This window comes from Labeo rohita, chromosome 4, assembly GCF_022985175.1.
Source record: "Labeo rohita strain BAU-BD-2019 chromosome 4, IGBB_LRoh.1.0, whole genome shotgun sequence".
NCBI lineage: Eukaryota > Metazoa > Chordata > Actinopteri > Cypriniformes > Cyprinidae > Labeo > Labeo rohita.
The window spans coordinates 34,063,248-34,207,426 of record NC_066872.1 but is presented as its reverse complement, the minus strand read 5'-3'; the positions used below and the strand labels follow the sequence as shown (position 1 = coordinate 34,207,426).

General features: G+C 35.3%; 5 protein-coding genes, 2 non-coding genes and 1 pseudogene across 15 annotated transcripts in view; 7 read left to right on the top strand and 1 right to left on the bottom strand.

Moving 5' to 3' along the window:
- plxnb2a.1 (plexin b2a, tandem duplicate 1) overlaps positions 1-15,442 on the bottom strand; it is a 156,015-nt gene extending 140,573 nt beyond the window's left edge. For 2 of the 6 annotated variants that reach the window (XM_051107173.1, XM_051107178.1), the window contains exons 1-2: positions 15,375-15,442; positions 12,805-13,823 (exon numbers count right to left, since the gene is read on the bottom strand). In XM_051107173.1, coding sequence (XP_050963130.1) covers positions 12,805-13,823; positions 15,375-15,402 — 1,047 coding nt within the window. In that variant the 5' untranslated portion in view covers positions 15,403-15,442. Of the gene's footprint in view, positions 1-10,011; positions 10,124-10,200; positions 10,313-10,682; positions 10,840-11,258; positions 11,392-11,667; positions 11,769-11,998; positions 12,128-12,421; positions 12,611-12,696; positions 13,824-15,374 lie in introns of all 6 variants that reach the window. The other 4 variants (XM_051107177.1, XM_051107176.1, XM_051107175.1 and 1 more) reach the window with 4 other exon arrangements.
- Positions 15,443-23,265: 7,823 nt separating this feature from the next.
- On the top strand, positions 23,266-70,010 carry abcc9 (ATP-binding cassette, sub-family C (CFTR/MRP), member 9). Of its 4 annotated transcripts, XM_051108376.1 has the most exons (42): positions 23,266-23,580; positions 25,576-25,770; positions 27,881-28,052; positions 29,378-29,519; positions 29,600-29,721; positions 29,970-30,136; positions 30,744-30,986; positions 31,583-31,771; positions 33,503-33,673; positions 35,252-35,407; positions 35,496-35,630; positions 35,716-35,878; positions 36,414-36,454; positions 36,536-36,678; positions 36,773-36,887; positions 41,286-41,387; positions 42,578-42,650; positions 44,187-44,292; positions 47,302-47,340; positions 47,575-47,610; positions 48,767-48,868; positions 50,341-50,425; positions 50,592-50,672; positions 51,312-51,449; positions 51,587-51,712; positions 52,471-52,570; positions 52,644-52,921; positions 53,013-53,164; positions 53,264-53,333; positions 53,523-53,680; positions 55,244-55,336; positions 55,759-55,861; positions 57,691-57,792; positions 57,887-58,007; positions 58,895-59,025; positions 60,592-60,670; positions 63,202-63,310; positions 65,976-66,079; positions 66,308-66,441; positions 68,168-68,230; positions 68,672-68,850; positions 69,056-69,084. In XM_051108376.1, exons 3-41 carry the CDS (start codon positions 27,905-27,907, stop codon positions 68,807-68,809), a joined length of 4,758 nt encoding a protein of 1,585 aa, XP_050964333.1. In that variant the 5' UTR covers positions 23,266-23,580; positions 25,576-25,770; positions 27,881-27,904; the 3' UTR covers positions 68,810-68,850; positions 69,056-69,084. The 4 variants fall into 4 exon arrangements, with proteins under 4 accessions (XP_050964333.1, XP_050964334.1, XP_050964336.1 ...); XM_051108377.1 differs by lacking the exons at positions 47,575-47,610; positions 68,672-68,850 and having other exon boundaries at positions 23,267-23,580; positions 69,056-70,010; XM_051108379.1 differs by lacking the exons at positions 47,302-47,340; positions 47,575-47,610 and having other exon boundaries at positions 23,267-23,580; positions 31,586-31,771.
- A 2,650-nt stretch (positions 70,011-72,660) lies between these two features.
- Positions 72,661-79,284, top strand: kcnj8 (potassium inwardly rectifying channel subfamily J member 8). Its single transcript, XM_051108382.1, has 3 exons — positions 72,661-72,961; positions 73,184-73,551; positions 74,867-79,284. Exons 2-3 carry the CDS (start codon positions 73,199-73,201, stop codon positions 75,765-75,767), a joined length of 1,254 nt encoding a protein of 417 aa, XP_050964339.1. The 5' UTR covers positions 72,661-72,961; positions 73,184-73,198; the 3' UTR covers positions 75,768-79,284.
- On the top strand, positions 77,352-119,412 carry LOC127163846 (N-acylneuraminate cytidylyltransferase A-like). The gene is made up of 8 exons (XM_051107311.1): positions 77,352-77,434; positions 88,686-88,828; positions 115,723-115,878; positions 116,964-117,097; positions 117,242-117,336; positions 117,431-117,602; positions 118,292-118,451; positions 118,914-119,412. The coding sequence occupies exons 1-8, from the start codon at positions 77,352-77,354 to the stop codon at positions 119,219-119,221; spliced, it is 1,251 nt and encodes a 416-aa protein (XP_050963268.1). The 3' UTR covers positions 119,222-119,412.
- Positions 80,511-80,651, top strand: LOC127164632 (U4 spliceosomal RNA). Its single transcript, XR_007827688.1, has one exon. It is a non-coding gene; the product is annotated as a U4 spliceosomal RNA (small nuclear RNA).
- LOC127164428 (N-acylneuraminate cytidylyltransferase A-like) lies at positions 95,734-109,378 on the top strand. The gene is given in 10 exon segments (XM_051108380.1): positions 95,734-96,170; positions 97,239-97,290; positions 97,292-97,382; positions 98,010-98,165; positions 106,697-106,830; positions 106,975-107,069; positions 107,164-107,335; positions 108,233-108,310; positions 108,312-108,393; positions 108,870-109,378. Coding segments are annotated over 10 exon segments (1,308 nt in total). The 5' UTR covers positions 95,734-95,937; the 3' UTR covers positions 109,085-109,378.
- Positions 107,634-107,774, top strand: LOC127164628 (U4 spliceosomal RNA). Its single transcript, XR_007827685.1, has one exon. It is a non-coding gene; the product is annotated as a U4 spliceosomal RNA (small nuclear RNA).
- Positions 113,565-115,038, top strand: LOC127164430 (N-acylneuraminate cytidylyltransferase A-like; annotated as a pseudogene).
- Positions 119,413-144,179: the final 24,767 nt, after the last annotated feature.

Sequence of the window (144,179 nt, the reverse complement as noted above, 5' to 3'; positions counted from 1 at the left end):
TAAAAAAAATGCATTATTATAGTATACCATACAATAAACATGCTCAGGAATACTTGCATTCAATCTGACAGTTTGTTCAAACTATATTTCTCTGTTATATCTATATTTTGTATATCCAGCTTTACTTAATACTTTAATAAGTGTATGGATACTGTGATCACTAAGTCTGTATTTGTCAAAAATCAGTTTCTTCTTTTTAGCTCTGATGGTGATAAAAAATTCTTCCAGATGATACTTTATATTTAGGCACTATAAATCCGTCCTGCTAGTTTCAGTCTTCAGAAGTGTTCAGAAAAGCATTTTCCAGAGTGGAAGTAGGAATCAGAAATAGTGCTATGCTCTAACCTTGCTTCAAACACCCTTGAGGCCCCCCACAGGCCCCCTGCTGTGAAGCCTGAGCCAGAATAAAAGAATGATCTTTTCCTCTCCCACTTACAGTAAATCTGAGATTTGCGGTAATCTGGCTCATGCTGCGACTGAGATTAAGGCCAAACCAATTGTAAATCCTAATCAAAGGACAGACATTGAGGGTGGACGCAGAAAATTGTGTTGTGACAACATATTTAAGCCCACCTCTTTCATTAGTGCAATGTTTTTGATCCTGCATGTTTATGGCTGCTGTTTTGAAGATTAATGTTTGGCTGAGTAGGAGGGGAATTATAGATTAATACAGTAATAGAGTAATACAGGTTTAGAATAATGAGAGACAAGTAATGTTTGCAAAAATAAAATAAAATAAAATAAAATAAAAAGGTGACAGCTAACATGTTAACAAAATTAATTCAATATATAAAATAAAGCACAATAAAATGTATAATAATAAAATAAATAAAAATAAAAAGATAAATAATATACAATAATAAATAAACAAAAATGTAAAATAAAAAGGTGTCAGCAATGTTAACAAAATGAATTCAATATATAAAATAAAGCACAAAAAATAAAATAAAATAATAAAATAAAATAATAATAATACACACAGATTACAGAATACATACATACAAATGAAAAAATAAAATAAAATAAACAATATACAATAATAAACAAAGCTCTAAAATAAAAAAGGTGTCAGGAATGTTAACAAAATAAATTTAATATATAAAATATAGCACAAAAAATTAAAAAAAATAAAATAATAATACATACAATAAGATTACAAATGAAAAAAAAATAAACCGTATACAATAATAAATAAACAAAAATATTTACAACATATTATTTATAATTTAAAATATTTATATCAAAATAAATGTAATATACATATAAAAAACACATTAAATTTTATAATAATAAAATAAAATAAACAAATAAATAACAATAATACATACATACATACATACATACAATAAGATTACAAATGTAAAAAAAATAATAAAATAAACAATATACACTAATAAATAAAAAATATAAAATTAAAAGGTGTCAGAAATGTTAACAAAATGAATTCAATATATAAAATAAAGCACAATAAAATGTATAATAATAAAATAAAAAATAAAAATAAACAATATACAATAATATATAAGCTAAAATATGAAATAAAAACATCAGCAATGTTAATAAGGTAAATTTAATATATTAAAAAAGCACAATAAAGTTTATAATAAAATAAAAAAAAATTAAATTAAAATAAACAAAAATATAAAATAAAATGTCAGCAATGTTAAATTCAAATAAAAATAGAAATAACAAAATACAAAATAAAGCACAATAGAATTTATAAAATAAAATAAAATGAAATAAAATGAAATAAAATGAAATAAAATGAAATAAAATAAAATAAAATAAAATAAAATGAAATAAAATAAAATAAAATAAAATAAAATAAAATAAAATAAAATAAAATAAAATAAAATAAAACAATTGACCAGGAAACTTCAACCATCTTAATTTTGATTATTAAACCTTACAGGCTTTAATCTGGTCAGATTAGAGCTTTTTAACCGTCTGACCTTAATAAACCCAACAAATTGTTCTGTCATCCACAGGTAGTCGAGGTCTTTGAAATGAGCAAGGTGTTTTTGCAGCTTTGCCTTCAGAGGACAGTCTGGATAACATGAGCAACATCATTAATGCAGTGTCTCTTTAAAATGTTGTTTTGGACCCCAGTGTGTTATTGCAGCGAAAGTGCACTTGCACGTGTGTGTATGTTGTAGTTGGACCGAGTGTCAAAGCTGAATGATTTGAATAATTCATGACTATGGAAATTAGTCTGTCTGAAGGAAAAGAGTGCGGTCTTTGCCCCGAGGCCTGTAGGGACAGAGATGCTTTGCTTTTTCATTTATTTGCTCTCTCTTCCCCCACTCCCTGCCTCATTCTCTCTCAACCCGGCTAAAATGCCTTTCTCGAATATTTTACAGTGTAAAAGTTGAGCAAAACACAAGCAGCAGATAGAAAATCAGAGAAAAAATGAGAATAATGATAGCTGTCAGGGGGAATGAGATGGCATTGTGCCCGAGCGTGAAACACAGAGCCGGCTGTCATCTGCAACCATTGTTCTACTTTCTCTCAAATAGTCCCGTACTTCTATTGCTCCGAGTGGATCTGTCACACCTCTTTTGCTAAATACTAAGAAATAGATGACTGAATCATCTGACAAATCATAAACAAGACAGCAGAGACAGAGCAGGTCGTTTTACACTTCACCGGCCATGTTTTGAGCGACTCTGATGTGAAGGACAGATATTGATTGTGGCTCACATAGTTTCGTCAGCTTCCACTAACGATTCAGGACTTTTGAAAATATTCCGAGGCACATTTTGACTCCTAATAACTTGAGTCAGACACCCAGACACTGAGAGAAATTAATAAATCTCACAAAACGCATGCGGAACGCATTCTTGTGGTGCCCCCTACTGTTTAAAAATCACAACATCCACCTAAAACACACTCTCTGCAGAGCCAAATGGGAGGAGCTGGAGCTCTAGCTCCCCCTCCCTGGAAGTAATGAGTGGAGATAGACACCTAACCACACCCTAACCCTACCCCTTACCCTATCCTAAACATAACTCCACCCATTAGTTCACACAAAGGTGGAGCTGGACATCCAGAGAGGGGGAGCTGGAGGCCTTTTGGCTCTGCAGTGAGCAGTACTTGCTCTCAGGGGGACTTTTGTGATGTGTAACCCCCACTACGACACAGCCACACCCCGAAAAGCCATAAAGTACCGTTTAACGTCAGTAATATTCTAACCATGTCCGTGTTCAATGAGAAACAGACGTTATTTGCATCCGTCCGTGAGCAGCTGAATTTGGCACATCCAGAATGGCGGCAAAGACAGATGAGCAGAAACAGTTACGCTGTCAGTTGGCAGAGAAAGACAATATGCTGTGAGACAGCAAACAGACGGAGTCGTGAAGAGGGAGGGGGGATAAACATGAACAAAAGTGAGCGTGAGCGAGAAATAAAGAAGTTATTTTTAGCGCGTCCAGTGATTAGATTTGCTTCCCTGTTGCACCACGCCAAGTTGGTCGGGTTGCTGTCAATATGAGTTATTGCATAAACCAAGCTCTAATCAAAGAGGTGTGTGTTTGTTTGTGTGAGTGGCATGGGTGTGTATGTGTGTGTGTTGATGAGTGAGTGGTCCATGCACGTATCTGTGTGTGTGCGTGCATGGCCTTGTGTGTTTGTGTGTATAAATTGCATGAACTCCTATTACTTAGCGTCTGGAGATGTTGGTTTAGCTCGGTGGATGGTATCCGGTATTCCCTGCAGTGCCAGTTTGGTGCAGTGCCACTAATGAGCCATCTGGTGCTCTCACCATCAATCCCACTAGTCCTGGGACCATCACCCAGAATTCTGCACCCCTGTGTTCAGCCAAATGATGAGGCTGCTGTACGGAACAAGATGAAGGGCAAAGTTTGCTCACTTTTCGAAAGTACAAAAATAAGCATTTTTAAAAATATTTTTTGTATGTATTTATAGATGTTATGTATCATATAACAGTATGAAATAGGCCTACTACAGATTTATTATATATATATATATATAGATAAAGGCCTTACATTATATGTGCGTGTGTGTGTTCGTTCATTTTTCATGTTATATATTAGTCTCTCTCTCTCATATGTATGTAGATATACAATATAAAGATTGTAAAAAACAATAAATTAACTATATAATTGGCCCCTTTTAATATAAATCGAACATAATTTATTTAGGTTTGAACAAGAAAATAATATTTGTAATAATATTTATTAAAATAAAACAAAAATGTTGTATTATTATTTTATCGTATTTGAATTTGCATATATTTAGAGATGTTATGTATTATATAACAGTATAAAATACTTTAAGTTTTTTTTTTAAAATTAATTTATCATATTATAAACTGCATATATTTAGATATGTTAACAGTATGAAATACTTTAGATTTATTAATTTAAAAAAAGAAAAATAATATATTAATATAGATATAAGCCTTTACATCTAACATTTATAAATATTAATATATTATAATATATTAATATATGTGTGTGTGTGCTCATTTTTATATTATATAATAGTATATATTACTTTCTCTCACTCATATATATATATATAATGATTGTAAAAATTAAAATAATATGTGTAATGATAATTATTAAAATATTTAAAAATATTGGTATAATTATTTGATCATATTTGATTTATATATTTTGTTTACAGACATATTATATACTATAATATATTAATATAAAAAATAAAAATATTTATATTAATATAGATATAGGCTGTACATTTATAAATATTAATATCTATCTATCTATCTATCTATATTTTGTGTGTGTATATACATTTTTTATATTATATAATAATATATTAGTCTCTCATATACACACACACATATATATATATATATATATATATATGTAGATATACAATATAAAGACTGCAAAAAATGATAAAATAAGTATATAATAGTCTTCTTTTTAGATGTAAATTGAACAAAATTTTGTGAGGTTTGAACAAGAAAATAATATTTGTAATAATATTTATTAAAGTATTTGAAAAACCTTACAAATATTTTAGGTATTTTTTAAATTATTATCATATTATAATATGTATGTATTTATAGACGTTACTTATTATGTAACAGTATGAAATACTATAATTTATTCATATAAAAATAGTAATATTAAATAACAACATTATGAAAACTAATATATAAATATAGATATAGGCCTATATGTGTGTGTGTGTGTGTGTGTGTGTGTGTTCATTTTTTTATATTATATAATAATATATTAGTCTCTCATATGTAGATATACAATATAAAGATTGCAAAAAATAATAAAATAAATATATAATTGACCCAATAAAATGAGGTTCAAACAAGAAAATAATATTGTAATAATATTTAATAAAATATTACTAAAACTTTAAAAATACCTTTACATTTTTACCATATTTTAATTAGTATATATTTGTGAATTTTTATATGATAAAATAACTGTATCATTGGCCCATGAAATAGGTTTTTAAAAAAGCCATTTAGTAAAGACATTTTTTTTGTAAACTACTCATTTTATCTTACACAATTTTGCTTCCCTGATAGGCCTAAATGTACCTTACTTAGATATTGTTATTAAAAAAAAAGAGAAAACAATCAATTCTTTCAGCTGGCAACTTGAGCCGTGAAATACCCAGCTCTCATCATCAACCTGATTACAAGTGATCAGAGATGTGAGAAAGCTAATGAAGCCACTAATGAAGACTGAGAGCCGCTCTTTGAAGGCAGACACAGTGCCAGGGTGTCCAATGTGGTTGATCAGATTCCCAGATCATTCCCAATGCAAACAATGTAAATGTTCTCAACATGCTCAAATGACAATTTGCAGCTCTTTCCAGAGCTACATCCATTCTTGGCTTTCAATAATCCTGCTTTGATTGATTAATTGCCTGGAGTGTTGCTTACACACACAAACACACACACACAAAACAGGAAGCTCTTTGTTTGTTTTAATGATTAAAACCTGATTCTAATCTATTACATCACTATGTGATTACATCAGATCCATTCATTTCTGTGATTTTACGGCTGGTTGGGATCAAATAATAGGCTTCACGGAGCGGAAAAATGCAATAGGAAGTTCTGAAATTGTAATTGGGGCAACGCTCTTTCAGATAACCTTCAGAAGTTGAAAATAACACAGTTTTTCATAATGGGGTTGTGCTACTGTCCCCAGGATAACAAATTGCATTGGCTATGGAACGCTGAATAACCAGCTAACAAGAACATTGGTTTTTCTGAAGAAATGTGAGCAAATAATTGCACTTTTGGAAACTCACTTTTTGTCTCATTGCTAGTATAATTAAAAGCGACCTTGGTTTACCCGTCACTCTGTAGTTGAGCTTGAGCGCCAAGGCTTTTTTAGAGAAGGGAATAGTTTGGAATAGTGCTGTAAAAAATAAAATGACTTAAAGTTACTTTAAATCACTTTAAAAATGATTTTCAACAAGATAATGCTTAAATAAAATAAATAAATATATTATAATAATACATTTAATATATTAACAGGTATATTTAACAGTTGTTCCGTTGTCTATAACATAAAATATTGTTTGCAACTCAAGTGTACTTTGAGTGTCAAACCACTAGGTGACAGCATGTTGTCGTTTTAAATGTTCCCAATCTTTCACTTGTTACCATAAATTCATTTTTAAGCTTTAAAGAGAAAACAATAATCTAGCCCCTTCAAGGCACCTGTCTCTATTTTATTCTGAGTACTGACTTTATAAATACCCATAATGAAACGTGCAAAAAACTTCCTGTCCGTTGCTAACCACTTCATCCTGAGGCAAATAACAACAGCTGAAGAGTTACATGAAAGCTGAAGTAAAGCCTCATTCTCAGCTTAGTTATGGGAAACTGAAACTTTTTCAAAGAGGTTCAAATGCATCCCTCTGTCCCCAGCCACAGCACCTCATCCCAGGCTCTGGTTGTCACCACTCTGGGTGGCTTTGACGGCTCAAACATGGGTTGCTTTTGTACTACTTCCTGTGGTTAATGGGGGAGAAGCACAGGGGATGTGACTGTTTGCGCACACACACTTTATATTAAGTAACTTTAACTACTATGTACTTACATTTAAGTTAATCATATAATACAACACGCTTATTGTGTAGATACATGTATTTATATAGCATCAAATATGTAATTTTTCTGGTACTCAAAACCTGTTAACAGCAAATCTTGTCTGCTGCTCAAAATCAGTTTCACTGCATTTTGTGTAGTACCCAAAACTGTATTCAGAGTCCAAGATGCAGACAGAGGAAAGCAGATAGAATGGTTGTAAAATAAACAGAGTTCATTGAATAATCTTAGTTGCATGTTTCAATGCTCAGTCAAACTTTGTCTGACCAGCGGAAATTCAACAAGTTTTATCATATCACAGTGATGTTATAAACTTAAATTGAGACATTCTCTTATGCAAAGACACACAGCACATAAAATAAGACTAAATCATAATGAAAAATAGTATGAAATAATATAATATGGAATTAATGATTAATGTTTGAGTTTATAAATTGTTTTAAATGATTATGATGAAATGGAGTAATAAACTGATCAAACAAATGATCATAAAATGAAAGAATGAACATAACACATGAACATTTTTTGAAGCAACACACACATAGGTTGCTACAAAGAATCCTTAAATCCTTCAGCTCTCATGCAGTACCTAGAGAATGAGTATCTTTTTGGCTGTTGAGTACATGGCACTCCACCTACGGTGATTCTCTGAATATCCTTCTGCTTGATGCCCAAGTTAGTGGCTTTTGTTGTGGCAGAGATCTGTTCCTTCATCGGCCCTTCCTGGGTAACAAACTGGAATGCAAAAAGTAAAAAGAGGCATATAATACTAAAAACCATAAACTAGAGCAAGAAAGGACAACTCCAGTCCTGAAGGACCACTGTCTTGCAGAGTTTAGGTTGATCCCAATTCAAACCCCATAAAAATCAAACTAAATTAGGGATGGAAAATGGAGCATCCTCCCTATCCCAGGTTAGAAAAGATCGTCCCATAAAGGTATGCACATAAGTTTTTCAGTCTGGTTCTCATTAGAGCACCTGGAGATAGTGTGACTTTGGAGCAAATCATTTGCCAGATAAGGTGCAGGTGACAAGATCATTAGCATCTCAGATGGATTCAACAAAACACTAGAGTGAGAAACTGAGTTTAAATGATACCAGTGCAGCCATCTTATATCATTTAGGCATGAAAAATGGAGAAGAGGATAAAAACAAAATAGTGTGTTGTGGAAAAGATGAAGAGTGGAAATTTATGACATGCATTTGAACAGCAAATGCTGAGATTTGTAATCACTGATGTCATGCCAATGAGAAATTCTTGAATGTATTTTGAGCTTAGCTTGAAATGTGACTGAACCTAGTGTTAGCAGAGTTTAAAACAGGTTTGAGTGAAAGTGTAGAGAGAAGAAAGACAAGAAGAATTGTCCTCACATCATTGATCTTTGCAGGAGGACACTGCTCCAGCTCCTTGCTGCACAGGTCTCTGTAGATGCAGGATTTTGTGGTGTTGCACCACACACAGTTATACTTCTGATCAGCGTTCTTACACAAACTGCAGTCCTCACGTCTAACCGAACAGTTGTAGAGCACCACTGGGTAGAAAAATGGAGGACAACAAAACAAATAATTCACAGAACTGACACTGAATTCATCATCTTCATTTAAAAAAAAAAAACCTCAAAAGGTTCATGTAGCCTATTTAATATGTAGAAATATACATTAAACACTGCTGTTTATTACACTGTTTTTGCAAATAGATTTATGCAAATTAGGCTGTTTATTGTTGTATGTGGTGATCACATTTAGTGCAAAAATTTGTTTTCATGTTTGATGCCAACTCAAATCCTTTGGCAGATAAATGTAATGTAGGCTGACAGAGATTCTGGCCGCTTAAAAAGTGTCAATGTACTGTAATTAACTATATTTGGTTAATATGTTATAGCATCACTTACTACATTTTAATAAAGTGTAATTTGATGTCTCTGAACATCCCTAGTTTGATAACTATAACATATGTTAATCTGCTTATTTTAAGATGTTCATCAGATGTTTGTACACAACTTTTCCAGATCTTTAAGATCCATATGTTTACTGGATGAAGGCCGTTTCAGAGCAGTTTCTGAAAGCTATGATGATAATAATTTATCTAAATGTACCTCTGAGGGTGCTGTCAATCTTCCTGTCTGTGACTTTATCCTTTATATAGAACGTCACATTCACCTCTGCCTCTTTGTCATATTCAAACTGCCATATAAACAATAGAAAGTGTCATTAAACACACAGATACAGACAAACATGTGTGTGAACAAAGAGGAATAAGTGAGAGAGACGTAACAGGAGGAGGAATATGAGTGGAGCGCACTGACCTCATATCCCTCAAAACTGTACTTTGACCCATCAGCCTCCACAGTCAAATCGCACACCTGTTTCATGAGCTCGGTGCCGATCTGAAAGGTTTTGCCCTGAGAGAGATGAAGAAAGAGTAATGTTGTTTATGCAGATGCTAATATCAGGCATTTTAGTGGAGAAGTCTACCTTAATCACCATTTTTACCACACTGTCCAACCACATTTTAACTAACTAATTATACATTATTCTTGACATATAAAAAATACAAATAAAAAAATAAAATTAATAATTTCTTAAGAAAACTTCAGGATATACTCCAGTATATTTCCTGCATATATTTTATACACTAATACACTAAATGTAACAACCACAAACATACAATAAGAAGTAATGCATGTATTTTACCTTATATCTATCCAAATTTTTGCCCTGAAATTGAATGGGAGTTTTAATTCCAACAGGAATAAGCAGTGGTTCTGAGATCTCAAACTGAGGACACCTGTCATCCTGCAAGAATCATAGAAAAAAATCATATAAAACTCTTATTAGTCATCTTTTGTCACCAAAAGATGAACACTCAACATATATTAAAACACAAACTGGCGTATTAATTCAAATATGCATGCATTCATCCTAACATGACTCACCTGCATATGTTGGATGATATGAGAACCCGTGACAGTGTCATCTTTATCACTGCATGTGTGATCCTGAGTGTTCCATTGGCAGCCCCACTTACTAGTCACACATGCGATGCATCTGCAGAACACACAAAAGACTAATCTGAAGAAATGCTACATGGAGTACACATTTTTAAAACACTGCCTGATACTCACGGTGCATTCCCTGATCTCTTCACCACAGCTGTACAGTTGTAGAACTCGAATGCACCAAATGCCACTTCAATGCCGTCATTCATCATGATCATCACTGGCACTGACACAAAATCTACATGCATGCATATGGGAAAAAGGAATCATATCGGCTTTACAGCAGAAGTAATTCAGGAGCTAAAAATATAATTCTTCAGTCAACGCACTTTAAGCTCAGCAGGTTCTTTCAAAAGTAAGGTCATGGGTTTGATGAGCACAACTTGATGAAAGCACTTGTAACTCTAGCATCAATAAGTTAAATGTCAGAATATATCTGCTAATAGATTCAGCTTCAGTGTAACTGTTTCATTTGATCATTGTCCAAACATGAAGAAATGAAAAACAATTTTTAGGCATTCTGAGAGACAAGGACACTCCGTGAGTAAAGGAGGCGGTGAGAGAACGGCTTTACAGTTGGTGATTAAATGCAAACAGGATGGTCTCACCTTGTGTCTCAGGTGTGGGCGGTATATACTCAGACATCGGGAGATCACAGATGACCCTTGTGTTTTCCATCATTGCCTGAGTGCAATAGTCCCCAAACACACATGTAAATAAAACAGGCCTGCTGATACTGGGGAGGGCGGGGATGACAATCATCACCTGCAAGTTCAAACCAGAAAATAAGGATTTTGGAGAAAAAGTATAAAGATATGTGAAAAATACCAGTTAGGATTATTGGATGAGGGTTTTTAAATACTTAATATACTGAGATAAACACACAAGAAAAAAGTAAATCATTAAAACATACTTAAAATAATAATGATGATAATGATTCTAAATATTATTTACATATTAGAAATTCATGAAAAGTGCTCTGTGCATTCATGCAATATAATATGATAGTTTCAGATGCCTCATTTAGTTCTTCATCATGTCAGCTTATGAAAAAAAGAATCTGACTTAGAGACAGGATCTGATACAACCAGTAAATATCAATCCTGAGTCAATCCTTAGGAGGTTATGGTTTGAAATAATTGCAGACCATATCACTTTTTGTGTTTGTGTACATGTTATGCTACCTGTGAATTATATGTTTTCTTCCAGCTGATGTTTGGGGGCTCAAAAGACTGAATAGTTAGACATGTTTGTTTTGGACTCCACAACCAGGCGTTCTCTCCTGCTCCTTTACGACAATCCTTTTTCCTTGTACAACTGCAGGAGAAAAGCAGACAATCGTGGGTAATGAGCCATACTGCATTCACTTTAACTGGACTGCACACAGATATCTACCACATAGCGCTTGCTAAAATGTAACAGACATAAATTATGCCACATTTCAGAAAATTAACAATGTCAAAATGGGATTTGTAAACAGTTTTCTGTTCTAAAATATCAAACAGTGTGGCACCGTTACCACTTATGTACTTTGCTGGATAAGAATGCTCAGATGATGTTGTGCTGGTAATAAAACAAGTCTTACAGACTTACCGGCCCTCCAACACACACCAGCCACAATATGGGTCCCGTTGGGACACACATGATTGACAATCATGCTTCTGCTCACAGGCCTGCACTGGCACTTTGGTGATCTTTGAAAAAGAGAAGCAAGACAATCAAGATAACAAAATGTCTCTTATGTAACCTGCTTCTCTGAGAAGTCATGAAGTCATGATATTGGTGAATCAAGCTCTGTCTTGCCACACTGCCAGATGTTCTGAAGGAGCTATCAACCTTTCAATTTCTAGGGGGTCTGGCCAGTTTATTTGGTACCCTGACACAGCTTGTTAGCGGTATATTGTGGTTGTGTTCATAAACAAACCTTTCTTCCGGTGGTGATGTACAAATGATCCAAAGCTGAATTTAAAAAGAGGTTTTTGTTCACCCCTCCATATGTGTGCTCTCCTGCAATACGATGATAAAATTCAGGGTGGCTTGGGTCAAGATGCACCTGCAAGCAAAAAGTTATGAGTAATTATACGCAATGTTGCACATATTGGTCATTTACATTTATTCATTTGGCAAATTATTTAATCCAAAGTGACGTACAAATGAACACTGTATTACAGGAAAGTAAGTTAGAGCAATTGTTGGGTTTAAGGGCATCACAAGTGGTTGTAGCTCATAAATCATCCATTCTTGGTTTTGAGCCAACAACCTTTTGGTTACCAGGCTGTCTTGTCAAACCTCAAGGTTTTAAGTAAAATTTAAAGAGGATAGAAACCAGATGCTGGATAGGAATCACCTTTAAGACATCTGCTCCACTGGTTCCCAAGAATGCCACAGTGTGCTCATTCTCCACTGCCACAGCTACAGCTGTCAGCATGTCATTTCGGGTGAAGATGGGTTTGACAGTCAGAGCGTACTCAGGTTTACTGGCTAGTGGAGACGGTAGGAACTCTGCACCACATTTATATTCCTTCACCATGTTCTTCTATTGGGTGAAAAGACGAAATTCAGAGGGGTCTTAAAAACCACCACACAACATTGAAGAAGAGTGGAAGAAACACATCAACTTACGTCTCTTCTGGTCTTGCAGATGGCCTCTGTCTTGGAGATGTAGGGTGAATAAACAGTCTTTGGTTTCTCGTCCTCCAGAACTTCTCCTATGTAGCAGGACTCAATCACCTCTTCAAGCCTGGCATTAATGCTGCTGAGCGGGTACATGCACAAGGCCGAACCACCACTGTCCTCATCGGCGCTGAACACCGCAAACAGAACCTTATCATTTGGATTTGAAGGGGTGATAGCCTCAGCCAAAACTTCTCCAGGTTTGGCCAGATACGCCGCTTGGACCTTGTTGTACTTGTTCTCCTGTTGTTCAGCGCTGACAGAGCAGTTGAGCTGAAGTTCAGTGTAAGAATAATAATGATGGTCATCCTCGCACAGCCGTGCTACAAATGTGATCTCCCTGCTGTCACTGCTGCCCGAAGTGCGCGAGAACAGAAAATAGATGTAGCCGTTGTGCTTGAAAGCATAGCGAAAGTCATGGAGGTAGCGCTGGACGAAAGGACTGGCTTGCACAGTGGAAGCTTCAACCATGTTCTCAAACACATCCATTTCTCCATGCTCCTGCAGCAATCGGGTGCTGATGAGTTTCAAACTGTCCAAGCTACCATAGCCCTTCCCCACTACAAATACGCTGAGGTTAGTATTAGTATTAGCATCTAAAAAATAAGAAATTACTCCCACTACGGCAACCGACTCTTCTGTGCTGGCTACATACGTCTTCTCGCCTTTGGTGTCACTGTAGTACACCAGTTTGTCCACGCTGTGGAGGTTTACCAAAGAGCAAATGCCCCTGAAAAGGCTTCCGCAAACGATCAAGGTGCTGTTGGCGGAGTTAACCAGTAGGAGTTTGTTGATGTTGTCCATTTCCTTTATTTTTTTGCACCATGCAGTGATTGGTGGAGGGCATTGTGGGTTGTCATTCTTAGGGCCTGTTACAGCACTGCTCTCTTTCTGCAGGTTATAGTTCAGCTGATAGATTTTATTAACAGCACCCAGGTAAATTCGGCCGGTTTGAGGGTCCTGAACGACATTGTTGATGATGGTATCAGACAAGAAATGATTGTGAGTATCATCACAGCCAGACAAGCCAAAAAACAGCAGCAGGAACAACACCGCCAGGGACCCCCACGCCATCTCTTGAAGAGAGAGAAAACAAGTTATGACATAATAGGTGAGTGACCAAGTGACACAGCCTGTGCAAAGTCATCACCAAACCGTTAGGGTGTTTTTGACCATGACAGCTTTGCTAACGATCCACTATTCAGATGGTGCTAATATTTGATTATGAACTTGCTCTGTATAAACTGCTGACCAGTGTCAAAATTTACATGAAAATTCTTTTGATTTATGCCTGTGGTCAGTTTTCTAAAGCTAAAATTAATGCAATTTCCATCCACTGTTTTTGCATGAAAAAAAAAGACTGATCTAAAAATCTCTACTTTTGTGTTCCACAGAAGTCATATGAGTTTTGAACAACATGAAGATGAATAAGTTCTGCATATTTTCCTTTTTGGTTGAACAATCCTCTTGAAAACAACATGAAACTTACATAACCTATTTAAAAAAGACAACTTTAAGGAAATGTGAGGACTATTTCTAACATTGGTAATAGCAGAACACACTGCTAAGGTCACTAAAAGCAAAAATAAAGGTTTAAAAAAACAAACAAAAAAAAAAACAGAACCTTATATTCATAAAAGAATCCTAAAAAAAAAAATCTCAGTTTCCACAGGAATATGCTGAACTTGCGACATGTTGCAACATGTTGCACAAGCATCTTGACCAAAGACTACATGACAAAACTGACAAAACCATATTTATCACTTTGGCTGTATCATTTTTAGAGCACAGCCAATCCACACACACACCACAACGCTGACTATCTCTCAAGCAGATGTCAAGCAGATTAATTAGCATGAATAATCAAAAAAAAAAAAAAAAAAAAAAAAAAAAACACCACTAAAAAACTGAAACAAGTCTACGCCAAACTCTAGAAAAAGATGGTTCCTCTTTCAGGAGGGGAGTTGAAGGCCCATCAGCCACTTCCTATTCTTTTCTCTGCTGATGTGTTCTTGCAGTAATGCTTAAGGTTAATTAGATAACATTAGTTAACTAGTTCATTTCAGAAGACTCATCTGGTTAACAACACATTATTTTAGTTAAACCCTGCAATGATTTATGTTGCATCTCTCTAATTAATTTTCACATTTTTCAATTTTTTTTTTTTTTAAAGTATCAGGCCATTTTTTCAAATATTGAGATGATCACTGTATTTTCCAGCAAAACAATCACCCCAAAGTATACATCCAAATAGTTTTCTTTTATTATTATTATTATTATTATTATTATTATTATTATTATTGTATTCCATATTTGTCATTTTGCAAATGTGTTAAGGAGTAAATTATTCCTTTTATGTTTTTATTTTTGTGAATTTAAGTAGAACAAACTAAATGGATGTTAGATTTCTTTCTATGCAATGCATAAATTATATTGCTTAATATAAACTGCTTAATAAAAAACGAAAATTTGAAACATGTTTCTCTTCATGTGACAATTCTTCCCATGGCTGTGCAGACCACTGATAACAGAGAGCAATTTTATTTAAAATAAAAATAACTGTAGTGATAACAGATGAAATCTGACTGACACAGTTAAAAGAAACAGAAAGCTGAATAGTCACTCACCCTTCTGAGAAACAACTTGTGATGGCATATCAAGCCTTCTGTAAAGTTTGTTTAATCTTGGTCCTTCCTTTGACATTTGCTGAGCAAATTAAGGGACTGTCAAAAAGTGCATGACAATGATAAACAAAATAAGTCAGATTTTGAAAATATGTATTCAGATTTTAATAGTGTGAAACAAGTGGAGTACCAAGAAAAAAAATTTATAGCTTTAAGTGTTTTTTTAAGTTTTTATTTTTTTTTTTTTACTAGAAACAGTAACATTAGTTATTAGATTTTTATTAGTTTGAATTAACTTTATTAATATATTAATATATTTAATAATTGTGTAATTTTATATTAACTTATAGAAACGTCTTGCATTCATGCAACCCTGATGCATCTTACATGACTTGGATTTTGGAAATATGACTTTTTTAATCACTGAGTACTTTGCTAGAGAAGGTCCACTAAAAGCAAACTGTCCCACGTGTGAACCTCAAAGCTCTCCACTTCTTACTGCTCAGATTGAAAAAAAAATAAAAAAAAATTGGCACAAGAAGAGAGCAAGGAAAAGCTCAAAGGGGAGGTCGTCCTCATCCAAGGACACACAGGCTGAAATTTCTACTGGAAAAAAGCGTGCTAGCTGAACATCACTCTTTAGTCCTGAAGGGCAGTTTATGCAGGCCACTCCACTTAATCAAAGTGTCTATATTTAACTATATATCTTATAACAATATACATAGTTACAGATATATAGACTTTTGAGAAACTCCCTAACTTGCGTTGATTTTATTAGTTGCTGTTTTCAGTTTTTCATCTTTTGATGCAGATTAAAACCAGGTATAACCAAGTATAACTTAATTATAACTTAATAATATCGTAATAATAATAGCAATATAATAAATATAAAATAAAATAGCCTTTAAGTTCGTTTGTGTTTGTTTTATTAATTAACCAAGTCCCCCATGCTTATCAGTAGGCTACTGGTTAATTGCTTTTTTCACTTTTCAACTCGTAACATTCTATTATATATCAGTATTCAAACACAATAAATACTACATTAATATGCAATAATAAAATACAATAGATAAAATCAATTTGCAAAACACACACAGTATATTAGTGATTTGATCATATACTAAGGCCCACAAAGTAGGTTTAATTGCTTAAAACAACAAAGGAAAAAATACTATTTGTAATTTTTTGTTTTTAATATTACTAATATTATTATCCTACTTTTTACTTTAAGCATTAGCAAATTACAAAGTGTACTTTAAGTTCTAAACCACTAGGTGACACCATATTGCCATTTTAAAATGTCACCAGTGCTAACCAAATTACAACAGAGAACTTTTAATGTAGTTCTGTAAGACTTCAAACAGAAATCTTAAAAACAATAAACTAGTTCCACAATCCAAGCCATTTAATTAAATACTGGCTGTTCTCAAGCCTAATTATAACATGCAGAAACATTTAAGTGTCCTATAGAGACATGAAGCCTGCGGCGCCGCTATGGTTTCTGGGCCCCTGAATACCTTGGGTTAGCATAGGTTCACTTGAATAAGTTGCTGGTTTCAAGTAAATAGCATGTAGATATAAACAAACAAACTAGTATTTTGTAGATACTGTGTCTAGCTTTTTTCTTTCTTTTCCTTTTTTTTGGTTGTCCTTTAGTGCACACATTTATGACATAAAACAAATGTACCATGTCCAAAAGGTGCTATTTCAGGAAAATGCTATTACTTAGCATCCGTGCTAACATACACACAGTAGAGTAAAGTAAGATCAATGTTAGCAATGATGCGAGTGCAAGTGTTTAATTGTGGCTTGAACTGTGATATTGCAGACTGGGTCTGTTTATTGTATAGGGCTGTTTATGAGAAAGCACCTAACAGTTATACTGTGACAGTTTACACAGAGTGACGGAGCGAGGGGGAGAGATTGTTTATTTAATGGAGGTACATGTGCAGTTTCATGTTCCAAGCTTTTCACTGTCTCAGCCTTCCCCTTCATCTGTTACTTTGTATTTACGTGATTATTGACTTTATAAATACCCATGATGCTTGGGACGTGTAAAAGACTTCCTGTCCTTTGTTAACCACCTCAATGAACCCAGCATGGTGAGCCAAATGACAACACTGAGTCAACTGAAGTGCTACATGAGAGCCTCATTTTCTGTCTTTAATTTCGTAAACAACTCTGGGATTGTAACAGGGGGAAAGACATCATCATTTTCTATTTGTTTACTTAAGACTTAAAAGACTAAACTTAATTTCCTACTGTGGATGTCCCTGTCATAAAGGTCTCCCAGTGTTCCAGCATTTTCTTGGAATCCACATTAGCACTCTGGTTATGAATCTCCGCCTGCAGCTAAGCAATGGTTCTTCCCAGAAACTAATAAACATTAATAAAACATTTGTTGTAAAATCCATCTTTAGCAGGTAGCTTGTTTTGGAACATGGAAGCTGGTACACTACTCAACATTCACTAGTTCAAAGCTTATATAGAGCTTTTTTTAGCCAGTCCAATCTGCCCATGAACTGCCTCAGCCTAGTAATTAGCTGGTTTGAGCTGGTCATTAGCTGGTTCAAACTATACTGGTCCTTACTTTGTCCAAACTGCTCCTTAGCTGGTTTGATCAAGTCATTAGTTGGCTCAAACTGATAATTAGCTGGGTCAAGCTGTTGGTCATTAGTTGGTTTGAGCTGATCATTAGCTGTCTATGGTGATAGTTCGTCAGAGCTAATCATTAGCTGGTTCAGGCTGGCCATAAACTTGTTCTAATTAGTAGTTCCAAGCTTGTTGGTCGTTAGTTGGTTTGAGCTGGTTATTTAGCTTTTTCAAGCTTTTCCTCAGTTTGTCCGAACTGGTCTTACCAAGTCAGAAGCTGGTTTAAGCTGGTCATTAGCCATTTCAATCTATGCTGGTACTTAGTTTGTGTGAGCTGGTCATTAGCTGGTTCACGCTAGCCATAAACTGGTTCATGCTTGTCATTAGCTGACCCAACCAGGTCATTAGGTGGTTTGAACTGATCCTTTAGCTGGTTCAAGCTTTTCCTCAGTTTATCCGAACTGGTCATTATTTGGTCAGTAGCAGATCAGTAGCCAGTTTAAGCTGGTCATTAGATGGAGTTCAAACTGGTCATTAGCTGTTTCAATCTATGCTAGTACTTAGCTTGTCGGAGCTGGTCATTAGCTGGTCCAGGCTGACTATAAACTGGTTCATGCTTGTCATTAGCTGTTCAAGCTGGTCATTAGCTGGCCTAACCAAGTCATTATTTGGTTTAAGCTGGTCATTAGCTGGTCCAGGCTTGTTGTGTTGGTCATTAGGTTCAAGCTTTTCCTCAGTTTATCCGAACTGGTCATTAACTGGTCTTTAGAGATCAGTAGCTGGTTTAAGCTGGTCATTAGCTGGTTCAAGCTGGACATAAACTGGGTCATGATTTTCATTAGCTGTTCACGCTGGTGATTAGCTGGCCTAACAAGGTCATTAGTTGGTTTAAGCTGATCATTAGCTGGTTCAAACTTGAGTTGGTCATTAGTTGGTTTAAGCTGGTCATTTAGCTGCTTCAAGCTTTCTCTTGGTTTGTCCGAACTGGTCATTACCTGGTCTTAGCAGGTTAGAGGTTAGTAGCTAATGTAAGCTGATTATTAGCGATGTTCAAGCTGGTCATTAGCTGTTTCAATCTATGCTCGTACTTAGCTTGTTGGAGCTGGTCATTAGCTGATTCAGGCTGGCCATAATATGGTTCATGCTTGTCATTAGCTATTCAAGCTTATCTGAGTTGGTCATTAGTTGGTTTAAGCTTGTCATTTAGCTGGTTCAAGCTTTTCCTCAGTTTGTCCGAACTGGTCATTACCTCGTTTTAGCAGATTAGCAATCGGTGTAAGCTGGTTATTAGCTATGTTCAAGCTGGTGTTAATAAAATTTATTTTGGTCATTAGCTGTTAGTTTGGTACTTAGTTTGTCGGAGCTGGTCATTACCTCGTTCAGGCTAGCCATGAACTGGTTCATGCTTTTTATTAGCTGTTCAAGCTGGTCATTAACTGGCCTAATCAGGTCATTAGTTGGTTTAAGATGGTCATTAGATGGTCCAGGCTTGTTTGAGTTGGTTATTGGTTGGTTTGAGCTGGTCATTTATCTGGTTTAAGCTTTTCCTCAGTTTGTCCAAGCTGGTCATTAACTGGTCTTACTAGGTCAGTAGCTGGTTTAAGCTGGTCATTAGCTGGTTTGAGCTGATAATTTACTGGTTTGATTAATTATCTGGTTAATTTGCTGGTTCAAGCTAGTTCTCAGCTTCTTCAAGCGGATCATTAGCTGGTTTGAGCTGGAAATTAGCTGGTTCTAGCTGTCCATTAACTGGTTTACCCTGGTCATTATTTGGTCTAAGCAAGTCATTAGCTGGTCATTATCTGGTCTTTAGCTGATTCAAGCTGGTTCAAGCTAGTAATTAATGGGTCCAAGCTGGTCATTTAGCTGGTTCAAGCATTTCCTCAGTTTGTTTGAACTGGCCATTAGACTGGTTTGTTAGATCTGGTCTTAGCAGATCAGCAGCCGGTTTAAGCTGGTCATTAGTCAGGTTCAGGCTGGTCCAAGCTGATAATAAACTGGTTTGAGTTGGTCATTAGCTGGTTCAAGCTAGTTCTCAGTTTCTCCAAATTGTTCATTAGCTGGTTCGAGCTGGACATTAGCAGATTCAAACTGTCCATTAACTAGTTTAACCTGGTCATTAGCTGGTCTAAGCAAGTCATTAGCTTGTCATTATCTGGTCTTAGCAGATCGGTAGCTGGTTTACACTGGTCATTAGCTTGTTCAAGCTAGTTCTCAGTTTCTCCAAGATGATTATTAGCTGGTTCGAGCTGGACATTAGCTGGTTCAATCTGATAGTTAACAGGTTTGAGTTGGGCTGGTTCAAGCTAGTTCTCAGTTTCTCCAAACTGATCATTAGCTGGTTCAAGCTGGACATTAGCAGATTCTAGCTGTCCATTAACTGGTTTATCCTGATCATTATCTAGTCTAAGCAATTCATTTGCTGGTCATTATCTGGTCTTAGCAGATCAGTAGCCAGTTTACGCTGGTCATTAGCTGGTTCAAGCTAGTTCTTAGTTTCTCCAAGCTGATCATTAGTTGGTTTGTGCTGGACATTAGCTGGTTGAACCTGGTCATTATCTGGTCTAAGAAAGTCATTATCTGCTCTGTAGCTGATTCAAGCTGGTTCAAACAAGTAAATAGTGGGTCCAAGCTGAGCATTTACGGATGATCCAAGAAAATCTACTAGCATACACCAGCTAATGAGCCATTTTGACAAGTATGACCACTTTAGCTTCAATTTTCCAAAACACAGAGTCTGGCTCAGACTGAATTTTCCATCACAGTTATGAAATACATGTCAGTACTGTAAATTTGTAATAGAAAACCTGATGTAACCCCAAAACATGAATGATAAATTGCAATCTCAATTTTTGTATAATTTTTTGATTAATGTAAAATAATCCAAAGGGAAAAGAGGAATAACAAAACAGGACTGGATAACCTTAATTACTCCAGTGTCATTTGATGACGCACACCACATGCATACGTGTGGAAACCGACGATTCTCAGCTTAGTTATGGGAAACTGAAACTTTCTCAAAGAGGTTGTGTTTGACCCCCTGGCCTCTAGAATCCTTCAGCTTCAAGTGCATCCCTCTGTCCCCAGCCACAGCACCTCGTCCCAGGCTCTGGGTGTCACCACAGGGCCTTTGATGGCTCACACATGGACTGCTTCCTGTACTACTTCCTGTGGTTAATGGTGGAGAGGCTGGGTCAGGGCTGCCCCCTTCTGGTCTCTAGGGAAACACAGGGGATGTGACTGTTTGCGCACACACACTCACACACAGACAAACACACTCCCATAATCCCCATTCAACCCCAGCGCTTCCTCAGCCTCTCATACACCCTTACTTCCTTCAGTCACACACACACATACACCCTGCAGCAGTTCTCATCACACTTCAGTCTCCAAACCATCTGTGACCTTTGAGTTCCATCCCTCTGGAGTGGAAGTCCTGCTTCCCATGAAGCCCCAGCATCAGTCAATCAGTGGCTTTGCAGATCATTAACATTTTGTACATGCTAAGCAGGGTTACCCCAATGGTCAAAATTTTGTGCATTGATAAACTTATAAAATAAAGTTTTATTAAAAGATTAAAAAACTGTCGTGATTAATCTTGTGATTACAAACAAATGTGTTTATACATCTGTGTAGATGACATCTGTAACATATGTGGTACTTTGCATGCTTTTTTTGTTTTTGTTTGAAATAAGACACAAACCCTGTTTGGTTTGGTATTAATAATGAGCCCGTTTAGACCTATTGATGTGACACATAGGAAGAGGGTAGAATGGATGAATGTTTAAAAAATAGATGAATGTTTAAAAAATCTTAATTTAATGGACAGACCAAACGGGTAATCAGACAGAGAAAGAACAACAGATAGATAGATAGATAGATAGATAGATAGATAGATAGATAGATAGATAGATAGATAGATAGATAGACAGACAAATAGGCAAATGGAGACAGATATATAGATAGATGGATAGACAGACAATTGGACAGACAAAGACATAGGTAGATAGATAGATAGATAGATAGATAGATAGATAGATAGATAGATAGATAGATAGATAGATAGACAAATGGTCAAATGGAGACAGATATATACATAGATGGATAGACAGAGACAATTGGTCAGACAGAGAGAGATAGATAGATAGATAGATAGATAGATAGATAGATAGATAGATAGATAGATAGATAGATAGACAAATGGTCAAATGGAGACAGATATATACATGGATGGACAGAGACAATTGGTCAGACAGAGAGATAGATAGATAGATAGATAGATAGATAGATAGATAGATAGATAGATAGATAGACAAATGGTCAAATGGAGACAGATAGATAGATAGATAGATAGATAGATAGACAAATGGTCAAATGGAGACAGATAGATAGATAGACAGACAGAGACAATTGGACAGACAAAGACATAGATAGATAGATAGATAGATAGATAGATAGATAGATAGATAGATAGATAGACAAATGGTCAAATGGAGACATATATATAGATAGATGGATAGACAGAGACAATTGGTCAGATAGAGACATAGATAGATAGATAGATAGATAGATAGATAGATAGATAGATAGATAGATAGACAAATGGTCAAATGGAGACATATATAGATAGATAGATAGATAGATAGATAGATAGATAGATAGATAGATAGATAGATAGATAGACAAATGATCAAATGGAGACAGATACATATATAGATGGATAGACAGAGACAACTGGTCAGATAGAGACATAGATAGATAGATAGATAGATAGATAGATAGATAGATGGATAGACAGACAATTGGTCAGATAGAGAGATAGATAGATAGATAGATAGATAGATAGATAGATAGATAGACAGACAAATGGTCAAATGGAGACAGATATATACATAGATGGATAGACAGAGACAATTGGACAGACAGAGACATAGACAGATTACTCAATGTTTAGTAAAACTACAAACATGAACAAAAAGAAACTACAACTCCCATGAAAGTGTTTTTGGCTGAAGAACAGAGACAGCACAGGTTTAATACTTTAAGTTAATATTTAAAAAAAAATAAAAATAACTTAATTTAATAAAATTGCTTAATTTTTCGCTTTTTCTCATTTTGTATATATATTAAAAATAATGAAAAAGAATAATATAATTATTATTAATATTTTATTATACCGGGTCTTGTGCCTATAGCTCACATACGAAACCTACACACCCCCTGCTGAATGAAATCATTATGCATGACTTCCAAATCTTTATGTGGCGTAATGTACCGCGCACGACCCACACTCTCTCTCTTTATTTTAGCTATCCAGCCGCCAGTAAATCCTCTTTAGTTTAGTGGGTAACGTTATGCACCTGTCAGTGCATCTTCAGTATGATCCAGTTATTCTTGATGTGACCTACATCAGGGGCACACACGCTCTCTCGTGCACGGGCATCCCTCCTTTATATCTGACGCCATAGCAACGCTATGCCGAAGCAGTGATGCGCGCTTTCTTCAATACAGCAAGGACAAGGAGATACAACACCATCGCGTTCACTGTCTAACAGCTGATATCGGAGCGTGTTTACTGCAAGTATCGATGACAAAAACTACAACCGAAGACATCTAGGTGAGTGTGTCCGCAGTCTTGCTGCATTACATCTTAAATTAATTCATTCAAATCCCAACGGTTGATTCTGAATGACGCGCGTTGCCTTGTCTTATTTACAGTGGCCTTCTATGGATATGTTGATTATACGTTGCGTTTAATGACATTTTGACGCTCGTTTAGAAACTGAAGGACATGGTTCACGGTGGTCATGTAGAGATATGTCACTTGTGAAACACCAGAACTAGGTTAAATCGAGGTATCATTTTGTTTCTTTGTCAGGTAAGCTTGTTTTACAAAAGAAACAACCATGTGACTTGGCGTACCGATTACAGTAGACTACACTGTAAATACAGTGTTTGCTAACAACATTATTAACAAATTATAAGCAAAATTAAATGTAGTTAAGTTCATAATTGAGCGTGTAACATCAAGTGACCTCCTTAAAAGTGAATCATTTCAAATGAGCTGAAATAGTATAACAGTTTTGTAACGTTAGTTAACAAATATCTTTAGCTACGTTCTGTTTACGTTATGAATGTTCATTATTATGTATTTCTCTTTTAAAAATATTTAAAAATGCCACACACAGATCTCAAGACCTGATGTAATAAAGATGACAAGTGTAACAATCAACTCACAAATTATTTTAATAGAGCAATAAACACATCTTGACATCCACAAGACAATAAGCTACTAAACATGATGACAAAATCAAGATAAAATATGTAAATCAAAGTGCTAAAAATGCTACCATAATTGTTCACGCCCCAGTGCATGCTGGGAAAACAGAAATGGTATACCATTGATGGAAACTGAATGAGCAAAAGGTTAATTTATACAGGATGTGCTTGTAAACTGTTTATTACCATTATGTTTCTCACTCAATAATTTGTTCATCAGGAATTATTCAGAAATTAAGCAGAATAGAAAAAAAAAAAATAAAATTCTGCCACTGGTTTTTTTTTTCTATATGCCTCTAATTTGATCCACTAATTTAAGGCTTTTTATTATTTTATTTATTTTATTTTATTTTATTTTATTTTATTTTATTTTATTTTACTTTACTTTACTTTACTTTACTTTTTATTTTATTTAATTTTATTTATTATTTTATTATTTTATTTCACTTTATTTTTGTATTTTGTTTATTTTAATTTATTTTACCATTTTTTTTCTATATGCCTCTAATTTGATTCACTAATTAAAGGCATTATTTTATTTTATTTATTAATAAGCCTCCAAAATGATTCACTAAAAAAAAAAAAAAATGAAAAGGTTTCACATTTTTAAATTGTCCAAAAAAACAATAATATAATTCTGTTAAATATAATTTACATTACTGATATTTAAAATAAATGACATTATGAAATGTATACAGAATCAGTTAAATGTAATTAATTTTTGTTAATTATTAATGTTATGTTGCTCACTCAATAATTTATTAATTAGGAATTATCAGAAATTAAGCAGAATGGAAATAAATAAATAAATACATTTTAATAAAATAAATGATCCACTAATTTGGGCTTTTTTTCTATATGCCTCTAATTTGATCCACTAATTTAAGGTATTTTATTTTATATTATTATTTTGCTTTTTTTTAACTTTATTTTACAATATTTTTTCTATATGCCTCTAATTTGATTCACTAATTAAAGACATAAATAAAAAAAATAACATTTTTAATATTTTTAAATTGTCAAAAAAACAAAAAACAAAACAAGAATATAAGTCTGTTAAATAAAATTGACATCATTGCTATTTAAACTAACTGACATTGTGAAATGTATACAGAATCATTCGAATTTAATTAATTTGTGTATCATTTTTTATTAGCATTTATATAACAGAATGTTTCTTCATTTTTCTGTGTTTTCTAATTTCTCTCTGCTTACCTAGACAGCTTGTTTGTGCATCACGCACACCTCTGATGGCCAGAAATGCTGTGTAGGCAGGCAGCTCGCAAGATTTGAGACGCAGCCACAGTGTCACAGTCAATCTCTATTTTCTCAGGAGGGTCCGTACATCCATGCCAACATTCCTGTTCAAGTTTGGAAATACGATCCAAGAGCTAGACAGAGAGAGAAAGAGAGAGAGAGAGACCATGAGCAGCTGATACACCACGGCTAAAAATAATATTCCCGTGAATTACTCTGTCTAACACCAGCAATGGGCATGAAAAGCTACTAAAGAAGAGTAATTAATTTGGTAAGTGATTATTTTATATGACTGTCACTGTGGGTTTTACTACTTTATTTACTATACATGCTAGATAAAGACCATACAGTAAGCAGAGGAAAGACAACGTCAGGCTGTCAGTGAGCATGTGGAGGGATTTGAATAGCCGTCAGAGTGGGTGGTATCCTGTAATAATAATAATCATGAACGGCAGTGTTTTACACAAAAGTGATGAGTATGAATGAGGAGACTGTTGTACTGTGGTCTATATAATGCACTTGTCATGGGGCTTTACTTTGTGATTCATTTCATTCAATGTAAACCAGGACTCAATATCCTCCTGAGATGCAGCAATTTATGTTTTGGTTTCTGTAGCATGTTTTTTGTTAATAATACCAATAAGAACATCTATGAGTTTTAAGTTCTGGAGTGTCTTAAAGTTGCAGTTAAAGTAAATGTAATAAAATTATGGCATGACGACCCCAGTCATATAAGTATAGCTTAATATGAGCGGTTTTATTTTACATGATCATGTGACTAGCTAAACACTATTTACTTTCTGGTTAGACTTTTTATCGGACACTTTGGTTGAGCAATAAATGATTGAATATTGAATATGCTTTTACAGCATATAGCATTATATGCTAATAATATTAGCATTTTTTATATTTCTAAATATATTAGCATTTTCTGACATACACACATATAAGTGACAGTTTAAATTGAATGCTAACTATCATTTCGGCAACAAAAATGAAATAAAATAAAATTAAATTAAATTAAATTAAATTAAATTAATGTAAGTTATATTGGATAAAAGCATTTGCCAAATGCATAAATGTAAATATAAACTTTTTTCTATAAATAGTGATATTTATATATGATATCTTGATGATATAACCAGGGTTATTATAGTTAAACTAAAACCATAAAAATATTTTGGTCAGTTGAAATAAAATTAACTTTAACTATAATAAAACAAAATAAATATACACACTAATGACAAAAACACACAACAAATGTAATAAAACTTTAAAGTTAAAATGGAAACCAAAAAAAAAACGACAATGTAATTTAAAAATATTATTGCTATAATTAATAATTAATTTTAATTAATATAATTAATTATTAATTATATTACTATAATTAAAATTATTTTACGTGTACACTGCCATTCAAAAGTTTTGGATCTGTAAGATTTTTAATGTTGTTGTTTTTTTTTTTAAGAAGTTTCTTATGCTCATTAAGGCTGCGTTTATTTGAACAAAAATACAGAAAAAGCAGTAATATTGTGAAATATTATTACATTTTAAAATAACTGTTTTCTATGTTAATATATTTTAAAATTGTAATTTATTCCTGTGATGCAATGCTGAATTTTCAGCATCATTACTTCATAAATATGAAGCAGCACAACTGTTTCCAACATTGATTATAAATCAGCATATTAGAATGATTTCTGAAGATCATGTGACACTGAAGACTGAAGTAACGATGCTGAAAATTCAGCTTTGCATCACAGTAATAAATTCTATTTTAAAGAAAATTAAAATAGAAAACCACTATTTGAAATGGCAATAATATTTTGCAATATTAATGTTTTTTCTGTATTTTTGATCAAGTAAATGATAATCATAAGAGAATTCTTTAAAAAACATTAACAATCTTACTGATCTCAAACTTTTGAACAGCAGTGTAATTTAAACATTTTTTAAAAAGAAGGTTTGTGAAAAATTTGAAATCTATTTTATTAATTTAATTTTGTAATGTAAAAACTTTGATGAGTCACCCGAGTATACACAGCATGCAAGCTTCAGTCTACCAGAGTGTATTCTGTCCAAGCAAACGATACTGTCCATTGTGATGTTGTATAATGCAGCTATCCTGTATGAGAAATTAAAGTTTGCTGATAAATGAATTGGCTGAGAGAGTACAGGCAGTGTCCCTAGAGAGGGTTTGTTAATCTTGCTCTTACACTGATTGCCAACAGAGGATCAATGTAGTCAAATACTTTGCCGGAGCTCATAGTCAATAATGATTACAGCAATACTGCTTTCAGTGCTGTCAGTTTGGGCTCAAAGTTGGCAATCTGCAGACCGAATGATTTTTCATTAAATGCCTTTTTTTTAACCATCCCCAGGCTCCTTTAGCCCAGTAAGGTGACATGGCCTTGTCTTTTTGTGGGAACGACAAAGATAGTAATGCCTACAGCGTGGACAAAGGAGTCCTGGACAATGGCTGCTTCGTGGATGCCCTCAACCTCGTCCCTCATGTATTTCTTCTCTTCATCACCTTCCCTATTCTCTTCATTGGTATGAATGCCCTTGTCTTTTTTTTATGTTAATGTTTTTCTCTGTGCATGTTCTGCAGTTGATTACATTTCTTTGATCCACTAATTTAGGGCATTTAATTTAATTTAATTTAATTTAATTTTATTTTATTTTTTAGGGTCATGTGGCAAAATGTATTTTTTTCCCCAAACATTGCTTCCAACTTGATCCACTAATTTAAAGCATTATTTTATTTTATTTTATTTTATTTTATTTTATTTTATTTTATTTTATTTTATTTTTCTAGGGGCATGTGGCAATTCATTTATTTATTTTTTATTTGTTGTATTTTCCAATTTTTAATTTTACTTTATTTTACTATTATTTTCTATATGCCTCTAATTTGATCCACTAATTTAAGGCGTTTATTTTGTTTTAATTTATTTTATTTTTATTTATTATCTAGGGTCATGTGGCAAAATATATTTATTTTTTGTTATTAGTTTTTTTCTCCAAACATGCCTCTAATTTGATCCACTAATTTAAGGCATTATTTTATTTTATTTTATTTTATTGCATGTGGTGATTCATTTATTTTTTTAATTTGTTTTATTTTCAAAAAATTTATTTTACTTTATTTTTTCTGTATGCTTCTAATTAGCTTTTTTATTATTTTATTTTAGTTTCAGTTTTTTTATTTTTTATTTTTTATGCTTCTAATTTGATCCACTAAATTAAGGCATAATTTTATTTTATTTTATTTTATAAAACATTTCATTCTAATATGAGTTTAAAGGGATAGTTCACCAAAAAGTTTACATTTTGTGATTAATTCACCCATTAACTCACCCTCAAGTCTTTTTTTTTTTTTGGAACCAAACAAAGTTGAGCTTCCAAAGTTGAACCCTTAAACGCCTGTTGTGTGACATGTGAATTTCTTTGTAATATCAACTTACTGTGAGGTGTAGCCAATTTAATTCAAATTCCATCTCACAAATTGCAAGGAAGCCAATTTTAAAATTGTTAAGCCCTTGTTGTTTATGTCATATGTCATGTCTTCAGAAGCTGAGGGGCCTAGACACTGTATCAGAGCTAGTTGGGCCAATTCATTATCTGCATCAGCTCCCCAAAGACTCTCAAATCCTTCTAAAAATCCTTTATTCTCACGCCACAATGGTGTCAAAGCCATTTCTCATTCAGTCTCATGATTAAAAAATATTTCTCATAGCAGAATTACTACACTGTTAGCCAAAGAACGGAAAACAGTGAATAATCGAGACAGGCGGGGACAGATACAGGCTGCTGATTAACAAAGTAAATGTTAACTCTATATTATATTAGATACACATAAGTGTGTTTGTGTCCAGGTTGGGGTAGCCAGAGCTCAAAGGTGCAGATCCATCATAACACATGGCTGCACTTTCCTGGCCACAACCTGCGCTGGATCCTCACCTTCACACTGCTGTTTGTGCACGTGTGCGAGATCGCCGAGGGAATCGTCTCCAACACGTGGGTTTCAACGCATACACATTCAATATAATAAAGAAATGCATTTATGTTAATGTCTGTGTATGAATGGATTATTTTAGGCACATGGAGTCGAATCACTTGCATCTCTTCATGCCAGCGCTGATGGGCTTCATAGCGGCCACGACATCAGTCGTATATTATCACAATATAGAAACAGCCAATTTCCCCAAACTGTTGCTGGGTAAGTCCATGTCCATTTCATTACGCAAATACAAATGCTGGCAGTTAATAATAAAATGTACTTTGAGTGTTGCTGTTTCATCACTTACTTTATGTAACAGTTAGTACCGGTCTTCTAATTTAAATAAAACACTTTCAATCTGGGTGTTGCTTGGCAACATGTAATGGTTGAATTCATATTTCAGTTAGTTTCTATCTTTGGGATTCGGTATGAGAATGAGAACTAACCTCAGAAATACTCTTTCACAGCATTATTTATTTACTGGATTCTGGCTTTCATCACCAAGATGATAAAGTTATGGAAGTTTGCAGAAGTGAGGTTGGGGGTGAAAGATCTTCGTTTCTGTATCACAGCTTTGCTTGTGGTGCTGTACGGCCTGCTCATGGCTGTCGAAATCAACGTAATCAGAGTCAGGGTGAGTTGACCTAGGATCTTGTGGCAAATTTGTGTTTTTTTTTTGTCCAATTTTTTATTTTACTACTTTTTCTATATGCCTTTATTTTGATTCATTATTTTATTTTATTTTATTTTATTTTAATCCACTACTTTTTTCTATATGCTTATGATTTGATCCACTAATTCAAGGCAGTTTATTTTTTATGTTATAAAAAATATTTTTTATATTATTTCATTAATTTAATTTAATTTTATTTAATTTTACTTTATTTAATTTTATTTTATATTAATTTGATCCACCAGTTTAGGCTTTTTTTCTATATGCCTCTAATTTGATCCGCTAATTTAAGGCATTTTATATTTAATTTATTTTAATTTAAATGTAATTTAATTAAATTTAATTTTACCACTAATTTAAGGCAGATTTTTATCCATAAATTGTAGACCATTTTATAAATCTTACTAACCTACTGAAAAAACAGCTGCTGGTTATCAGTTGTCTGATTGTCTGGCTGTTTAAGTAGTTAAGGTGAAACAAAATCAAAATCCAGCATCCAAAACACAAAATGCTAGTCTATTTAGTAGAGTAATTTGACCTGTATCTTTCATTATCATCTTACCTGCAGAAGTACGTGTTCTTTGCGAACCCCCAAAGGGTGAAGCCCCCAGAAGACTTGCAGGACCTCGGAGTGCGTTTCCTCCAGCCCTTCGTCAACCTCCTCTCCAAGGCAACATATTGGTGGATGAACCCCCTCATCATTGGAGCCCACAAGAGACCCATTGAGCTGAAAAAGATTGGCAAACTGCCAATCGCAATGAGGGCGTTGACTAACTATATGCGCCTGAAAGACTCCTATGAGGAACAGAGGGTATGTGCAGATGATCAAAGGTTTAAGAGCAAGTATGGTCATTCATAATCTAAATTAACAACATTTCTGTCATGACAACTCTTTGAAGATTTGGCAGTGGCAATGGCAATTGTATTTGGTCTTGGTGGAATAGATCTGCTACGGTGCTGAATTGCTGCTGCTGTTGCTTTTTGCCGTTGTTGTATATTATTGCTGCTGCTGCTGCAAAGCAAGTACTGGAAATTGCTACTGCCAATATGGTGTTGTGAGTATTTAAAACATACTGTCGCTGCACAATAGCATATAAAATAACCCATAGCAGATCTATACAGGTGGAGCTGGGGAGGTGGAGGGTTTCGCGCAGCGAAACGCTCTAGTAAATGCTAACCAGCCATTTAAATTTAAATCAGCAAACACATTGGCTGTGTATGCAACATGAACCAATCAGCTTGAGCCAAGTAGTTTAACGCTGTGAATATCATCAGTTTGCATTAACAACCCATCAGTCTACGCCATCTAGGGTGTCATGACAGAACTTGGTATTTTCGTATTTGTTGACACGTAGTAATGAGACGTGTCAGTTGACCAGTGTCTCTTTGCTTGTCCAATTCTGACAGCAGAAAACAGAGGACCCAGAGAAATCCCCATCCATCTGGAAATCCATGTACCGGGCATTTGGGGGGCCTATACTTCTCAGCAGCACTTTCCGGTACATGGCAGACTTGCTGGGCTTTGCCGGGCCACTCTGCATCTCTGGGATCGTGGACCACCTGGATAATTCAACAGAAATTGACAGGACGAACAAGGTGCGTGTTAAATAGGGTTGTCTTGTGTGTGTCGCCATCTTTGATAGTCTGTAAATATGGTTACAAATGCTATTTGTGGTATTATAAAAATGGAAAACACTGCAAAAAATAATTTCCGTGTTCTAAATTGTTGCCCTTTTTCAGTACAAATGTTTAAACACAAAAAAAGTTACTTAAGCAAACTTACGTACGATATTTAGTCTTGTTTTCTATTTTTTTTGCTTAAAACAAATAAACAAAAAATGGCCAATGTAGTAAGTTTATTTTTGCAGATATTGGCAGCAATTTTGTCCTGTTTTAAGAAAGAAAAAAATGTAAATAAATTAATAAATGAATATTTATCAGTTTGTATAAAAATAAAAATATATAATAAACACATAACAATGTACGTAAGAAAATTATTTTTGCAATAAATGGGCCTGTCATTTCCAAACACATACCAGAGAGATGGTAAAACAGAGAAATGGAGGGATAAAGGAAACTACACAACTAATGTACTGGAAATATATCACAATCTAGTGACTGTCTCCCAGCACTTTGATATTATCTAATTTACTTTGGAACCCATTCATAGTGTGCCTTGTTAAATAATTTAGGATGTTGTTCAAATAACTGTCACTTGAATGATTTGCTGCAGATATCGGTTTGCTGGTTATGCAACTAATTAGAATGTATTTATTTTACTTGGGTGCAACGTGACAGTACTGTAGAGAATGATCTATGGTCTGATATCTGCTGTTTTGCCCTGCTATTTATCACTTCCTGTGTGATGTCACAGAGGCGTCAGTGATATTAATGAGAGTACTGTATGTCATCGCCCTAAGATGACAGCATTTATTAGATTTCACACAGTGTGTTTTCCCTGCTCGAATGACCATGATGTCATGTTTGTTGGAAAAAACCCTCATGAGGTTTAGATAAGGAGGGATTCATTGTGTGATAAAAGCTGATTGAATGAATGATGTCATTGCATTTATTTTGTCATATGCCTGTGAGCATACGTCTGCAACCGAGTGTTTTAATTTTGAACACTATACACTACTTACGCATGTCTTATATAAAATAATAATGCTTATTTAGCAAGGATGCATTAAAATGATCAAAAATGACAGTAAAAAATGTCTATTAAAAAAAAATCCATTATTGTGAACTTGTAGGACTCTAGTAACGACTGCTGAAAAGTCAGCTTTGCCATCACAGGAATAAATTATATAATGAAATATATTAAAATAAAAAATATATATTTTAAAAATATTTTTAAATAAATGTTTTTTTTAACTGTAATTATATTCCACAATATTACAGTATTTTACTGTATTTTAAATCCAATAAATTCAGCCCTGGTAAGTATAAGAGACTTCTTTCAAAAACTTTTGAACAGCAGTGTACGTTGTTTATCTTATAATGTATTATTAGAATTTATAATTAAAATAATTTGTAATTATTTTTAAGTGTGGCTTAAATCCAAATACATTTTGGGGTCACTATAAATGTGTGTGACAAAATGAAGCCAGAACAGACGTGCATATCTGTGTGACATGGAAAATTCCCCACTCACATCGCACTCCCTCTCACACAGACGTTGCTGCCAGCAACACTCTGTTTAAGTGACTCCTCTTTATTTTAGTTTGTGTGCGAGTGTGTGCTTGAGTATGACATCAGTGAGGCCTAAAATGCCGAAGTGTTTTAATGTATTCCGTGTTTGTTCATACTCTGTTTATGTCCTGTCAGACAGTGAACATGACTTTGGGGGTGTACTTCATGTCTTCCACTGAGCTGCTAAAGAATACGTCGGTTCTGGCGGTTCTGCTGTTCCTGGCCCTCGTGCTGCAGCGAACATTCCTGCAGGCCTCCTACTACGTCACAATAGAGACCGGCATTAACCTGCGCGGGGCGCTGCTTGTAAGTTTCAAAGAGCTTACTGGAAGTCAAAAATTATCAGACAACTTTATATTTCATCAATTTGCACTACTCACTTCAAGTTGTATTTTATAATACAAAATATTATACAAGACAAATTCTTACCTTAGTAGGAAAGTGAAGCTATTCTATTCTATTCTATTCTATTCTATTCTATTCTTGTCCTTTTTGATTCTATACTACTGTACTTTGCCCCATTATTGATTTCTACTCTACTTTGTTCTATATTCTTTTCTATTCTATTCTATTCTATTCTGCTTTATCCTGTTGGATTCTATACTACTGTACTTTGTCCCATTATTGTTTTCTACTCTATTTCTCTATTCTGTCCTATATTCTATTCTATTCTATTCTAATTCAATTCTATTCTGCTTTGTCCTGGTGGATTCTATACTACTGTACTTTGTCCTATTATTCTTTTCTACTCTACTTTGTCCTATATTCTGTCTGTTCTATTCTATTCTATTCTATTCTATTCTATTCTATTCTATTCTATTCTATCCTGTGTTGTCCTGTTTGATCCTATACTATTGTACTTTCTAATTATGTTAGAAACATAGTTGTTAGTTGGTCTGTTCTGTTTTTATCTGTTTTGTTCTATTCTATTCCATTCTATTCTTTCTACTCAGTTCTATTTAATTCTGTTCGATTCAGTTATGCTTCGGTCTGTTTGGGTGTGTGTTCTGTTATTATCAGCTTTTCCCTATTCTATTCTATTCTGTTCTATTCTATTCTATTCTATTCTGTTCTGCTTTGTCTATACTGCTGTACTTTCTCCCATTATTCTTTTCTGCTCTGTCCTATATTATGTCTGTTTTATTCTTTCAAGTTAGTTCTATTGAATTCTGTTCTGTTCTGCATTATTCTGTTCATTTCAATTATTATTATTCTAATTATGTTAGTTATTATTGTTATTATCTGATTTGTTCTATTCTATTCTATTCTATTCTATTCTATTCTATTCTATTCTATTCTATTCTATCTCCTGTTCTTTTTTACTCTATTTTGTCCCATTCTATTCGGTCTGTTTTATTCTTTCAACTCAATTCTATTCAATTCTGTTCGATTCAACTTTATTCTGTTTGGGTCTGTGTTCTGTTATTATCTATTTTTTTTATTATCTATTCTATTCTCTTCTATTGTCAGTAATGCTATTGTAACCTTAAACTAAAAGTATTGTTTTTTTTGTTGAAAAAAGTATAAATATTAGCTGAAAATCTTATAAAACTTAAATGAAGTACCTGAGATTCTAAAATTCCTAAAATAGAAAATAATTAAAGCTAAATAGAAATATTTTTAGAAAAGTAATAAAATTGACAAAAAAATCATGACAAAATTACTAAAACTAATATTTAGATGAAATATAAAAATAATTAGTTTATTTAATTATTTAACTTAAAAAAATAGTTTAAAATATTAGGAAATACTATAATATTACTGTATATTACCAAAATAACTCTGATGACCAGATGTTCTGTTTGGTCTATCATATTACACTGTATTCTAGTTTTGTCTTCTTTTCTGCTTTTTGTGATTCAATTGTTGGTTTTCTTCCTCTAGGCAATGATCTACAATAAAATTCTGCGTCTCTCCACTTCAAACATGTCCATGGGAGAGATGACTCTCGGCCAGATCAACAATCTTGTTGCCATAGAAACCAATCAGCTCATGTGGTTTCTCTTCTTATGCCCCAACCTGTGGGCCATGCCAGTTCAGGTATATCGTAGCACTCCTGCATTCCTGCATTTGCGAAAACACCACAGCATTTGTGTTCCTAAGCAAAACATCTTATTTCTGTCCATAGATCATTATGGGAGTGATCCTCCTGTATCATCTGTTGGGTAACAGCGCGTTGATAGGGGCCGGCGTCATTTTGCTACTGGCCCCGGTTCAGTACCTCATCGCTACCAAGTTGGCAGACACACAGAAGAGTACACTGGTGAGCTTTACTTTTATCTTTGTGTGTCTGCATGTTGTCAACACACCAACAAGCTCATGTTCCTGACTTCTAAATATTTTCTCAGGACTACTCAACAGACCGTCTTAAGACGACGACAGAGATCCTAAAAGGAATAAAGCTGCTGAAGCTGTATGCATGGGAGAACATATTCTGTGACCGTGTAGAAGACACCAGAGGAAAAGAGCTGACCAGTCTTAAGACTTTCGCCCTCTACACATCAATGTCCAGTATGAGAGGCTCCTCCCTCCATTATAAGCCCCGCCCACATACACAAACCCCTCCCCTTGCAGTTTCTCTGCACTTAATCCATATTCTCATTAGGGCTGGGTGTCGAGTTTGATCCTTTTTAGGCGAGTATCGAAAAAACCTCTTGTTGTTCGGTACCAGACTTCGATACCTAAGGGGTTAATCTTGTTAACGTCAGTGTGCCAATAAGCCTGTTGCGGCGCCATGCAGAACGGCGGCTTTCACACTGAACGCAGAATGCACAGCAACAAAAGTTCAACTAATTTGAACTTTGAGCGTGGCTTGCACGCAAGTGGTGCGCTCCACTGTGCGTGCGCTTTGGTCGATGCAGCAACAAACCATCTTCACATGGCGCATCCACGAGAGTGATCCGAAAGCATACGAAGCAGTCTGCTCTCTCTGATCGGCATCGATATTGAAACATTTGAACAATACCCAACCCTAATTCTCATTTGATAAACTTGTTTGGTTCTAACAGCTGTTTGTGAAATAATTGCTCTCTCTTTATCTCCACAGTATTTATGAATGCCGCCATCCCCATTGCTGCAGTGTTGGCGGTAAGAGATGCACCATGAAGGCTTTGATTAGTTGTATTTTATCCACTATGTAGACCATACGTATTCTTCTTGTTCTTGTAGACCTTTGTCACACATGTCTATATTGAAGAGGTCAGGCTCAGTCCAGCCAGGGCGTTTGCTTCTTTGGCTCTATTCCACATCCTGGTCACTCCACTCTTCCTGTTATCCACGGTGGTCAGGTTTGCCGTCAAGGCCCTTGTCAGGTATATCGCTAAACCAAGCTAGTTATCAAATCCAACTTCACTTCATAATATTGGCTTTCCTGGAAGGATCTGATGATCTGGTTGATATCCGCAGTGTACAGAAGCTTAGCGAGTTCCTGCAAAGTGATGAGATTGGAGATGACAGCTGGAGAAACGGAGAAATGTCCATGTCTCTAGAGGTCGGCAAGAAATATAAATATCATGGGGATGTGAGTGCACACACACACACAAATTTGCATCTTACAGTTGGTGAATTTTTGTGACGAAATCCAGTCATCTATATAATTGGGATTTTCGCATGAGGGCAAAAGGTTTCCATGCAGATTTTGCAACAGTTAAAAAAATCTGCATCGTTTTACACATACTTTGGACAATGGGGGGGCGCCATTATTTCGATTATGTGAAATGGTTGCACTTGTTGAGCTGCTGGCACTACCTGTTGCTATTTTTAATGCAACGCAACTCAAAAAATTAAATACTTATACAACGACCACAGCTACTGAAAGAGCTAACAGGTGACGATGGATATAAGCGTAAGCTTAAACCAAATGCCGTACCATCGATTTTTCCCCACAAGGAGTCTGAACGCCCCCAGATATCAAGTCAGATCTGCTTGAGAAACTCCTTCAATGGCTGCGGCGTCATGACAAGCGTTGGCATGTTTACATCCTGCCAGGATGGCATCTAGCGTTTCTTGTCTCTGCCATTTGTAAGCTCTTTCAATAGCTGTGGTCTACTAAAAGCTTCAAGGCCATCAGGGCTAAAGACGTGTGTCTTTAGCAAGTTTTATTTGTCAACAGGCATATTCCCATTCTTTTCCTATTCTTGACTCTAGGAAAGCAGTGAAAATTATAATCAAAAGCCGCATAATGTGTCATCGTATCATGACTTTATTTACCGAGTTGTGTTGCGGCACAAATTTGACGTCAACAAAATAATGGCTCTCCCATAGTCCAAAGTATGTATAAAACAATGTGGATTTTTAAAATAACATAAATCTTACATACGTTTTCCACTACATATTTCAGTAAAAGACATCATTTATGTAATATTAAGCCATTCAAGTCAATACCTGAAGTTTCTTTTAGCATTCAGCAGAGCTTTATGCGGAATGAGGAGCAGTTCAGTAAGAACTAAGATGCTCTTAGAGGAACTGTTGCTATCAATTTGGGTGATGTGGGACACCTAATCTAGTTGGGATGCCATGTGATAATCTCATTTTCTGAAAAGCATTCCTCAATATTTTTGGCATCAGAGATGCTTTTAATGAGGTTTTAAAAATAGATGGAATGTTCTTGGATCAGATTCAGGGGAGAAATATTATATGCTGATTAACTAGGACTATTCATGCTCTGTAACTGAACAAGAGAAATAAATTAATATTAATGTTTATATATTATCTCACTGGAAATTCAGGGTTTTTAAAAAACAAGCACTGAAAACATATTAACAGATAAGTAGCCAATAATTAAATTTTTTTTTTTTTTCTGTTTTGCTGAATATATGAGGGCTGCACGCCCATGTGTTGCTATTTTTACTGCAACACAACTCGTAAAATAAAATGCTGATACGATGCCTCATTGTGTGGCTTTTGGTTGTAATTTTCAGTCGAAGGGCAACAAGAGAAGAGATGTAAGTCTTCACTGCTTTCCTAGCAATAAGAAGAGGAGAAAAGAATGGAAAGATGCCTGTTGACGAATGTAACTTCCTAAAGACCTGCGTCTTTGATCTCTCCACTTTAATCCTGATGTCTTTGAGGCTTTTAGTCGACCACAGCTACTGAAAGAGCTTACAAAAGGCAGAGACAAGAAACGCTAGATGCCATCCTGGCAGGATGTAAACGTGGCGATGCTTGTCATGACGCTGCAGCCACTGAAGGAGTTTCTCAGTGTGAAATTCACTCGATATCCAGGGGTAAAAAAAAAATCGATGGTATGGCATTTGGTTTAAGTCTACGCTTAAATTCATTGCCACTTATAAGCTCTTTCAGTAGATGTGGTCATCATATCAGTATTTTATTTTCCAAGTTGTGCGGTGGTAAAAATAGCAACAGGTATCACCAGTAGCTCACAGAGTGCAACCATTTGACGTCATTGAAATAATGGCACCCTCCATAGTCCAAAATATGTTGAAACATTGGCCATACGAGTCTTAATATCTCAATACTAAAAAATTGTGTCTGTGAAGTGTCTCTGTGCAAGAAAAAACAGGGATTGTAATTGAGACAAACTTGACGTCATAACACTCTACATGACCTCTAATAACAGCAAACATGAGACTCCGCAGTCGTGTCTCTAGAGACAACTATCCCACGTTTAGGGGGTTGAAACGGGAGCTGGTCATTCCTGAGCCAGCATAGCTGAGATCTCATAAACGTGTTAAAGAGAAGCTCCTCTCTCTGGTCAGTGTAGGGGCCCTCAGCTGTTCTCTGACAGATGGGACAAATATATGACAGCACTAAAACTACACATCCCCAGAGAGGAGCAGAGCTGGAGCAAAAGGGTGAGGAAAGGGAGAGAACGAGAGAGTGAGGTTGAGGATAGAAATGTATACTGTGACAGGAAGAAGAGGGTTCCAGGAGAGGAAATAGTGTTAAGCTGGAAAATAGTTTTAAGATGCTTGGCTAGATGCAAACAGGAACTCATGTTCCTTGTTTTAGGACTTGACAGCAGCTTTTGAGTGTCATGTGATGTTTGTGTGATCCATGTGTTTTTTCACTGGAATACAGAAGTAGAAATATGAGCTGCTCCATCATTTTGAGCCGTTTTGATATTGAAAACATATTGGTTTTATGCTTTTTATTTATTTAATTATTATGTTTCTACTCCAACCCATCCTTAAGATATAATCACATGAACGGCGGCTGTGATAAAATCGTATTATTGAAGAAATATTGACGATTTTAAGCAATTTTCTGGATTTTTTTTAGGAGATTTATTCAGGTTTACATGAAAGACATAAATAATAGGTTAAGGAAAAATTTTGTTAAAAAAAAAAAAAAGAGGAAAAAATATTAATTAATAATTAATGAAATTATATTACAGTGCATATATTTAATAATATATTTACAATTTTAGCAAATTGCTTTATTATAGTGATGTAAGTTTCTGCAAATATGTCACACCAATTATTAAATATTATACAAATATTAAACATTATAAAAATAAAATGTTGAAAATATATGAACAATATATGTAATTATTTATATTACAGAACATTACAGTTATTTTAATGATATGCTTTATTATAGCGATATACGTTTTTGGCAATGTCACACCATATATTAAATGTTAAATTATTAAATATTACAGACATTTTCAATATTATACATATATTAACTATAAAAAGAATATAAAATAAAAAATATGATTGTTAATCATTTATATTATTAATAATTTACATCACACAAAAATTGTACATATTACACATATATACATGTATTAATATATAAAATATATATATAAATAGTAAGAATTTATATAATTAATTTACATCACAGTGCATATATTTAACAATATATTTTCCATTTTAGGGATATGCTGTATTATAGCAATATAAGTTTTGGCAATGTCTCACCATATATTAAATATTAAATTATTAAATATTACAGAAATGTTAAATATTATACATATATTAAATATTTAAAAAAAAAACAAAAGTAAAAAATATAAACATTAATAATTTATATAATTAATAATTTACACCACAGTGCATATATTTAACTGTATATTTTCAGCTTTAGTGATATGCTTTATCACAGCAATATAAGTTTTTGGCAATGTCACACCATTTATTAAATATCAAATTATTAAATATTACAAAAATGTTACATATTGTACATATTGTACAATATAAGTTTTTGGCAATGTCACAAAATATATTAAATATTAAATTATTAATTAAATGATCAATTATTACAAAAAGGTTACATATTATTCATACATTTAACAATATATTTTCAATTTTAGTGATTTGAGTTTTTGGCAATGTCAAACCACATATTAATATATTATATTCTTAATAATAATAAATTAATATATTATATTCATATATATATATACTATATTATGTAGTGTTAAGAATATTAAAAATATAATTATTAATAATTTATAAAATTAATAATTTTCATCACAGTGCATATATTTAACAATATATTTTCAATTTTAGCAATATGCTTTATTATAGTGATATAAGTTTTTGCCAATGTCACACAATATATTACATTTTAAATTTTTAAATATTACAAAAATCTTAAATATTATACATATATTAAATATATTTGTTATTAAATATAACTGATAATTTAGATCACAATGCATATATTTAACAATGTATTTTCAATTTTAGCAATATGCTTTATTATAGTTTCATATAAATCATGAAACTGACCTTTTTTTTCTTTGCTTTTAATGATTTTATTCTTAAACTGCACTTTTGCATTCAAAATGTAATGACACGTCACAAATTTCGGAAGAATCTTTTTTATACAATGACAATTTGTAGTGATCTGAAGCTGTCCAACTCTTAAAAGGCAATCAAAAACAATATTTTTAGATCAATTATTTCTTTAATTTTCTCTTTATCTCTCTTTGTCTTTATCATTTTAGACGAAGGCGATCAACAGGAAGGGCCGTTATCGCATGGATAACTACGAGCAGCCCATGCGCAGGCATCTGCGGCCCACAGAGACCGAAGATGTCGCCGTACAGGTCAGGCGTCACTATCCTCAGCAGAGACATTGATTCTCAGGCGCTTTTTGCTCATAGAGCATGTGCTAAAGTTCATTAAGACAACTCAGGATCTGCATGTTCTCATCCAGATGCCAGTAACCTTTAAGTCACGGCCAATAGGTTGTTTTACTCCTACTGTGCTGGAGGAAATGTTCGAAGCCCATTTTTTTAACATACACAGATGTTTTTTTTTAGCATTTTCTTAGCTTTTTTTTAAAACTCTCCATATGGGGTTTGTGATCATTTCTCAGACATGGTGGTTTGGGTTCAGCTTCCCTCCGAGTGCAATTTGGGATTCTCACGAGAAGAAAAACTGGGACTAAAAATCAGAAGGACATTAATTTATGTGTTTATTTTTTTGGTTTCGCCTCTGTCTCTCGGTCCCCTGAGGGTCCACTTCCTTCACCATCCCTCTAGACTAAGAGTGGGAATCATAAGTAATTGAATGATTCAGATTCGGATTCCTCAACGATTCCATTAATAATTCTTTTTGGAACTTTAAAAAACAAAAATGGACAGAGAATAGACGGGAAAACATTTCCTTTAGTGTTAAGTACCCTCAGCTTATTAACTACACTCACAAAAAAAAATTAAATTAAATTAAATATTAAATTAAATATTAAATTAAAATAAAATAAAATTCAGATTCTGAAATCAATTGGTTCCATTATTTGTTTAAAAAATGCAACTGGTTCTGGAAAACAAAAGTCTCTTTTCTAATGAGTCTAGTGGGTAAACTCATAAACACACACGTCCTCATGGACTCTCCCACAGTGACATCCGCTCACTTTGTTATGAATATGGCCTAATCTACTCTGACATTTACACTCCTTCACTTCAGTCATTTTTCAACCATTACTCCCATTTTACCCTCTTTCTCCCTGCTGTTCTCACAGATGTTTTTGATTCTTCAGTGTTCTCCCTTTTTCCCAGTATTCTGTTCTGGCCTACTGTGCTGCAGTGATGGATGGGAGTGTTATCATTATTCTAAATAAACATTTGGAAAGTAGAATTTAGAAGACATCCGGAAGATGTAAGAAGCGTGACAGAAACAGCTTGTATGGACAGAGATGAAACGATCAAATCACGTGCATTCTGCTTTGTGCTGGTTTGTTTCCATTATTCTAAAGCCTTTGGTTTTGGTTTGTTTTGGTGACTGTCTCATTCAGGTGAATGATGGCTTCTTCACGTGGGGAAGCAACTTGTCGACACTGTCGGATATCAACATCCGTATCCCTACAGGTACATACGGCTCACTACTAATTAACTCAAAGACTGTTGACGATTTCTTGTTTATTTTTGTTTTTAAATAATTAAATATACTAAAAAAAACTCTCAGATATCAAGAGCAAGTGCTTGTTATGTATTTATAATTAATAATATATAAATATAAATAAATAAATACATACTGTGCATATATGAATATCTTAAACACTAATAGTCTTTGTTATTAATTTGTTTATTTATTATAAATTATAAATAATAATATATTCTAATCATTTATAATAATAATAATTATTAATATTACATAATTACTATACTACTACTATATTAATGTTATGTAATAAATGAAAAATGAAATACGCTTAGATGAAGACTGCTTGCTATTTATTTAATTATAATAAATAATACATAAGTATAATAAATTAATTCATAAATACTTTTAGATACCAAGAGTCCTTGTTAATTGTTTGTTTGCTTTTTCAAAGACGTCCTTCTTTCACATCTATTTGTTTAATACTCCTGATATCAAAGAGTACTTGTTATTTATAATTAATAATCTGAAACTATAATATATAAATAACCTTATATACTACGTTTTTAACATTTATTAATAGATAGATCTGTAAGTTTAATGAATAAACTTACTTATTTATTTATTTAGAGATAATCTGTAAATAAATAAATAATCTTAGATACCAAACACTCTTGTTATTTGTTTATTTATTTATTTATTTAATATTAAATATAATAAATAATCTAACTATAATAAATAAATAACCTTATATACTAAGATGTTTATTTATTTAGATAATCTGTAAATAAATAACCTTATATATAATTCTTAGATACCAAACATACTTGTTATTTATTTATTCACTTTTAATGAATACTATTATAATAAATAATAGAACTATAATAAATAAATAACCTTGTATACTAATACTTATATTAATTTTTAATTTATTTATGGATAATCTGTAAATATAATATAATATATTTATTTATGATAAGTAATTTGCAACTATATTAAATCATTTTCAATGCTGAGATGTTTATTTATTTATAGATAATCTGTAAATAAATAAACAAATAAATAATCTTAGATATCAAGACTTCTTGTTATATATATATTTTTATTTACTTTTCAATCATATCAATCATACTTAATTTTTTTTTATCAATCATACTTAGTTTAACATAGTTTAATCATTTATCTATAATATATATATATATATATATATATATATATATATAGTGATACAAATGTGCCAGAATGATCCAAAATAGCTTATTTTTCACCAAATAAAAATAAATCAAAAAGCTGAAAATACGAATTTTTAATAGTTATTGTTTTAGCTTAAGTTTACTCTTCTGGTTTAGTGGTTTGACAGCCTCATTAAGTTAGTGAGCTGAACACTAACTAGCTGTTGCCAACTAAACAGATGGGCAAAACTGCCACCTGCTGTAGTCTTTCCCATTCAATGCTGACTGTGGCAAAGGCAAAGCCTGTTCATATGAAACTGTGATTAACCTTCACCTCGTTTCCCTCCTCAGGTCAGCTGACCATGATTGTGGGCCAAGTGGGTTGTGGTAAATCATCCCTGTTATTGGCCATGCTGGGGGAGATGCAGACAATCAGTGGAAAAGTCTACTGGAGCAAGTGAGAACTGACACAATTGCCTAGTTACTGTCAAAAATATTGTGATGTTTATGAATATTTATGGAGCTTGTGATTTGTATTAAAACTCAAAGGGACCAAACCTCCCCCCTGTTGTCTCCTGACCCCTAAAAGAGTTGAATGTTTGTGTTAACGTAGCAGAAAACAGGGGAGTACATCTGCATGCCAGATCCATCAGATGCTAATCAAAGTCTTCATCTGTACAAACACACATGCACAGAAATAGCCCACTGTCTATTGCATCCGCTGTTATGATGATGTATGTACCACTGTGTGCATACACAGATTTGTGTGAGGGCCGTCTTACTCCTTGTGTGTGTGTATGAGTGTGTGTGTTACTCCATTCATTACTCACTACACTGCCCTCTGATTTCTTCTGCTGCCTGTCTTCTTCTCCCACACATCATTCTGTCGTGTTATCAGCACACAAGGGAAACGCTTTTCTTTCTGTGAATCTCTCCATCTCCATGCTGGAGATGGTCTCTGATTAGCATTTGTAAGCAAAGCCAAGCAGATCTGCATGGTTTCTATTATCCATCAATTATAGAAAGTCCAAGTCCTTAAAGGATTAGTTCACTTTCAGAATAAACATTTTCTGATGATTTACTCACCCCTATGTCATCCAAGATGTTTATGTCTCTCTTCAGTCACAAAGAAATTAAGGCTTTTGAGGAAAACATTCCAGGATTTTTCTCCATATAGTGGACTTTATTGAGTATCAACGAGCTGAAGGTCCAAATTGCAGTTTCAGCGCAGCTTCAAAGGGCTCTGCACGATCCCAACCCGAGGAATAAGGGTCTTATCTAGCGGAAAAACATTAAAAAATATTTTACTTTTTAACCACAAATGCTCATCTTGCACTACCTTGACCTCATGTATTGCATAGTCACGTTGGAAAGGTCACGTGTGACGTAGGCAGAAGCACCAACCCAGTGTTTACAAAGCGAACATGCAAAGAAAGTCAATCAGCCCTTACAAAATAAAGGTAAAACAACGTTGGAAGATTTTGAAGTTGAAAGACAAAACGAGATCGAGTTTTTCACCCTACCCTACCTTTTTGAACCAAAGTACACGGACAAAGAAATAACCACGTGTGAGCTTTTCAACATGATTACGTGTGAAGTTGTGGACACGCATCGCAGGGCTAGATGAGCATTTGCAGTTGAAAGTGCATTTTTATGTTTTTTAGAAAATTATGATCGTTTCGCTAGATAAGACCCTTATTCCTTGGCTGGGATCGTGTAGAGCCTTTTGAAGCTGCACTGAAACTGCAATTTGGACCTTTAACCTGCTGATCCACTCAACAACCTTAATTTTCTTGCGACTGTAGACAGAAAGACATGAACATTTTGGATGGCATGGGGGTAAATTCTCAGGAAATTTTCTTTCTGGAAGTGAACGAATCCTTTGAAAATGTATATGCAGTGGCTCGGAAATAGTATTTCCTTAAATCAATTTAAAAATGTAACTGCATTAGATAACTGAATACTAAACCGTTTAAATGTGTTGTCATGTGTTATCTTTTTTAGAACAAATTGATGTTTTTGGAGTCATTTTGGTCCAAATATTTTTATTGGATAAAATAGATAGTACTAGTGCAGTGGTTTTCAACAAAAACACTGGCATCCAATGGACGGCCACATGATGACTTCAATTTATTAATAACATTTTTTTTTTACAATACTAACTTAATGAAAATGCTAAATTAAAATGCTAAATCCGATGTCTCAATACCTATTTTTTACTGAAGAAAATATATAGTCAGAATCTTGGACCTTCAGTTAATTAATTAATTTAATAAATTAATATAATATATCAACATTCTTGGTTTCTGTTAGAAAGTAATATGCATTGACATAATTACAACAGAAATACCAGAGGAGGAAATATTTTAGTTGTTTAAATACCCAAGTTTGTTGTCCTTGTTTTCTCCTCAAAATATTCAAAATGTTTGTGCTGATTTACGTAAATATATATGTGTTTTTATTTGATATTTTATTATCTAATGCAATGGCATTCATACATTTTTAAATGTAACTTAAGGTATAGTTCACCCAATAAAAAAATTCCAATAATAATAAAAGATTATTGCAGCCTAATATTTTGTGAATTTTATTAGGAATTTTGGTAACACTTCACAATAAGCTTCATTAGTTAACATTAGTTAACGACATTAGTTAACATGAACTAAGAATGAACAATGCATTATTTAATGTTAATTTGCAACATTTATAAACATTATTGAAATCACAAGTTGCCTTTGTTAATATTAAATTAATGCACTATGAATTAACATGAACAATGAAGGACTGTTTTTTTATTAACTAACATTAACAAAAATTAATAAATAGTGTGATAAAGGTATTGTTCATTGTTAGTTAATACATTAAGTAATGTTAACAAATGACACCTTATTATAAAATGTTACCCGGAATTTCTACGTTTTTTCAATTTTTTAATTGTATTAAAAAAAATAATAATAATCTCTCAGTGTTCTTTTGTCCATTCATTAAAAGCCATTTGGGTCCAGTGTAGTTTTGGACCCCATTGACTTTCATTGTATGGACAGAAACCAGTGTCCAAATACTTTTCAAAGCCACTGTATCATATATTTGCATTCAGTTTGCATTAATAAGAAGGAAAACTAATTTCAGACAGCTTGTAATATTGAATTGAACCATGTTTTGATACAAGTCATAAATTCAGTCTTAGTTTGTCAGGCACTACTATCTTAGTAAACAGTGCAATGGATGTTCGTCTGCGTTTTCCAGTTTCAAATTCTCTAATGACAATGACATTACTCTCCAGCTAAAATACAATGCAAAACCAGTATCTGGAGACCAGCTATATCTCAAATGATCACTCTTCGCCTCATAAGGAGCGTATGTCAGTGTTATTACAGAACGGCACGCATCCTGATGCACTCACTAACTCTGGTCACATGTGTGTGTGTTTCTCTGTATCCTCTTCCTGAATGGTGTGCTCAATCAGGCTGCCTGATTATGAGATACTCTTCGATGGGAGCATAAGGTATTTCACCGGGGGTCTTCACATGCTTACATGCTACACAGCCACACAATGACCTCTATAAACCAACACCGAGGACATTTTGTAACATGTAGTGACTCGGCCAGAAGCGGATTTTATCTAGTCAGTTTGAATGTAGATTGCCTATTATGGTTTCAGCAAGATTGCCAACAGCTAGAAACATGTATTACTGTGGTGTTCTGGGCTGTAACGTGTTGTAATGTACCTGACTTGCAGCGGGCACGATACGGGCCTGTCCCATGAAGAACGGAGGTACACGTGATGTGCCATCACTCCCACATGCATTCATTTACAAATACATTTATCCCTTTACATTTATCTGGCTTTGATATAATGGGTGTTGTTGTTTGTTTTTGTGAGATGTGCAGTGCAAAGTGTGTGAAAATGCCGGGAGTCTTCACCTCTCTTGGACACACTGGGGTTTTCTTGTACAGATAATGATTTCAAACAATATTTAGTTTAGTTATAACCAGACCTCCAACGGAAAGCAAAACAGATCTGTTTTGTCTAACAAGAAGAGGCTGTTCTCAATATAATGTGGTTTATTTTTGATTTTGTAGCCATTAAAACTGCAGCTGCCATCTGGAAGTGCAAAGATGAGTGTTACCAAACAGGTTTGGAAAGTAGTGCCATTGGTTGAGCCAGAACTTGGCCAACGTTTAGTAAAAGAGTCATATTTTTGCAAAAATTAACCTACACTTTACCAGTTTCAACTTAAAAACTTATGTTTAGCGGTTCCATGAAAATTTTTAGTTAAATTAACTTAAAAGTACACTGTAAAAAACAATTTGTTGAGTCAACTTAAAATAATTTGTAACCTGGCTGCCTTAAAATTTTAAGTTCAGTCGACTAAAATAAGTTTATTCAACTTGAAATGTTAAGTTGTACTAAGTAACAACTTAGATATTTGTGTTTGCTAAACTTAACAGATGGGTAAGTAACCCAGCTGCCTTAAAATTTGAAGTTGATTCAACTCAACTCAAAGTTGTCAATTAGTATAATACAGCAGGGTAACAAATTATTTTAAGCTGACTCAACAAATTGTGTTTTTTTATTTTTTACAGTGTACAAGCCATTTAAACTTATTAGTTGAAATGACTTTTAAGCTGATTTAACTTACAATTTTAAGGCAGCTGCTGAACTTAAGTTTTTAAGTTGAAACTGGAGAAAAGTCTCTGAATATGAAAGGGCAGGAGAAAATGTTGTAAACACACATCAGCTCTTAAAGTGAAGGGCTCCCTGCATTTCTTTAATCTGTAGATTTAATCTAATCATTAACAAGATTTTCTTTCCCTTCATTTCATATCAGAACCATTAGTGTTTGCTGTGATGGCAAGCTGAGTGTGTTTTTTCACATTTTCAGTTTATTAACTGTTTCCTTTTTTTCTGTTTCTCTGTCATGGCTCAGTAAAAACAGGTACTCTGTGGCTTATGCAGCGCAGAAGTCATGGCTGCTGAACGCCACTGTAGAGGAAAACATCACGTTTGGAATTGCTTTCAATAAACAGAGGTGAGGTTTAAATGATCTCAGACTTCACTGTAGAATACACTATTATTTTAGAACTATCTGTTTCATCTGTCACATTTATTTGTTATTTCTGCCTGCTCAAATTTATCAAAAATGACACTATTTACTTTCTTAAGGCATAATTCCTTAATGTGTATTCCTGGTCTAATGATTCTTTGGTGCATGTTTTTTTTCCCAAAATTATTACCCCAAAAATTGCCCTCGTTATCAATAATCAAACTAATAACTTGCATTTTTGTTGAAATTACATCATTTAGGCTGTGTGGGATATTTGTTTCCATTGTTTGCGCCAGTAGAATATTTGTTTTAGGTTGTGCATGACGCAACATTCCCCTAACATTTCCTTAAAGGGATAGTTCACCCAAAAATGAAAATTCTGTCATTAATCTCTCACTGGAGACTGACACAAAAGAGAAAGGGTTTTGGCAATGTTGTAATGTTGCATATTGTTTTTTTTTTCATTGTTCTACAGAATGCTATGGAAGCTTGTTTCTGCCACTTATTAAAAAAATAATGTTATTGCAACTTTTTTCTCAGAATTGTGTGATATCAACTCACAATTCTGACTTTTTTCTCTCAATTTTGACTTTTTTCTTCGAATTGTGAGATGTAAATTCTAATTTTGAGGGTGAAAAAAAGACTATCTTCTCAGAATTTATATTTCGCAATTTTGAGAGAAAAAGTCAGAATTGCAAGTTTATAACTATAAATTATAACTATAAATTATTATAGCGAGTTTATATCAGGAAGTTGACTCAATTTCTCAGAATTGCAAATTTATTTCTCACAATTCTGACTATAATTCGCAATTGCGAATTTATATCACGCAATTCTGACTTCATTTCTAAGAACTGCAAGTTTATTTATCACAATTCTGACTTCATAACACAATTGCGAGTTTATATAACATACCTCTCACTTTATTTTTCAGAATTGGGAGATTATATATCTCACAATTCTGACTTTATAACTCACAATTGCAAGTTTATATCTCACAATTCAGAGAAAAAAGTCAGAATTGCAAGTTTGTATCATGCAATTCTGAGAAAAGTCAGAACTGCGAGATGTAAACTCGCAGCTGCAAGATAAAAAGTCAGAATTGTGAGATAAGTCGAAATGACCTTTATTCAGTGGCGGAAAGGGGCTTCCATAGAATGCTCACTTTTCAGCAACCAATTAGTTCTCAATAAATAAAATCAAGGCCTAAAAAACGCTACAGTTTTAACACCAATTTGATTTTAAATCAGTCAGCATTTACACAGACGTTTCAAAGTTTAGTGGGTTGAATTTTTTTTTACAGATCTCAACTATAATAAAACTCTCTATGGAAACGCCAGGTCATGACATTGTACATTTTCGCTCCCTAGAGAGCTCTTGTTTAAGATTCTTAGTCTTTTTTTTTTTTTTTTTTAAGAAACACTCTTATATTTTTAAACTCTGAATCTGTTGAACAGATACAAAGCGGTGATTGATGCCTGCTCGCTTCAACCAGATATCGACCTCCTTCCTTTTGGAGACCAGACTGAAATCGGAGAACGGGTAAGACAGGACCGTGCAGTGCGTCTGGGCTTGAGACCAGCTCTCTGACCTCAGCTGCTGTGATACTAATCAAATAAAGAGCTGTTATTGAGACTACCATGACTTTTACGTTATGTCACCAGAATCAAAAGTGTTTAATTGGTGTTTGCGTGTTGTAATCCTGCAGGGTATTAATCTCAGTGGTGGTCAGCGACAACGGATCTGTGTGGCCAGAGCTTTGTATCAGAACACCAACATTGTTTTCTTGGTAGGAACTGACTTTTCCGATACAAATAACTTCACGATAGCGTCTTACCTCCACCCTCTACAAATGTTATATGGCACGTTTGAGATGTTATGAATGACCACAGCCTTAATTTCATTTTAGAGGTCTTCCCAGAAGAGATTCCTTATCTGACACATGATAGCACAGGGTACATTGTGGCAGCGATAGCGGAAAACAGTGATGTGTAAGGGCTGTTATTGGATTACTGTACATAACTACACACCCTTCTGGACAGGATCATGAATTCACCTCATTCCAATTGCCATTCCTTGGAGTGACGCTATGTCTGACATACTAGAAAGTCAACGAGGTTGATTTAGTGTCTTTTTGGGTCAGTCAAGAAGTGATTTAAAGGGATAGTTCATCCAAAAATGAAAATTCTGTAAGATCTTCATTCATCTTCAGAATGCAAATTAACATATTTTCAATGAAATGCCAGAGCTTTCTGACCCTACATAGACAGCAACACAACTATCACGTTCAAGGCCCAGAAAGGAAGTAAGGAAATTGTTAAAACAGTCCATGAAGATGAATAAAGATCTTATGGGTTTGTAACGACATGAGAGTAAGTATGGTTCTTTTAAGTAGAGTCACCCTAGTTTTGGATTTGCTTACCTTTAGGATGACCCGTTCTCTGCCCTGGACATCCATCTCAGTGATCATCTGATGCAGGAGGGGATACTGAAGTTCCTTCAGGACGACAAACGGACAGTGGTCTTGGTCACTCATAAGCTCCAGTACCTCATCCATGCTGACTGGGTAACTGCTGGGGTTTCTTTGACATTTTGAGTCTGGTTCTTCATGATACTCTAAAAAAGGGAATGTTTTGATTAATTACAGATGAATTACTATGAAATATTGGCTTTAGACTTTGTCTTACTTTCTCCATGTGGTAGATAATAGCCATGAAGGATGGTTCAGTGCTGAGAGAAGGGACCTTAAAGGACATCCAGACTCATGATGTGGAACTCTATGAGCACTGGAAGACCCTGATGAACAGACAAGACCAGGAACTTGAAAAGGTCTTTCAGCTTTAAATCCCTACTCATCTATACAGTTTTTAAAATACCAGGAATTATACCCTTGCCAACTTTGTGAACAGTTACAGAGAAAAATCATACATCATGCATAGACTGGCTATGACTTTCATTGAAAGTTGTGTAGTGTGTTTCAGACTTAAAGGTGACCAAAAGATGTAATGTAAGTCTCAGGTTTCCCCAGAATGTGTCTGTGAAGTTTCAGCTCAAAATATCCTACAAATAATTTATTATTTTGAGCTGCTGCTCCCCGCCACCTTTCCAGAATTGGGCTGCCTTTCAGTTTTGTCAAGTCTGTGGTTTTCCAGCAGAATTGGGCTACTTTAACACTGTTGCTGCGGGTTGTTTTTGATGTCTCAGTTAGCATGCTTTGCATGAACTTTCGCCATGGTGTTAAAACTGGTACACCGCTGTCGCTTGCTAAAACAAAATGACGGTGCCATGGGTGGAAAAGTGTAGATTAAGGAGTGGTAATATTATTATAAGATCCCCTTTCTAAGTCATGGGGAGAGCGAAATCTGAGCGGCTCATTTACATGCTTGCAGAGAAAGGCTTACCAAAACAAACGTTGTCCTTTTCACGTTTCCTGCGTTGGTAGATGCATCTGGGATGCACTTATAGCACTTAAATAGACTGATTTTCATGATATTTCCTCTTTAAAACTAAATTCTTTAAAAATAATACTGAGCAGACACCAGTTTTTAAGAAAGATTTGAAAAACTTTATCTGACTCTTTGTTTTAGGAGACTGAAATGGAGAGTCAGACCACTCTGGAGAGGAAGACTTTGAGGAGAGCGTTCTATTCCAGAGAAGCAAAGAACCAGGTTGACGATGAGGATGAAGGTAATTGTATTTCAGCATTTCAGCACATTTTCTTTCTTTTACTTGTAAAAACATATTTTTTTCTATTCCATAGAGGAGGAGGTGGAGGAGGACGACGATGACAACATGTCCACCACCACCAGCCGGCGTTCTAAGATCCCGTGGAAGATGTGCTGCCGTTACCTTTCCTCAGGTGGCTTCCTCATGGTCTTCCTGATGGTGTCATCCAAGCTGGCCAAGCACTCAGTTATGGTGGCCATCGACTATTGGCTAGCATATTGGACGTCCTCAAATACACGCAATCAGAGTCTCACCGATGCGTTTGTCAATGCAACCAATTACACACAGAATGATGACAACCTGATAGCTGAGGTGACACATCACCTGCTGTTTTGAAATGCTTTTTTTTTTTTTATATTATACGTCGTTGTTATACTGAAATGGAGCTCTTGGTGTTTTACAGCATCGCTCCTACGTGCCAGTGTTTATTATCCTGTGTGGAGCGGCGATAGCGCTTTGCCTTATTACTTCCTTAACTGTGGAGTTTCTAGGAGTTGCTGCAGCAACAAACCTCCATCACAACCTCCTCAACAAAATCATTCACGCTCCCATCAGGTACTTAACACCTTAGAGTTATCTGAAAATCCAGGAGAAGACAAGGTGATATTGATTCAACCAGGAACGTCATTATAAAATGTTTTGTACCTTCTTTAGATTCTTTGATGTCACTCCGCTTGGACAAATCCTCAACCGTTTCTCAGCGGACACCAACATCATCGATCAGGTGAAAGACAAAAAGATTCAAGATGTCAAGTACGTCTCTTTCATTTTAAGCCCACTGAGATGAGCGGCCTTGGGTTTCCACACAAACATGTGACCGCAGTGCTGCGGTAGTCAACATTATCATCTTAATGAGATTAAGAATGTGGCGTGTGTGTGCTAATGTGCATCTTTTTCGTTTTTTTCTCCACAGCACATTCCCCCGACACTGGAGTCTCTCACTCGCTCCACTCTACTATGTCTCTCAGCGATTGGGGTCATTGCTTTCGTCACCCCTGCCTTCCTCATTGCACTGGTGCCCCTCGCTGTGGCCTTCTATTTCATCCAGAAATACTTCCGGGTTGCTTCCAAGTGAGTAGTTCACTAAAGGTTGAATGCACTTTTTGGCTAAACATGTTGGAAATGTGTTACGTGTACTCAAGTACTTTGTACAGGATTAACTTAAGTGAATTAAGTAAACCCAGCTTAACTTATACATGTCAAAATTTTTGGTTTTTTTACTGTGCGATATATAAATTTATAAAAGTTAACGTCTCACAATTCTGACTTCTGAAAAAGCCAGAATTGCAAGATGCAACATTATAACTCCAAATTGTGAGTTATTAGGTGAGAATTGTGAGACATAAACTTGCAATTATGAGAAAATGTCAGTCTTTTTTTCCCCTGGAATTGGACTTTATAACTCGTAATTGCAAGTTTATATCTTTTGCAATAAAAAAGTGTTTGTGTTATAAAAAGTCGCATTACCTTTTTTAATTTTTTATTCAGTGATGGAAATGGGCTTCCAAAGATGACAATCCTTTAAAGTCAGCATCAAATCCTTTAAAGTCAGCTGTGATTTTCAGGGGTTCAAGCATGTAGCGTTGAAATCCTATTGTAATTGTTAGAATGGCCAAGGATCAGCAAACTGCACGTAAAACTGATTGGGCAGACCAAACCGTAAGTCGTAGAGACTTGAAACTTGGAGGGATGGTAGTACTCTCACCATCGACAACGTAACCAAGGCTTGCCCCAATAGGCCAGACGGGGGCTCTACAGCAATTAAAAGTATGAAATCTTGTACGAAGTCTTGGTCCAAAGTGCCACAAATGGATGCAAGGACATTTGCGTATCTTAAAATACATGGCCGCCATAGGCCGATGAACTTTGAGCACCTATTAGACAAGGTTAACAAAGGTTGATCGGAACAAAACCTGGTGGGCCTGTTTGACTCACGGCCCTAAAGGTCTGTAAGAAATTTGGCGATATCACATTTTCTAAAATTTAAATGATTGTATATTGCACAGTTTTTCACACATACGCACCCTAGTCATATCATACGATAAACCTCCTCATTCCAAACAACTTTGCCTCTAGAACCACTGCTGTCAATCAAACCGTTTGTTAAAAAAAAAACTTTTGCGAGCTAGTCCGAGTTTGTTTTTTGTTTTTTTGCTCAATCTGGGAAAAAAACACTGCAGTGCAATTCTCTGGACTCTCCAGGTCAATAATAGGTCAAGAAGCTATAACGGTGTCGTTTAGAAAAGGGGCCTGTCCAAATTTACCCAAAATCTTATAAAGCCTACTGGAAAGCTTAAAACTTGACAAAACCTGCTGAGCACATGAGACTCTAAAATCATTTTTAGTAGATCGGACACAGCTGGCACTATAACAGTCATAAACTTTAAAAAACATCATATTTCTATGGTAAATTACCTGGGTTTGCTAAAAATTCTTTTTAAAATAATTAATTTAGGTGGTTACAGCCATGTGAACACAATGTATTTCTCCTTATGTGCTTAAATGCCTTAAGTGCTTGAACTGTGGTAATTGCTGCTTGCAGCTATATAATAATTACATTTTTACTTCCACAACCAGACTATGCTCTGTTGACTCTGATTTCTCTCTGTCTGCTGCTGTCTTTTTTTCCTTCAGAGATCTGCAAGATCTCGATGACTCCACTCAGCTCCCTCTTCTCTGTCATTTCTCTGAAACTGCGGAGGGCCTCACCACCATTCGAGCCTTCAGGTCAGTGAATTGAGGGTTTTCTGAAAGCATGTGGCTCGTTGTATAAACCACACTTTCTCTCTATTCTTCTAGACTGGATGCAGAACTAAGCAGTTGCATATGAGTGAGAACAGAATTAAATACATCTTTATGATGCAAAACCAATTGTGTACAATATCAGCCATGCAGAATTAATGCAGTCTCAGTGGCTCCAGGGCATTTCTTCTAAACACGTTGCGCTTATACACACTTCCTTGACGCAAAGTAATCCAACAATAAACATTAAAAGATTAGGCTTTCATCTCCTCTGTTAAGTCTCCAGAGTGTTTATGTGAATTAATTGAACGCTCTCATCCTTCACAGCTGTGTTAGCTCTAGTCAGTCATGGGTCTGTATCACGTACTGAATGGTTTTGACAAAAAGTAAATAGTCTCTGTTTCCAGGCACGAGGCTCGCTTTAAACAGCGGATGTTGGAGCTAACTGACACCAACAACACGGCCTACCTGTTTCTCTCTGCTGCCAACCGGTGGCTGGAAGTCAGAACTGTAAGTAAAATTTAGTTTTTACTGTAGTATAGGTAGTAAAGAAACCATCTCAAACCGACTTTCTGACGCAACGTTAATAAAAAGAATGTAGTGTATGTAATGTTTAAAATTACAAGCTTGCTGATTTATTAATCATAATTATATACATTAATCTAATAATATTCACTAGCTGGGTTTCCATCCAAATGTGCAAATTTAACTTGTGTGCAAAAATGGAATATAGCAGTTCTGGGAGGAAATTATACAGAAATACTCTAATGACAGACTTTGCTTGGCCATTTAAGAATGACTATATGACTGCAATGGGTTTGGTCCGGTTAGTCAGGTTATGCTCAGGGTTGCCAGGTTTTCACAAAACTAGCCCAATTGTGTTTCAGGGGGGGTAAAACACATGTGTTTTGGAGGGGTCCCCCTGGTAAAATTCGCATTCCAGCAGCTAAATATCATTATTTAACCAGCAGACATGAAAAACAACCCGCCGGAACAGTGTTACAGTAGCCCAATTCTATGGGAAAACCACAAACTTGGCAACACTGGTTATGCCATCCCATAGTAGCAAGTCACGTGACTTTTTTGATGTGCATGGAGGAATTTATTCGGCAAATGCGTTTCCATCTCTAATTATTTGCATTGAACCTTTTTCGCACAAGTCAAAAACCAAGCACAAAAACTTTTTTGCAAATTAAGAGGTTTTTTTTTCTGATGCACTACTTAAAATACAAAACAAAATTCGCATAAAAACAGGGTGATGGAAACAACTAATGACAGTAAACACAAGATGGAAAAGAAGAAACTTAACACTAAAACAACAACAAAAAAGACTTTACTGAATTATAACTTAATAAACTTTAAGCAGTGTTTACTTAATGTAGAAATACCAACACAATCTCACAGCAATCATAATTATTTTACATTTTAGCATATTGGCGACTAATTCATATGAATTTGTATGAATTAGTCACCTCGTAAAATAGTTATGTAAAATAGACACAAAACACTGAGAACATCATAAAAACTGTAAGCAGAGTATATTTAATGTTGAAATACGAACACAATCTCACATCATTTTTTAACTATTTTACATTTTCTCATGAGATAGAGAAAAGATATACGTTTTTAGATTTCCTTTATTAATATCTACATTAATAATTGACTTAAAAAAAAGAAGCATGTATAATAGTATTTTAGTATCAAAATTAGTACAGAGAATTATAACATTAAAAGGATAATTCACCCAAAAATTTAAATTCTGTCATTAATTACTCCCCCTTGTATCGTTCCAAAACTGTAAGACCTTTGTTCATCTTCGGAACGCAAATTAAGATATTTTTTGATGAAATCCAAGAGATTTCTGATCCTGTATAGACAGCAACGCAACTGACATGTTAAAGGCCCAGAAAGGTAGTAAGAACATCATTAAATTTAATTACATGGCATGGAAGAGAAGAAATTGTTGAATAAAGTCATTATTTTTGTTTTCTTTGCACACCAGAAGTACTCTAATAGCTTCATAACATTACAGTTGAACCACTGATGTCACATGGACTATTTTATCGATGCCCTTGCCACCTTTCTGGGTCTTGAACGTGTCAGTTGCATTGTTGTCTATGCAAAGTCAGAAAGCTCTCTAATTATATAAAAAAATATCATAATTTGTGTTCTGAAGATGAGCGAAGCTCTTACAAGTTTGGAACAACATGAGGGTGAGTAATTAATAAGTGAACATTCATTTTTCGGTGAACTAGGCCTTTAATAAATTGTATTATTATTGGCTAGTAAACTTTGGTATCCTAAAATCCCTATGTATGGCATTTGTGTTTTCCTTTCAGGATTATCTGGGTGCTGTAATTGTCCTCACTGCAGCAGTGGCAGCGATCTGGACCTCACCTGAGTCTAGTCTTGTCGGACTTGGTCTAACATATGCCCTCACTGTGAGTTATCTATTTAAACACAGCTCTATTGAATTTCTAGTGGTCATCAGTGATTTAAAAGCACTTAAAAGTCCTCAACATGATTTGTGTTAAGGTGACAAACTACCTGAACTGGGTGGTAAGGAATCTAGCAGACCTGGAGGTCCAGATGGCTGCAGTAAAGAAGGTCGACAGCTTCCTAAGCACAGAATCTGAGAACTATGAGGGATCCATGGGTAATAAATCCTTTCCTGCTTCTATTAGTTTTGTTTTTAATAAATAAAACAACGATTTTAATGCTTATCCAGAGACTCTAAATTAAGATTTATACTTACTAGATAAAAACTCATATTTCTGGATTTCTGGCTTCCAAAGTGCTGCTACATGTGCATTTTCTCACATTTTAGTGCTGTAGGACAGAGTGACCTGACACAGACCACTCAGAGCATTATGAAAGGATGTTTAGTACATTTAAACACTCCCCTCCAGAGATGAAGCAGGAATGACCTGATAAAAAGGAGTTTTAGCAAAAGCCTCTTAGCACCACTGTTAGACAATAGCTTGTTCTCAGTGACATAATGGAAAACTAGCCTGGATAGCAGTAGGAATGAGACTAAACTTTGACATTTGGACACCATATATAGCTGTGCTAATTGCAGCTAGTTAAAGTGCTCACTTGCAGTGTTCTGGGTTTTTGTTGCCATTGATGTATCAGTGTTATGTCTACTTTGTACTCTCCTCAGATAAAGTCATGTGTGGCGGCACTTAATCCACTGTCTTGGCAGAAAAGAACATTCTGTAGTTAACCGTTTTGTAAACTAAATTATATCCATAAACATGCTTTAAAGGTTAAAGGTGCAGTAAGTTCTTTTCCACTTGAAAAGGTTTTGCGCCTAAGGAAATTAACGATGTGTGCTCATATGCAATTATGCCTCTAGACACAAATGGTGGCCCAGAAAATCTATTCATGATGGCCTTCATGGTGTCACATGACCAGTTGGATTTGTCAGTTCAGCTACATTTTATCTTGTGACAGTTAATAGCATGTCTATACTGGCCTTAATAATGACTAAATCTAAATAATAATGACTAATCTAAATGTTTGTATTCACTTTGATTTCAGATGTCTCACAGGTACCAGAAGACTGGCCGCAGCATGGCGAGATAAAGATCCATGATCTGTGTGTCCGTTATGACACCATGCTTAAACCCGTCCTCAAACACGTCAATGCACACATCAACCCTGGGCAAAAGGTACACAAGTCACTGTCAAAAAAAGATTTACTTTGAATCTTTTTTGAATTGTTTCTTGAAGTACTTGAAGTATTAATGTCTAAATTAAAAACAAAAATACATATATATATATATATATATATATATATACACACACACATATATTTGTGTAAACACAAACTCTTATTTTGAATGTGATTAATCACGAATGTCGACTAAAACTGAAATAAAAATGTAAAATATTGAAGATAAATAGAATTATAAAAGTAACTAATCTAATAAAAATGAAAAAGCACATTATAAAATTACTAAAAACTGTGATTAATCACAATTAATCGATTTGGCATCCAAACTAAAACTAAAACTGAAAAAAATAAGCTAAATATAATTATAAAACTGAAATAAAAATGTAAAACTTTGAAGCTAAATAGAATTGTAAAAACACTAATCTGATAAATAAGATAAAAGCACATTATAAAAAAATGCAGTTAATCACAGTTAATCAATTTGATATCCAAGCTAAAACTAAAATTGAAAAAAATTAAGCTAAATATAATTATAAAAGAAACTAATCTAATAAAAATGCTAAAAGTAAATTAGCAAATTAAACAGAATTATTAACAACAAATCTAATAATTATAATAATAATAATAATTAAATTATAAAACCATGATAATAAAAATCATAAAAGTACATTATGAAACTGCTAAAACTGTGATTAATCGTGAAAAATCGATTTGACATCCCAACTAAAACTTTTTTTTTTTTAAAATTGAAGCTAAATAGAATTATAAAAGAAACTAATCTAATAAAAATCATAAAAGTACATTATAAAACTGTGATTAATCGTGATTAATCGATTTGACATCCCAACTAAAACTAAAATATTTTTTTTTTAATTGAAGCTAAATATAATTATAAAACAAATAAAATAAAAAATAAAAATTATAAAAGCACATCCTAAAATTACTTAAACTACAATTAAAATAAAAATAAAATTACCTTAATTTATTTAAAAAAAATTAATAAATAAAAGCAATTTTAAATTACTTATACATTCTATAATAGTATATTAATAACACTAAAATAACACTTTAATAAATAAACAATATTATTACTCTCAAGCTAAAACATATGTTGTCCGTCACCCTCAAAAGTATCATTAAAAAGGTCATAGATGTCACGAACTCCAACCAAAGCTGACAATGAGCATCCGATCGACCGGTTGTAGCACATAACACTCAGTTGCGGTTTTGTCACTGTGGTGTTTATTTTCTCACCGCACTGCGAAACCACAGTTAATCTCTGCCTGAATATCAACTACACAGTGTAGCAAAACCTACGCAATTTGCAATTCCGTCATCAGCTTTTATCTTTATTAGTCTAACTTGTTTTTAAGAGGCGCCTTGGCTCACAATATACGAGTATGACAGCACAGATGGCTTCTTTATTGTGACATGGGAACAGTAACTGTCCGCACCAGTTTGTGTAATTTAGGAGAACATCAGCCCTGAGCGTGTTTAAACAAAAGCAATCTGAACATGCCAGGCTGCGTCAAGTGCTTACGCGTTGTTCTTTCTGTCCCAGGTGGGCATCTGTGGCAGAACGGGCAGTGGAAAGTCTTCGCTGTCTCTGGCCTTCTTCAATATGGTGGATGTTTTCGATGGTAGGTTCTTCCCAGAACATCTCCATTTAATGAAATATTATGGTTCACTGAGCATTACAGCGCTCAGATGTATGTCGAGCTCGCCGCTGGGGAGACTCTGACCCTTGTGGTTCCCTAAAGAAGAAAAAAGAGTTAGGAAAATATGAAAGAAAGCCGTGGATGTTTCTGATAAAGCTATTTTTAATGTTCCCAGCTGCTTACCCTAGAAACATTTATTTCTTGACTGTGTTGTTTGTTCTTTTAGCTTATGGTTACTGTCACTCTGACAGGCACCCATGAAGTCATAATTAGATATTAACCATAGAAATCTGTTGAGTTTTACTGTCATTATTGACAGAATTTAAAGCAGAACCACAGCTCAGTTGTTGTAAGATATCAAACAGAAAGTGAATACAAACTGAAAATGCAAAATATATTTTTTTTCTTAAAAACAAATGATGCAGAAGAATTAAAAGAATTCTATAAATAACAGTTATACCTAAAAAAGTGTTATTTTGGAGGTCTGTTTTTATAGTGACACACAAAAATACATTAGAGTTATTTTCTCCATTAGTTTTATCATATTATCCGGCATGCTGCATTAATATATTTCTCTTAGCCAAAATAAATCTTTAGCCAAATCAAACAGTTCATGCTGTTTTGTGCACTTGAGCATGACCGCAAGAGATGTTTTAAATCAGAAGTGCACAGACTCTCTTTAACGTGTCCATATAAAGCTAAAGTGAAAATCGTAAGAGCTGTGTTTGGTCTTCTGATATCCACTACAAACTGCTATGTATTAAAGTCAAGTTACTGTAAACTGAGCTGAACGCCCAAAACTAATAAAAGTAATACTTCAGGGAAAGAAGAGAACATGTTATTGTGATTAGTTTGAGATTTTGTGAGGAGCTAAATATAGGTGTATCTTATATTGCTAGATAGGTAAAATATCTGGGTAGCTGATGCATGACACATGGACTTAATATTAAAATTTAGATTGGTATATAAAGGAAAGTGCATGTTTTTATATGGTTAACACCTCTTGTATGGTAAAAAAAAATCTAATATTCAACATAGTGAATATTAGCTAAATATCAAATATAAACAAAATAAATAAATAAATAAATAAATAATAAATACAAATTAAAATAAATAAAAATATGTTTTAAATCAATAATAAAACATAAATATAAATGTAATTTCTCAAAGTAATATGAGCTAAATATGACAACCAGGGCTACTGTTAACAAAAACTAAAATAATTTAAAACAAAAATAAAAAATAATAAATAATAATAGAAAATAAAAATAATGATATATGATGGAAAGTACATATCTGGGTAGCTGATGCATGACGCAAATAAATAGTGATGGAAAGTGCATGTTTTTATATGGTTAACACCTCTTATATGGTTAAAAAACAAAAACAAATATTCAATGTAGTGAATATGAGCTAAATATAAAATATAAGCCAGAGATGTTATTGTTAACTAAACTCTTTAAAAATTGTAAAATAAATAAATACTACTACTAATAATAATTAAAATAAATAAAAACAAATGAAATATTTTTTAATCAATAATAAAATATAAATGTAATTTCTCAAATAATATGAGCTAAACATAAAATATAAACCAGATGTTATTAAGTAAAATTATATATATATATAACAATAATAAATAAACTTAAAATAAATAAAACATAAATTACATATTATAAAACAAAACAATAAAAAAAAGATAAATATAAATGTAATTTCTCAAATAATATGAGCTTAATATAACAACCAGGGGTATTGTTAACAAAAAATAACTTATTTAACTAAATTAAAAATAATAGAAGATAAAAGCAAATAATAAAAATAATGAAATAAAACATTAAATAAATGAGCTAAATGCAAAATATAAACCAGTGTTATTTTTGTTAAATAAAATTTTGTTTAGTTAAAATAGTTATAACTATTAAATAGTTAAATAGGTAAAACTAAATTGTTGAAAAAAAATCGTTAAAACTATTAAAAATAGTATAAATTCATTAATTTAATAAATATTAGATGACAGTTGGACTGGAAATTGGATTTCTTTGACAACTAACTGAAGAAAATACTAGAATTTCTGAAATAAAATAAATTAAGGTTAAATATAAAAATGACAAGCACATAAAACTACTAAAACTAAAATTACAGTGAAAAATGAAAATATAAAACAAAAACCTAATGGACATTAGTGTGTCTCAAAATTAAATAAATAAGCTAAATATAAAATATAAACCAGTGTTATTGTTAGTTAAAATTGTTTTAACTATTAAATGGGTAAATAGTTAAAACTAAATGGTTAAAATAATAGTTAACACTTAAAAATATGCTACTAGATGAAAAGCTTCAAGTTAAAAACAATCACGAAAAGTTTGATTTTTTTGGCAACTAACTGCATTAAGTTAAAATGACTAAATCCGAAAGAAAAAGATAAAAGAAATTAAGAAATTAACATAACTTTTTTTAAATGGCAGAAGCACATAATAAAATTACTAAAACTTAACTTTTTTTTGCATTAGGAAGGATTGTTATTGATGGCATTGACATCTGCAAGCTTCCACTCCAGACCCTGAGATCCCGTCTGTCAATCATTCTACAGGATCCAGTGCTGTTCAGCGGCTCCATCCGGTATAAACACGCAAACATACAAACAGACACAAAAATACACTGGTATCTGCGCAATACACGCACTCACTGAAGCTAAACTGACCCAAACAGACAAGACCAGCGACAATAAACACTCACTTCCTGCTTGACATTTTTAATCAGAAGTTCAGCATGAACACAGATCATTTACAAAACACAGGGACCCCCGGGATGTGAAATAGGGGGTTATTGGCATTGCATAACTCTGCTGTTTTCACAATAAGCTATACGTTCTTATATATTTGGTGTTTTATTCCCCTATACGTTTCTTTTCAAACAGCGTTAAGTATTTATTTCACTGGATGTTCGGTATGTATCTACAAGTGTCCTCCAGGCTTGTTTGAACTTCTCACGGATACCAAGTGTCATGTTTGTTTCTGAAGACAGTGAGCATATGGGGTTTGTTTAAAGAGGCCGCCAAGGGATAAGAAAGAAAATAAAACTGAACCACCATCACAGGTCATCTGGGAATGGTTTTGGGCAAGCTGTTGTCATGACAATGTTTATACAAAGCAGGCCTAATGGATCATTGGGCCCAGGAGACACAGCGTACGAGTTATTAGTACAGCAAATCTTTCCTTGATTTTAATTTCGGAAAATGTAGGACCATAAAGAAAGAAGCTTTGGTTGGAAGCTCCCAGTGTGTTAAAAACGGATGTGAATATGGGTTCATTAGCATTTCCACTTATGGTCATTGGGTGCACTAACACTACGTCCCTTGAGTGTGATATTCATTTATAAGGATAACATTTTTAATTCTGTCATATTTATTAAGTGGAACAAGACAAGAGATATTTTTAAGAATGTCCAAGCTGTTCTTTTCTATACATGGTTATTTTTTAAAATGTTTTTAAATGAAGTCTCTCATGTTCATCAAAGTTCTATTTATTTGATCAAAAAAAGAAAAAAGTAATATTATGAAACATTATTGCAATTACAAAAAAACTTTTCTGTTTCAGTATACTTTAAAATCTAATTTGTTTCTTTAGCTTTCATCAGCCATTACTCCACTTTTCAATGTCACAATGCTTCAGAAATTATTTTATAGTAATGATGCTGAAAATTCAGCTTTGCATCACAGAAATACATTTTATTTTAACGTATATTAAAATAGAAAACCACTATTTTAAATTGCAATAATATTTCACAATATTACTTTTTCTTCTGTATTTTTAATCAAATAAACACAGCCTTGATGAGCAGAAAAGACGTCTTCAAACAATGATTTTACTAACAATCTTACTGATATATACGGGTATGTATACATATATAAATAAAATCTCACAAACACCAAACTTTTAAAATATGGCACTTCAAAATCAAAAAGTCAATCATTACTGGTAGGGTCGACTGATTGTTGGCCTGGCAATTATCGGTGCCAATAATAAAAAAAAAATTGGTTATCGGTATCGATCATTTTCAAAACCGATTTACGGATAAATTAATTTAAATGCATTTAAATAAAGTTTTTTTCAGAGCCCTTGATATTCTTAATTTTGGCATTCATTTTCATTTTTACACCAGACATATATATTGGTTCAAAATATTGGTTATTTTCCGATATTAAGCATTTTTATGGTTATCGGTATCAGTGATTTTCAAAACAGATTTGCCGATAAAATAATTTGAAAGCATTTAAAGAAAGTTTTTGTTAGAGCCCTTGATATTCTTCATTTTGACATTAATTTTAGTTTTTACACCAGACATATATATCGGTTCAAAATATTGGTTATTTTATGATATTAAGCATTTTTATGGTTATCGGTATCAGTCATTTTCAAAACCAATTTACAGATACAATTTTTTTAAAAGCATTTAAAGGATGGGCACTTATTATTCTTAATTTTGACATTCATTTTAATTTTTACACCAGACATATATATCGGTTCTAAATATTGGTTGTTTTCCTACTTGATCTGTAATAATCGATATCAGCCCTGAAAAATATTGGTCGACCCCTAATTACTATTGAATATCGATGCTGTTCCTTGCACAAAATTATCATATGACTTCAGAGGACTATTTAAAATATGACACGTCAAAATCTAAAAGTCAGTTATTACTGGTAGGGGTTGACTGACTGATATTAAGCATTTTTATGGTTATCGGTATCAGTCATTTTCAAAACATATTTGCAGATAAAATAATTTAAAAGCATTTAAAAAAAACTTTTTGTTAGAGCCCTTGTTTTCCTTAATTTTGACATGAGTTTTCATTTTTACACCAGATATATCGGTACAAAATATCAGTTATCAGTCTACTTGAGCTGTAAAAATTAGTATCGGCATCAGCCCTAAAAATACATATCAGTCGACCCCTAATTACTTGTGACAAGACACTCAATAACCATTGACTATTGAATATGAATGCTGTTCCTTGCACAAAATTATCATATGACTTGAAGCAGCATGTGAATCATATAAACAACTTTTGATAGTTTTATGGTGTTCTTTTTGTCATTATGGAGATTGACAGCCCCAGTCTTTCACTTTCATTGTAAGAAACAGAGCAGCATGAACATTCTGCTAAACATCTGCTTTAGTCTTTTTACTGGTTTGTAACAACAAGAGGTTGAGAAACAATGGCAGTGATCGAAATGTCTTCTAATCCTTTGTGTGTGCTTTTGTTTGCACATGTGCATTTTTAGGTTAAATCTTGACCCCGAGCGCACTTGCACTGATGACAGGCTTTGGGAAGCGCTTGAAATCGCCCAGTTAAAGAATATGGTGAAATCACTCCCTGGAGGACTGGGTAAGAATGATAGTCTCCAACTGTTCAATCCTTATCAGGATTGGCTTGACACCGTAATGTCAGTCACCCTGTGATTCTGACACTGAGTGGGAATGTTCTATTCAATTGAAACGCTGGAGTTTTCTGACCTTTAGGCAATGATCCGAAGCATTCATTTTTATGTAAAAGTGAAATTCTGTAAATCTGAACAGCTGGAAAGCATCATGCTGTGCGTATGTCTTTCCCCAGATGCTGTGGTGACAGAAGGAGGGGAGAACTTCAGCGTGGGACAAAGACAGCTCTTCTGTCTCGCTCGGGCCTTTGTCCGCAAAAGCAGCATCCTAATTATGGATGAGGCGACAGCTTCTATAGACATGGCCACGGTACAACCACATCTACATCTATGAAATCTAATTTCAATTATCAAAAAAAATGATTTGGTAAATCATAACTATGACATGAAAATGACATTTGATTCTCTGAAATGAAAAAATTCCCTTACCATGAACAGGTATTCTAAGAAAACAGACTTCTGTCCTTGACACAACACTGGGCTCTGAAAAAGAAAGAAAGAAATAAAAAAACAAGTCAGAATTACAAAAATGTTGAAATTATTAGGAAAAAAAGCTATAATTATGACAAAGCGTCTGGACTTCTGATATAATTATGACATTTTGTCTTATAATTCTGAGGGTTTTTTTTTTTGTCATAATTTAGACATTAATCTTATAATTATGACTTAGTATATCATAGTTTTGACTTTTTTTCTAATAATTTACTTACTATATAATCATTTTGACATTTCCTAACTTTTTTTATCTCATAATTCAGAGTTTTTCATCATAATTTTGACATTAATCTTGTAATTATGACTTAGTATCTCATAATTTTGACTTTTTATCTCATAATTTACTCACTATATAATAATTTTGACATTTTGTCTCCTAATTGTGACTTTATCTCATAATTCTGAGTTTTTGTCATAATTTTGACATTAGTCTCATAATCGACTCAGTATCTCTTATTTTTGACTTTTTATCTCATAATTTACTTACTATATAATAGTTTTGACATTTTCTATCTTAACTGTGACTTTTATCTCATAATTATGAGATTTTTGTCAATTTTGACATTAATCTTATAAATATGACTTAGTCTCTCATAATTTTCAATATTTATCTCATTTTCCCTATTATATAATAATTTTGACATTTTATCTCCTAATTGTGAGTTTTTATCTCAGAATTCTGATTTTTTTTTGTCATAATTTTGACATTAATCTCATAAATATGACATAGTATCTCATAGTTTTGACTTTTATCTCATAATTTACTTACTATATAATAATTTTGACATTTTATCTCTAAATTTTTGTCATAATTTTGACATTAATCTCATAATTATGACTTTGTATCTCATAGTTTTGACTTTTTATCTCAATTTACTTACTATATAATAATTTTAACATTTTAGCTGCTAGTTATGACTATTGATTTGAATAAAAGTCACAAATTGAGTTTTTTGTCATAATTTCGATATTAATCTCATAATTGACTTTTTTGTATTTTTGTATACTTACATATTTTTGTATACTTACTTTGTATACTCATATTTTTGTATAGTTATATACATAATATATCATAATTTTGACATTTTATCTCTTAATTGTGACTTTTATCTCATAATTCTGAGATTTCTGTCATAATTTTAACATTAATTTTATAACTATGACTAAGTATCTCATAGTTTTGACTTTTTTAATCACATAATTCTGGATTTACCTAATCTTATTATTATTATTATTTTTTATTTATTTATTTTTGGAGTGGGAATAGGCTGCCATATACATAAATTACATTTTATATTTTTTGCTAAACTTGGATTTCTCAAAACATTTTACTTCTAAAATGTGACATATTATAGACTGAAACAGCATATTCACTGAGGAAAAAAAAATACTGAGAGTTTACAAATATTGAGATTGTATTAAAATATGGTAATTTCATCTTTGGGTCTTGTTTAGGAAAGATCACATCATTTTGAACCCTAATGATGTTGAAAAAGATTTCATTTTTGGTACTAAAATGTATTTTTTGGTCAATTCAACAGGAAAATATTCTTCAGAAAGTGGTGATGACTGCCTTTGCTGATCGGACAGTCGTCACTATAGCGGTAAGTTACCTTATACCATCTTTTTTGCTGGTTTGTATATTCAAAAATATTCAAAACAACACAGAAATAGTTCTTTAAAGGAATAAAAGAACTTTTAACACTTGTCAGGCTTTGACATCTTCACTTCTTTCTCCATTCTCATCTTTCGTCACCACTTCGGACAACCTCTTGGCATTAACACAACGGCTCATAAGAACATTATAAGCCTGCAGCCACTGCAATCTGACGTTTCTACTGTAAACTCTCAACAAAAATAGCCTTTCTGTCTCTTTTTTGTGTTTGTGTCACTTAAAATGCAGTATAGTGTTTTCAAAGTGCCACAGAACATGATTGAGCTCTCAATAAATGCATGTTCTCTCACTCAGTTTCCTCATCTCACCCTCATCATCTTTTTTCCTTTCTTCTTTCTATTGTCCACCCTTCTCTCTTCCTCTGACACAGCACCTGGTTTCCTCCATCTTGGAGGCGGAACAGGTGCTGGTGTTTTCTTCTGGGACTCTGGCAGAGTGCGACAGCGCTCCTAACCTCTTGGCACAGGAAGACAGCCTCTTCAGCATCTTAGTCCGGACGCACAAGTAACCGTGCTTTGGCTCCGCCCCTAGGCGCCTACGCCTACATTGGTTGGTAACCAAGAGCTTCCTATGTGTGCGACCTATTAGAACACACTTCAGCTCACAGTCACTAACCCTATTCTAAAGTCAGCTGACTAGTAATTTTTTAACATTAAGATTTTAGGTTGAAATTAGGGATGTAACGATGTACCCCGAGCTGGTTGAAAATCTATACGATATCGATATTGATTACTCGATCGACTGTTTTCCACAGCATCGTGTCCACACTATCCTAACGGCTGATCTAGTCATTGTGATGAAGCGAGGAAGCATCATGGAGTACGGAAAACCAGAGATTCTCATGGAACAAGACGACGGCTTATTCGCATCCTTCGTCAAAGCCGACATGTAGACTCATCTCCATTATTACGACATACCACTTTTGGCCTTATATAACAAAAATGGCAGCCATTTTTGGCAGTTGCATTGGAAAGGACTCAACTACACACAGACTTTGAACTGTTATTGTTTTATATGAACCCTAAGCACAGTATTAGACTCTTTTTAGCATTTTGTTATGGCGAAACGCTCAAGCAATAACCATTTATCTACTGTGTTTTGACTAGTACCAACACTGTACAGAGCACGTCTGTCCGGTTAAGGCCTGACGCTCTCGTCTGTCTGTCTGAAGTGCATTGCTGATAGAGATTTAGGGAAGGAGGACAAATATAGCCGGCTCCCCAAAGCCTGCACCCTCACTTGACTGTGGATGTACTCTTGACAGAATCGTGAGCCCTCACTTTTTTACTGGGGAGTCCTGCTGTGTCCACCAGATCAACCCTAATGTGTTATTCACACCCTATATATACAACTGATTGTATTTTATACTTTGTACTGTATTCCTCTTATGCAAGTTACTTAACCAAAAACGTATTTTCAGTTTCTTTGGTGACAATGTTGTGTCGGTTTTAGTTCTGTAATATTCAGTTTTAAACATCTGCTGCTTGTCCAAAACCTTAAGAGGGTGAATTTCACAAGAATGGTCAAGAAATGTCCAGGTTGTATTTCAGGTCATATATTCAAGTAACTAAAATAATGAAATAAAACAAAGTAAAATTGAAATTATGCATTTTTTTAAAAGAACATTGATTTCTACGAGTAGAATACAATAATTATTATTTTTTGTGTGATATATATACACAAATTTAATAAAACATAGTAGAATCATTTATACTTTTATAAATTACTAGTATTATTATATACACATTATTTTTCACAATAAGTGTCCATTAGGATTTAATATTAATTTTATTATTTTAATTATTTTTTTTAACTCTAATATATATATATATATTAGAGTAGAGTATATTATAATTTATTATTATTATTTATTATTATTACTCTTATTAGAAGTAGTATTATACACACATTCTTTTTTATTATTATTTTTCACAAGACACTAGAAAGCTTTTTCTTTTTTTTTTTTTTTTTAAAACAGGAAAGTTTTGCCCCCTTTTTAAGACCATTATGATTTAACTGTATTTATTTTTTTTTAACTCTCTCTCTCTCTCTCTCTATATATATATATACATATATATTAGTGTTAAAAATAAACAATATTATATATATTAGTTAAAAATTAAAATAATTAAATATATATATACACAAGAAATAAGAATGATATCCCTCCTTTTTTAAGACCATTATGATTTAATTGTATTTATTATGTTTTCATGATTTTATTTTATATATATATATATATACAAAAATGTAATAAAACATAATAAATAATAAATTAGTCTTGTTAGTATTATATACACATTGTTTTAATTCTAATACACACATTGTAATTTAAATTTTATTTTATTTTTTTATTATTTTCACATGCACACACTTACAATAGAACATAATATAATAATTAGTGCATTTTTTATTATTATTACTCTTATTAATAGTATTATTATATGCACACTATTTTTTTATTATATAAAAAATGTATTCATATTTTTCACAATAAATTAGAAAGGTATGCCCCCTTTTTAAGACCACTATCAATTAATTTTATTAGTTTTAATTATTTCATTTTTTAACTCTACTTATGTATGTACACACACACAAATACATACATATATATGGACATTTTATCAAAAGATTCACCCAATAAAACACCATAAAGGTTACATTATATATTTTACGCATACTCTAAGCAAACAGGCCTACACTTTTTCAAGTACACTAATGTTATAATTTCAAACCATGTGATTTTTCTCTCCTAACCCGCTATGACGTTTTATTATGTGGATGTCAAACCGACTCTGCAGTCTTTGTACAGCCAAGCGATATATTGTACACATAACGTCCTTTCTTCATCTCCTCGTCCTTTAATGGAGCGCCGGTTTGTACCCTCACCACCCTTTTACCTTTTAACCTTCAGCTTGCTTTATTTGATCGCTCTGCTTTCTGGAAGTTACAGCCAAAGATGATGTAAACAATATGTTGTACGCGACTCTTTGTCCCTGGAGTAAAATGATACATAGCTGCAACCACTGTGGGAAACCGTTCCGTTCACTGGACGCGTAGATACTGTCAGGGCCTGTGATTTGATGAATATTTGCAGCGAGCTGTGATGTTACACTTGAGCAGTGATATTCCAGTAACTTGTGAACGCAACCAAGTGCGTAAAACTCCCGCCGACACGCTTTACACACTGTGGTGATGTGTGAACATGACGTAAAACGTAACTAAGAGCCAACAGCAACACATTTCAGTCAAAACATATACGTTTTTTGTGATTATTGCTTATTTCAGGTATTTGCATGTTAGTCATGACTGTTTTAAATGTACATATGTAATTAATACGGCATTTGTATCATAAGCTTTTAACAGCATTATTATGTGTGCCTAAGGTTTTTTTTTTACACATGAAATGAAAATAAAAATTGCTTTGTGTGTTTACTTATCTCTGTTGAGTGCCTTTGCATAGGTCTAACATGTAAGCCATTGTAAAAGTGAAAACTATATATTAAATGTGCGTAAAAAAGAAACACAGACCCAAGTGTCACATTTAACTCTTGCACTACTTGGGTAAGAAAAAAATAATTTGCTACACAGCGCCACCTTCTGTTCACATTTTGAAAAATTCATGGAACTTGATGCCAAGGATTCCCAAATACGGATATATCTTGCCTCATTCCTAAATTATAACTACAGAAACCCAGTTACACTGTGAGAGAAACATATTAAGTGATATTATAGGCAGATAATATCAAACGAATAATGTTTTTTTATGTATTAACTTGACAGCGTCTTTTCTATTAGGATAAAGTCAGATATATAAATCTCAAGAAAATCATTTATTTGTATCAACCTTTTTTCACGTAAGCATGGACGCGGACATTTGTAAAAATTTTTGTTTTGGCTTTTGGTTTTATCTGCGTCCAGCTATTTTTAGCAGTACAAAACAGCTCGTTTTGCCGCTTGATATTGCAGAAAGTGTGTCTCGGCATATTATTTAATGTATTATCTTAATTATAAACACACTGGTTTGTAGTGCAAACACAACTGTTTACTGCACGTTTGTTATTCTTCTCATCATTTCCCTATAGCGGCTAATGAACCGGAAGTCTCGCCCATAAGTTTACTTTCGCGTTAAAGGAAAAGGTGGATTGGAAAGGCACATTTGGGTTTATTGCTATTATTTTATTGTTAAAAATAAGGGGTGTCAATAAAAAAAACATTCACAATTTATCTAAATTTTTGTAGTGTTCACAGCGCCCTCTTGCGGTCTTAGGGTGTCTGAAAACTTTTGCACTCTTACAAATAACTCATTACATCGCACTGACACATATATACACAGTTTTGTCGCTATTAAACTTGTTAGAAGTCCTGTCCTGTAATTATTTTGTGACTGGCAGGCTATCTGTTCCTGCATAGCTTATTTTACTTAGCTAAGTTACTACTACTATAACGAGTTTATTTCAGTTTATATGATATAGTAGGCTGTTTTCACATTTTTAGTCTATAAAATAAGAGATTGCTTACATACAAGTAGTTTTAGACTCTTCTTTCCAGAGTGAATGTTTCTCGGAGGCAGCAGGACAGTTATGTACCGCCCATGCGTGTAACTCCTGTAAGAGCGCCGCACAATCATCATAAACATACTTTTTGAAGCCTTTACGCGGTGAGTGTGTCTGATATATATATATATATATATATATATATATAGTGTTTATTAAACTGAAGCAAGAACCCATATTAAGGTCTGATAGATGCAAACAACTTTTTAAACTTTAGTTTATGCTAGCTTAACAGAATTAGAGGGCAGATGCAGGATGGTTGTTAAATTGGAGCTGCGTTTTTGACAGTCGTTGAATGGAGAGTCTTTTTTCCTGACCGTTTGCAGTGACCTGCTCCAACAATGCTGCCGCGTAAGAGCATCATTCCCGAAGAGTTCGCGTTCTCCCCGGCGCTTGTGTCGCCGATTCCCCGCAAGCCGGTGTTCAGGGACCGGGTGAACAAGGCGCGCTTCATCGCCAAGAATGGCGCATGTAACTTGTCGCACAAGAACATTCGCGAGCAGGGCAGATTCCTGCAGGACGTGGTCACTACTTTAGTGGATCTTAAATGGCGTTTCACCATGGTGATTTTCTCCATGACGTTCCTGTGCAGCTGGCTGCTGTTCGCTATGTTCTGGTGGCTGGTGGCCTTTGCGCACGGGGATCTGGACTATAACCGTAAATCTGGTGTAGAGCAGTGTGTCACTCATGTCAAGTAAGTGTGCTCAAGTTTTTAGTTAGTGTAAAAAATTGAGTAATAGACATGAGAAGTGTCTGTCTTGACTGCGTTATGTTTGTACAAATGGAGACGTTCAAACTAAATTAATGTTACTAAATTCTTACTTTACCCTGTATCCAAACATAATGGCTAATAAGATATATCTCAAATTCATTTTCAGTAAATCGTGTTAAGTATAAAAAGAAAAACGAAACGCACAACAATATCGTCGTCAGTTCAGCTCCACTGTACAGCATGAAGCAGAACTTCCTGAAAAGGAAATATATATTTCTATAAATAATAAAGTACTTTATAACAACTAATTCTTATACATTCTTACATTTGTGTAAATGTTACTATTCTACATTTAAACAAGAATTATATAATAATAATGATGATATAGATTAGGCTATATATTTAGAAGATTCTGTCAAACAATCAGCCAGGATTAATCGCATTGTTACTTCGAATCGCATCGATATTTCTATTTATTTTAGGGTTTTCAAATGATTAATCACAGTTAATTGCATCCTTTATTTTAGGGCTGTCAAGCTATTAATCACGATTAATCGCATCCTTGCCTTGCATTTATTTTAGGGCTGTCAAATGATTAATCGCGATTAATCGCAACCTTACCTTATATTTCTATTTATTTTAGGGCTGTCAAATGATATTAGCGATTAATCACAACTTTACTTTATATTTTTAGTGCTGTCAAATGATTAATCACCATTAATCGCATCCAAAATAAAGGTTTTTGTTTACATTATATATGAGTATGTACTGTAAACTGTGTAAATTTGTTTTACATATATATATATATATATATATACATACACACACATATGCACACATACACATACATGTATATATTTAAGAAACATTTGGTTTATATATTAAATGGTTTATATATTTATAATATATAAATTATGTAAATTGTTTTAAAATTTATTTATATATACGTAAAAAAATGTACACAGTACACAATTAATCACAATTGTTTGACAGCATGTTCGGACATGCCTACAAATCCTTTGTCTGTATTTTCCACATATTAATAGTAAAAATGACTATAACTTTGACATTTAGAATTTTTTAAATTATTAAAAAAAATGTAGTGATCTGAAAATTTTGAAGTGAAAAAAAGAATAGAAGAATCATATCAATATGCAAATAGAAACCATTAAAGAACTGTTTTGTTGTTGTTGTCTTTTTTCATGTGGATAATGTTGTTACTAAGTTGTTTTATTCCCCTTATTTTAATAGTTCTAGAAGCCTTACACTCTTTGTTTTTTTCCTCTGTCTTTTCCAGATCTTTCACCTCTGCCTTCCTCTTCTCCATTGAGGTGCAGGTGACTATAGGATTTGGAACGCGTATGATAACAGAGCAGTGCCCCACAGCCATCGCGGTGCTCATACTGCAGAACATCATTGGCCTGATAATTAACGCGGTCATGCTGGGCTGCATCTTCATGAAGACTGCCCAGTCCCACCGGCGCGCCGAGACCCTCATCTTCAGCCGCCATGCTGTCATCGCAGTGCGCAACAACCGCCTGTGCTTTATGATCCGGGTGGGTGATCTGCGCAAAAGCATGATCATCAACGCGGTCGTGCGCCTCCAAGTGGTCCGGAAGACCACTACACCAGAGGGCGAAGTCATACCCATCCACCAGATCGACGTCCAGACAGAAAGCGCAGTTGCTGGCAACAGCATCTTCCTGTTGGCTCCCCTAGTTATAAGTCATGTCATTGATAAGGACAGTCCTCTATACGATCTCTCTGCGATGGAGCTGCAGTGTAGCGATCTTGAGGTCATCGTGATCTTGGAAGGTGTGGTGGAGACCACAGGCATCTCCACTCAGGCGCGCACCTCGTACGTGACTGAGGAGATTCAGTGGGGCCACCGATTCGTGCCTATAGTGACTGAGGAAGAGGGTGTGTACTCGGTGGACTACTCAAAGTTTGGGAACACGGTCAAGGTGGCCACTCCGCGCTGCAGCGCCCGCGAGCTGGACGAGAAGCCCTCCATCCTGATCCAAACGCTCCAGAAGAGTGAACTGTCGCACCAGAACTCTTTGCGCAAGAGGAACTCCATGCGCCGGAACAACTCCATGCGTAAGAGCAACTCCATGCGGCGCAACAATTCTGCCCTTTCAGTGCCCAAAGTGCAGTTCCTCACCCCTGAGGGCGGACCAAATCTAGCAGTCACATGACAAATAGCCTGGTTAGCAATTTTCACCTGTCTTTCTTTTCGTCCTTGTCTTTCTCTAGGTCCTTGTCATGCTCTTTTCTATGGTTTCCTCTGTTTTGTGATCATTCCTATCCTTTTCAACTCTGGCCCTAGAGACCCACTTTTCTGCAGAGTTTAGCTTCAGCCCTAATAAAATACACCCAAATAAGCAACACGGTGGACTACTCGAACTTTGGGAACTTGAAGTCGCACCAGAACAACTCTGTGTGCAAGGGCAACTCTATGCGCTGCAGCAGTTCCACTCTTGCCATGCCCTTTCAGTGCCCAAAGTAGAGTCCCTCACACCTTAGGGTGGACCAAATCAAGCAGTCACATGACAAAAGGACTGGTTAGCAATTTTCACCTGTCTTTCTTTAAGACCTTGTCTTTCTCTTTGTCCTTGCCATTCTCTTTTCTATGGTTTTCTCAGTTTTTTTGACCATTTCTATCCTGGGCAACTCTGGACCTCAAGATCCAATTTGCTGCAGAGTTTTACTTCAACCCTAATAGAATACATCAGAACAAGCTACTCGGTGGACTACTCAAAGTTTGGGAGCAAGGTTAAGATGGCCATGCTGCAGTGCCTGCGAGCTGGACAAGAATCTCTCAATCCGAATCCATATGCTCCACAAGAGCGAGTTGTCGCACCAGTCCTCAAAAGGAACTCCATGCGGCGGAACAACTGTGTATGCACTACTAACTCTATGTGCTGCAGTATTTCTGCTCTCTCTGTGCCCAAAATGCAATTCCTCACCCCTGAGAGTGGACCAAGTCTAGCAGTCACATTACAAAAGGCCTGGTTATCGATTTTAACCTGTCTCTCTTTCTCTGGCCCTCGAGATCTATTTTTCTGCAGAGTTTAGCTTTAATCCTTACCAGAACAAGCTACTTGGTGGACTACTCAAAGTTTGGGAACACAGTCAAGGTGGCCACCCTGCACTGTGGTGCCTGCGAGCTGGATGAAAAGCCCTCCATCCTGATCCAACTTGATGTGCCTAACAACGATCCGCTCTCGCCGTGCCCAAAGTGCAATTCCTCACCTGTGAGGGTAGAACAAATCTAGCAGCCGCGTTACAAAAGGCCTGGCCAGAACAAGCTACTTGGTGGACTACTCAAAGTTCGGGAACATGGTTAGGGTGGCCACCTGCGCTGTAGCGCCCGCGAGCTGGACAAGAAGCCCTCCTTCCAGATCCAGAAGCTCCAGAAGAGTGAGTTGTTGCACCAGAACTCTTTGTGCAAGAGGAAATCCATGTGCTGGAACAACTCCATGCACAAGGGCAACTAAAAGCAGCGCAAAAGTTCTGCCCTCAGCTTGGAGTTCCTCACCCCTGAGCGTGGACCAAGTATTGCAGAAGGCCTAATTAGGGATTTCCACCTATCTTTCCTTAAGTCCTTGTCTTTCTCCATGTCCTTGTCATGTTCTTTCCTATGGTTTCCTTTGTTTTTTTATCATTACCGTCCTGGGCAACTCTGGACCTCAAGATCCACTTTCCTGGAGAGTTTAGCTCCAACCCAAATAAAGCACACTAAAACAAGCTACTCGGTGGACTATTCAAAGTTCGAGAACATGGTCAAGGTGGCCACCCTGCGCTGCAGCGTCCGTGAGCTGGATGCAAAGCCCTACATCTTTGATCCAGACACTCAAGAAAAGTGAGTTGTTGCACCAGAACGTTTTTGCGCAAGAGGAAATCCATGCACCGAAAAACTCTGTGTGCAAGGACAACTCTATGCCCTGCAGCAGTTCCACTCTTACCATGCCCAAAGTGCAGTTCTTTACTCCTGAAATTGGACCAAATCTAGCAGTCACTTCTTTCTTTAAGTCCTTGTCATATTCTTTTTTATGTTTTCCTTTGATTTCTGACCATTCCTATCCTGGGCAACTCTGGTCCTTGAGATCCACTTTCCTGCAGAGTTTAGTTCCAACCCAAATATAACACACTAGAACAAGCTAATCAAGATCTTTATGATTACTTGGCCCTGTCCCAAATGGTACCTTAAGCCCTTGTGGTCTTTCTCTAAGATCACTCTGGCCCAGTCCCAAATGGCACCCTAAACCCTAACGGTCTTCCTCTGAGTCCACACATTTGTGACGAAATAACACTTTGACTGCCAGGCAGAAGTCAGCTGTGTGTAGCTTACAGACTTGCGGGCTCAGCAGAAGTGTGCACAGAGGGCGCATAGCGGCCGCGCTCCTTCTGAAAGCTAAAATGACAAATGGGACAAGCTACAGTCTCATGGACTTAACAGACACATGCACACAACGGCCACTGTAAGTCCTCTAGACCGAAAGTGCACATGAAGTGTGCCATTTAGGACAGGGCCTCTTTTGTGATGTAATGCTGCTTTGATTACTGGGTAGACGTATGCTGTGGAGCTCACCTCTGTGCTGGCTTAGCAGAAGTGTGCATTGAGGGCTCATATTCAGAGGGAAGATAGCGATCACCCTTCTGAAACCTAAAATGATGGGACACTCTATGCCACTTTTTCCCAACCCTGCTCCTGGAGGCACACCGACAGTACACATTTTGGATGTGTCCTTATCTGATCTATCCATTTCCTGAAGTCTCTAGGTGTGAAAAAGTGAAAAAAGTTTGAAAATGTGTCTTGGTGTGCCTTCAGGGACAGGCTTGAGAAACACTGCCCTCTGGTCAGGTGGACTTGTGTACGGCGGGCATTGTAAGTCCACAAGACTGCAAGTTCACATGAAGTGTGCCATTTTGGACAGGGCCCTAGAAAGGTCTAAGTTTGATCAGGGTTTACTCTGCAGGAAAGTGCATCTCAAGGGTCAAAGTTGGTCACCGTGTAATATCTAAAGGTGAAACATTGTTTTTGACATTATAATTTTGATTATATTAGATAGTTTCATTTCTAACTGTTGATACTCATTTAATGTATAATTCCAAAGAGCACCACAAGTAATTATGGATATTAGTCAGCATGAAATGGCAATTTCCTATTTTCTAAAAGCATATTGCAGATCTTATTGTGAACAATTCATCTGTTTCATTTTTAAGTTTTATTATTATTATTATTATTATTATTTGTAATTTTCAACTGTCATAACTGAATCGTCTGTTAAAAACACACTTCTTCTACCTGGTGAAGTATGCAAGTCACTGCTCTACTTTTTTTATTATTATTATTGATAATCTGTTACACTTTGTTGTCCATTCATCACTATATGGAAAAAAAAAAAGGATTCCAAAAGAGCGTTTTCACAGCGATGACAGAAAAACTTTTTTGATTCCCAAAGAACCTTTCAGTGCACAATTCTTAAAAGAACCTTTTTTTTTCTTAGTGGGAAGAACATTTTCCTCTATAAAGAACCTTTTGTGGAATGGAAAGTTTCTGTGGAACCATCAATGCCAGTATAGAACCTTTATTTTTAAGTGTACTTGTGTTTCAGTGCAACTTATCACTGTATGACTCTATACTTAAATGCAATGTACTATGGACAATGACAGTATGTTTCACATTTAATTAAACTTAACTTGTCTTTATTTGTTTGTTTGTTTTTTCATTTGATCTGTAATAAATGGTGTATGTTCTCAATAAAGCTCTGGGATTTTTACTTCAATCAACTCTCTAAACGAAACCTAATAAATGAATTGGGGTTGTTAACAAGGATGAAATGATCCACGAAAACAAATAAAAATCATCAAAGAAGGTAAAACGAGGTAAACAGAGAAAATGTGGCATAACTGTGATTGTGATATTGATGACGAGTTCGTAGCGACTTCTGGTGGTGAACTAGTACAACTGCATGTGTTGGTGACCTCTGGTGGTTTGTTGTGGCAAACATTCCTCATCTCTAACGTGGATTATTTAAGAGTCAGGCAGGTTAACATCACACGATTGTTTATAATATTAGCATTAGCCGATGTGTGTGTTGTGTATGTATGTGTTGTGAGTATCTAAGAACTGGCTAGTCAAACTTCTAGTGAGCATGCTGAATGACCAACAAAATTAGCTCTCTGAATCTTTTAAATAAGTTATGTTCTGAATAATATTGTTAGGACAATTCCACGACATAAAGACATACACAAATACGTTTATAGACCGGGTTTTATATTGTGCAACATTTATATAGCTAGACGTAATGTTTCAGTAACAAGCTAACGAATCATCAGCTGCAGAAACTTGAACTTCACTGGCGAATTTGATGTTTAATTCGCATTTAAGTACATAGTATGTATTATATTCGAAATTTAGCACATTTTTAAACAGATCTACAAACTTGTAATCACAAGAAGGTAAATATAGTCAAGTGATAATTATTTGAAGTTAAATACCGCCCTCTTTTGGACACTTGCAGTTCGTTCTGACATTAAAAGTAGGCTGCACACTACAGATGTGAAAAGAAACAAGGTATCACTGCATTGCATTGCCATTGACTGCAGAGAAAATGGACTTTTACTTACGCATGTGCGTCTATGTTACGAAATGACGCATGTAAACGGTGGGTGGCACTTTGTTGTAAGCATACTTGAAATCTGCTGTATATCCCAGCATGCACTGCGCGGGGGTTAAACACTAATCTGTATTTCTTTTTAAAACGTATATAAAAACATTTATTTTTCACGGCGTACTTATACTACAGCATTTTGATTGCATATGCACCTTCGCAGCGATCCTGTCTATAGAAGAGGGGAAAAGTAAGTACGCTTACCGTCGAGGGGACTCGTGTGTTGTTTAGTGACGTCCCCTCTCTGGACACAATAACATCAGCTTTGCGCAGTGGCAGTATCGTAGCCTATGAGGTTTATCCGAGGCGCGATTATTGCTAATTGAAAACTTTACCCAATACCCCGCCGTGACGACTTGAAATATAGTCGGCACTGGCAATTTTTGACGGTCTTTACGGAGACTGATCTTACTTGTGAAAACAGAACTTATAAGAAATATAATCCACGCGGTTTGTTGTAGTGGCGAGAGAAGAAAATAGTGTTATTGATTCAAGCCTTCAAGTTTTGTTCAGCAAAACGAATGTATGTTTAAAGTGAGTTTATCGGTTTTAGTAAAGCATAATTAAATTGTTACGTGTTATTTCCCGAACAAATCTACTGCTTAACCGAACGTTTATCACACTATGGACAAGACAAAAGTATAATGCTATAAAAAACAAAAAAGATTAATTCATTGTTTACTTGGGTCTTTAGTCTATGATTAGCTCACCTCTTATCTGACAAGTTTTCAAGTTTGAGTCGTTCGTTCATCACGTGACAGCCCCACAAACCTACGTAGTCTAACCCGGAAAGAGAATTGATTAGTTAATCTCTCGAGTCTTTGGGTTCGAGTCGTTTGTTTATCACGTGACAGCCCCATAAACTGAACGAACAACTCGAAAAACCCGCCTTTTGTTCAGCCCAGACAAAACAATGCAAAACGTTTTTTTTCAAACGGAAACAGTGGTGCGTTGAACAACCTGTTCTGATGACGCAAGAGTTGTAACTATGGCAGCTGAGGAACCCATTGTTTGTGTTCTTTTTGAAGAATTTTAATACTGCAAAATACGCCCGATGTTAGTCACTGCCCTTACCGTCCAGAAAAAAACAGAACATCCCAAATCGAGTTTGTGGGGTTTGTGGAAACTGTGGTTCCTAATTATTGTGATCCAACATTTGTCTCGCATTTCAGGATGAAAAGACAAACAAAACAAAGGATAACCCACACCTTACCTCAGAGACTGTGTTATGATCTATATGACTTTATTATTTTTATTGAGAGTAACGTTATTAGGCTCATCATTATTGCTGATCACTGTTGTTGTGCTATGATATTGTAATATTTACTATTATATAATCAGAGGAGTATAGAAAAGTTTATGAAAGTGTCACTCCGCAATACAATAGCAAAATATATAAATATGTATAGTATTCTTATGTTACATTAATCAGTGTGTCTTTAATACCGCGTGGTTTATATACATGTTGCTGCTGATTGGGCTGACGTTTTTGACACACCCACCCACCAAACAAGGGAAAACGCACCTCAAACCCCCTTGCCAGGAAACACGTCGTTCAACACGGAAATCGCAGCAAAACGTTGGGCACCGGTGCGAGCTTGAATTTACCCCTGAAGACTGGAAACAGATGAACTTATTCCTGTGCAGAACTTAATAGGATGTTGCGCATGCGCGACTGAACGAATCACTCCCCGAAACGACTCGTTCTTCCCGAGTCACATTAAAGATTCGTTCAAAATGAACCCATCACTAGTTGCCCGCTTTTCACAACAAAACACAACCAAATCTTTTTTCGATGGGGATCCCCCAATATAAACGTTTTCTGGTGATTAAGTTTTCAGAGGGGGTTCTCCTGGTAAAATTCGCATTGCAGGGGATAGATATCACCTTACATGAGAAACAACAGTGTTAAAGTAGCCCAATTCTGGGGGAAAACCGCGGACTTGGCAACACTGTTGCATAACATTATATAATAAAAATACAACGAAAATGAATGGGGACTGAATGTGTCGGCTTCGTACGATTTGTTTAATGTTCTTTTCTATTTCACAAATTAATTTAGAGCCTTATATACTAACAATGATCCTCCCTTGACTATATTTAACTGCGAGTGATTAAAACGTTTTCAAGCCTATTTAATATTATGCAAAATGTTGAAAAAATACAAATACAAATATTTATCTGTATATGAGTGACATTTAAAGCTGTTTAATATTGAATTAATATTGTGAAAAATAAATGAATAAATAAACACACACACACACACACACACACACACACACATATATATATATATATATATATATATATGGTGGCATTTACTCTATTGAAATAATTATTTCCACTTGAGTATATTTAACTGTTAGTGACTAAATGTTTTTTAAGATGTTTAATATTGTACAAAATGTAGAAAATAAATAATCGGTAACACCTTAAAATAAGATGTGATTTGTTAAGATAGCCGATGTATTAACTAACATGAACAAACACTAAACAATACATTTATTACACTATTTATTAATCTTTGTTAATGTTAGTTAATAAAAATACAGCTGTTCATTGTTGGTTCATGTTAGTTCACAGTGCATTAACTAATGTTAAGAAACACGACTTCTGAATTTAATAGGCCTAATGCATTAATAAATGTTAAAATTAATTTTAACTGAGATTACTAAATGCTATAAATGTATTGTTTATTTTCAATACATGTTAACTGAAGTATTTACCTAATGATAACTAATGAAACCTCATTATAAAATATCACAAAATATTTGAGTAAAACATTTTTTTACATTTTTGAATCAGGAAGTTGTTAATAAAACAAAATAACTAGTGTAGTATCTAGATCTCTAGTGTAGTATAATCTCACCTATGCCATGTTTGGTCTCTTTGAATTCGTATGTTGATGATCTAAAAGATGGTGTATATTATATGTTGATACCTATACAACATATTAGTGTTTTAAGAATCCTTAGTAGTTTTGCATCAACACTCAGTCGAACTACGTATGCAAAATACCATGCTTTGAGACAAAGAGTCGTAAATTTCCCCTTCAAATGTCAAAGTCACCATTGGCTCTTTGGCCCCCCGGAGGTGTGACCTCCAGAGAACTTAAGGCGTCACCCCAGTGACCCCCTTCTCTCTTTTCTGCTACATCTTCCAGTTGCTGCTCAACAACCAAGGTAACGGAAGTATGGTACATTTAACTAAACAAAACAGAGGTTTAGGTTAAGCTGTAGACGGCACTGATGGTTTCACTCAGGTAGTTAACTGAGCTTCAGTTTCTTGTCTCTCTAATTGCTAATCACTTGCCTCTCCCCCAAGTGATTGTATGTTTGTTTGTTTAGATTTTTTATGTTAGTCCTTAGTTAATAAAACTTTTGTGCACAAACTGAGTGCTAAAACATGAGTTTTGATTCTGATTCTGCCTTGTAAAATTGACGTCCCTTTACAATTCCTGATCTAGCTACATGCTCTAATGCAATAGTACTTTAAGAAAGTTATTTTCTGTGGCCAAGAAAATATCATTTCTTAGAGTTGATATACTGAATGTTCGCTGGACGAACAAATTAGTTGATAGAAATTTAATTCTGCTACAGTTACTACTGGAAGCTGATATAAATAATTGTAATTCGCTAGATTTGTAGCAGATATTTGTTTTGATTTCCTGGTTGTGAACGAAAGTACTGTGAATAACCGTAATTTTGCGCAGTTACACTTTCCCAATACATTCTTTTCACATTAATGCATATGAATTGTTTACTTTTTATATCTAAACATTTTTTGTTCCATTGAGGTCTGTATACTGGCATGATTATATAATTATACAGTTAACAGACAGTTAAAATATCAGTGCACGTTTTTGTCTGTAGTTACGATAACCTAAATGGTTAGTGATGTCTGTAGCTGTATACTTTATGGTTTATTTGAGCAGATAAATAGCTTCAAATGAGATTTGCCTGGCTAAGATGGCTTTGAAGCATTCACATACAGCAATTAGAAAATCTGAAATCAAGAGAATAATATCAATTGAAGTAAGAAAGATATGGCAAAACTTTTGGGATAATGGAACAAAAGGAAGGCATCTTCACCAGATTCAGGAGTGTGTAGGAGATGAGACATGTGGTAGTAGGAAGAAAGATGCTATTGTAACAAGAATGAGAACTGGACATTCAGCGTTAAATTACAATTTACACAAAATAGGGAAACATGAAACTGGCAGCTGTGATAAATGTGGGATTCCAGAAACAGTAAAGCACATTCTAATAGAATGTGATGCATATGAAAGATGAAATATTAGGATTCATGGGATATGATAAAGTGTCACTCCAGACTAGGCCTGTCACAATGTCAGGGCCCCCTGCACATGATCATGAGTGAACTTACTATTGAGAACAAAAAAACTGATCTAGCATATTGCCAAACAAATCCTTTAGCTCAAAGAACCACTAATCTTTAGAAGCTACAGTGTTTTCATCCACTTATTTTTATGCACATTTTGGTATATTGCATAAAAAAACGATGGATGGAAACGCCAAGATGCGCATACATTTTAAAAATGCGCGTAAAAAACTTATGTGCTCAACTTAGTGGTTAAAATTCTTATCCGGTAAGAAAACATGCGCATAAACTACGATGAAAATACCTTAATGCGCATTAAAAAATACATGTAAGTTTGCGATGGGACAGCATAACTGGACTAACCAACGAACCGATCTCTTTGCACAGCATCTGAAATGATAATTTTCTAATTTTTCAGTACTTCGTTATAATGAACTCCCAGATCTGCGTTCCCAAACAGCAGGCTCCAAAAATAAACTAGCATGACCGCGTTTCATCTGCACGCTCTAAACCTTGTACATTTCCGAATAATATATTATTCTTATCTACACGACCAAAAAAAATTACATAGAAAGTTATTTCCGCTACTGTAACGGAGCCTCTCGTGAAAAATTTGTATTCGTGCCGAATGAGAAATGTATCGGTGCGTTTCAGTTTCTCTTTAAATTTGTTTTGGTTAGACTTTTATATGTTGTTTATTACGAATGCGATAATAATTTGTGTTCTGTTTTATAATTTGTCTGTTTCTTTGCCATTATAATTTGTGTTTATTTTATAATTTGTGTGTTTCTTAAATTCGTTTTGGTTAGACTTTTATATGTTGTTTATAACGAATGCCATTATAATTTGTGATTTATTTTATAATTTGTATAAATTAATTTAGACTAATCATTTTAATAGCTGCTCATAACTGTGCCTATGAAAACGAAATGCCCCCCATTGAAGATTTTCTGGCAACGGCCCTGCTCAAGACACTACTAGGGAATAGACAAATGCAATCAGAAATTAATGAGGAATTGTTCAATTATTTAAAAAAGAAAAGGAAATATGGAAAGAATATAATTTTGTAGTCATTTTTAGGTGTTAGGTGTTTCATTTTTATTCTAACTTTTTCTCGCTCTCTCTCTCTTTCTTTTTTTCCCATTCTCTTTCTTCTGCTACCAAATCTGTTCAGTCCACACTCCAGATCAGTAGGTGGCGGTAATGCACCGTTTACATTGGTTTTACATCAGAAGAAGAAAATGAAGATCAATAGAGGGTATGCAGTGACGTCACTTTCCTGCCGGTACCCTCAGTCGGTAATATGAAGCTTTGTTTTTAAAAATTATGATATAGTCTGTATTTAAATTATAATTTTGTCTGCATTGCCCATGAAATTTGTCATAGCATTTTTGCTTAAAAAATAAAAGTACTGTTGCAAGTATTATTGCAGAACAGGTCATTGTTATTAATGGCTGTTTCGTTATTATTGGTAAGTTAGTATATTTATTATTCTTATATATTATTCTTATTTAGTACTCATTTGAACCCTTTTCACATTTTAATAAAATACTATTTTATTAAACAAACAATATTATTTTTTATGCTTTTTACACTATTACTATTCATAAAGTATATCACGGTCAAGATCTCATCTATTATATATAACAAACTAGATGAGTAAAGTTTGAGAACAAACTTTAAGTTGGCTTGAGAAAGCCTAGCCTGAAAGTTTGAAGCAGTTGTAAAAGTATAAAATTAGCATGTAACTAGCAAGTTGCTAACATGTTTCTATCATGATTAGCAAGTTATTAGCATGTTACTAGCACGCTGCTAGCATGATTAGTTTGTTACTAGCATGTTGTTAGCATTATTAGCATGTTACTAGCAATTTGCTAGCATGTTTCTATCATGATTAGCAAGTTATTAGCATGTTACTAGCACGCTGCTAGCATGATTAGCATGTTACTAGCATGTTGTTAGCATGATTAGCAAGTTACTAGCAAGTTGCTAGCATGATTTAGATTGCTCGATAGATTAGAAATATTAGAAATATTAGAGTGGAAGCTTGAATTTAGTCTAAAGTGATTAGAAATAGTACATAGAAGGGAAGCTTGAATGAGCCTCAAGGGATTCTGGGAGTTGGCTCATTTGAGAGAGTGTTGGCTCATTTGAACATTCCGTCAATGTAAGTCTATGGGATTTTTGGTGGTTTTGATAGTCTGGTTTATGAAAACCGTAAGCCGGATCAGTTAGAAAAGATAGAGCACATCGAGTCAGACCAGTCTGAAGGTCTGGGCCGAGTTTGGTGGTTCTAGCTTGAAAGCTGTAGGAGGAGATAGAAACCGAAATTTGGCTCAGAAGAAGAAGAAGAAGAAGAATCTTAAATAGTAGATCAGTAAGTTGGCTTTCTCAGGCCAACTTAACAAACAAGTTTAATTTTACCAGAATATCTTTATTTATATAGCCTATATGACGCACACGCACATGATTGTGGGAAATCGAAGGCAGTGAAGGATTCTTCTCCGACGTACAGACCTTCGGTGGATTAATGACATATATTACATTTATATATAACTGTATAAGATCGTTTTTCTTCTTAACTTCTGGACTCCTCCTGTGCACTTCTGTCCACTCTGGCGATCTCATCATGATCAGTTGACACCCAAACACTGCAAAAACATAAAGACCATAACGTCTACTGCCATACAGTACAACCAGGAACAGAGTGACGTCCCATTCAATCACCTGTCAAAAACACTCCCACCACGGGCGAGAATAAGAGAAGCGATTCTCACATGCTCGCTTCCCGTTTTTCCGAGATGGAGCCTTTAGTGTTGTTGTAAGATTAAATATCTAAGCAGACGCGAACTGCACGCTGTTCTGTTCCGAGGCGTTGGGAATCGACAGTCGATTCCAAAGGTTGGATTCGATCGACTCTCGATTCCAAACGCCTCAGAAGACGCTCCCATAACGCAAGGGCTCATGGGGCGCAGGGAACTAGTGGATAGCTTCGGAATGAACGGAACGACCAGCAGTTCGCGTCTGCTTAGATATTTCATCTTACAACAAGACTAAGTCGGTCATGAGAACAGTTCCGACGCAAAACTAAGAAAAGTCAACTTGGATGATTCAAGACACATCGCTGCTCTTATTCTCGCTCGTGGAGGGAGTAAAGGCATCCCGCTGAAGAACATCAAGATGCTGGCAGGAGTTCCCTTGATTGGATGGGTGATCAGAGCAGCGCTGGACTGGTGTTTTTGACAGGTGATTGAATGGGACGTCACTCTGTTCCTAGTTTTATTGTATGCAGGGCCGCACTAACGTGATGGGCTGTGGAGTAGATTGACTGGCCATTGGTAACGTTAGCGCCGATCGCCAAAGCCCCACCACGTCCTCTACATATTAGCGCTATTAGGAGTTTTTCTGTAAATTCTATGCACTACCACTAGAGATTAAAACGTCGCATTTGAATTTGGTTTACAACGACCTGTGCACGTATCTCAGGCGATCGCTGCGCCTAATGTCCGCATTCACCTCTCTTCACTTCGTTCTGGCACATGGAGCAGATAAAAACACAGCATCATCGTTCCCACAGATTTTAGGTTAGTTTGATTATAAACTTGCTGGATGTATTAGCCTATTGCTTAATGTGTTTGAACAACGTATATTCGCTTATGGGTTGAGAGATAACCCAGTAGAAATATCTAAATCGTTTTGCACGTCATGATGTAGGCTAAGCTTTTCATTTAAATGCATTTTAAGCGTTGTGGTTTAAGCAACGCTAACACATTTAACTGTTCAAGGACATTAAGCAGCAAGGCAGAATTTATTTTTGGCAACTGTGTGTTACAACGATTTCAGCCTTATACGCACAGCGCCTGATTAAACTTGAGTTTAAACGTTCAAATACACATAGTTACGTGTCAAAATGCCTGTCTACTCGTCAACATAGTCATTTGTGTCTTAAAAATGAAAGTTGTTAAAGATAAAGCATGTGTTGTATTTAAATTTTGATATGTGTTGGGGGCCCAGTCATAGCCCCGGGGCCCAGTGAGGTCTTAATGCAGCCCTGACTGTATGGCAGTAGACGTTATGGTTTTTATGTTTTTGCAGTGTTTGGGTGTCAACTGATCATGATGAGATCACCAGAGTGACCAAGGAATGGGGGGCTGAAGTGCACAGGAGGAGTCCAGAAGTGTCCAAAGACACCACAAGCTCACTGGAGACCATTCAGGAGTTCAGCAGACTAAACCCAGGTTAGAAAACAGGATATGTTGCTGTCACATTCATTGATGTTCTCATGAGTTAGGTCTGTATAAAGGGTGTAACCAGGGCCGTATTAAGACCTTACTGGGCCCCGGGGCTGTGACTTACTGCAGGGCCTCGGGTCGGGGACAAGGTATATTATCACAAATTAACACAATTTTTATTTTTTGTGTGTTATATGAAAGTGAAACCCCTGGAGATAGATCGACCTAATGGCTAAAGACATAGACCACACATTTCGTTATGACAGCGCTCGCGCTCTCTCTAGGGAGACTTTTGTAGTTTTGTAGTGTTTTGTACTGTATCAGACGATAGTGTGAAAATTAACTAATAAAACATTTCTTTGACTTGACTGAAGCGTTATTAGCGAGGTAAAGTCTTAATATAAATTTAATGGTTGTTTTTTATTATTATTGAAAATGTTTGTAATAGCTATATTAGAATAATATAAAATCTAAATAAACAAAGTGTAGTTTAGGCTAACTCTGTCAGAGTGATCTACATCTTAATAATTAGCTATTCGCAGTGCAACGTCTGCATATCAATCATGTTACAGTGCTTGCTGTATCCGGTTATACAACATATAATAATGGATACAACACTGATATGTGCATCCTGGTGATAACATATGAAATTATGATACAATATGAAAAAAAAACTTGAGTTTAAACGTTCAAATACACATAGTTACGTGTCAAAATGCCTGTCTACTCATCAACACAGTCATGTTTGTTTTAAAAATGAATGTAGTTAAAGATAAAGCTTATGTAGTATTAAAATTTTGATAGGATAAAAATGCTATTTTATGTGTTGGTGGGCCCTGCAGTAAGTCATAGCCCCGGGGCCCAGTGAGGTCTTAATGCGGCCCTGACTGTATGGCAGTAGACATTATGGTTTTTATGTTTTTGCAGTGTTTGGGTGTCAACTGATCATGATGAGATCGACAGAGTGGCCAAGGCATGGGGGGCTGAAGTGCACAGGAGGAGTCCAGAAGTGTCCAAGGACTCCTCAAGCTCACTGGAGACCATTCAGGAGTTCAGCAGAAAACACCCAGGTTAGAAAACAGGATATGTTGTTGTCACATTCATTGCGTGAGTTAGGTCTGTATAAAGGGTGTAACCAGGGCCGTATTAAGACCTTACTGGGCCCTGTTATGTTAATAATGCCACGGGACAACGACTTGCTGCAAAATCGGACTATTTATTAAGTGCGCACACACATTGCACTTCACTCTACAGCTTGGTGCACTACTTACAACTGTCCAGTCCACAACACATTACCGGAACCATTGTTGCTATAAGGCATAACATCACATCTTCCCCCCTTTAAAAGAAAATAACTTTCCTTTGAAATATTTTGTTATATCAATTTGTTCATAACAACATCACAACCAAACCATCACAGAACTTTCACTATATATATATATATATATATATATATTTTTTTTTTTTTTTAACAGTCAACAGATTTCAATTAATCTTTCAGGAGGTCTAACAGTGCGTTTTGGTCTGCAATACTTCCCAGGTGAAGCAGTAACTTCTTTTGTCAGATCAGAGTTAGTGTGATCCATGTCAAACACCTCTTGTTCACCTGATCGCGACTCGGTTTCTTGAACAGTCACTTGTGGTCTTAAGTCCCCTCTGTTCCTTTTTAGAATTGCACCATGCTCGGTCTGAATCTCGTACGAGCGTGGTAGTACTTCTCTTTCAACACAACCTTGTCGCGTCCATGTTCCTGATGCATGGTTCAGGATTCAAACTCTATCCCCAGGCTTGTGTTTTCGCAGGATCTTTGCTTTCTTGTCATAGTTTTCTTTTGGTTTGTTTTTAAGTTGTTGTTTTTCTTGTTTGACTTTGTTCGCCCCAGCAGGTGTCAACGAAATCCTGATGCATGTGTAAGTTAGTGCGTATCCTTCGACCCATCAGCATTTGGGCTGGGGACAACCCATTTTGAAGAGGAGCACTCCTGTAAATCATTAGACTCTTGTGGAAGTCTGTCTTTCCATCGTGACTCTTCTTCATGATAGCCTTCACAATCTTTACAGAACTCTCCGCTAGCCTGTTGGACCTAGGGTAGTTTGGGCTTGATGTGGTGTGTTGAAATGCCCACTCTGTAGCGAAGACATCAAACTCCCTACTGCAAAACTGTGGCCCATTATCCGAAAACACTTCACAGGGAACTCCATGTCTTGCGAAGACTGTCTTCAGAAAAGCAATGACAGCTTGGCTGGATGTCACCTGAAGTGTTGCAACTTCTGGATAGTTTGAGAAATAATCAGTAACTACAATGTGGCTCTTACCATTGCAGTCAAACAGGTCTACCCCAACCTTTTGGTATGGATAATCGGGCACTGGATGAGGCCTGAGTGGCTCCGCTTGTTGCCTGGGTCTGTATGTGAGGAATATTTCACATGAAGCTGTAAGCTGACTGATGTCATGATTTATCCTTGGCCAATACATTAACCTCATGGGCCCTGCGCTTACATTTCTCCTCTCCTAGATGCTCCTCATGAACCTTGTGCAGCATCTCCTTGCGCACTGACGCTGGGATGACAAACTTGTTTCCCTTGAAGATGATGTCATTCACTACTGAAAGCTCCGCTCTGCATGACCAGTAATCTTGAAATTGCTTTGGACAGTCACTTTTCTTTTCTGGCCAACCTTCTAGTATGGTCTCTCTAAGTTGTGTCATTGTTCCATCCATATCTGTTGCCTTTCTAATTTGTTCAGTTTTCTCTGATGACACAGGAAGAGAGGTTACAATCATGTCAACATACGCTTGTATGTCCGCACCTTTCTCACTGGTAAGGCTTTCATGCTTGTCGACAGCCCGAGAGAGTGTATCAGCTGCGAACATGAATTTTCCTGGTGTATAGATCATGTTGACATCGTATTTTTGGAGTCTGATGAGCATTCGTTGGATTCTCATAGGATAGTCATTTAAGGCCTTAGACATTATGGACACCAGTGGCTTATGGTCCGTTTCCACTTCAAAGGACTGTCGATAGACATACTGGTGGAACCTTTCACAGGCATACGTGCAAGCCAAAAGTTCCTTCTCGATCTGTGCATAGTTAGTTTCTGCACTCGTCAAGGCCCTTGATGCGTAGGCTACCGGCTGCCAGCTCTCAGCATGTTGCTGCAAAAGCACAGCACCTAGGCCATATCGTGAGGCATCCGCTGAGATTTGTGTGCTCTTGTGCGGGTCATAATATCTGAGCACTGGCTCCTCTGTAATGATGCGCTTCAATTTTTGAAAGCACATCTCCTGCTCATGAGCCCACATCCATTCATTCTTTTGCTCGAGGAGACATCTGAGTGGAGCTGAATGCGTTGACAGCTGCTAACTTCTTCTTTATTTTGAGGCCTTTCCATGTTGACTATTGCTGAAGTTTTTCTTGAGTCTGGCCTGACCCCTTCCTCAGACAAAACATCTCCCATGAAAGTTAAGCTCTTGACTGCAAACTCACATTTCTCCTTGTTCAATTTAGATTCGACTGTCTTATTAGCTCCAGGACCTGCCTCAATCTTGCATCATGCTCCTGGTGGTCGGAACCCCACACAATTATGTCATCCATCATCGTCTCTACCCCTGGTAAGTGTTCAAAGATCATGTGGATTGTTTTGTGGTATACTTCAGGTGCTGATAGAATACCATAAGGTAGACGGAGAAAACGATATCTGCCTTCTGGCGTATTGAAGGTACACAGTTTAGAACTTGCTTCATCGAGTTTCAATTGCCAGAAACCAGACGACACATCAAGCTTACTGAACCACTTCGCTCCAGCAAACTGAGACATGATCTCTTCTCGGGTTGGCAGTTTGAAATGTTCACGTTTTATGGCCCTGTTGTGATCTCTTGGATCAAGACATATTCTCAAAGAACCATTCTTCTTGAGCACAATGACTAGTGAACTCACCCAGTCTGTTGGTTCATCGATTTTCTTAATGACATCCAGCTTCTCCATGCGAGCTAATTCCTCTTTGAGTTTTTCTCGCAATGCAAATAGAACTTTTCTGCATGCGTGCACCACAGGAGTCACAGCGTCATCTGTATTTATTCTGTGTTCCCCAGGCAGACATCCGAGTCCTTCAAAAACATCCTTGTACTCCTCCAAGAATGAAGTTTCATTTGCTTTGCATTGTGATGTCACTACAAACACTCTCCTCACTAAGTCCAGTTTTTCCACATGTGCTCAGTCCCAGAATTGGCTGAACGCTCTTTTCCACAATCAGCATTTGTGTCTTTAACAGCTGTCTCTTGTGTTTCAGAGTCACCAGGCAGATTCCTTTAACAGGGACATCCTCATCTGTGTATCCTGTTACTTTTATTTTTGTTGAGTGAATTTTGTTTTTAACTTTGAGGGTTCTGTAGTCATTCATAGACAACAGGTTAACTTGTGCACCTGTATCTAATTTGAATGGTATTATTGTCTCATTTACCGTCAGTGGTACAATCCATTCAGTTTTTTCTGTCATGTTTGTTTGAACAGAATCTACAAAGAATTCCTCTGGCTGTTCTTCAACTGTATGTACTTTTTTTCTTTGCAACACTTTGCAAAATGATTATTCTTCCCCGCAACGATTTCATGTTTTTCCATAAGCAGGACAAGATCGTGGTATATGTATCCCTCCACATCTGCCACACTTGCTTTTTGTTGCTTTTTTTGTGGTTGTTGGTCTTTGTTTTGTAGGTTGTTTTGTGTGCTGCTCCTCTCTTTTTACTGCATGTACTGTAGCAGTATCCCTATGCAGTCCTTTGGCTTGTGCGTGAGTTATTTCAGCAGCTCTACACATGTTGACAGCTTTCTCTCATGTCAAAGCTGGTTCACGTAGCAGTCTTTCCCTGAGACCATTATCGGGAATCCCACAGACTATTCTGTCTCTCACTAGTGAATCTCTTAAATCTCCGAAGTCACAAGTCTTACTCAGTGTGTGCAGTTCAGCAAGGTATTGGTCAAAAGCCATCCCTTGTTTCTGATCAGCAGAGAAAAATTTGTATCCCTCAAACGTGACATTCTTGCTTGGCACAAAGTATTCTTCAAACTTTGTCATGAGAGCAGTCAGTGTTAAATTTGCCTCGTCAAGTTAAAAACTATTATATATTTCCAGTGCATCCGCACCTATCACGTGTAGAAAGATTGATGCTTTCAACTTCTCATCATCTCCACCCGCACCACTGGCAGCAAGATAAATGTTGAATCTCTGCTTGAAACGTTTCCAGTTATCAGCAAGATTAGTTCAGTGCCGCTTTCTAGCACTCGGCTCGCGGGCGCTCGTTTCTCGTGCGCTCCTCCCTCGGCCGCTCTCCGTGCAGGTATCGCTCACTGTGGGTCTCGTCTCACTGGCGTTTTAATCACCCACTCTCCGGTGTCCGCTAGTCCCTATTTCTGACACCATGTTATGTTAATAATGCCACGGGACGACGACTTGCTGCAAAATCTTACTATTTATTAAGTGCGCACACACGTTGCACTTCACTCTACAGCTTGGTGCACTACTTACAACTGTCCGGTCCACAACACATTACCGGAACCATTGTTGATATAAGGCATAACATCACAGGCCCCAGTAAGGGGCCCAGTATCATTTTAATGATTGTAGACATTGAAGTATTTACACTGTAATATCACGTATTGTAATGTAGGTCAAAAACCTACATGTACTGCGTTAGACTTTACTTTACTTAGACTAAGCCGCTGTGAATAAAAGCATCTGCAAAATGATTAAATGTAAATAAAAATATGAATTTACTCGAGACCTACTACAGCGCATGCGCAGATAACATCCAATACCTATAGACCAATTTCGAGTAGACGTCACAGTGACATCATTTGCAGCTGCGCGCGCATAGTGGTTGCAGAAAAACACTGGTAGCAAGTGGAGGTAAATGGGTAAAATCCATGGAATAAGAGAAAAAAAATATTTTTGTGCCTTTTGATGTCAAAATCTGAATGCAAATAATTTTTATACAATACTGTAGTCAAAGAGGCCATTTGAAACTAAACACAGACGTTTTAACGCACACACTATGGATGAAAACTGCTATGATTACTCTACTTTTAAAGCATACATTTGATTTAAACAATAGGTCTACTTAATATTCACATATGCTGTTCACAGGGGATGTACTGTATTAGCCATACAGTCACAGCATGACATATTATTTAAACTATTACTATTAACTTTTTAACATAACATTTTTTTATGTTATCTTCTGAATTCTGATTTTTGTTTATCACAAATGCAAGTATATCTCCTAATTCGGACTTTATAACTCGATTTAACAAAACTAGTGAGTTTGTTAATTCTGAGGGAAAAAAGCAGTAAATCTAATTATTTTGTGCCGTATCCTTGTAATTCTCTAGCTGTAAAGGCGATCTCTCCGGGTTTTCTGCAACCATGCTGCGCGCGCATCCCTAATGTTTACAAACAGATAAGGGTTAGGTCTATTGGATCTGATGTAGCTACGTCAGCTATAGTCTCGCGTAGCCAGACCTTCAGACTGACGGCTTTAGCCAACGTTTAGCCTTTATCCAACGTTCCGTGGGCGTGACGTCTGAGGCTGAGACTAGTGATGGCCTGCATTTCGCGTCTGTTTAAATTAGTGATGGGAAGTTCGGATCATTTTACCGACTCGGTCCTTTGAGTCTCGTTCAGCAAAATGAACGAATCTTTTTTCGAGTCATTTCGTTCATTTTAGCAAAATATAATTAAAATGTTACGTTTTACCTTCCTAACACATCTACTGCTTACACAAACGTTGATCACACTACAAACAAAACAAAACTATAATGCTATAAGAAACAGAAAAGATTCATTCATTGTTTACCTGGGTCTTTAGTCTAGTCGAGTTGTTCGTTCATCACGTGACAGCCCAATTAGCTAACCAACGCAGTCTGAGCCGGAAAGAGAATTGATTAGTTCATCTCTCGAGTCCTCGGGTTTGAGTCGTTCGTTCATCACGTGACATCCCCGTAATGTTAACCTATGCAGCCTGAGCCGGAAAGAGAATTGATTAGTTCATCTTTTGAGTCTTCGGGTTTGAATCGTTCGTTCATCACGTGACAGCCCCATAAGCAATACTCTTTGGTTTAAATATGGCCGCATCTAGGAAAAACGGAAAGCGAGCGTTTGTATGTGAGAATGAAGTCGGTCATGAGGACGCAAAACGAAGAAAAGTCAACTTGGATGATTCAAGACACATCGCTGCTCTTATTCTCGCTCGTGGAGGAAGTAAAGGCATCCCGCTGAAAAATATCAAGATGCTGGCAGGAGTTCCCTTGATCGGATGGGTGATCAGAGCAGCGCTGGACTCTGGTGTTTTTGACAGGTGACTGAATGGGACGTAACTCTGTTCCTAGTTTTATTGTATGCAGGGCCGCACTAACCATTGGACTAAGCGGGGCTGAAACCCCGGGGCCCAAGCAAGGAGGGACTCGTGATGGGCTGTGGAGTAGATTGACTGGCCATCGGTAACATTAGCGCCGATCGCCAAAGCCCCACCACCCCCTCTACATATTAGCGCTATTAGGAGTTTTTCCGTAAATTCTATGCACTACCACTAGAGATTAAAACGTCGCGTTTGAATTTGGTTTACAAATCAAATTAATTTTACTTTTGAACGACCTGTGCACGTATCTCAGGCGATCGCTGCGCCTAATGTCCGCATTCACCTCTCTTCACTTCGTTCTGGCTCATGGAGCAGATAAAAACACAGCGTCATTGTTCCCGCAGATTTTAGGTTAGTTTGATTATAAACTTGCTGGATGTATTAGCCTATTGCTTTATGTGTTTGAACAACGTATATTCGCTTATGGGTTGAGAGATAACCCAGTAGAAATATCTAAATCGTTTTGCACGTCATGACGTAGGCTAAGCTTTTCATTTAAATGCATTTTAAGCGTTGTGGTTTAACGCTAACACATTTAACTGTTCAAGGACATTAAGCAGCAAGGCAGAATTAATTCTGGCAACTGCGCGTTACAACGATTTCAGTTGAATTTAAACGTTCAAATACACAGTTACATGTCAAAATGCCTGTCTACTCATCAACACAGTCATTTGTGTCTTAAAAATGAACGTAGTTAAAGATAAAGCATGTGTAGTAGTAGGCTATATGAGATCTTGTCATTAAAAGATGATATTTTAAAGGGATAGTTCACCCAAAAATCAAAGTACTGTCATCATGTACTCACTCAAGTTGCTCTAAATCTGTGTGAATTTCTTTATTCTCCTCAACATTTCTGGTCCCCACTGACTCCAAAAATTTTGATAGGATCAAAATGCTGTTTTCTGTGTTGGTGGGCCCTGCAGTAAGTCATAGCCCCGGGGCCCAGTGAGGTCTTAATGCGGCCCTGACTGTATGGCAGTAGACTTTATGGTTTTTATATTTTTGCAGTGTTTGGGTGTCAACTGATCATGATGAGATCACCAGAGTGGCCAAGGCATGGGGGGGCTGAAGTGCACAGGAGAAGTCCAGAGGTGTCCAAAGACTCCTCAAGCTCACTGGAGACCATTAAGGAGTTCAGCAGACTAAACCCAGGTTGGAAAACTGCCTACGTTGCTATTACATTCCATTGTTTGAGTTTGGTCTGTATGAAGGGTGTAACTACAGCTTGTAAAACAAGTGTGTCCACCTACTATTGCTTGCGTCAGAGTAAAATAAACAGTTATTTGGATTATGAACGAAACCAGGAAACCAGACTCGGCAGCTGATAAATATTAATGTAATGACATTGAAGCATGTCAATTATAACCTTTGATCATGGTATTTACCACTGGTTCTGATTAAATATATTTATTACCGTTTAACAAAGGACCTGAGAGAGACACACACAACTTGTTCCTCAAGGATGCAAATGTCAAAACCTTGCTCTTTCTCAAAATAAAGAGATAAGTTCAAGGCTTGAAAAAATATTTTTCAACCTCTGATGAAGTGTAAAAAAGCGTTTTTTAAAAAAACATTTTTCAAAATTGTAAATACAATGGTATTTTTTTGTAAAATATACTCTAATAATCTATTTCAGTTTGTCTACTTGAACATTTTATATTTAATTCATTGTGTTGCTTACTTACTTACTGATATTGTTAGTAAATAATGAAGAATTAATGGCTACAAATGGGACACGAAATAATCAGTGGTTACCATTAACGTTATATTCTTGTGCAGATGTTGACGTCATCTGTAACATCCAGGCCACGTCTCCATGTCTGCACCCCCATCATCTCAAAGAGGCTGTGGAGTACATCACCAAAGGCGGCTGTGATTCGGTCTTCTCTGTGGTCCGGCGACACCATTTCCGATGGCAAGAGGTCAAGGAAGGAGGTTTGTTGGAGGGCATTCTGTAAATGTTAAATTAAGAAAATATACTGTTACATGTACAGTTAAAGTCAAATCTTTACATACACCTTGCAGAATCTGCAGAATTATTTGACTAAAATAAAAGTACTAAATGAAAAAAATATGATATTTAGGCAAAATAAGAAAAATGTACACATCCTCATTCCATTCAGAAGTTTACACACCTGGCTCTTAATGCATCGTTAAAGCATCAGTAAGCATTTGAACCTTCTGTAATAGTTGCATATGAGTCCCTCAGTTGTCCTCAGTGTGAAAGATGGATCTCAAAAGCATACAGTTATTGTTGGAAAGGGTTTAAATACACAAAAAAGCTGAAAAACGTCTCTGGTTACTGTCATAACCTCGGTTCCCTTAAAGATGGGAACGAGACATTGCGTCAGAAGCTGATGCATTTGGGGACTCCCTTGCTTCCTTCCTAACCTACCTGAAATGTTATTGCACAACGCCAGTGAAGTTGCAACTCTTCGCTGGCCAATGCCAGCCAAGATGGCAATTATGGGCAGGGCCTCTGCCTCTATATAATGCGCTGTCTTGGCAGCATAAACTCAGAATCTTCCGACTGAACAGACAATACAGCAGATCTGAGTGGAGTACACGGAAACGTACGCAATGTCTCGTTCCCGTCTTTCAGGGAACCGAGGTTACGACAATAACCGGAGACATTCCCTATCAAGAACGGTTCACTCGACATTGCGTCAGAAGCTGATGCATTTGGGGACTGTATAGAACAACGCCGTGTGAACAGCCTCGGCGGAGTTAACAGCAGCTGTACTATGCATTAGACACTGTTAGGGGATTTACAGTTAAAACCCAAAGTGTAGGTGTGTGGTAATGAAGGCCAGGAGTCAGCGATGTAGTCAATCGAAGAAAAATTTACTGAAGAGAATAGTTTGCAGTTTCATCAGCAGAAGTCAGCTTCAACACTCTCGACGGAGTTCGTAGGCCGCTCTGCGTACATGTTAAAATCACCAGTACTTATACTCTAACACAAGTTGTTAACTACGCAAATACATAGGTCAGGAAGATTCTGATTGGCTCAAATCCAGATAAACTTAGTAAATCTTCACATATGGACGTCAAACTCAATGCCTATCTATACATGATTATCTAGGCGACAACTGAACCCGGAACAGACGCATCAGTTCGCTCCAGAGACCTATTTCTGAACAGGATGCCAATGTAGTCAGCTCTGCTGTGCTCCTAGACAAAGACACAGAGACAGATACACACACACACACACATACAATCGAGCTCTTATCCATCTTCCAAGGTTGGCTAGTCCTGGCAGGGATCTTATCAGTATGGTTGGTTACACATCCCACTATGTGAACAATCATCAAAGAAAAGACATACAAAATGAACTAAAGTCTACTTAAATATATGGTTATAACTATTAGATCTTTGTAACAGTTGTTCCGGTCACTCATGGATCTCCTAGGTCAGGGGTCCTCCTTGACCCCTCTCTCCACTTACATCGTGACACCTTGACCCTAGGATAAAATAGAACTCAGCAGGAGAAACACACACACACTCTATTTGATCAGGGAAGGGTGAATGGAATAGATTACTTGCATTAACACCAAATCAATCATATTAGAATCAAACATTTATTATCATTAACATTAAATCAACTGTATTTGAATCAAGCATAAGATTTATTGTTAATCTTCATTAATGATTAGTCAAATATTAATATAATTATGAAGGTCCAGATGGATTCCAGCGTCCACTCCTTCAACACAGCGCAATCCCTTCAACCTAAAAATGTGTCATAAGCATGAAACATAATAAAGCTAACAAAAAATGTGAGCAGTAAGGCTGGGCACAATAACAGTACAGCATACTCACCGAGCGGTAGGCATGCAAACTGGACATGCTGGAACGCCAAGAGCGAAACCCGTCTTCTTGCGTCTTCTCCACAGATGTCTTCGAGTAGGAAATTGCTTGAAAGAGGAAGATTCTGAGTTTATGCCGCCAAGACAGCGCATTATATAGCGGCAGAGACCCCGCCCATAATCGCCGTCTTTGCTGGCATTGGCCAGCGAAGAGTTGCAACTTCACTGGCGTGCAATAAGATTTCAGGTAGGTAAGGAAGGAAGGAAGGGAGTCCCCAAATGCGTCTGCTTCTGACGCAATGTCGAGTGAACTGTTCTTGATAGGGAACCAAAGAATCTGTGGGACCTGAAGGATTCTGAAGAACAGCAGGCAATTTAACTGTTCAGGACAAACAAGGGACTCATGAACAACTATCACTAAACTAAAAAACACAGTTGTGGATCATTCATGTAACAACACAGTGTTAAGAATCAAGTGTATGTAAACTTTTGAACAGGGTCGTTTTTATAAATTCAACTATTATTTTCTCTTGTCGACTATATGTAAACGTCTTTTATGTGAAATATCTTTTTCAGGTCAGTTCTAAATAAAAAATAACATGCATTTTCTATGATCCCTCTTTTGGTAAAATAATTTACATTTTGCAGATTCTGCAAGGCGTAGGTAAACTTTTGACTTTAACTTTACATGTTCAGAATCAGAACGCTTGTGAATCGTGTCTTAGACTACTTTTCAAAAGTTTGGGGTTTTAAAAGAAATAAATGCTTTTATTCAGCAAGGATGCATTAAATTGCTCAAAAGTTCATCATTTTCTTTTATCACCACATATAACCCCACTGAATTAAAGGAATCCAAACCAAAATTAAAACAATACATAACCTCCCCCCCACCTATGAAGCCCTCAGGAGGATTGAAGTGAAATGTCATTATCTATAACAATACTATATGAAAAAAAAAAAAACAGGATGCTTTAAGAGACCTATACCTACAAAGCTACAGTACTGTTAAAATTTTTAGGCAGTTAGGCACATAAAATGAGGATGCTGTCAAAAACAATGTCATAAATAGATTTTCTTTATCCATGAACTTATATTAACTAAAATAAATAAGCATTTGATGTGACAATCCTTTGCGTTTAAAGCAGCTTTTGCCCTATGTGGACTTGTGCATATTTTTTCAGGTAGCTTTGCAGGTAGGTTATTTGAAACATCTTGGAGATGTTGCCACAGTTCTTCTGGATTTAGTCTGTCTCAGTTTTTCTGTTTCTGTTTCTTATGTCATTCCAGAGACAGACTGGATGATTGTGAGATCAGATCTCAGTGTGGAGCACTGGCTGTTGTCAGACTCCTTGTGCAAACAAAAATCTCACTAGATTATCACAATTAATGGCAAACAGAATGTTTGGAAATGTTAACCGATATTTTTTTACTGACACACTACAGCAAAAGATAGAAATAACTTACTTTAAACCATTTTTTAGCTGGTGAAAATACTAGTGGCCTAAGACTTTTGCACAGTACTGTGTGTGTGTGTGTGTATATATATATATATATATATATATATATATATATATATATTAGTAGTGGACAGCACGTTCCAGGGCCCAGTTTATGGCAAGGGGGCCCCTCCCTGACCACACAGTGGACAGAGGTTTGCTACATTTTGATTGGATCTTGGTGAACTAACATAAGCAAACTGTCCAACGCCATCATATAAAGATGCCAGGACAACAGCCAGACACCTCTTAGAGTGCAAGAAGACCACCTTTGGTACAAAGCCCGGGAAGGACAGAACTTCCTATTGGTCAAAATGCAGTTTGTGCCCTTCACCCACCTTGAGACTGATTCCTAAGGGTTTGGACTGTGACCAACCATAAAAATTCCTTAGGACCTCCAGATGCAGCAGCAGTGGGTGAAACTAAGAGAGATGGAGATCCATACAAATCCATTCATAACTAGGTTTTCAAAACTTAAAACTGATGCACACTACAACACACACATTTTATACTTATTCAGAGAAATAAGGATTCCTTGTGACAGCAACATGTAGTGCAACACCTTACACAAACTTAGCTGTTAATGTACAAATGAATGCATCCATGACAGTTCAATCTTTTCCCATCATGTTTGGACTTAATGTGTTCGTAACATTGCCAAATGCATTCTGGTTATGGCTAAAATTACGAAGCTGGAAATACCTGAATAAATCTGTTGCATGTAAATTATATTTAGATTTAAGGTCATTGAAAGTAGCAAAAAAAAAATTTCAATAAAAAGATCTGAGAAATGGACAATGCCTTTATCACTCCATCTTTTAAAAGTGTGGTCAATCTTAGATGGCAAAAACAAGTAATTGTTGCAGATAGATCTTAAAACTGAAAATGTTTTCGAAATTGTTTCCAAATTTTTAGAGTTGACAGCACAATGGGATTTCTTGTGTAACAAGAGGGTTGGAGGGACCAAGGAGCAAAAACTAATGCTGGAAGGGAAGAAGTAGTACAAGTAGCAGCTTCTAGTGTACACCAGTTAGACTCAGTTAGACACCATAATGAAATCTTGGAAATATTAGCAAACCAATAATAAAATAGAAAATTTGGCAGGGCTAAACCACCATCATATTTATGGCGCTGAAGAATAACTTTACTTACTTTTGGAATCTTACCCGCCCAAATAAAAGAGGAAATTGTTTTGTCAAGGCAGTTAAAAAAAGATTTAGGAAGAAAAATAGGGAGAGATTGAAAGAGAAATAACAAACGTGGAAGAACATTCATTTTAATTGTCTCAACTCTCCCTACCAGAGAAAGAGGTAGGCATTCCCATCGTTTTAAATCAAGTTTAATTTGTTCAAACAAATTAGTGAAATTATTCATAAAAATAGAACTAAAAGAATGAGAAATATTCACCCCTAAGTAACGAAACCCAGAAGAAGAGAAATGAAAGGGAAGGGCAATTTTAGGTATTTTCCTAGCTGCATCATTTATGGGGAAACATTCACTTTTTGTAAAATTCAATTTGTAGCCAGAGAAAGAGCCAAAGGTGTCAAGTACACGCATAACCTCATCAGCACAGCCAACAGGATCCTGGAGATATAGCAACAAATTGCCAGCATATAAAGAGACTCGATGTTCAGCGCCTCCCCTGCGGATGCCGGATATTAACGGGGAAGATTTTAATGCAACAGAAAGCAGCTCATTTGCCAGAGCAAAAAGAAGAGGGGACAGAGGGCATCCCTGCCTTGTCCCCCGGGAAAGAGGAAAGAAAGAGGAATTGACAAAATTGGTTTTAACACTTGCAGAAGGACTAGAGTATAAAAGACGAATCCATGAAATCAAATTGTGCCCAAAGCCAAATTTTCCTAGCACATAAAATAAATAATTCCATTCTACTCAGTCAAATGCTTTTTCAGCATCAAGGGATATAATCATTTCAGGAGCTGCAGAAGAAGATGGGTCAAAAATTATATTAAGCAAACGTTGAATATTAGATAACATCTGACGTCCCCTAATAAACCCGGTTTGGTCCTCAGAAATAATATCAGGCAGACATGAATCCATGCGCTTTGCCAACACCTTTGCTAAAATTTTTATATCGGAATTCAGTAAACTAATGGGCCTGTAACTACTACATAAAGTTGGGTCTTTGTTTTTCTTTAATAAAAGAGAGATAGATGCTTGATTTAATGAGTCTGGAAGACAGCCCTGTTGAAATGACTCATTATACATATCGAACAATAAGGTGGCTACTTGTGTAGAGACTTTCTTATAGAAGTCTAAGGGAAAACCATCAGGCCCTGGGGGCCTTGTTACACTGCATGAGGCCAATACAAGTAATAATTTCATCTAACCTGATAGGTTCATCCAATGTCTTTGTCGTGTTTGTGTCAACAGTAGGTATTTTTAAATGATAAAAAAAGGAATCTATTAAAGAAGAATCAGTAGGAGACTGCAGAGTATAAAGTTTAGCATAAAAGGTGGAAAAGACAGAATTAATGTTTTGAGGATCATACACCAGTTTGTTTGAAGAATTATCAAAAATTTGAGTTATATAGCGAGAAGTAGACTGATGTTTAAGCTGGGAAACAAGAAGGCGACCCGCCCTATCCCCATGTTCATAGTAGGTGGCTTTGGTTCTTTTAAGTAAATATTCTGCTTTATTTGTTGAAAGCAAATCAAATTCAGTTTGTAACTTTAAATTTTTGAATTTAAGTTCGGCACTAGGGTTACAAGAATACAGACTGTCCACCTCTAGAATTGAACGGATAAGCTCTTGTTGCTGAGATTTTCTCATCTTAACTAAATGGGCGGTATAAGAAATGATCTTGCCTCGAATTAAGGCTTTAAAAGTTTACCATAATAGTGAAGCCGAAATGGTGTCTGTTTTGTTAGTTTCAATGAAAAAATCTATATTTTTGGATTAAAAATTCACAGAAATCATTTCTAGCTAGAAGCCCTGAATCAAATTTCCAAGAAGACCGGCTCTTAAAGGTAGGCAGAAAGGCAATGTCTAACAAATGTGGGGCGTGATCAGAAATTACAGAAGGAAGTAGGGCCTTGTCTAGAAAAAAGTAATCAATACGTGAGTAAACATGGTGTACACAAGAAAAAGAGAATACCTTATCAGATGGATGGAAGAAGCATCAGGGGTCCACACAGCCTGTTTGATTCAATGAAACTAAAGACCTCGACATAGACGTTTACTAAAATAACTGGTTTTTGAAAAAGAACTCCACTAACTATAACAAAAACGTCCCTCAGGATCGGAGATTACTTGCTCCATAAGTAACGTTACTCTCATATGTATCAGGATAGCTGTACCTCTTAACCTACTATTAAAACTGGAATGATACACCTGACCTACCCATGGTTTACGTAGTCTTGTATGGCCACTTATACGCAAATGTTTCTCCTGGAGAAATACAATATCAGAAGAAAGAATCTTAAGGTGGGAAAATACTTTCCATGTAACAATTCTAATGGAGCGACCAACTCCACCCTTAAAAGTAACCGCAGACTTATCCATGAAACTGTTTTAAAGAAAAAAATTGTGAAATTAACCGAAAAGAAAAAACCAAAAGCCAAGTTTTTTTAACCTCAACCGAAAAAACACAAATAAGGTATGAAACCATGAACCCAAGAAACAAAGAAAATCCTCCACTGAATAGTAATAGTAATAATAGTAATAATGTCTAGCAAATGTCAGCGAGCACAAAGGAAGAAGAAAAAAATAATAATAATAATTAATAAATAAATAAATTAATTAAAACCTCACAAGTCCAAGTGGCCTTTGTCCCTCATTACTCCTGGGAAAAAAGAAAAAGAAAATAGTCTCTGAAATACCTGTCATCGTCCAGTAAGTCATTCAGGAAAATTTTGGCGATAGAACCATTCTGCAGCCTCGGGGGAGTCGAAGAAGTGCTCCGAACTGTTGTATGACGCGCGAAGTCTGGCCGGGTAGATCATGCCAAAACGAACACGACGCTTATATAGCAGACCCTTGACATTGTTGAACGAGGCACTCTGTTTAGCCACTGAAGTGCAAAAGTCTTCATAGAATTTGGTTGTATTGCCTTTGTATAAAATCTCCTTTGTGGCCCTCGCCCACTTGTGCACGATTTCCTTCTCAAGGAAAGGACGTCACCGAGAACTTCAAGTATATAAAACTGCAGACCGGAGATCTCCAAAATGGGGCGGGAACTCCAAAAGTGGGCAGAACCTCCAAAATGGGGCGGGGTGTCGTCGCGCAAAGACTTTGCCCATTGGCTCTGGCTTCAGCCTACTGTTATTGACTTACATTTCAAAACTAACTTTATAAAATAAACAGTCTGTAGTTGTAATTGCGCATGCGTGTCATGTGCCTGTCTGTCAAAGGGAGGAAGCCACACCCTACTTTGGAGCGCCCACCCTGTTTTGGAGTTCCCACCCCCATTTGGAGATCTCCAAGCTGCAGTTATATACCCCTCAAGAACTTCGGCAAAAAAGTCTGTCATGAACTGCCTGACGTCCCTTTCCTCAAGTCCTCTGGAAGGACGAGCATACGAATATTCTGCCGTTTAGATCGCGAAACAAGGTCCTCCACGTTAGCTTTTAAAGCAACATTCTCCTCTGTTACCGACGTCAGCTTCGACTGAAGATTTGAGACCTCCTGTTCAAGATGGGTTATCGTGTCGCTGTGGTCGGTGAGACTGGTCTCAGTGATAGTAGTCGCTTGGGCCGCCAGTGTAGACCCAATAGAAGCAATAGACGAACGGAGAGACTCCAGTGACAAATTCAACAGCGTGGTGAATTCACCAGTGATGTTTTTCCTCAGTTTATCCAGTTCGCTAACCAGCTTATCAGTCGTTAACGGGGTTGAAATGTCATCCGCCATGTTGCCGCTGTCAGGGCCAAGATGAGATGTCTTGGACTGAGAATTGTGCTTACCGCCTGCGCGTGCTCCTTTGCTCATTAGTAACAGTTTGCCGGATCCAAAAGAAAAAGAACTGACCGCAAATAAGGTGTTATGTAAGAAAATTATGAAAAGTATTTCGGAGCCTGACACCACGTGTCTCTCCTCTACATGGCGAAACCGGAAGTCGGCATAAAAGATTAAAAAATATATATTTTTGTACAGTGGTGGTTTTTATTGCTTATTGGAGACTCTAACCTTTTTTTTTAATTCCAGACTGCCAGTGTACTACAGCACTGAACCTAAACCCAGCTCACAGGCCACGACGTCAGGACTGGTCAGGAGAGCTGTGTGAAAATGGCTCTTTTTACTTTGCTACCAGAAAACTCATAGACAAAGGGCTTCTTCAGGTAATATTTTGGCATTTAAAATTAGCAAAGGCCATTATTTGACTATTGAGCTGTATAATATGTGACAAAAAAGCTTATTCTTAATATTCTCAATCAATGTCTTTGTATCATGCGTGATTGTGAATTTGTTGTTACATTTCACAGGGTGGAAAAATGAAGTACTTTGAGATGAAGCCCGAGCACAGTGTGGATATCGATGTTGACATAGACTGGCCTGTAGCTGAACAGAGAGTGCTGAGGTAAAGAAACAAGTCTCAAAGCAACTTAATGTCAGCAAACAATCACAATGCAAAGAGTGCAAAGTCTGAAATTATGGGTGTGTGTTTGACACAGGTATGGTTACTTTGGCAAAGATAAACCTGAAGTTGTAAAGCTTCTGCTGTGTAATGTGTCTGGATGTCTGACAGACGGTCAAATCTACATGACCGCTAAAGGAGAGGAGATGGTGTCCATCAACACTAGAGACCAGGCCGGCATCGACATGCTGAAGAAAGAGGACGTGAAGGTGATTCTGCCTTGTGTTACCCACCCCGACCTCTCCCAACCCCCACACAACAGTTGACCCTCTTTTGTCTTTGCCTTTTCGTATCCCATCATGCAACTGGGACCCCTTTTGTTTTTGTCTTTTAATTTAATATAACTTGGGTATAATATGGACAACTTGAGATTTCACTTTTTAAAACTGCTATTTTAGCAGTTTAAGTCTAGTGTTGTGCATTTATGATTTTGAGTTGTTCTCCTGATCTCACTATATTATCACAGGAGCTCAGAACACAAGTACTCAGTGTCTCCAATAGCTGGTTATCTTTGTGCAGTGGCAGTATCGTAGCCTATGAGGTTTATCCGAGGCGCGATTATTGCTAATTGAAAACTTTACCCAATACCCCACCATGACGACTTGAAATATAGTCGGCATTGGCATTTTTTGACAGTCTTTACGGAGACTGATCTATTAGTTAAAGAAAGAAGGAACTGTTAAAGGAATAGTTCTGCAAAAAATTAGTTACAAACCCATTTGTTCATCTTCAGAAACACAAATTAAGATATTTTTGATGAAATCTCAGAGCTTTCTGATCCTGCATAGACACTAATGCAACTACCACATTCAAGGCCCAGAAAGGCAGTAAGGACATCGTTAAAATCAGTGCTTCAACTGTAATTTTGTGAAGCTACAAGAACAATAACAATTTCTTGAATGTGGGCCTTGAAACACCTTGTGGTAGTTGCAAAAATATCTTAATTTGTGTTCTGAAGATGAATGAAGGTCTTACGGGTTTGGAACGTCAAGAGGGTGAGCAATTAATAACAGAATTTTTATTTTTAGGCTGTTTGTATGACTTTTGTTTGATGAATATGAATTGAATATGTTTATGTGTTTGTGTTTTCCCCACTTCTCCTCTAGGTTATTTTGATAGAAAAAGACCCCATTACCAAAGCCTTAGCTAAGAAACTCTCACAGAGAATGGGGTGTCTACTCCTGCAGGAACATGGACGACATACTGAAGGAGGTGCAGAGACGTATGAAGAAAGAAGGGCTGGAGTGGAAAGAGGTGGCTTATTTAGGTGAGACAGGAGGTCTACGTTTCGCCAAGTTACATCAGACGAATGCTGTGTTAAGTAACATTCTGTGTCTTAGCAAAGTTGGTGTGGCTAATACAGATTTAAAAGATTGTACCTCAATATTAACTACAAATACTAAAACATATTAAGGGATAATGAAAATTCTGTCTTTAATTACTCGCCTTCATGTCGTTGTAAGACATTCGTTCATCTTCAGAGCACAAATTAAGATGACCTTGAATGTATCAGTTGTGTTGCTGTCCATGCAGGGTCATTACGCTCTCGGATTTCATCAAAAATATCTTAATTTGTGTTCTGAAGATAAACTAAGGTCTTACGGGTGTGGAACGACATGAGGGTGAGTAATTAATTTTTGGGTGAACTATCCTTTTTAAACATACCTCTGTTTCTTTAAAATGACTATGTGTCAAAAGACAAAATGATTTCTCAAAATAATTTACCTGGCATCTGTGTTTCAGGAAATGATGAACCGGATGTAAAGTGTTTGGAACTGGCAGGCTTAAGCGCTGCACCAATGGATGCCCCGACCATAGCACACAACCATGCCAAATACATCTGCCGCAACGCAGCGGGTCGTGGAGCTGTGCGAGAGTTTGCTGAACACATCCTACTGCTGAAAAAGAAGGCCAAGTCTCAGATGGAGCAGGATAGAATAGGCAGAAACAACTTTTAAGAGAGTGTAGCATAGAGCTGGTGGGATGGGAAAGATTGAAAAATCTTACAAAAATCTAATGATGTGTAATAATGATGAATGAAAAAGCTTTAGCTACTTTCTAATACTGTGATTAACTTAATCAGACTGGTCAGATGGGAAAGATTGAAAAATCCTATAAAATCTTAATAAATGAAGGACACAAGGGTGTTTAAAGAATTAAGAATAATGATATAGCAATGATGAAGGAAAAAGCTTTAGCTATTTTCTAATACTGTGATTAACTCGTGCAATAAACACTACTATGAAACTCAATCACACAATCAGAAAATTGTTGAAATTGTTGTTGCGCACACTAATGCTGTATAAGTAGATGGCGTGACCACATCTGGTCTGTTTTCATTTTAGGATTTATCTGTCTCTTTCTTTTTTTTTTTTTAATAACACTAACTGCCTCATTTGTCTAAGGGTTTTACACTGATAAACCTGCTTTCTGTGCAGGTTTAAAAAAAAATTGTTAACCCAAAAATGAAAAATTGCTGAAAATGTACTCACCCTTAGGCCATCCAAGACGTAGATGAGTTTGTTTTTTGCTTTGGAACATATTTGGAGAAATTTAGCATTACATCACCTGCTCACCAATGGATCCTCTGTAGTAAATGGGTGCCGTCAGAATGAGAGTCCAAACAGCTGTTAAAAAAATATCACAATAAGCCACAAGTACTTCAGTCAATTCCAGTCTATAAGTGTATTGTGAAGTGAAAAGCTGTGTGTTTGTAAGAAACAAATCCATAAGGCGTTTTATTTTTAAATCATTGCTTCTGGAAAAATACCAGTTAATGATCCATAATAATGCCTCCTGAAAAGTCCATCCCCTGTTGTCCTCTCACATCAGAATTAAGTTACATATTTGTGAAGAACTTTTGTTGTTTACTGAATATCTTGGACACAAGACTCGTTTGAAATGAGCCTAACCCTACGAAAAAAAAAACTGTTTTACTACAAATAAAAACAAAAAATGTGGTTATTATAGTTAAATCATGGTAACCACAAGTTAACCATTGATTAACTGGTTTTTGTAGTAAAATTGTGGTTGTACAAATGATAATACGCCAAAAAACATGGTTAGCCTACTACACTTCTACTTAACCATGCTAATTTTCGTGAGGGAAACTAAATAATGAATTTGTTTTTTGTAAACACAGCTTTTCGCTTCACAAGACGTCGTGTATTACCTGAAGGCGAGTACATTTAATTTCTGGGTGAACTACTCCTTACGCCGTATTTCCACTACAGCGTAGCGAGCTGAGCGTCTTCCATTCATTTCTATGGAAGCTGAGCTTAAACGCTTGCGCAATGCGTTTAAGCTCAACTTCCAGAGAAATGAATGGAAAACGCTCGCGCCGCTCAGCTCGGTACGCTGTAGTGGAAATACGCCGTTACAAAAACAACAAAACAGTGGTAGACTATGTATTGGAAGCCATTTTGTGCTCTCCAAATATATACTAGAGGGCAGCCTTGTACAAACAAGGGTACATTAGGGTACAACATTACACACTACCTTCTTAAAACCCAATGGACTGGAAGATTGTAAGCTAGTGTGGGATTTTTAAGAGTCAGACAGTAAGTTGCAGGATCAATACATGCAGAGGCGCCTTTCTCACTAAGTCCCGCTTGTCCACTGGAGCCGGTTAAACTGGGTCAATAAAAACTGATAAGACCTGCCGCACAGGGCACAGGTGTGCCAGTTCATACTAGTACCCATCATCTCAATAAAACAAAAAAACCAAACCTTTTAGCCTGTCTGTTTCTGAGCTCAGTCACAGGTCCCTCTTTACATGCAGGGCGTCCTAAACTGTTTTTTGTGTTGATAAGCTACTTTGCCATAATGCCCCATATTATGCCATTTTAAAGGATGCTAATATTGTTTTGGGAGTCTCCTACAATAGGTTTACATGCATGCAAGGTCAAAAAAAGGCTTTCGTTTTATCAAAATACAGTTGAGGTCAAAAGTTTACATACACCTTTTAGAATCTGCTAAATGTTAATTATTTTACCAAAATAAGAGGGATCATGCAAAATGCATGTTATTTTTTATTTAGTACTGACCTAAATAAGACATTTCACATTAAAGACGTTTACATGTAGTCCACAAGAGAAAATAACAGCTGTTTATAAAAATTACCCCATTTACACACTTGATTCTTAATACTGTGTTGTTACCTGAATGATCCACAGCTGTTTTTTTGTTTGTTTGTTTTGATTAGTGATAGTTGTTTAGTGATAGAGTCCCTTGTTTGTCCTAAACAGTTCTTTGGTTTTTGATTTTGAGATCCATCTTTTTACACTGAGGACTACTGAGGGACTCATGCAACTATTACAGACGGTTCATACACTCACTGATATTTCAGAAGGAAACATGATGACATTTAAAAAATAAATAAATTATAAAAAAGGTAGTGATCAGAAAATTTTGAATTGAAAAAAAAAAGAATAATTTCAATGTGCATAATATTAAATACAAACCATTAAAGAACTAATAGATTCGTTTAGTTTTTTTTTGTTGTTGTTGTTGTTTTGTTTTAATGCAGATGATAATGATATTACTACGTTGTTCTATTAAACTTATTTTAATAGTTCTAGAAGCCTAACACTCTTTGGTCTTTTCTCTATGTTTTCCAGCTCTTTCACCTCTGCCTTCCTCTTCTCCATTGAGGTGCAGGTGACAATAGGATTAGGACTTTATTCTCTTTTTTATTCTACAAAAAGAATAAATAAAAAGCCTTCTTAAAAAGCCAAAAGAATGTACATATGTTTTCTTAATATGCCAATTAAAAACTAACAGACTGATAAAAATGCGGGACATTTTTTTTTCAATATGCGACGAGCGGGACAAGCAGTGAAAACGCTGTGCAGTACAATCCAAAGCCGGACAGGATGCCATCCTAATTTAACTGTGAGTGACATTTAAAGCTGTTTAATATTAAATTAATATTGTGAAAAATAAATGAATAAACAAATATATATGGCGGCATTTACTCTCTTGAAATAGTTATCCCCACTTGAGTATATTTAACTGTTAGTGACTAAATGTTTTTTAAGCTGTTTAATACTGTACAAAATGTAGAAAATAAATAACCGGTAACACCTTAAAATAAACTGTCATTCGTTAACATAGTCAATGTATTAACTAACATGAACAAACAATAAAAAATACATTTATTACACTATTTATTAATCTTTGTTAATGTTAGTTGTTTATTGTTGGTTCACGTTAGTTCACAGTGAATTAACTAGCGTTACCAAACACAACTTTTTTTAATACACATCTTATTTTAATAGGCCTAATGCATTAGTAAATGTTAAAATTAATATTAACTCAGATTACTAAATGCTATAAATGTATTGTTCATTTTTGAACCAGGAAATTGTTAATAAAACAAAATAAGCTTACTGTCTGAATTCAGCCACTTTTATAGCAATAACTTAGATATAGTTGTAGCATCTGGAACAATCAGAGACACAGGTATTTGTTACATTTAACAAATAATAGGAGGAACTCAGGAAGAAAGGAAGGAAGTATAATATAATAGCAGGAACTCTCTTGGACCCCTAAGCGTTGTGCCAGGGCTTGCCATTCACCAAGGACCTCTGGATTTCAGCTGGGTCTCTCTCTCTCAGCTCTTGGTTCTTTTTCACTTTCCACCTGGGAAGAAACTCCCAATCACCACAGAGTCAGAACATTTTGGAGTTCATCACTGTTCAAAACCCAGAAGAACATGATCACGAATCCAAACCTTGAAACCATCGAGACTTTCATCCGAGACTGCATTCGGATGCTCGTTCAGTGACCAAGGTAATGCAAGTATCGTACATTTAACTAAACAAAACAGAGGTTTAGGTTCAGCTGTAGATGGCACTGATGGTTACACTGACTGGTTAACTGACTCTTTTCATTGTTTCAATTTCTTGTCTCTCTAAATGCTTCTCACTTGCCCTTCTCCCATGTATGAGTGATTGTATGTTTGTTTGTTTCGATTTGTTATGTGTTAAATCATGTTACAGTGCTTATTGTATCCTTATGATAATGGATACAACACTGATATGTGCATCCTGGCGATAACATATGAAATTCAGGCTATTAAAAAAAAAAAAAAAAAACCTTTGAAGCTGTAAAGACGAAAACATCGTGGATGATTTTAATGATTTCAGACATTAAAGTATTTACACTAATATCGCGTATTGTAATCTAGGTCAAAAACCTACATGTACTGCGTTAGACTTTACTTAGACCAAGTCGTTAGACAAAACCACTGTGAATAAAAGCATCTGCAAAATGATTAAATGTAAATAAAAATATGAATTTACTCGAGACCTACTACAGCACATGCGCAGATAACATCCAATACCTATTGGATCTGATCCAGCTACGTCAGCTACGACCTTTGCACCCCCTATGCGCGCGCAGCTGCCAGTGACGTCACTGTGACGTCTACTCGAAATTGGTCTATAGCTTTGGAATGAAAGAAACGGCCTGCATTTCGAGTCTTTTTAAATATATGTTACAACTGCAACACTAATGGCCGCATCTAGGAAAAACAGAACGCGAGCGTTTGTACACGAGAATGAAGTCGGCCATGAAGACAGCTCTTACGCGAAACGAAGAAAAGTCAACTTGGATGATTCAAGACACATCGCTGCTCTTATTCTCGCTCGTGGAGGGAGTAAAGGCATCCCTCTGAAGAACATCAAGATGCTGGCAGGAGTTCCCTTGATCGGATGGGTGATCAGAGCAGCGCTGGACTCTGGTGTTTTTGACAGGTGATTGAATGGGACGTCACTCTGTTCCTGGTTGTACTGTATGCAGGGCCGCACTAACCACTGTTTTTGCAGCGGGGCTGGGTGTCGGGGCCTGAGCATGAGGGACTCGTGATGGGCTGTGGAGGTAGATTGGCTGGCCATCGGTAACTTTAGCGCCGATCGCCAAAGCCCCACCACCCCCTCTACATATTAGCGCTATTAGGAGTTTTCCAAAAATTCTATGCACTACCACTAGAGATTAAAATGTCGCGTTTGAATTTGGTTTACAAATCAAATTAATTTTACTTTTGAACGACCTGTGCACGTATCTCAGGCGATCGCTGCGTCTAATGTCTGCATTCACCTCTCTTCACTTCATTCTGGCACATGGAGCAGATAAAAACACAGCGTTATTGTTCCCACAGATTTTAGGTTAGTTTGATTATAAACTTGCTGGATGTATTAGCCTGTTACTTAATGTGTTTGAACAACATATATTCGCTTATGGGTTGATAGATAACCCGGTAGAAATGTAAATTGTTTTGCGCATCATGATGTAGGCTAAGCTTTTCATTTTAATGCATTTTAAGCGTTGTGGTTTAAGCAACGCTAACACATTTAACTGTTCAAGGACATTAAGCAGCAAGGCAGAATTAATTCTGGCAACTGCGCGTTACAACGATTTCAGCCTGATACGCACAGCGCCTGATTAAACTCGAGTTTAAATGTTCAAATACATATAGTTACATGTCAAAATGCCTGTCTACTCGTCAACACAGTCATTTGTGTCTAAAAAATGAAAGTAGTTAAAGATAAAGCATGTGTAGTATTTAAATTTTGATAGGATAAAAATGTTATTTTATGTGTTGGGGGCCCTGCAGTAAGTCATAGCCCCGGGGCCCAGTGAGGTCTTAATGCGGCCCTGACTGTATGGCAGTAGACATTAGGGTCTTTATGTTTTTGCAGTGTTTGGGTGTCAACTGATCATGCTGAGATCGCCAGAGTGACCAAGTCATGGGGGCTGAATAAAACAGAAGTCCATCAATAGTGTCACAACCATCCAAGCTCACTGGAGACCATTAAGGAGTTCAGCAGACTACACCCAGGTTGGAAAACTGCCTACGTTGCTATCACATTCCATTGTTTGAGTTAAGTCTGTATAAAGGGTGTAACTACAGCTTGTAAAACAAGTGTGTCCACCTACTTTGCTTGTGTTACAGTAAAATAAACACAGAACCAGGAAAGAAGCCACGTAACCCAAGCTGTCATTCCTGTCATCACTGCATACCAGGAGAGTTCCACCCACAATGTCTTTGTTATTTGGATTATGAATGAAACCAGAAAAACAGACTCAGCATCTGAAAAATATTCATTTAATGATGTTGAAGAATGTTAATTACAACCTTTGATCATGGTATTTACCACTGGTTCTGATGAAATCTATTTATTACCCTTTAACAAAGAACCTGAGACTGAGACACACAGCTTGTTCCTCAAGGTTGCAAACTTCAAAACCTTACTCTTTCTCAAAATATAGAGATAAGGTGAACGTTTTCATGGTTAAGGCTTGAGAAATGTTCTTTTTAACCTCTGATGGACTGTAAAAAACTTTAAAAAGAACAACATTTTCAACATTATCAATAAAATAGTATTTTCTTGTAAAATATACTCTAATAATCTATTTCAGTTTGTCTACTTGAACATTTGATGTTTAATTCATTGTGTTGCTTGCTTGTTTCTTTGTAATTGTATAAAGCATTTTTACTCTGATATTGTTAGTAAATAATGGAGAATGAATGGCTACAAATGGGACATGAAATAATCAGAGTGGTTACCGTTAATGTAATATTCTTGTGCAGATGTTGGCGTCATCTGTAATATCCAGGCTACATCTCCATGTCTGCATCCCTGTCATCTCAAAGAGGCTGTGGAGTACATCACCAAAGACGGCTGTGATTCGGTCTTCTCTGTGGTCCGGCGACACCATTTCCGATGGCAAGAGGTCAAGGAAGGAGGTTTGTTGGAGGGCATTCTGTAAATGTTAAGTTTAGAAATTATACGGTTACATGTACAGCTGAAGTCAAAAGTTTTCATACACCTTGAAGAATCTGCAAATTGTTAATTATTTGACCAAAATAAGAGTACTAAATGAAAACATTTAGGCAAAATAAGAAAAATGTACATATCCTCATTTCATGTACACACCTGTCTCTTAATGCATCGTTAAAGCATCAGTGAGCATTTGAACCTTCTGTAATAGTACCTCAGTGTGAAAAGATGGATCTCAAAATCATACAGCGATTGCTGGAAAGGGCTCAAATACACAAAAAAGCTGAAAAACCAAAGAATCTGTGGGACCTGAAGGATTTTTCTGAAGAACAGCAGGCAGTTTAACTGTTCAGGACAAACAAGGGACTCATGAACAACTATCACTAAACAAAAAACACAGCTGTGATATTTCAGGTAACAATGCAGTATTAAGAATCAAGCATATGTAAACTTTTGAACTTTTTGGTAAAAGAATTAACATTTTGCCGATTCTGCAAGGTGTAGGTAAACTTTTGACTTTAACTGTACATGTTCAGAATGCTTGTGAATCAAGTCTTAGACTTATTTAGCAAGGATGCAATAAATTGATCAAAAGTGAGAGTAAAGGCATTTATGTTAGTTTTCCATTTCAAATAAATTGTTCTGTTGAACGTTCTATTCATCAAAGAATCCTGAAAACAAATGTATCACAGTTTACATTAAAGTATTAAGCAGCACAATTGTTTTCAAATGTTTCCTGAGCACCAAATCAACATATTAGAATGATTTCTGAAGTGAAGTACTGGAGTAATGGATGAAAATTTAGATTTGCCATCACAGGAATAAATTATGTTATAAAATATTAAAATATAAAACGGTTATTTTAAAATGTAATAATAATAATAATTCATAATATGTGTGTGTTTTATTGTATTTTTGATTTTTAAAAAATGCAGCCTTAATGGGCATAAGAGATTTTCAAAAACAGTACAAATCTTACCGACCCCAATCTTTTGTACAGTGGTGGTATTTATTATATATTGGAGACTCTAACCTTTTGTTTAAATTCAAGACTGCCAATGTACTACACCGCTGAACCTGGACCCAGCTCACAGGCCGCGGCGTCAGGACTGGCCAGGCGAGCTCTGTGAAAATGGCTCTTTTTACTTTGCTACTAGAAAACTCATAGAAAAAGGGTTTCTTCAGGTAATATTTTGTCATTTAAAATTAGTAAAGGACATTATTTGACTATTGAGCTGTATAATATGTGACAAAAAAGCTTATTCTCAATATCCTCAATCAATCTCTTTGTATCTTGCATGGTTGTGAATTTTTTGTTACATTTTACAGGATGGAAAAATGAAGTACTTCGAGATGAAGCCAGAGCACAGTGTGGATATTGATGTTGACATAGACTGGCCCGTAGCTGAACAGAGAGTGCTGAAGTAAAAAAAGTTTCCAAGCAATTTTATGTCAGCAAACAATCACAATGCAAAGAGTGCAAAGTCTGAATTATGTTTGTGTGTGTGTTTGACACAGGTATGGTTACTTTGGCAAAGACAAACCTCAATTTGTAAAGCTTCTGCTTTGTAATGTGTCTGGATGTCTGACAGACGGTCAAATCTACATGACCGCTAAAGGAGATGAGATGGTGTCCATTAACACTAGAGACCAGGCCGGCATCGACATGCTGAAGAAAGAGGACGTGAAGGTGATTCTGCCTTATGCTACCAACCCTGACCTCTACCAACCCCCACACAACAATTGACCCATCCCTCTTTTGTCTTTGACTCTTCGCATTCCATCATGCAACTGGGACCCCTTTTGTTTTTGTCTCAAAAAATGAGTTAGCTGTCATCATTTACTTCTTCTTAAAGGGATAGTTCACCCAAAAATGAAAGTTCTGTCATAAATTACTTGCCTTCATGTCTTTCCAAACTTATAAGACCTTCTTTCATCTTTGGAACACAAATTAAGATATTTTTGATGAAATCCAAGACCTTTCTGATCCTGCATAGACAGCAATGCCACTACCACACTCAAGGCCCAGAAAGATAGTAAGGACATCATTTCAATTTTTCATCAGCGCTTTAACTAATTTTATGAAGCTACAAGAACACTTTTTGTGCAAAAAGAAAAAGATAACTGTATTCAACAATTTCTTGAATGTAGGCCTTGAAACACCTTGTGGTAGTTGCAAAAATATCTTAATTTGTGTTCTGAAGATGAATGAAGGTCTTATGGGATTGGAACAACATGAGGGTGTGTAAATAATGACAGAATTTTTATTTTGGGTGAACTAACCCTTTAGGCTGTTTCAAAACTGTATGACTTTCTTTCTTCTGATGAACGTTAATTTAATATGTATATGTTTTTGTTTTCCCCACACTTCTCCTGTAGGTTATTTTAATAGAAAACGACCCCAATACCAAAGCCTTAGCTAAGAAACTTGCAAAGAGAATGAAGTGTCAACTCCTGCAGGACGTGGGCGACAAACTGAAGAAGGTGCAGAAACTTATGAAGAAAGAAGGGCTGGAGTGGAAAGAGGTGGCTTATTTAGGTGAGACAGGAGGTCTACGTTTCTCCAAGTTACATCAGTTGAATGCTGTGTTAAGTAACAAGACAATGGTATTTCTTGGCAAAGTTGGTGTGGCTAATACAAATTTAAAAGATTGTACCTCAATATTAACTACACATACTAAAACATATTAAGGGATAATTAAAATTCTGTCATTAATTACTCACCTTCATGTAATTCCAAACTTGTAAGACCTTCGTTCATCTTCAGAACCCAAATTAAGATGACCTTACTACCTTTCTGGGCCTTGAATGTATCAGTTGTGCTGATGTCCATGCAGGGTCATTACGCTCTCAGATTTCATCAAAAATATCTTAATTTGTGTTCTGAAGATAAACTAAGGTCTTACGGGTGAGGGTGAGTAATTAATGATGAAATTTTCATTTTTGGGTGAACTATCCTTAACATACCTCTGTAATATTTTTCCTGGTATCTGTGTTTCAGGAAATGATGAGCCGGATGTAAAGTGCTTGGAACTGGCAGGGTTGAGCGCAGTACCAATGGATGCCCCGACTGTAGCGCTCAACCATGCCAAATACATCTGCCATAATGCAGGGGGTCATGGTGCTGTTCGAGAGTTTGCTGAACACATCCTACTGCTGAAAAAGGAGGCCAAGTCTCAGATGGAACCTGAACATAACGTCTGCGGGACGTCTGCATCTATTTTTAACACATTTTTAGACATTACTATAATCTTTTTTCCTTATTTAATTAACAAATATAATAATATTTGTCATTTTAGAGTAATATAGAGTATGGACATTCAATTGTATACTAACATTGATCATGCAGAGGGAATTGTACAGTGGCTGAGAGAGCTCAACGCGCTGCAACTTAAGAAAACGCATGCAAACAGAAAAAACGACAACAAATTAAGAAAACATCTTCATCAGTTTGACAACACAGGCGCTGCAAATCCTCGCAACGCATACACAAATACGGAAACGCACTGCAAATTCTCACAACACAACCAAACACAGAAACGCGCTGCAAATAGCACAGACCACAACGGAAATTTTTTTCAGGGGTATCTCAAAAAGTGACAAACCCAGCTGGGACCTGAATTTTGACCTGATTTTAACCATTAATGAAGCATTGGAGTGTTTTTGTAAACTTTGAACATTATTGTCACAGTTGAGAAAGGCAAAGACTTGGTTAGTTTTGATCACAATATTTATTTGATGTAAACTCAAGGACTTCCAACATAAACAAACGAAAGGGTGATGAATATCCATAAGGTGGAAGCATATAGCAGTATAAGGTTCAAAGTCTTATCTCTCAAATAATCCTTTAAAGTCAGTTTCCAGAAATCCTTGCATCAATCCGTCCAGGAAGGTAAGTAGAGACAGGTAGGTAGTCCCAAAGTTGAGACCTTGAGTGCATGTGCTTGTATGTGTTGCAGGTAAGTGATATCAGGTGTGTCCAATTAGAAGGCTGGTGACTGGGAACGAGTGACTGTGGCTGTGTGACAGTTATATTTATTTGCATATATTTATTTATTTGTTTGTTTGATCATTTATTTATTTATATATTTGCAATTAAGTTAATAATGTTTCACAGTTAAGTGTGTAATTAGTCAGATTAGTCTAATAATATCCAAAAGACCAATGAATCGTATGATCAGGATGTTAAAATAAACAAAAAATGTGCCTTTTAGTTCACCGACCAACACCTCTACTCTGACCAAAAGCCACTGAACAAATAATCAGGTCCCAGCTGGGTTCGTCACTTTTTAAGATCCCCCTGAAACATTTCCGTTGTGGTCCGTGCTGTTTGCAGCGCGTTTCTGTGTTTGGTTGTGTTGTGAGAATTTGCAGCGCGTTTCTGTATTTGTGTTTGCGTTGCGAAGATTTGCAGTGCCTGTGTTGTCAAACTGATGAAGATGTTTTCTTAATTTGTTGTCGTTTTTTCTGTTTGCATGTGTTTTCTTAAGTTGCAGCGTGTTGAGCTCTCTCAGCCACTGTAGAATTGAGGCCGTAAAACATTATTTTTACGGTGTTTGCAGATCTTGAAAAAACTCATTTTAAGGCTACAGAGAAAAGGTAAGTGACCCTGAGAAGCAATGCCCACATTTTTTAAGATGTGAACAGATAAGTACAGACTGAATTTCATTCAAAAAACTAATAGCACTCATATTGGTTTTTTGGCCCTCGGCATGTGTTATAGATGGCCCTCTCCCGCCCCTGCAGCCTGTTTCTACGTCACTCGTTTCTGAGCGTTTTTCTGCTTTTATTCATGAGAAAGAGCTTGTTCAACCCAATCACATTATTGCAAAGATTTAAGTTTGTTTTTTGCATTGGAACATATCTGGAGAAATTTAGCTTTACATCACCTGCTCATCCTCTGTAGTGAATGGGTGCCATCAGAATGAGAGTCAAAAAATAAATAAATTAAAAAAATCACAATAAGCCACAATTAATCCACACAAATCCAGTCTATGAGTGTATTGTGAAGTGAAAAGCTGTGTGTTTGTAAGAAACAAATCCATATAAAGCGTTTTAATTTTAAATCATTGCTTCTGCCAAAAATACCAGTTTATGAACCATAATAATGTCTCCTGAGAAAGTCCATCCCCTGTTGTCCTCTCTATCAGAATTAAGTTACATATTTGTTTAGAACTTTTGTTGTTTAACTAACCCTTACAAAAAATAACCATGGTTTTAATACTAATAAAACCAAAAAAAACGTGGTTATTATAGTTAAATCATGGTAACCACAAGTTAACCATAGTTTAACCATGGTCAATACGACAAAAAACATGGGTAGCTTACTACACCCCTGATGAAAAAACAGCATATGCTGGTAGGTACGTTTTGATGCTGGTTTAAACTGGTTCTTTGCTGGTTTGTGCTGGTCCTTGACCAGCAACATGACCAGCATAAACCAGCATTAAAATATACCTAACCAGCATCAAACCATACCTACCAGCATATACGGTTTTGTTTTTGTTTTTCTTTTTTTTCACCAGGGACATCTACTAAACCATGCAAATTTTCGTAAGGGAAGTCTAAATAATGAATTTGTTTTTGTGATCACACAGCTTTTCGCTTCACAAGACGTCGTGTATGACCTGAAGGTCAGTAAATTTTCAGCAGATTTTAATTTCTGGGTAAACTACTTACAAAAACAAAAATCACTGGTAGAGTATGTATTGGAAGCCACTTTGTGCTCTCAAAATATACACTTTGTGCTCTCAAAATATACACTAGAGGGCAGCCTTGTACAAATAAATTACTCAGATACGCACCTCATTTAAATACAACGAAAAAATCCATTGAGTTCCTAAAATTATACAATGTCAACAAAGGAATATGTCTACGTTATGTGAGTCTTAAATCTACTAAACAAATGTTGAGCAACAAAAGTTGCTCAAATATTATTTTTGCATATGAAAATGCACTTTTTAAAACAAACTTTTATCAGTCGCCTTCAATAGCTGATTAATGGTGAAGTAACATATCTGAAATGAATTATAATACAGCAGTTTATCATTGTATCCATCACCATCATCTACAAAACTACATAAAGTGACAGACTGACAGTCACTCCACTTGTGAGATCAAAAAAGCTAAAATTCACTCAAATTATTTTACCACCTACCTTACCTCCCTCCCTGATATTTAGTGGATAATCACTATGGTTCCCATGTTTTGCATACTAAAACGCATCTTAGACAGTTTCTTCACCCTCATGAATTTCTTTATTGTTTGGCAGCTGTACATGACCTTTAGTTGTCTCTGTGATGTTTGCACGATGATCACCAGGGTAAAAGCACAGAGGCCATAATGAGGGTGAGATTTCCACTCGCCAACCACAATTAAGACTCAATAGGTTTGTTAATTTATGATTCCTCTTAATCTATGCACCCTAAGAGAAAGGGCGAACCCAATTAACTCTCTCTCGTCATCCTCTGCCACATTATCATTGTGCGCTTGTCGTGGTGTGCACGCAGTGCAATGCCGGCGGAATACAATTTAGCCACGAAATCACCCAAAGTCAACTTATCTCGACTTACATAACGAAAGAGAGTGGGGAGATAAGACATTTCCCTGGAAATTAAATGTTAATTCATAACTTTGGGTTCTGTGATGAAGTGGCATTATCATTTAGATCTGGTTTGTGTGAATCTTACAGTTCTGTTGATTTCAAAGGCTAAAATGGGAAAGTGATCAAAGGAACTGAAATGTTTTGGAACAGCTTTGCTTTGTTACAGAATGAATCAATGCTTTTTTATGATCATATGGTAAAATAAACTAGTAGCTGTTACTAGAGCTTATTAACTGGAGTCAACAACCTGCAGTCTTTCACCACAGTTGTTGGTGTTGTCTAAATAAATAAACCTTTGACATTGACATTACACATGACCTTCTTTAAACCCAATGGACTGGAAGATTGTAAGCTAGTGTGGGATTTTTAAGAGTCAGACAGTAAGTTGCAGGATCAATACATGCCGAGGCGCCTCTCTCACTAAGTCCCGCTTGTCCACTGGAGCCAATTAAACTGGGTCAATAGAAACTGATGAGACCTGCCGCACAGGGCACAGGTGTGCCAGTTCATACTAGTACCCATCATCTCATTACCAAACCCCCAAACCTTTCAGCCTGTCTGTTTCTGAGCTCAGTCACAGGTCCCTCTACAATGGGGCCTCAGGTGGATTTGGAGGGATTGAATTGACTTTGATCGTGGTTTTAAGCCCTGGGGATGTTTTAAATTTAGAAATGGTGAGAGATATTTCTGCATGGATAGGATCTGTGTATGTCTTGGTTATAATTTAATCATGTTACTGTAATGCAAATACATCTTCAGTGCATTATCAAAACCTCTTGGAAAAAATTGATTAAGGAAAACTTGTTAGTATAAAAAAAGTACTGTGGTGATGGTATCAGATGGCAATTTTCAAGGTACAGTTAAAGAGACCTATACCATGGGCATGAGCACTATAAACAGTAACTGTGGTTTTTACATGCAGGGCTTCCTACACTGGTTTTTGTGTTGATAAAAAGCTATTCTGCCAATTTAAAGGATGCTAATATTGTTTCCGAAGTCTCCTACAATAGGTTTACATGCATGCAAGGTAAAAAAAAAAAAAAAAAAAACACTTTCATTTTATCAAAATACAGTTGAAGTCAAAAGTTTAAATACATCTTGCTGAATCTGCAAAATGTTAATTATTTTACCAAAATAAGAGGGATCATGCAAAATGCATGTTATTTTTTACTTAGTACTGACCTGAATAATTTATTTCACATAAAAGACGTTTATAGTCTTAATAGTTGAGTTTATAAAAAGTACCACATTTACATACACTTGATTCTTAATACTGTGTTGTTACCTGAATGATCCACAGCTGTTTTTTTGTTTAGTGATAGTTGTTTATGAGTCCCTTGTTTGTCCTGAACAGTTAAACTACTGGCTGTTCTTCAGGTCCTACAAATTCTTTGGTTTTTCGCTTTAGCCTTGATGCCTTTTCGGCTTTTAGGAGATCATAGCTACTGAAAAAGCTTGCAAATGGCAGAGACAAGAAACGCAAGATGCCATCCTGGCGCTTGTCATGACGCTGCAGCCACTGAAGGAGCGTTTCAATGTGGATTTCACTCGATAACTGGGGGCATTTAGACTCCTTGTAAAGGGAAACATCAGTGGTACAGCATTTGGTTTAAGTCTACACTTACATCCATCACCACCTTTAAGCTCTTTCAGTAGCTTTGGTCATCATATCAGTATTTTATTTTCCAAGTTGTGTCGCGGTAAAAATAGCAAAAGAAAGCGCCAGTAGCTCACCGGATGCCACCATTTCACATCATAATGGCGTCCCCCATAGTCCAAAATATGTATACAACGATGTGGATTTTTTAAAATAACATCTTTCATGGGTTTTCTACTACATATATAACTAAGAGAGAGCATTTACGTTATATTAAGCCATACGAGTCTTAATACACAGGGTTCCCTTTAACCGCCATGAAGTAATTACTTATTCAAAAGAAGTAGTCAGCCTGAGTGTTTGCTTCGTTTGTTGATTGCTTTTGGTGTCTGATTGAGCATTTGGCCCCTGAAACGGTGACACGTGACATCAGACTTAACCAGAAGATTACCAATGTTACATTTACAGAAACGTACAATTTTCCTTGCTCTCCAAAACATGTCTGGGTCTGGAGAGAGACAGTGACCTGACAGTGATGAAGGGCTTGCGGTGAGTTTTCACAACGCCTCCTAGTCATGCATCAATCAGACGCCAGGACTAACTCTCAGTTATGAGTCTGTCAGGTATATTAGCGCACTGTGAGTTTGTGGCTCGCGTAGAATATGAGATTTATGGGATGTCTGAAGTGCAGCATTTTTGGGAATCTTAGTTCATTTACATTATATAGGAGGCTAGGAGATTTTCTTTGGAAAATGTAGGCTGTGATTCATTCGTAATTGTAAAGCTGACAGTAATATAATCTCAGCTCACAGTGACACACCCAAGCTTACTTCCTGTTCCTGCCCTGCTGGCGTTACACACACACCCATCCATCAAATGCAGACCAAGCAATGGAGCTCATCAAATCTGACAATGATGAATGTTCCATACGCAGTCTTCTTTAGCAGTTGCAGCCATACCTCACCTGTCCCTCTGAATTACAGTCCACTGGTATTTTTAGGTAAGGGTGTCTTCCTATGAGGTCAGAGCACTTTAATTTGCTGCGGTGACATGCTCGTTCATCAGCCTCATGGAGGTTTTATTGGACAGTGACAGCGGCTGTATTGCTGTTGACGGGTCTGTGATGTCCTAGCAACATCGTGTTTTAGCACATGGTGTTCTGCGACCCAGTGGACCTGCTTTCTTGTAAAAAGGTTTTATTCCCTTGATTACTGTCTTTTCCTATTGCTTTGGCAATGAAATAACATGTTGAGACATCTGTTTAAGGTACCTTGGGATGAATAAATCATGGTCCAGATGGACCAGTCACATTTTGGGATTTTTGTTCGCACTCAGACAAACGTTTGAACAGATTTATACACCCAAATTGTTTTTGTGAATCAGTGGCTAATTTGTATGAATTCATAAAATCTCATTTGATATGATCTGCTATGGGTTAGGTTTAGGTGGACTTTTTCTGAAAAAGAAAACTTTTTACAAATGCATTCATTCCCTCTAATTAACTGCACATGGCCCATAAAGCCTTTGTTAATTAAATAGTTGTGCTTCATTGACTGAGCTCTGATGGGGTATTCCTGCATGACAGTTTGTTGATGTGAAAGCGCATCAAACTTTTTAATAAAGTTTTAATAATAACTGTTCTAATTCTGTTGGGAAGTCAGTTCTTTCCACACCTCAACTATAACGAAAACACAGCAGGAACAATACTGGTTAAACAGTGTCATTTACTTAGTTAAATAAACATTACTTACACTTTTAGAAAAAGAAAAAAATGCAATTATATTTTATATTTTTACATTAATAATGTAATTAATATTCTGTTTAATAAAGCCAAGCATGAATCTAATCAAGTTAGTGTTTTTAAGCATTTTACATTTATTTCAAAATAATAACTGAAGGCAGCAATAAATTAAACTTTTTAATTAACTTTTTTTTTTCAGATCAGTCAAAGCTCAGTAAATATTGATCACAGACACAGAGATTTACTTTAAATTTCACTCACTAAAAACTCCCACAAATCATGTTTTCATGCCATTTTAAATCTTACTTTGACATAACAAAGTGGTTATATCTAAGTGTGTGAGTTGTTTGCTTACTTTTTAAATTAGTCTTGACGCCTTTATATTTTTCATTCAACCGAATCGCAAACACACAAACAAAAGAGGCGGGATATATCTCATGAACCAATCACAGCCGGACACAACCACCCATATCCAGACACATCGCGATGGAGGCATTGCCTCCATTCTTGTGACTCTCCCCCATTCATCCTCAATTACCCCCCCACCAAACGCACCAAATGCTTTAATGGGTCTGTTAAAGAGCAGATCATATGGGTTTTCGAAAAATATATTTTTGCAGTTGGTAACATAGCTATCCTTCAGTGTTAACAGTCTGCAAAGAAACTGCATGATAAATAAACATATTGTCTCTCAAAAGAAAGAATCAAAGAAAGAATCAACTCAGAGCCGCCTTAACGAGTTGTTATATTTTCGAATCTTCTGCCTGTTACCGAAATACATCACTAGGTATTTAGGTGTTTACATCATGTCCAAAAGACGCTGTGTTCTGCGATGTCAAAGCAAGTTTTTTTTTGTTTTCACTGGCGAAAGATGATGTGGTGAAGAATTAGTAGTTAAAATTCATTTCTTTTTTCCCACGATACCACAGCAATACAATTTAAAGCTTTTGTTGTGTGCTCGTCATTTTACCGAGGACTGCTTCTCTAATCTTGGCTTTTATCTTCTTTGGCTTCTAATCTTCTTTATGTGGACCAACAAGCATTTCCGAACCACAACCTGTAAGTACGATTGATACGTTATGTGTACTCAAAATATCAAGCTTTTACACTCGGCTTACTTATCCACCATTATTGTTTTGTTAAGTGTTCACAGCTGAGCAGCTAAACATCAAATGTGGGCACGATTCACTTGCATAAGTCTTAAACGAAATGTTCTTATGTCATTATTTTAAGAACGGATTGGAGCACTATAATATTGTTTTGGTGTATGCTTTGTCAATGTTAGCCAAGGTTGCCAACAAAACCCACCCAATTGCTACCCACCTAATTGGTACCCTGGTAAAAATCGTGTTTTGGGGTGTAAATTACATGTTTTTTTTGTCAGGGTTCTCCTTGTAAATTCGCATTCCAGTGGCTAAATATGATGTTATTGGGGACTTGGCAACACAGATGGTAGCACTCACTAACTTGTTTGAGTACTCCTCTCTGTGCCAGTCACAACAGACTTGGGCAGCTGACCAATCAGAGCAGACAAGGCAGGATTTATCTCATAAACCAGTCACAGCCGAACATAACCAGTCATATCCAATAATACAGAGATGGAGGCATAGCCTCCTCTCACGTGACTTTCCCCCATTCATTCTCAATTACCACCCACCAAACTCACCGCACACTTTAGGGGTTCTGTTAAAACTCAGTGGGCTCAGGGGAGGCGAGAGAGACACAGACTCCCGCTGTAAATTTACCCACTGGTGTTGCTCTTAAAAAACATTTCTTTAGAAAAACGAGTGATGTTTTAATGTCATATTTTTGTCATATTTGTACCATGAATTTTTTCTCATCCATTATTTTGCCTTATGCAAAACGCTCATGCAAACTTCGTTGCGTTCCAGAGTTCAAGTTTGGTAAACTTTGACCTGCAAATTAAAAATCATCAAATAATGACTATTTCACTGTCCATAGAAATTTTATATGTCTGGTGCTTGAGTCATCAAATTGATCTTCTATCACTAAGGGTAAAGTCTATTAAATATTAGGTGGAACGAGAGATATAATGCATATACCGCACCCCAAACATCTTATGCGGTCACAGCGACCTGTATAATTAGATTTCATTATCTGTAACCAAAAACTAAATAGGCTATTTTGGCTATTAAATGCATGATGCAGGAAAAAGAACAAACGGAAAAAGCCTGATATGATCAGAGGACAGATTATATTTCCCATTACTTAAACGGTCGTGTTTGCCATTTCCCAAACGAGAGAACAGAGCTCCATTAAATTCCACTCTCAACAGATTAATGCAAATCAATCGCTTCACTCATGACAGACAGCATTTAATGAGTCGGTCCCCTCAGTTTCCCACGTCACCAAACAAATGAAATGATTTGTGGCAAATTACAGTAAATTAAACAAGCTAAAACAGTGAGCGTGTGTCTGGATGTCACAAGAGTGCCATCCCTCCATCCCTGCACATTTTGTTTTTGAACATCCTGAGCGTTTGGGTGCTAAAATAGAATGTTTCCCATTAGCAAAGTGCCCTGTTGACTCACAGCGCGCATGTGACGTCCATGTTGTCATCCACTTTCATTGCTTTACCTTTTAAGCCTCCCCCTCGGGATTCTTCAGTGCTTTTTGCTTGCTCTGATGTGTTTGTGTGTCTTCAGAGCGACAGGCTCAATAACGTTTGATCTCAGACGAGATGTTCTTTCCCCAAAGAGCCTCGTCCGGCCAACACCTCGCTGTACCAAGGTGAACCTACCCTTCACCTGAGAAAACGCCACTGAATTATGCATGGGGATATTGAGGCCTTGTGGTAAAGAGGTGGAGATGGAGGACGCATGACTTCAGCGAGTGAAGCTTTCAGAGGAGAAAGCTGAAACCCACCAGGGGCTGAGAGGAGACAGAACGGGTGAGGTTCAATATCACAGCCACAGACGCAGCCAGAGCTGCGATCAAACTTCGTGATCCGATTACTTTTTCCATCGAACCATGAGAGAGTAAGTAAGTCGAGAAGTAGCGCAGTCCATCACGGCGTAAGCGGTCAGTGTCGCCTTCGCCGTGGGGTTCTGCTTTTTCGCTCCATTGGCTAATGGCTCGCCGTAGAAGCCCGGGCACGTCCTTACAACCGACAGGTACAGATATCAGCAGGGACAGGCCTGTGCTGAGAAGTGAAATAAATGTTTCTGAATTTGGCAGGAAAAAGGTGATTTGTAAGTTGGCATACAAAGACAGTGAAAAGACTGAAAGCTGTCAAGAGGTCAGATATGTTTACATGCACATATTTCATCAGTTGGAATGAATCCAATCTGCTTTCAAATTCGTAAAGGTCTGTTTATATGATTGCTTCCATTGAAGCTCAAGAAAACGGTTGTATTAAATGTCGACTTTTGGACCTTCCTATACATCAAAACCCATGAATCTCTTCTCTATTCAGAGCAAACAAGCTCTTCAGTTTGACAGGCATCCTCAGGCACAGCATGACACATCCTGTCCGGACCAAAACCCATTACCTCCACCTAACCTCTCTCCAGCCGTTAGCACCACAGCTCCCTCTGTACCCCATCTGCTTTGTTGGAATGCAAAACCACTGAAAACCTCAGTCACCATTTCCTGGTTCTCTTCCTGTAACTGCCACTCTCAGTTTGTTCTAAAAGTGACTAATAGTTTGGCTAATATGAAAAATGGGGTAGTGTAACGTGCAGAGGGTTCTAAAATCATCAATTCCCCCAATATGAAAAAAGTTAGGTGAAATGTCTGTTAAATTTGACAGGCAAAAAAGACTATTGTCTGTAGTCAATAAAATACAGCTGGCACAGAAGTCACTTTCAAATCAAGCAGGTTTCTATAGGAACATTTCTGTCCTCAAGCAAAATTCCTGAACGTAGAATTTCACCAAACAATGCCAAATGCCTTAAAGACTATGTAAAGATACAAACTTCTACGGGACAAAAAAAGAGCACAAAAGAGACACATTTCACAACTATTTTATAATTTGTGGTCACATTATGGAATGCAAAATGAGTAAGTAATGTATCTAACTTAATTGAAAAATGCGGAATAATATCCACACAAGCTTTTCCTAAAATAAAATAAAGTAAAATAAAATAAAAAGTTTATTATAAAAAAAATGGTATAAAATTACAATTATACATTAATATATTAATTATACATATTATATAATTGTATATTATCATAAAAATAAAAAAGTTTATAATAAATATGTAAATGTATTATAAAATATTATATAAATATATATCAATTTGGCCTTTTCTCAGTGGATGGTCAAAAAAAAAAACTTTTACTTTTTTTTATAATAACTGCATAACTGTACTCTCTCTCTCTCTCTCTTTCTCTATATATATATATATATATGTGTGTGTGTGTGTGTGTGTATATATATATATATATATATATGTGTGTGTGTGTGTGTGTGTGTGTGTATATATATATATATAATGGCCTTTTTTCAGTGTATGGTCAAAGAAAAAGAAATGCAATAACACCTAAAATAAAATAAAATAAAATAAAATGTTTATAAATACCAACATAAATATATCATTAAATATAATATGAATATATATCAATTTGGCCTTTTCTCAGTGTATGATCAAATAAGAACATGCAACAAACCCTTAAAATATATAAATGTATTATAAAACATTTACATTTTTTTTAAACAATAACTACATAAATGCACTATAATATATATATATGGCCTTTTCTCACTGTATGGTCAAATAAAAAGAAATGCAGCATTCCTCAAAATAAATAAAATAAATTAAAATAAAATAAAAAAATATTACAAAATGTTTTAAAAAAGTTATATAATAACAACATAAATGTATTATAAAATAGTAAATAAATATATATCACTTTGGCTTTTTCTCAGTGTATGGTTCATTGCTTTTTTCCTGCCTGTGTAAAGTCCATCGATCACAACATGTAAATGCACTTTGAGCGCCTGAAGTCTGATCTTTATATGGAGGAGCACTTGAATTTAAAAGGTTACAGAGCATCTCGTCCTGTTTTGCTTCGACCCTCCTGTTCATCCTTCTCGTCTTCCATTATCTCCTAATCTCTCTCCTGCAGATCTTATAAAAGATGCATCACTTCCTCTGCGTAAGGACCCTCAATGCTTTTATTGCAGTCTTTCAGGACCATAAATCTAATGGTAAAGGCATTAAGAATAGTAAAAGCACTGTGGATCTATTATATGCATATGTCTGTGCTGGTGTTTTTATAATATAATGCATGTATGCATCTTATGGTTGTGCAAGTGAGGTTCAGGATATTAGACAAAATGGGTGGCTGCATTACGAGCATTCACATATGTCTCCATAATGCCTTGTTTTGTATTTTAAACTCGAAGGAAGTAGAATATCCTGATGAAATTACTTGAGATGAAATGTGTCCAGACTCTGAAAGCTTCTTCCTGCCCATAGCCTTACACTAAAACAAATAACCTTGTTTTGCTCCTTACTGCTAATTTACTGTAGTATTTATGTTTTTCTCCAGCGAAATGTTTGCTGAGGACAGTACAAACCAAAAGGAAGGCTGCTGAAAATACGAAATGTGCTGTTTTACAATCGACTCAGGTGTCAGTGCTGATTTAGTTTGTACATCAGTCAATACCAAAGCCTCACCTGAACTGATGATTCAGCTGAATCCTAATGGCTGCCCATCCTTCAGCTCTTAGTAGTGGTAATGATTTGAGACTAGTCATTTAAAGCTAATCTCAAACCAAATCTGGATGGAAATTAAAATCTTTAGTCAGAAGGTCAGGAGCTTAACGGTCGGCACACAGCTTAAAAGTGCCTCATAAAGTTAGATGAACTCTTTAGTCAGAGCTGATTATCTCAGCTCGAAGTCTAAAAAAATGGGGAGAATCTTTTATTGGTCTGATTGTGTACCCTTTAATTAAAATTAATTACTTGAATCAGAAAGTCAGCAGTGTGTGACCTTTTAAATGTGATCTCATTGACTCTTTCAAATAAAAAATCATTGAATATTTATTTGTAATCAGTTTGTGGAAAAAGCTTTTGATTGCTCATTATAAATGGGTCACGTACAAGGTTGCAAGTCACCAAATGTCAGCATTTAGCATATAAATGAGATGTTTAGGACAAAACAGTTTGGGAAAGTAACAATAAAACCAATCAAACTCCCTACAATGTGAGTAAATCTTCACTCTGGGCGACTAAATGATGATTTTACTCGGCAGTGTGTGAGTTGGGGACACCTGTATTTGACCTACCGTAAACTCTAGAGTGAAGGCGCACGACTCGCCGTCGCTTTCCTGAGAGCACTTTCTTTACACAAAAGAAAGAGATGAGAGAGTCTTACATACCATGTAATGTTGGAGCGCTGCATGTAAACGATATTCTTTGTTGTATTTCCCTTTCAAACCAACGGTAGTCGGCGGGTAGTTTCTCCGGTAGTGGGCGGGGCTAATGCGCAAACGGCAATCTCATTAGCTGGCGCTCACCTATTATCATCCCTGTTTTGATTTCAGCAAATCAGCGGGAGCGAACGCAGACAACGTAATTAATATTCATGAACCCGCAGCTCATTAATCCTCAGTGCGGTTTGTATTCGTATTAATAGCAAAATTCTTAATACCTGAATGCACATAACTGATAGCTAACTAAAATAAGACATAATTTACAAAATTTCAAAACATAATTTAATTGAAATATTTGAAAGGAATGTACCTTTTTACCTTTTCCACTGTAAATGTAAGGCATTTCACATCCAAATAAAGTAAGTATAAACAAGTTAAGCTGTAAAATTAATATTTTTTTAGTTTTTTGTTCCAAGTTAACATCCCATAAGACTGCCATGTACAAACGGCAATCTCATTGGCTTCACCTTTTCCACAGTAGCGAGCGAACGCAGACAACGTGATTAATATTAATGGCATTTCACATCCAAACCTGAATGCAATAACTAAGTATAAAACAAGACATAATTTTAAAATGTAAAATTAATATTTTTTTAGTTTTTTGTTCCAAGTTAACATCCCATAAGACTGCCAGTTTCTCCGGTAGTGGGCGGGACTACTGCGCAAACGGCAATCTCATTGGCTGGCGCTCACCTATTATCGTCCCTGTTTTGATTTCAGCAAATCTGAATGCACATAACTGACAGCTAACTAAAATCAGACTAAACGTGATTAATATTCATGAACCCGCAGCTCATTAATCCTCAGTGCTGTTTGTATTTTTTTAGTATCAGTAGTAAAATCCCATAAGATACCTGAATGCACATAACTGATAGCTAACTAAAATAAGACATAATTTACAAAATTTCAAAACATAATTTAATTGAAATATTTGAAAGGAATGTACCTTTTTACCTTTTTCACTGTAAACGTAAGGCATTTCACATCCAAATAAAAAATATAAACAAATTCATCTGTAAAAGTAATGTTTTTTTAAGTTCCAATGTTTTTTAAGTTTCCTGTTCCAAGTTAACATCCCACAAGATACAAGCAAATCAGTGCGAGGAGACGCAGACAACGTGGTTAATATTCATGAACCCAGCAGCTCATTAAATCTTAGTGCGTTTTATATTAGTATTAGTAGTAGAATTCGTAATATCTGAATGCACATAACTGATAGCTAACTAAAATAAGATTAAAAACATAATTTAATGACAACAATCGGATGCAATGCACCTTTTTACCTTTTCCACTATAAACGAAAGGCATTTCACATCCAAATAAAGTATGTATAAACAAGTTAAGCTGTAAAATTAATATTTTTAAAGTAGTTTTTGTTCTAAGTTAACATCCTACAAGTGCCAGTTTCTCCGGTAGTGGGCGGGACTAATGCGCAAACAGCAATCTCATTGGCTGGCGCTCACCTATTATAGTGCCTGTTTTGATTTTAGCAAATTAGTTCGAGCGAACGCAGACAACGTGATTAATATTATATTAATAGCTAACTAAAATAAGAAAAAACATAATTTAATTAAAATAATCGGAAGCAATGCACCTTTGTACCATTTTCACTGTAAACGTAAGGCATTTCACATTTAAATAAATATAAACAAATTAATTTGTAAAAGTAATATTTTTAAAGTAATTATTATTATTGAACAATATCAATTTACAAACTCAAGTGGGTGTAGTTTTGCTCTAGTTAACATCCCATTAAGATACTGCCGGTTTCTCCGGTAGTGGGCGGGACTAATGCGCAAACGGCGATTTCATTGGTTGGTGCTTACCTATTTTCGTCCCTGTTTTAAATTCAACAAATTAGTGCGAACGAACGCAAACAACGTGATTAATATTCATGAGCCCAGCAGCTCATTAAACCTTAGTGCGTTTTATATTATTAACTAAAATACGACTAAACATAATTTAATTAACATAATCGGATGCAATGCACCTTTTTACAATTTTCACTGTTTCACAAGGCATTTCACATCCAAATAAAATAAATATAAACAAATAAATGGTTCAAAGTACATGTATTAAATTAAATATCAGTTGTTGAACATAATAACATTTCCAAAACAATATTTTACAGTACATGTATAGTCCTGTTAAATCTATGGTAACTTACAAAGTACTTTTATATTTTTAAAGTTGTTTTTGTTCCTAGTTAAAACTTTTTTCTTTCTTTTCATAGAGGAATTGTGAAATAAAGTAGCACTCGAAAGCTCAAAGGCTTTTGCTTCTGTAAAGTCGATTGAGAGCTGGTGTTCTGAAAGTCTCTTCTCCAATTCCTCAACTAATAAGCTGAGGTTGAGATTGTGTGCGTGTGAGACAGAGAGGAAGGAGATGAACAGGAAAGTGTGGCTCTACTAAAAAACAAATCATGATCCCAAACAAATTGTCCACATCAGATAGCAGAAAGCAATTTATTCAGCCCAGCTGAGCGACCCGCTGTAAGTCAGACTAATGGGTGTCTGTGGACGCTCTCTAGAAAGTAAAGTCTGGCTGTGGCCCCTGCTGTGGCCCTGATAAGGGCGGCCTAATGAATATGTGACGCTCCCAACAGCCGCGCTTTAAACAGCCATCTTGGAGGTGACTGGATGCTGAATGATTGGATCGGATAGATTAACGGATGAAGCCGCGCTCCCCGAAATATGATTTTCCCCCTGGAAATCCCAGACTAGGGCCTCTCATTGAAACCGAGCTCAGGAGGGCAATGAAAGAGGGAAGGGACGGAGGAAGCTTCCAGTAATACTTTGACTGAAACGGGACATAAACCGCATTGACCTTGGCTCAGAAGGGATTTTATGTGGCAATTCAAAGTGTGTTTTTACTCTTTTTTCTGGCAAAAATATGACGTGGAAACAAATCTGGAAGCATAATATTATATACCGCCATGCAGTTTGTGTCGGCTTTGAAAACAATAGGATGTGATCTGATGGGAATGTGCTAACATTCATTTCTTCATATACCACTTAATACCTGCATATGAGCTTCTGACAGGCATTCGAAACGCCTCATTGCCCTGGGAAATATTTAATTTATCATGTCTCGTTGTTGCTTGCTTCACAGTTTAACACTGCCAGTCAAGTGATCTGGCATTATTAGGCTTTATGCTTCATTTGATGCAAGTCCCATCTCAACTTCATTGTCATAAATCATGAAATTCCTCATAGGAAGAAAAATCACAGTTTCAGTCAAAAAAATTGCACTGCCAGCTCAAATCATCGGTTTCCTTGAAACTCATAATAAAAAAGAAAATTCATAAATGAATTAATTATTAAAAAAATAAAATAAACAAACTGAAATGTACAAAAAAATCAATAAGCACATAATTGATAAATATAAATAAACTGAATAAATAAATAAATAAATATATAAATAAATAAACATAAATCTATACAAATAAATTCATTTAAATATACAAACATAAAATGAATAAATAAAAAAGTAAATAATGTACAAAATATGAATTAATTAATTAATTAAAGTACAAATATAAATACATTTATACAAATAAACAAACTAAAATGTGCAAATATAAATAAATAAACTGAAATGTACAAATATAAATGAATGAACATGATTTGCAAATATAAACTACTTAAATAAATAAATAAATACCTATACAAATAAATAAATGTAAATATACAAACATAAAATGACTGCATAAATAATGTACAAATATAAATAAATAAATAAATAAAGTACAAATAGAAATACATTTATACAAATAAACACTGAAATGTACAATTATAAATTAATGAACATTATTTACAAACATAAACTGAATAAATAAATAAATATAAACCTATACAAAAAAATAAATGTATATGGGGTTAGAATCGTTGCATAATTCCAAATAAATACATTACGATCCACAAATAAATGTAAAGCGATTGACAAAAACAAAGCATATTCACAAAATAAATAGAATGAGATCCACAAATAAATCTTAGAGTTCCACAAACAAGAATTATATTTACAAGTAAAAAAATTAGAATTGCAAATAAAAAACATACTCACAAATATTTTTTTTATTTTACAAACACAACTTTGCCCTGCATTTATATGTGAATCGCGTACTGTGCATTTGTGGATCGCAGCGCATATTTGTGGATTGCTCTCTGTGCATTTGTAAATCGCTGCGCGTATTTGTGGATTTTGAAACATTTCAAGCGTCAAGACGCACACTGATCCACAAATGGCTGGACTCCACCCACCTTCTACTTAAGCCAATCAGATACCGGCCACGTGGGGCTGACCAATCGTTGCATGTTCTCGCTCCAACCAATCACGTTTTGCCCTACAATCAGTGCGGGACCAGCCGTAATTCAGCACAATTAACCAGTCTCTTCAAAATGGACGACTAGGACAGTGGTGCTCATCACAGCATTATTGTACTAATATCTAAAATAAAACAAGTAATGTTATGTGTAATGTAATCAGTGTTTCATGTATCACTGAGTCGATGCGTGTTTTGACCGTGAGTGTGTTTGGCAAACTGGTATTCTACGGTGACCGGGAGGGGAGGTCTTCGGTTCACTTAGTTTTGTTGAGGCCACGACATATAAACTCGTGAGAACGTGATAATATAACACAGCCACGAGATATTAATTTGTGGGAACGTGATATTACATCGTGGCCACGAGATCGTTTTGTCGAGGGGAACGACATATTTGTGGCCACGAGTTTATTGCATAAACAAACATAATTTCTTTTATTGTTTTATAATATAAATTATTATATTGCACACAATGTAAACAGCATTCATATTAAGTTTATAATGAATAAACGTTACCAAAGGAGTCTAAATAACATAGGCATACAAGAAAACATTTTTACCCATCCCTCAATCGTCTTCAAAATATTTGTATATTATTATTAGGCCATTATTATCACCATCATCTTCATCAACATCATTATTATTAGCCTATTATTATATTTTCCCTTCATTTCGATCTTACATAACGTTATTATTAATAATAATAATAAGAAGAAGAAGAAGAATATACAAATATTAAATTAAATGTTAGTAAAAATGTTTTAAACAACTCTGATAATCCCAGGTTGCTATGGTCACGAAGGTTTGTTTATGCATGAGAAAAATATGCCGTTCCCTCATCATAATAAGACCTGGCCATGAAAAATGGATGTCGTTCCCTCAACATAGCATCTCGAGGCCACGACATCCTTACCTCGACAAAACGATCTCGTGGCCACGACATAATATGACGTTCCCACAAATTAATATCTCGTGGCTGTGTTATATTATCACGTTCTCACGAGTTTATATGTCGTGGCCTCAACAAAACTAAGTGAACCGAAGACCTCCCCTCCCGGTCACCGTAGAATACCAGTTTGCTAAACACACTCACGGTCAAAACACGCATCGACTCAGTGATACATGAAACACTGATTACATTACACATAACATTACTTGTTTTATTTTAGATATTAGTACAATAATGCTGTGATGAGCACCACTGTCCTAGTCGTCCATTTTGAAGAGACTGGTTAATTGTGCTGAATTACGGCTGGTCCCGCACTGATTGTAGGGCAAAACGTGATTGGTTGGAGCGAGAACATGCAACGATTGGTCAGCCCCACGTGGCCGGTATCTGATTGGCTTAAGTAGAAGGTGGGTGGAGTCCATGCATTTGTGGATCAGTGTGCGTCTTGACGCTTGAAATGTTTCAAAATCCACAAATACACGCAGCGATTTACAAATGCACAGAGAGCAATCCACAAATATGCGCTGCGATCCACAAATGCACAGTACGCGATTCACATATAAATGCAGGGCAAAGTTGTGTTTGTAAAATAAAAAAAATATTTGTGAGTATGTTTTTTATTTGCAATTCTAATTTTTTTACTTGTAAATATAATTCTTGTTTGTGGAACTCTAAGATTTATTTGTGGATCTCATTCTATTTATTTTGTGAATATGCTTTGTTTTTGTCAATCGCTTTACATTTATTGTGGATCATAATGTATTTATTTGGAATTATGCAACGATTCTAACCCCATAAATGTATATATACATAAAATGAACAAATAAATAATGTACAAATATAAATAAACCAATAAATAAATGAAGTACAAATAAAGATACATTAATACAAATAAATAAACACTGACATGTCCAAATATGAATGAATGAACATCATTTACAAACATAAATTAAATGAATAAATAAATAAATAAATATAAACCTATACAAATAAATAAATTTAAATGTACAAAACATAAATGAAAATAAAAAATATACTGAAATGAACAAATATAAATAAACAAACAAATAAACTTAAATGTACAAATCTAAATGAATGAACACATATTTACAAACATAAATACACTGAATAAAAAATAAACCTAAATAAATACATTTAAATATACAAACATAAATAAATGAATAAATAATGTACAAATAAATACATGTTAAAATACAAACATAAATCAACGAATAAATAAATTACAAATATAAATAAACTGAATAATGTACAAATATAAGTAAATAAGTAAATAAATAAACATATAAATATACATATATATATATAAACAAATGATAAATAAATAAATAAATATAAACCTATACAAATATTTAAATATACAAACATAAATGAATGAATATTATGAATATTATATGTAAATATATATTTCACCGTAACAATTCATAGTCTTTACTTCCAAAAACTAAACATTTTGTGCTGTATTTTTCCACCTTTAATGCGTCTTTGATGCTTAAGGTGAAATGCTGTGTCAGAATTGTGGCCTAGCGTGCCTGGCCTAGCTTTGGTGCTCATGTGTTTGTAGATAGCAATAAAACAGGGTATAAAACAAGATGGAAAAAAGAGAAAACGAAATGCAAAAAACCCTCATACCCCCAAACGCCCTTCTCCTTGTCCTCCATCTTAGCAATAATCTCTTAAAACTGCTCAAATCTTCTTTGAATCTGCTCTGACAGCCCTTTATAAGAGAACAGGCGGGCAGGGTGGTCATGGTATTTAAATGGGCCTCCAGCACTGAATTATGCAGGAGCTGGTGTTGTGGGTAAAGGAGGGGAGTTGGTTGGGTTTCGATCTGCTTTCTCAGAGGGGGAGATCAAAGCGAGAAAGCCTGGAATCTGATACCTGCCTCCAGCCTCGGTCTGCATGGGGAGAGAATGGATCAGCGTCTCCCTCAGGGACCTCAGAGAGTCAGGAGCAACAGTCTGCCAGAGACCCGACCCAAAGCCACTCACACACACGCTGACCACCAGTCTGCACGCTGACATTTGCTTTGCTTTGGCCGAAGAGGTTTGCATGAGTTTCTCACATTGGTACAGATGCTGAAAGTTTCATGTGTTCAGTGCCAGTTGGCAAAGCAGTTTTTGGTGCTTTTTGCAAGAAGTGTCAAAATAAACACCATTAACGATCACTTTTGAATTCCTGTTAATGGAGAAACATGCTTCTGACTGCGGTTAACATTTATGAAAAGAGGCTGGAAGCGGTAGCAGATCTGGACGTGATCTGATCTCCCAAATTTGCATGATTTTTATTTTTTTTCATATGAACGTACAATTTGTAAAAAATAAATAAATTAAATTAAATTAAATTTAAAAATAAATCAATTTCTTTACAGATTTTATATTTTTTAATATACATTTACACAATAAAAATAATACATTAATAAATAAAAATTTACACAGTTTATATTTATTATAAATAAATGAATAAATATTTATTTATTAATAAATACAATTTATACAAATATACATTTATATAATAAATAAAAATGTAATTCATAGAAATAAAATAAAATAAAAAATAAAACAAATATAAAAAAATTAAATATACATTTATACAATAAAAATAATACATTAAAAATATAAATGGCAGTAAATAAATTAATAAATAAATACATATTAATAAATACAATTTATTTACATGTAATTCATAAATTTAAATAAATAAATAAATACACACACTACAAATATACACATTATATAATAAATAAAAATGTAATTCATAAAAAAATAAAAATAAAAAATTTAAATATACATTTACACAATAAAAATCATACATTCATGAATGGCACAAATGACATTTATACAATTTATTTTTATTATAGTTAAAAATAAATAAATAAATACATATATACATACAAACATATTTACTAGTAAAACAATTTATTTATTAAAAATGTACATTTATATAATGTAATTCATAAAAAGAAATTGTACATGTACACAATTTAAATAAATACACTGTAAAAATTACATTTATATAATAAATAAAAATGTAATTCATAAAAATAAATAGATAAAAAATCTTATTTTAAAAAAATATATATTTACACAATAAAAAAGAATAAATTAATAAACATAAATGGCAAAAATGACATTTATACAATTTATATTTATTATTAAATAAATAAATACATATGTATTAAATACAATTTATTTATATAAAAATGTACATTTAAATAATAAAATGTAATTCAAAACAAGAAATTGTACACTTACACAATTTAAATAAATACATACACTACAAAAAATTACATTTTTAGAATAAATAAATTCATAAAAATAAATAAATAAATAATAAAAAATTGCATTTAGACAAAAAAAATCTACATTAACAAATAAACAAAAAGCAGAAATTACATTTATATTTATTATACTTAAATTAGCAATTAATAGTATTAATAAATAAAATTTTACAAAACATACATTTATATAGTAAAAATGTAATTCACAAAAATGCACAAAGTGGTGATTTTGTATGAGTTTTTATTTTCTTATATATATATATATTTGAAAGATCTAACAAAAACAAATTTTCTAAACTATTTATTTATAAGCAAATACTTTTGAATTAAAATATCAATAAGAATGTATTGCCTCTAGTCAGCAATACACTCTTGATTTAAATAAGCCTTTTCTCTCTAGTGCTTTGAAGGAACTTGAGTATTACACGTGTTGTGGGCACAAAACTTCAGCATTCTGACACTTTTTCATCAAAAACAAAAGAGCACTAGCAATAACACACAGATGTTATCTAGATCAAACACAAAGTTGCTATTCTGCTTGAGATTTCCCTAGACGCTCTACTACAATACCCCTTAATTAAAAACAAAGCATGATCAATCCGGCTCTTCGCCGATTCAAAGCGTATGTCTCATGCTTTGTGTTTTGTCACTTGCAATTAGGTGGAACAGCTTTGGCTGGTGGCAGATGGTCTGGCAATCAGGGACCGAACTTTCAATACACATCTGTTCGCCAGGGTTTTTACTTTGACTCCTTATTCGCTTCAACACAGCAGTAGACGGGAAGCTGCTTTGAAATGAAATAAAGGCTCCTTCACAACAGGGATTCAATGCAAGTTGCATGCACTGCTTTGACCTCCACATGAAAAGTACTGCAGGTAACTTCACAAAAGGGCAATTTTAACATGTTGCTAGGTAGCTCGAAAGCGTTGACAGTAATCAAATGAAAAAGCTTAGAAAAGAAGATTGTTGCAGAAAGAAAAACCTAAATAAATAAATACATACATACATGCATACATACATACATAAATTCAAAACTAAATATTTTTATAGAAGCAAATATATACACATTTATATAATAAACAATAATCATAATTAAACAGAAATCACATATTAAAAAATATATTAAAAGCATTAATAAATAAACAGAAATTGCATATAAACAAATAAAATTAAAACCAAAATATTTCTAAACATTTTTCATAAGGAAATATATCAATGTAATAATACAAACAAAGCATTCATCAACTAAATAAATTCTAAAAATAATACAATAATATTTTAAACAATTTATATAAGCAAATATACATGTTGATATAATAAAAACGGTTAAACAGAAATTGCATATAAATAAATAAAATCTAAACACAATGTTTAGAAACATCTATAAGTATATATTTATTATAATTAAAAACAATGCATTAATAACAATTTCTATAAACAAATATATTTATTTAATAAAAACAATGCAGTCGTAAACAGAAATTGCAAATAAATAAATTCTAAACAAAAGATATTATTTTTAAATAATTTATATCACCAAATATATATATATATATATATATATATATATAATGTTTACATAATAAATAAAAACATTCATAAATAAACAGAAATCACATATAAATACAAAAACATAATATTTATATTATATAAGTAAATATATACATTTATATGATAAATTAAAAACATTAATAAATAAAATAAAATTGCATATGAATAAATATAACAAAATATGTATAAATAGGCCTATGAGCAAATAGATCTATATAATAAAAACAAAGCATTCATAAATAAACAGAAACTGCAAATAAATAAATAAATGACCGTAATTCTAAACACAATATTTTGTAAACAATTTCTATAAGCAAATATATCTATATAATAAAAACAAATCATAAATAAATGACAATTCTAAACAAAATATTTTATGAACAATTTGTAAGCAAATATATTTATATATATAAAAATAAATATAAACATAAAAACAATGCATTCATAAATAAAATTGCAAATAAATAAATTCTAAACAAAATATATTAACATTAAGGAATTTCTATATTTTCTATATTCTATTTCAAACATAAACATGTTTATATAATAAATTAGAACTTTCAGAATTAAATAGAAATTGCATATACATGCAAAAAATCTAAATTTATATAAATTAGAATAATTATATAAATATTTTAGATAAGCAAATATATAAATTTATATAATAAATTAAAAGCATCAATAAATAAATAGAAATTGAATATAAATAAATCAAATCTAAACAAAATATTTATAAATAGGCCTATTTTGTAAAAGCAAATATGAATGAATGAATAAATTAATTAATTAATTAATTAATACCCTCACTCTATAGAGTTTAATGCATTTGGAAATGCTCATGCAAGTCATTTAAAATGTTTTTTACTGTGTGAAATCAGATGAGTCATGGTTTGAGAGGTTTCTTCAATGACTTCAGAGAATGCAAAGAAGGTTTTTTGGTATCTTGAGCTCATTCGTGTATAATGACAGAAACTGTCAGTCTGATATTCTATAAAAGTGACGGGTAGTCTTTGCGTCTTTCACTTTAGCTGCTGACAGGTTTAAGCAGAGAGGAGTATAAGCGCAGTGAACTCTCTGTTTGGATCAATGGCTCTACCGCAGGCTGACTAAACAATAGCAGTCATTAACAAGTATGAAGGAGGAGAGAAGAATCAATATTTGTCTGGGCGCACCTTTCACAAAGCGCAGGGACACAGAACATAACTGATGCAAATCAGCATTTTCAATGGGCCCGATACATTCAAACCCATTGAATTCTCCCTCATTCTCTCACAAACAAACACAAGAGCATTTATATTGACACTACAGATGAGTGAGCATTACACTTGATAGTCTTTTGTCTCAGAAAATGGCACTATGAACTCCAGTAAAAACTGAGGAATAATAAATACAAAGGAAAATATATTGGAAGGAAAGGTAGTTTTAAATCCATAGAAGAAACGAAAGTATTCTCAGGCTAAATCCAGACAGTTTCTTGGCAGTTTAATAAGGAAGAAGGACAGTCTATTAACGATTGATTAAATGGCTGTCAGGCTGACAGAACTCAGAAAAGTCAGCAGAATTGGAAAGGTCATCATTCACCAAGTTTGACACATCCAGCGACCCTTGTATGTTCATTTATGAAATGTTTTGACTAATTTGATGATCATTTCACAAGGCTTTCAGCATACAGATTCAGCACACTATCAATATTGGACATTGCAGCTAGCTAGCAAAATAAAAAATAAAATAAAATAAAATAAAATAAAATAAAATGAAATGAAATGAAATGAAATGAAATGAAATGAAATGAAATGAAAT

Coding starts and splice junctions, on each gene's coding strand:
- LOC127163846 (XM_051107311.1), top strand. CDS start 77,352: ATGGTCAAGGTGGCCACCCTGCGCTGCAGCGTCCGTGAGCTGGATGCA. Junction 115,879..116,963: donor GCAAGAGGTCAAGGAAGGAG/GTTTGTTGGAGG, acceptor TTTAAATTCAAG/ACTGCCAATGTACTACACCG. Junction 117,337..117,430: donor GCTGAACAGAGAGTGCTGAA/GTAAAAAAAGTT, acceptor TGTTTGACACAG/GTATGGTTACTTTGGCAAAG.
- abcc9 (XM_051108376.1), top strand. CDS start 27,905: ATGGCCTTGTCTTTTTGTGGGAACGACAAAGATAGTAATGCCTACAGC. Junction 36,455..36,535: donor CCATTGCTGCAGTGTTGGCG/GTAAGAGATGCA, acceptor TTGTTCTTGTAG/ACCTTTGTCACACATGTCTA. Junction 55,337..55,758: donor ACCACCATTCGAGCCTTCAG/GTCAGTGAATTG, acceptor CTCTGTTTCCAG/GCACGAGGCTCGCTTTAAAC.
- kcnj8 (XM_051108382.1), top strand. CDS start 73,199: ATGCTGCCGCGTAAGAGCATCATTCCCGAAGAGTTCGCGTTCTCCCCG. Junction 73,552..74,866: donor CAGTGTGTCACTCATGTCAA/GTAAGTGTGCTC, acceptor TGTCTTTTCCAG/ATCTTTCACCTCTGCCTTCC.